The sequence below is a fragment of the Mirounga angustirostris genome, unplaced genomic scaffold (genome assembly GCF_029215605.1).
Source record: "Mirounga angustirostris isolate CCGP_5_RB_7025 unplaced genomic scaffold, mMirAng1.0.hap1 SCAF_8, whole genome shotgun sequence".
Lineage (NCBI taxonomy): Eukaryota > Metazoa > Chordata > Mammalia > Carnivora > Phocidae > Mirounga > Mirounga angustirostris.
In genome coordinates, this window is record NW_026991716.1 from 82,853,699 (window position 1) to 82,965,478 (window position 111,780).

General features: G+C 37.3%; 1 protein-coding gene, 1 long non-coding RNA gene and 1 other non-coding gene across 4 annotated transcripts; 2 read left to right on the forward strand and 1 right to left on the reverse strand.

The window, feature by feature from the left end:
- Positions 1 to 50,206: 50,206 nt before the first annotated feature.
- On the reverse strand, positions 50,207 to 74,991 carry LOC123837046 (uncharacterized). Its single transcript, XR_006789139.3, has 4 exons — positions 74,665 to 74,991; positions 74,422 to 74,545; positions 52,593 to 52,689; positions 50,207 to 52,119 (listed from the first exon to the last, which is right to left on the reverse strand). It is a non-coding gene; the product is annotated as an uncharacterized LOC123837046 (long non-coding RNA).
- Positions 74,992 to 75,116: 125 nt separating this feature from the next.
- On the forward strand, positions 75,117 to 108,691 carry UFL1 (UFM1 specific ligase 1). Of its 2 annotated transcripts, none has more exons than XM_045867242.2 (19): positions 75,117 to 75,288; positions 76,519 to 76,664; positions 78,363 to 78,391; positions 79,050 to 79,147; positions 79,667 to 79,781; positions 81,354 to 81,484; positions 87,652 to 87,710; positions 90,243 to 90,389; positions 91,765 to 91,940; positions 93,107 to 93,286; positions 95,038 to 95,158; positions 97,844 to 97,960; positions 101,318 to 101,435; positions 102,782 to 102,948; positions 103,029 to 103,159; positions 104,723 to 104,803; positions 105,079 to 105,164; positions 105,707 to 105,887; positions 106,486 to 108,691. In XM_045867242.2, the coding sequence occupies exons 1-19, from the start codon at positions 75,212 to 75,214 to the stop codon at positions 106,702 to 106,704; spliced, it is 2,379 nt and encodes a 792-aa protein (XP_045723198.1). In that variant the 5' UTR covers positions 75,117 to 75,211; the 3' UTR covers positions 106,705 to 108,691. The 2 variants fall into 2 exon arrangements, with proteins under 2 accessions (XP_045723198.1, XP_045723200.1); XM_045867244.3 differs by lacking the exon at positions 75,117 to 75,288 and adding an exon at positions 75,338 to 76,121.
- Positions 86,261 to 86,396, forward strand: LOC123837974 (U4 spliceosomal RNA). Its single transcript, XR_008505533.1, has one exon. It is a non-coding gene; the product is annotated as a U4 spliceosomal RNA (small nuclear RNA).
- Positions 108,692 to 111,780: the final 3,089 nt, after the last annotated feature.

Here is a 111,780-nt window from a genome sequence, read left to right on the forward strand (position 1 = left end):
GACTGAGTTTGTTGGGAGTGGGATCCCGGGACATTTGCACCCTTTTCCTCGCCAGAACATTTTTTCTATTCATTTGTATCTTGTCGTCCACAGTCTTTATGTCATAAGGTACAGCATAGTTTTTACTCACTAATGAGCCCTGATCAGAATTCAACCCTTGTAGGTGAGATTTACACTGGAAAGGATACGTATCCTTCAGATATGCCCTCAGTAAGTCTTTGAAAAAATCCACAGTAATAAATTATCCATTCTTTTCCAAATTTGAAATATTTATTGGAAGTTACATTTCCTGTCATTCAACTAGACATAAAATGCCTAATATATAAACTTATCATCAGAATACATACTAATAGTCTTGCCATTAGCTAAGGCTAGTACTTTGTGGGATGAAAGACACTCCACTCATATGTCTATTTTCTTATTGTTGCTTAAAAAATTTTAAAGTAAAGCAGCTAATTCTCATTGGAATAAAAATTTGTATTGGACATCTTATAATTATATTATTCTTTATTATCTCTCTGATCTTTGGTTTCCTCATTTTAAAATGGAAATTAGAAATATTAAATGAAATAACATATATAAAGTGCTTAGTACAATGACTGGCACATAATAAATGCTCAATAAATGGATCCATATATATATATATATAATTTTATATTCAAGTTAAGACTACTATATTGAACATGTGTTTATTAGCTCTGAGATCAAGAAACTAGAGATCTCAGAAAAATTTTAGCCAATACGCAGCAAAAACATATTGGGAGATAGAACCCCAGGCTAGTGGCATGCAGAGAGGTTGGTGAAAAACGGGCTAGTTTCCACCACCAGCCCCTTCAGAAACCCAGCAAAGCACAGGATTTGGAAGCATTTGATACAGAGGAAGGCAGAAAATTACAGAGAATAAAACAGTCGTGGGGAGGGGTGAAGGAGGGATACAGAAGATAGGTTGACAGTCTATGTTCAGCACCTTCAATTTCCCTTTTCCACTTCCACACACTGAATACAAGTGGTCAGGTACCTTATCCCCAGGGACAGAAAGGCTTAGGTATAAAGGTTTTGTCACTGATAATATTGAATAGTGGAGATAAAATCATTGGAATATGAGGCACATAGTAGAGTAAGGATGAGGTACATAATTGAAAATAAGAGTAATTACTAAACCATTCTAAACATGACAGACTGATCCCAAGACCTGCCCCACCTTATACAGATGATTAGAAACCAATGGGCAGGCCGCATGTAGAAGAGTGGAGAATTTTTTTCTGGAGAAATTAAAAGATTCCAGAGATTGACCTCCTTGCATGGATATTTGAGGCCTGAGTGACTCTGACCATCATTCAGACCAATTTCACAAGAGTGAGAATTACTCACTGAAAGCACCAGAGATCACAGAGCTTCCAATCAAAATTTAAGGGCCTTGCTGTTAAATAGGAATGGTCATCAGGGATCAGGAAACATGTGCGGAAAGTCTCCAGAATGTAAGAGAGAGGCCAAGTAAGCAAACCAAGAAAAGAGATCCAGAGAGAGAGAATGCATGAAATGCAAGAACATTTCAAAATTAAAACCAAGTTGCAAATTAATGTATCAGGGAGACAGTAGTTTTTGCATCAATAAAAATGGATGTCACTTAGAAGGAAGAACTAAAATAACATAGTTGAAACAAAAATCTCTACAGAAGCCTGGAAGTAAACAAAATGTCAAGAAGAAGGAAAATACGAGAGAAGAGCTAAGAATTAACAGCACCAAATCAAGAGCTCAAATGACTAATTACTATGAGTTTCATAAAGAGCATAGAAGGAAAGTCATGTGTATAAAAATATTTTTTAAAAGCAGACTTTTCCAAAACTAAAAGATGTGCATTTCCAGATTAAAAGAACCCCAAAATGTACCAGCACAATTATTTTTTTATATATCCAAAACAAGGCATATTATCATGACATTTCAGAATACCATGTTAAAAAGACAACCCTAAACAATTAATAATAATAATAATAATAATAATTTTAAAAAGAAGTCACATCCAAAGAGTAAGAATCAGAATTACATCAAGCTTTTCAACATCAGCACCTGATGATTCAGAAAGAAAGTAATTTTCAACCTAGAATTTTTTCATTCAAGGATATGAGTAGAATAAAGATATTTTTATATATGCAAAGATTCATAAAATTATCCTTTCTTTCTTAAGCATTGTTGGAAAGGAACGCAGAATGGAAAAAAATAATTCTACACAGGCATTCGTGCCAGAGTTTAACAAATAAACTGTTTCTTTATAACTTAAATATTAGCTTATCTGTGATAGTAAGGGAGAAAGAGGAACAATCTATAAATGATGAATCAAGACAAAATTTTAAGCATAGTATTTAAAATTACAAGGTAACCAATACAGAAAATAAAAAGTAACAAAATTATATTGAAAGGAAAAGGGGAGTAGTATAAGTGAGATAAATTATTTATCAGAGAAAGTTCATATAATGTTTGAAATCGATACTCAAAAGTTGTTTCATAAACATATCTTCATATGCCTATAGTTGGAGTTTGGATCTATAATGACATGCCTGAAGAAAATGCCCATTCCTATCTTCCCATGGAAGCCAAGTCCTAAGAGATGAGCAAATCAAGAGAGATTTTTAAAATTCCAGTGAGTTGTCAGAAAGTGTCCGTTAGGCACCATGACTTAAGTATTAGGAACACGTTGTGGTTCCATGGGCAGCAGAAACCTGCACTTGAAGTGGGTCACAAGGATCCCTGGCTGCCAAAGCTGGTGAATTCATCTCGAGCAGGGTATGAAGAGAATACAGTCTACCCATTGGCTGTACCGATTGGTAAGAAACTAGAATAAATATTGAGAAAATGCCAACACTTAGAGCCTATGACACTAAATATGGTTCAGCTCTAACCCATGGGTAGGCCCAGTGGAGCATCAGTAGGATTATCTCAGCTGTCTCTTTCAGGGGGCACAAATCAGTAGCTGGAGCAAAGGATAGCGGAGACTCTGATCTTGAATATACGGGTCATTTCCACCCACACTGGAGCCAAATCTCTTTTGGAAAATCTGAGAGACACAAGAAGCAGGGTGTGCTGAGAGCCTACCAGTCATTTTGATGAAGCTATTCATTCACTGGAAGTAGATACAAACTGCTAAAGCAAGTCTTCCTTCCAATTCGAAAGACCTAATGGGAATTTTTATATCTGAGATCTAAGATTATCACTCACCATATTCCTGAAAGCAGTTCTCTCAACAGTCCCTGATGGAATTGTGAGAATTCTCTGGACCCCAAGTTGGATGACAACTATAGAAAGCTCTTTGTGATTATCAGCTAAACCACAGATGTCTGCAGAAACATGGCTTTTTTCTGAGTGACATACCCTGCAAACACCAAGCTTTGTGAGTGAGAGGCGTCTCAGTGGGACAGCTGCAGTAAGGGGCTTCAGATAGCACATCACGGTGTACTTTCTTCAGATTATGTTATACACACACCCCACTCACATCAACCTGTAACATCTGCATGAGTCAGAGGAAAAAGACAACGCTACAATCTAATATAAAAGATAAAACATGATAAGGCATGAAATATGAGGTATATAATTTGTGATTCGAAAGTCTGAGTTCTGTTTGTCCTGCAAGGGTACAAATATTTGCAAGTTCTTAAACCAAGGCTCCTGTGGAGAGATCTATTGTGAATATAATGGATTATTCTTCTCTAATTATCATTCCTTGGGTCTGTAGTAACCTGTGAGGAGCAGGAGATCTTGTGACATGCTCCATTTTGAAAGCCAAGTTTGTCTCTGGTTGTACTGTGATACAACCAACTCTTCCGTCTTGTTTGTAGATGATGTTCATTTTGCCCTTGTCCTGTTCCCAGTTTAAACACTGACCTTTAAGGGAAAGTGTGCTTTATGCTTACTCTTTGTTTTTCTCCCTCACCCTCCTTCCCTTCTACTCTTCTTGACCTCTGAATGTTGATCTCTGATCCCTCTGCGGAAAGGACCCTTCCCTTCCAGTCTCCAACCCTTTCCCCCTCTATGTGGCCACATTGTATAACTGTTTCAGAATCTGGCTGCAGTATTTAACAAGGTGGTACAACCAAACTTAGTTGCTTAAAATAACAATAGCAATTATCTCACAGTTTCTGTGGGTCAGGAGTCTAGGCATGGCTTAACTCCCAGGGCTTACCTCAACTGGAAAGGATCTTTTTTAAAGATTCAATTCTTCATAGCTGCTGGACTGAGGCCTTGGTTCCTCGTGAGCTGTTGGCCAGAAGGCCTCCCTTGGTTCTTACTATGTGTACCTCTCCAGAGGGCATCTCACAAACTTGCAGCTTGCTTTGCGAAAGTGAAACAAGCTATAAAGCAAGAGAGAGAGTGCTAGTAAAATGGAATTCACTCTTTTGTAATCAGATCATAGAAGTAATAGCCAATTAATTTTGCTGTGTTCATCTCATCAGATGCAAGTCACTAGACCCATTCAAGGAGAAGGGATTATCCAAGGGTGTAAATACCCAGAGGTGAGGATCACTGGAAGCCATTTCAGAGATAACCAACCAAGCATGCTTGGACTAGGGGGGAGGGCAAGTATTTGCAAAGATTGGAGGAGAGAGAGAGGGTTGGGAGCTATGTCAGAGCTGCCTACCACCCTGGCTGTATGGCTTGCCCATTCCAGATCCACATCTATCCTTTCTGTTTCCTTTGATTCACCCTAGACTCTCACTGTGTCTTTACCATGAGGTTCTATATTCACTGAACCCTTGGTTTTAACCATTTTTGCCCTGATTGTCTAATTTTCTGTCCTGCCCAATAGCTAACACATATATATTGGTTTATGCATAGATTATAAAGCATTTACCTGTAAGGAACTGAGTTTCAGAAAGAGATATAACCAAAAGGCAGAAAAACAGTGGTCAGAGAAGTAGAAATGCCCAGATAGTGCAGGATCATAGCAATGAGTTGTTTTAAGCATTTGGTGGTCAGCCTTGTGTCTTCTACTCAAAACTGGACTCACCAAATCACCATGCTTGATCTAGGGTATTATTAGCAAACTGCAGTGCTTTATCATTGGGTTCTTTTGTAAGTTTAACAAACTTGATATAGTTGATGTTTGATTACTATAATAATCACAGAGAGTTGTAAATTTTAAATAGAAAAATATCACATTTACCTTGACTATAACCATAAAAACTGAATTAATATCAGTCCTCTTTGCTTGTTAAGTCAGGTTCTCACAGTGGTTGCTATGGTTGTGTTTGATGGCTTTCATTGACTGCATAACAATTAGAAACATTTTCCTGAGAACTAATTTTTCTGGTAACCAGGGACTGAAGCAAATTAAGGTCCAGCCACCTTTTGTACTTTGATCTGCCATTTCTTCCACAATCCCAGTCACAGCTACATACAAAATCAATCAGTAGAAAATGCTTATTTATGTCATCTATGGCTTTCCAACAAATAGCTTATGAAAACACCTTTCATATGAATAATGACTAGAAGTGAAAAGTGGACTGATTCCCAGTAATTACAGCCTGGTGTTGCTTTAATCGCCAGTAAGTAGTCTATTGTTAAGAAACCTTACCTGTCCAGAGCAGGTCAGGACACAAATTGTGACTAAAATGAGGAGACAAATGGGAAAAAGAAGAGATAGTTATTTTACTCCACCTTGTGTATTTCCCCCCGCACCACACCACACTGTATTGCATTTGTGTGTCTTTTCATTTAAATAAAGGTATTTAAGTGACGGCTGATAAACGGTGCGTTTGTATTCCAGGAACACTCTCTCATAGCTTTGGATTATATACAGATGAAAAATAGCCCATATGGCTTTTGAACAAAATGAATGGCTGCAAGCCCTGAAAAATGCTAGTGGAAAGGTTGGCATACTGAAAGGTTAATTAAAATTTGCCTCTGCAGGATGGATACTTTTATTTATAGAACCTTCAGCTGATTTTCAGCAGCCATGTTTTCTTCTAATTAAAATAATATGAACAGCTAATAGCAATCAGCTTAAAGAACTGAATATTTTAGAGAAGGGATGATTCATAGGCTTTTCAATAACCATTTTACAGTAGGTGTCTCCACTAAAGAGCACATAAAACATTTGTATTCAGCCATTGTCTGGTTCAAATGTCAGGAAATATTAAGTTGGAAAAAATGAGGGGTGAATTATTTAAAGTGGCCTAAAATAAGTCATTGATATTATCATGTAAATTTGATATTTCCCTAAAGGTTCGGGAATTATTCTCTTATAACTTATAAATTCTGAGAAAGTGGGCCATTAGAAGCATTATTTTAAAAAACAGGAATTTCCTTATACATTCACATAGATAACAAATTGGTAAATAAAATATTTAACAGAAGCAAAAGCTTGTCATGGGAACATTATGTACACATTCAAACAGATACAAAGATGATAGATGATAGATAGATGAGAGATAGATAAAGATATCTAAGATAGATACAATAAGAATCATTTCATCATAGTAACTTCTGTAGGATTCAGCATCCTTTTACCCAAGTCATTGAGAATGACTAAAGAAACAGATTAAAATCTGAAGTGAAAGATGGAAAACATGAATAAATAACTATATATAAGAGCAGTAAAGGCTTTAAAAAGAAGAAGAAGAAGAAGAAGAAGAAGAAGGAAGAAGAAGAAGAAGAAGAAGAAGAAGAAGAAGAAGAAGAAGAAGAAGAAGAAGAAGAAGAAGAAGAAGAAGAAGAAGAAGAAGAAGGAGGAGAAGAAGAAAAGGAACCTATTTGAAATGTACACATCCCGGGTAAGTATACACTCCCACGGTGACAGAAACAACCTGTCCATCCCACTACTCCTCACCCTATTTCTCTTTTACACATTGTCCTCAAAAACAAAACTCTTGAATTTCAGCTGGGCACATCACCTGTTAGAATCAAGACTCCACATTCCCACCTTCTGCAAAGCTAAAGAGGACCAATGGTTTGGCCCTGGCCAGTGGAATGTAAGGAGCAGTGGTATCTGAATGTCCTGTGAAGTTCCCTACCTCGCCTTTCCCCTTTCTGCTGACTGGGACGTAGATGTCTGTGCTCCGGACAGAGCAGTCTTCTAAGGTGATGGGTGGACTTGGGAATGCAATGCTTGCAAGGTTGAGGAATAAAATAAAAGGAGCCTGGGACTCTAATATTGTGGAGGGTCAAACCACTCCTGGATCACTCTTCTTAACTTGTACTTTAAGAGAGAAAGCAATTTCTACCTTTTAAACCCACTGTTGCTTGGTTTTGCTGTCCCTTTAGGGTGAACCTAAATCCTAATTAAATACACTCTAAGATGTGGATTTATTCTAGAGAAACAAGTCAAGGCAATATCTCCACAATATAAGACACACTACCTAACTTTAAAAACCCAAACACAGAGTCTCCATGGAGAAACAGGAGTGCACTAGACCAGTTATTCTCAATTCCGTTGTATATCAGAATCACCCGGAGAGCTTGTAAAAACACAGAAACCCCCAAGCCCCCAAAAATCTGATTCAGTAGGTTAGGGTGGGGCTGAGAATGTGCATTTCTAAGAGCCTCCGCCGGGTGATGCTAATGCTGTCTGCCTGCAAAACACACACCAGGTCTCACAGCTCCGGAGCTCACCTCCACCTCTAACATATGCACATTCTGTAAGTCCCACAGCAAGACACAACTGCTCCTTGCCCTATCATCGGGACATTCTAATTTCTAAATGTCATGCAAAGCCACTTTTAACATCCTGGAATACCTTACCATTCACCTAACCTCCATACCTTCATTATTTTAAATTGACTGGAGCTTACAAAATAGCGAAATGAACGTAATACAAAAATCATGTTTTTTATTCATTATTTGTTGTAATACATTTATTTCAAGTTCCACTTCAGAAATCAGGTAAAATATAAACAATCAAATTATCGAAAAGGGGTTTTCGGGGGGGGCAGTGGGTAATGTAATTATCTGACCATTTCTTTCAGAATCACCTAAGGGCACTTATTAAAAATGGAGATTCTGGGCCCCATCCCACACATACTGGAATTGGAGTACCTGAAGACAGGGCCCAGAAATCTTTTATTTAACAAGTTCCCCGGGGGATTCTGATGAACCCAAATGTTTGCTAATCACTGATCTTGTTGTTGAAGTGCCATCAAAGACACTAGCTAGACTCCTGGAGGATATTTTTTCAGCATGACTGAACTTGAAACAGACAACCAGAATGTCCTCCATAATGCTGCAGGCAAAAAGCCTGCAACCCACTTGTAGTAACCAGAGGGTGAGATAGCAAGTATTACCAAACAAAATTATCTTAATAATGGAATCCTTCCATTGAACACTGTATGTGAAAGATATTTTTGTCACCAAATTCAGGCAAGTATATGAAATCCCACCCACGTAGTCACAAAAGGCATTGTTTTATAGGAGGCCTTTGGCAGAAGACATGAGGAGAGATGTTCATATTGGGAAGAAAGCTGAGAAAGTCATATCCCTATTTTTTTCAGCATTGCACAGACCTAAGCAGTAGCAAACAGGTAACAAATAAGACATACAAATGGCCAACAGGTACATGAAAAGGTGCTTAGCATCAGTAATCAGAGAAATGCAAATCAAAACTAGAAGATAGCAGGAGGGGAAGAATGAAGGAGGGGAAATTGGAGGGGGAGACAAACCATGAGAGACGATGGACTCTGAAAAACAAACTGAGGGTTCTAGAGGGGAGGGGGGGTGGGGGGGTTGGTTAGCCTGGTGATGGGTATTAAAGAGGGCATGTTCTGCATGGAGCACTCACTGGGTGTTATATACAAACAATGAATCATGGAACACTACATCAAAAACTAATGATGTAATGTATGGTGATTAACATAACAATAAAAATTTTTTAAAAAAAACACAATGAGATATCACCTCACACCTGTGAGAATGGCTATTATCAAACAGAGAAGAGTTGACAAGCACTGGAAAGGTTGTGGAGAAAAGGGAACCTATGTGCACTGTTGATGAGAATGTAAATTGGTGTGGAAAACGGTATGGAAGTTCCTCAAAAAATTAAATATAGAACTACCATATGATCCAGCAATCCCACTTCTGGGTATATATCCAAAGGAAATGAAACCATTATCTTGAAGAGATACCAGTACTCTCCTGTTCATTGCAGCATTATTCAGAATAGCCAAGATATAGGAACGACCTAAGAGACCATCAACAGACGAATGGATAAGATAATGTGATATAAAGATAGCAGAATATTATTCAGCCTTAAAAAATAAGGAAATCCTGCCACTTGCAACAACATGGATGAATCTGGAGATCATTATGTTAAGTGAAATAAGCCAGACAGAGATAGGAAACACTACATGGTATCACTTATATGTGGAATCTTTTTAAAAAATAAATAAAAAGTCAAACTCATAGAAACAGAGAGGAGAAAAGTGTTTGCCAGGTGGTTGGGGGTGGTGGGGGAGAAATAGGGAGAGGTTGGTAAAAGGGTACAAATCTCAGTTATAAAATGAATAAGGTCTGAGGATCTAATGTACAACATGGTGATAACACTACACTATATAACTAAAATTTGCTGAGAGAGTAGGACTTAAATGTTTTCACCAAAAACAAAAGTAAATATGTACGGTGATGAATGTGTTAACTAATTCATTAACTCCATAGGGGGGGATCTTTTCACAATGTATATGTGTATCAAGTCATAAACTTGTACACTTTAAATAGCTTACAGTTTGGGGCGCCTGGGTGGCTCAGTCTGTTAAGCGTCCAACTCTTGGTTTTGGCTCAGGTCATGATCTCATGGGTCATAAGATCAAGCCCCATGTTGGGCTCCACACTCTATGGGACGTCTGCTTGAAGATTCTTCCTCTCCCTCTCCCTCTCCCCCTACTCATGCACTCTCTCTATATCAAATAAATAAAAAAATCCTAAAAATAAAATAATATAAATAGCTTACAATTTTGTCCATTACACCTCAATAAAGCTGAAAAAAATTTAAAAATTAAAACATTTTTTAGAAAGAAATAATAACCAGAGCAGTCAAAAGCTGATTCTACCTCCTTAATATCCCTCCAACCCACCCACTTATACTGAGTTCCACCCTCACACCACAGTCTTGGTCACCATTGTGTGCCCTTGACTCCTGCCATTGCCTTCTACCTGGCCTTCCTCTCTCAGCCTTACTCACCTCCAACCAACGCTTCACACTGCCATCAGAATGACTCTAGACACACATCAGATCATGACACTGTACCCCTTAGAATCTTTCTGGACTCCCCATGGTCATGAGGATCAAGTCCAAATCCCCTAGCATAGCGAAAGCCCCTCGTGCAGCTTCCCTTTCCTACGCCTCCAACATCATCCCTCACCAACTCCCTCCTCTCACTTGCAACACATCTAACTACTTGCAGTTCCTGACGTGTGCCCCACCCTCTCATCTCCAGGCTTTTCCCTCGGCTTGGAAAGCCCTCTCCACAAATCTCTACCCACCCACACCTTTCCTCCTTGGATAACTCCCACTTAGCTGTCAGGACTCTGTTCAGGTGTCATCCCATTCTGGAAGTCTCATCTGACACCCCACCCTGGCTGGGGTTTTCTGTCATTGTTATCTCTGAAGTCATCTTTCTTCCTTGCTTCCTTTCCTTCTTTCTCCTCTCTTTTCCTCCCTCTCTTCTTCCTTCTCTCTTTCCCTTGCTCTTAATATACACACTAAGTGAATAAAATTTCTATTTCTTAGCCCAAAATTATGAACTTGCAACTCCCAGTAATGGTAAACATTTCTGGATCACCATTCGTCTTTGATATACTTTTCACACTCTGTTATATGATTTGAAGGACTATTGAACAGTGGTGTCCTGAGGAAAACTAAGGAACAGAGAGTTTGCCTTGGTGTTCCTACCATGTAGCTTTCAGGGTCTCCCCATTTCTTTGTTTTTTAAAAGATTTATTTATTGAGAGAGAGGGAGAGACGTGCACACAAGTGGGGGGGAGGGGCAGAAGCAGAGGAAGAGAGAGAATCTCAAGTAGACTCCACACGCTGAGCATGGAGCGTGAAGTGGGGCTCAATCCCACAACCCTGAGATCATGACCTGAGCTGAAATCAAGAGTTGGACACTTAACTCACTGAGCCACCCAGGCACCCCAGGGTCTCCCTGTTTTTATGCCTTCACTGAACCAGAACTTTATTGTTCCCACAAGACACCTATTAACAGGACTACACACACACACACACACACACACGTATATATCAGTGTGCAAACATCAGGAAGCAACCAGATGAGCATGGCACATGGACCTTCGAAGAAGAGGCACTGGCAGAGAACAAGGTAAACCAGAAGATAAATGCAGAAAGAATTGCCTCGGAGGCACTACTGGACTCAATTCTATTTATGATCTCAGCAGTATTCTATTATTCAGGTACTAGTCAGCACTTCCCTGTGCCACACACCCAGCCAGCCTATTACAAACAGCCCCAGGCCAGGAAGAGATGCAGTTTACTTAATTAACTTAGATGACCCAGTGTCTCCACCTCCTGCCATCTCACCTGCTTCCACGTTTGTGTTTTGGCAAAAATCAAATCTTCAGCACCTCTCTGGCTCAGCTCTCTGATAAACATTCACTGCTGGCATCAAGTCCTCGCTCCTTTCCACACATGCATACCCTAGGTCTCAAATACTGTATCATTCGCTACCTGGCTTATCTATTTTCCCTACATTTCCATGATTTCAGATTTTTATGCCTCATACCACTATGGGTACATCAATAGGAGAAAAGTTTTCGAGCTAAGCCTTGGCAACACTGGTGTTTGAAATTTCATTTAACTTTTGGTGAAGTCGACATAATTCATGCCATATTGTGGACTCAGTGGCTCTCTAAAAGTTCCAAATTAAAAGGATGTCTTCAGATACTGACAAGTAGAAACACTGGGACTGACCAGATAAAGCCATCAGATTGAGGAACCCATAATACTTGGGAGTGGTTCCTATTGGTTTGTAATCTCTTTACAAATTCCTCATGGATTTCCTGATCCATCTGTCATCTGGTCCACCAGGCCTCGTATGATTCTGGCAATATCCATATGATGGTATTGATGTTACTATGGTTTTAAATTACCTTAAATGTTTGACCAATATTGATTTTGAGGGGCGCCTGGGTGGCTCAGTTGGTTAAGCGACTGCCTTCGGCTCAGGTCATGATCCTGGAGTCCCTGGATCGAGTCCCGCATCGGGCTCCCTGCTCGGCAGGGAGTCTGCTTCTCCCTCTCCCACTCCCCCTGCTTGTGTTCCCTCTCTCGCTGTGTCTTTCTCTGTCAAATAAATAAATAAAATCTTTAAAAAAAAAAAATATTGATTTTGAGCTACTCTTTTATTATCAATATTAATTTGGAATTAAAAAATTCAACTTTGCATTCGTTACTGAGATTTATTTCACTGATCCTTGCATAGGAAGAATAACTTTCTCTTTCCTAATCTTATAGGGTAAAATATAAACCTACATGATGAATGGAAATATTTTTCTCATCATACTGGTCACCCTCTTAGGAACTATCATCTCTTTATAGTCTATACTTTGAAAAATCTCTTTGTTTTATAGTTCAAAGCAAATTCATCATAGATGTCAGCTTAGAGCAGAGGGCAATAAATGCCTCTTTATCCAAAGACCAGGAAAAGCATTAATTATAACAGAATGCTGCAAACCTCCCTACTCTGCTTCAGAAACTCTCTTAGTTCTTTTCCGCTGGGATACAATCTAATGTTATGTATTCATATTTTGGCCCCTACTGTTAAAAAACTGATAATAGTGATGTTCCTCAGAATAAATCTATCAAAAGTTTATTCTAGCACAAGTGACAGATGATAGATTTAACCAGCAATACACCCACCTACACACACACACACACACAATCCAGAGCTCATGGGATATTAAAATATATATTTAAATGATCTATTCTCAAGTATAAAATCAGAGGACTGAATGTCAATGAAACTAAAGTTTCTTCTTTCCTTCCTAGAAACTAAAATTTCTAAACTTAGAAATTCAAGATTTCTAAAACAATCTAAGTTTCCTGGTGGTATTCTTCCCTTTTTATCTCATTTTTGACAGTCAAAATTCTGAGGTAAGAGAAATAAGGTAAAATTCCTCTTTGCTTCTTTGGTGGTATTTGAGGAAGTTGTTTTAAATGTCAGTTGTCATAGCACCAGGGCTGTGTTCCAAGGCTGCCTGTCTGTCACACAAGACTGACTGTTGCTAGTAAAAGTTCCTCTCGTTACCTTAGCCATTCTCACACTGATAATTATACTGAGAATCTTACTGCTGATCTATAAACTAAATTTTTCCGGCTATATTTTTTATTAGAGAAAATAAGGGCTTATGTTGAATTATTGAACCAAAACATGAAATGGCTTGGTAATTTTGCTTCATTCTCTTTTACCCTTGTGACTGGAACTACTACCTCTTAGTTTCCTTGATCCCATAAATACACGTTTGTTAATTTTTCTTTTTTGTTCTTTTTCTGCATTTTTGTTACATCTGTATAAGTTATTTTCATATTTCAAAACAAACATATGCCCATGAATTCTGTGAAAGTAAAAAATGTTTTCAGTAAGGCCCTCTGGAAACTAAATGCTAATTCCCACATTACAATAAGAAATCTCAAAAGATGTAGGATCTATGGAAAACAAATACAAGCACAGAAGATTTGTTTCTCTGAATATGCTAGTTTAGAAATGTGTAGTCACTTAACTCAAGTTTAAGGAGGACTTTTCTGTTCCCATTCCTAAATTCTATAGTGAATCCAATTCCATGTGAATTCATTTTCATGGGGAAAAACTCCACAGTCATTGGGGACCATTGAGTACCATAAAAAAAAAAAAATCAATTCAGAATAATAACTGAGTCAGTGGTAATAATCATAATAATAATAATGGCACTGATAATTTTCTAACCAAGGACTATAGGTTGTATTTCTGTTAAAGCTGTTAGGAAATCCTTATGTGGCTTTCAAGTACTGGGAAAAGATTGTGAACCCATCTTTTCCTCTCCTCCATACCTTCTCATTTCCAAGATTAGTAGGTAAACGAGCCTCCCACTCTTTGTGTCTGAGGCTACATCATTGAGTCCTGTGTGACTGAAGCTGAAAACTTCAGCAGAATAATTACACTCAAAGAGCACTGTCATGATAAATAAATAGACAAAGAAAATTTAATGTCAGTCTCCCCATGGCAGTAAACTCACCTGTTATTTGAGTAAATCAGGGCCATTTATTTAACAAATATTTATGGAAGGCCTATTTTGCATCAAGCTATTTTTTACTCCTGGGGCTACAAAATCTGATAGGTTAAGTTTTCTGCCCCCACTGAGTTTTCCATATATCAGGAAACACAAATCAATGAATTGTCTGACAATCAGGGTCACCCTGTAATCTTTATTGAGTTGTGAGAAAGTGACACCTGCGAAGACAGATTAAATTAAGTTCAAATTTTCCCTCTGCCATTCACTGGCTGTGTTAGTCTTAGAAAGTCATTTAACCACTTTGAGCCTTAACTTTTGCATCAGGAAGAGAAGGATAACAATACCCTGAAAGAGTATTATGGAAAACCTACTTAGTCGATAAACATTTCTTGATAGATACTATGTGTTAGGCACTTTTCTAGGCCTGGAATATATTATGAACATAGCAGAGATCCCTGCCCTTGTGATGCTTGTATAATTCAAGAATATTGCCTGCTGGGGCGCCTGGGTGCCTCAGTCGGTTAAGCGGCTGCCTTCGGCTCAGGTCATGATCCCGGGGTCCTGGGATCCAGCCCCACGTCGGGCTCCCTGCTCAGTGGAGAGTCTGCTTCTCCCTCTCCTTCTGCCTGCCTCTCTGCCTACTTGTGATTTCTCTCTATCTCTCTGTCAAATAAATAAATAAAATCTTTAAAAAAAAAAAAAAGGATATTGCCTGCCACTGTTCAATAATAACTATTGTCATTACTATAGTAATACAAAATATTCAGTAAGTTTAATTCAAAAAGAATAACTAAGAAAAATGTTTACACACTCAGATTTTACAATCAACAATAAGTAAGACAAATAACAGACTGAAAACAAGGCATCTAAAGATACAAAATTTAGAGTGAGCATTATATCCAAGGTTGAAATGTATCTGTTTCAAACAGATACCAGGAATATGAATTTGAGTAGAATGCTGGGATTTATACTCAGTTATGAGGGAACAGTCAGAAGAATTCAATGTGAGCTTGTTGGTGAGAAGGTTACTGTCTCACGTCTAATCAACCCAGGAAAGCCAACCAAACCATGTTACTCTCTGTTCCAGAGGCTGTGCACGGTCTACAGCATGGGCTCTCTCTCACCTCTACTGAGCTAGCCCCTGTTGCTGCTGCAAGTCTAGCTGACTGGCTCTGGAGACCGACACTATGTCTTCAATATGATACCACCCCTCTAGGAGACCAGCCAGCCACTTTGATGGCCAATTGATTATTTCAGATGTTGTCTACTTCAGGGGGGCAGCAATTCACCCTTTAACAAAATTAGCACATATTCTGGGCATAGTTTGCTCTCCTTGTGTGGAGTCCTTTACCAGATCACTCTGTAAGGGCTTATAGAGTGTTTATTATCATGGGATCCCTTGTAACATCACTACAGGCCAAGGGACCCACTTCACAGGAAAGACAGCATGATGATGAACATACACACAGACTTTCCTGGTCCTGCCACAAACTTCATCACTCAAAAGTTGCCCTCCTAATTTCACATTGTAATGGCCCCTTAATAGTTTAGCTGAGATTCCAGCTTGAATGTGCAGTGCTGTCCTTCAAAGTGCAGTATATACACTGAACCAATGTCTATTTTACAGTGTTATGTCCCTGGTCTGGGAACCAAGGTGTAGAAATAGGGTGGTTTTTCTAAATGTCACTCCCAGTAATCCACTTGGAGAATTCACACTTCCTGTTCCCACAACTTTTGCCTCTGCTGATTGGCTCTGGTTCCTGGAAATAGAGGAGGAGATACTTCTACCAGGGGCACGGCAAAGACTACAGTCAATCTAAATTTATGTCTTATATTTTTAAGCAATTTTAAGCTCCTCATGCCTGAAGACCCCAAGATAAAAACTAAGAGTTGCTATACTATATTAACAAGAGTAATTGAAATCAGCTACTCCCTGATTATTGTGAAGAGATAGAATTGCTGTTAGATCATGGACAGAAAGTCTGGGACTCGGCAAAGTGACTGATTTACCTTTGAGCACTTCCATATGAGTAACAACTCTTAATGGACAATTGTAGCCACAATTGCCTTACAGGGGGACAATAACCACAGTCTCAGATCCCTCAGGCATAAAGATCTGGGTTACTGCACTCACTAAGCATTCTAGATCAACAGAAATGCTGACTGAGGGTGAGGAATATATTGAATGGGTGGTAAATAAAGTAGGTGATGAATATGAATTGTGGCCTCAGCATCAGCCGCAGCATCAGAGAGTATAGCTTGTCCTACAAACCTTTCTATGTAAATCATTTTCTTATTCTTATGTTAATCCCCATACATTACATCATTAGTTTTAGATGAAGTGTTCCATGATTCATTGTTTGTGCATAACACCCAGTGCTCCATGCAGAATGTGCCCTCCTCAATACCCACCACCAGGCTAACCCATCCTCCCACCCCCTCCCCTCTAGAACCCTGTTTGTTTTTCAGAGTCCATCGTCTCTCATGGTTCGTCTACCCCTCCGTGTAAATCATTTTTTATAGAAATTTTGAGTGTTCGCCAGCGTGAAGAAGCTATTAGAGGACAGAGTGAAACTTAATAGGAGCAAGAGTGACTCTAAATGGTGAAGGGATGGAATGTAGCCAAAGCTGTCAATACCCTGGTGTTCCTGACTTCCAAACATCAGTATCTCCCTATGTCTGACGGCTTTCCCCAAAGCCTTGGGAGAAAGCATCAGGCTGGAAGCACCAGGAATCAACACCATCTGGGAACCATTGTCCAACCATTGACAGAAATAAGGTAGCCTCTTTCCCTGGTGTGGGATACTTTTGAGGTGCTTCTTCTACACCATATCCCAGAGTTTCCCTTTGAAAGTAAGCTCTGTTAGCTCATAGTAATAGCCGCTTGATAGCACACCTGTTATTGCTGTATTTCTTACTGTCCCATTTCTTCATTCTCTTACCAGTGTATCCTGCACCTTGCAAACAAACTGCTTGCACTCGAATCATTTTCAGGTCTGCTTCTGGGGAATCCAAATATTCCTTCCAGCCCCACAACACTCCCTAGTACCTAGGCTCTAAGATCCTTAAAGGCAAAGAATATGTTATTAAGTGTATCTCCTACCCCTAGCCCAGTGCCTCACATATAAATGCGGGTCAATTAATATTTATTCTACTTGTACTGCATTTTTGTCCTCTTTTGCATTAACGAAATATGTCTAATTCATTTTCCTCCATAACTGTGTGCTTTATGTATTCTTTTACTATTACTGTACTACTGAACTCTTTTTTTTATTTTATTATGTTATGTTAGTCACCATGACCATAGTCATCATTAGTTTTTGATGTAGTGTTCCATGATTCATTGTTTTCATATAACACCCAGTGCTCCACGCAGTACATACCCATCACTGGGCTAACCCATCCCCCCACCCCCCCTCTCCTGTAAAACCCTCAGTTTGTTTCTCAGAGTCTATAGTCTCTCATGATTCCCCTCCCACTCCGATTCCCACCCCCCACTCCATTTTTCCCTTCCTTCTCCTAATGTCCTCCAGGCTATTCCTTATGTTCCACAAATAAGTGAAACCATATGATAATTGACTTTCTCTGCTTGACTTATTTCACTTAGCATAATCTCGTCCAGTCCCATCCATGTTGATGTAAAAGTTGGGTATTCATCTTTTCTGATGGCTGAGTAATATTCCATTGTATATATGGACCACATCTTCTTTATCCATTCATCTGTTGAAGGGAATCTCGGTTCTTTCCACAGTTTGGCTATTGCGGACATTGCTGCTATGAACACTGGGGTGCATACAGACCTTCTTTTCACTACATCTGTGTCTTTGGGGTAAATACCCAGGAGTGCAATTCCTGGGTCATAGGGTAGCTCTATTTTTAGTTTTTTGAGGAACCTCCACATTGTTTTCCAAAGTGGCTGTACCAACTTTCATTCCCACCAACAGTGTAAGAGGCTTCCCCTTTCTCCACAACCCCTCCAACATTCGTTGTTTCTTGCCTTGTCAATTTTTGCCATCCTAACTGGTGTAAGGTGGTATCTCAATGTGTTTTTTTTTTTTATTTTATTATGTTAATCACCATACATTACATCATTAGTTTTTGATGTAGTGTTCCAAGATTCATTGTTTGCATATAACACCCAGTGCTCCATTCAACATGTGCCCTCTTTAATACCCATTACCAGGTTAACCCATTCCCCCACTCCCCTCCCCTCCAGAACCCAGTTTGTTTCTCAGAGTCCATAGTCTTGCATGGTTCGTCTCCCCCTCCAATTTCCCCCCATTCATTTTACACTTCCTACTATCTTCTTCTTTTTTTTTTTTTTAACATATAATGTATTATTTGTTTCAGAGGTACAGGTCTGTGATTCAACAGTCTTATGCAATTCACAGAGCTCACTATAGCACATACCCTCCCCAATGTCTTTTGATTTGAATTTCCCTGATGGCTAATGATGATGAACATTTTTTCATGTATCTGTTAGCCATTTGTATGTCTTCTTTTGAAAAGTGTCTGTTCATGTCTTCTGCCCATTTTTTGACTTGATTATTTGTTTTTTGGGTGTTGAGTTTGAGAAGTTCTTTATAGATCTTGGATATCAGTGCTTTGTCTGTAGTGTCATTTGCAAATATCTTCTCCCATTCTGTGGGTTGCCTCTTTGTTTTGTTGACTGGTTCCTTTGTTGTGCAGAAGCTTTTTATCTTGATTAAATCTCAAAAGTTCATTTTTGCTTTTGTTTCACTTGCCTTTGGAGATGTATCTTGAAAGAAGTTGCTGTGACTGATGTCAAAGAGGTTACTGCCTATGTTCTCCTCTAGGATTTTGATGGATTCCTGTCTCACACTGAAGTCTTTCATCCATTTTGAGTTTATCTTTGTGTATGGTGTTAGAGAATGGTAGAGTTTCATTCTTCTGTATATAGCTGTCCAATTTTCCCAGCATCATTTATTGAAGAGACTGTCTTTTTTCCATTTCATATTTTTTCCTGCTTTATTGAAGATTATTTGACCATAGAGCTGAGTGTCCATATCTGGGCTCTCTATTCTGTTCCATTGGCCTATATGTTTTTGTTCCAGTACATGCTGTCTTGGTGATCACTGCTTTGTAATATAGCTTGAAATCGGGCAACATGATGCCCCCAGCTTTGTTTTTCAACATTTCCTTGGTGATTGGGGTCTTTTCTGATTCCATACAAATTTTAGGATTGTTTGTTCCAGCACTTTGAAAAATGCCATTGGAATTTTGATCAGGATGGCATTGAAGATATAGATTGCTCTGGGCAGCATAGACATTTTAACAATGTTTATTCTTCTGATCCATGAGCACAGAATGTTTTTGTGTCTTCTTCAATTTCTTTCATGAGTGTTCTGTAGTTCCTAGAGTATAGATTCTTTACCTCTTTGGTTAGGTTAATTCCGAGGTATCATATGGTTTTTGGTGCTATGGTAAATTGAATTGATTCTCTAATTTCTCTTTCTACAGTTGCATTGTTAGTGTAGAAGAAAGCAACTGATTTCTGTGCATTGATTTTGTATCTTGCCACATTACTGAATTGCTATATGAGTTCTAGTAATTTGGGGTGGAGTCTGTTGGCTTTTCCACATAAAGTATCATGTCATCTGCGAAGAGAGTTGGACTTCTTCTTTGCCAATTTGAATACCTTTTATTTCTTTTTGTCTGATTGCTGTTACTAGGACTTCTAGTACTACATTGAAAAATAGTGGTGAGAGTGGGCATCTTTTTCGTGTTCCTGATCTTAAGGGAAAGGCTCTCAGCTTTTCCCCACTGAGCATAATATTTGCTGTCAGGTTTTCATAGATAGATTTTATGAACTTGAGGAATGTTCCTTCTATCCCTATACTCTGAAGAGTTTTAATCAGGAAAGGATCCTGTATTTTGTCAAATGCTTTTTCCTGCATCAATTGAGAGGGCCATATGGTTCTTCTCTCTCCTCTTATTAATGTGTCCTCTCACAATGATTGATTTGTGAATGTTGAACCACCCCTGCACCCCCGGGATAAATACCACTTGCTCATGGTGGATGAACCTTTTAATGTATTGTTGGATCCTCTTAGCTAGGATTTTGTTGAGAATTTTGGAATCCATATTCATCAGGGATATTGGTCTGAAATTCTCCTTTTTGATGGGGTCTTTTGCCTGGTTTAGGGATCAAGGTAATGCTGGCCTCACAGAATGAGTCTGGAAGTTTTCCTTCTGTTTCTATTTTTTTGAAACAGCTTCAGGAGAATAGGTATTATTTCTTCTTTGAATGTTTGGTAGAATTCTCCAGGGATCCATCAGGCCCTGGACTCTTGTCTTTTGAAAGGTTTTTGATCACTGCTTCAATCTCGTTACTGGTTATTGGCCTATTCAGGTTGTCAGTTTCTTCCTGTCTTAGTCTTGGTAGTTTATAGGTTTCAAGGAAGGCATCCATTTCTTCCAGGTTGCTTAATTTATTGGCATATAGTTGTTAATAATTTCTAATCATTGTTTCTATTTCTTTGGTGTTAGTCTTGATCTCTCCCCTTTCATTCATAATTTTATTAATTTGGGTCCTTTCTCTTTTCTTTTGGATAAGTCTGGCCAGTGGTTCATCAATCTTATTAATTCTTTCAAAGAACCAGCTTCTAGTTTCATTGATCTGATCTACTGTGTTTCTGGTTTCTAATTCATTGATCTCTGCTCTAATTTTAATTATTTCTCTTCTAATGCATGGCTTAGGCATTGTTTGTTGCTTTTTCTCTAGTTCTTTAAGGTGTAAAGTTAGTTGGTGAATGCAGGATTTTTCTATTTTTTTGAGTGAGGCTTGGATGGCTATGTATTTTCCCCTTAGGACCACCTTTGCAATATCCCATAGGTTTTCCACTGATGTGTTTTCATTCTCATTGATTTCCATGAATTGTTTAAGTTCTTCTTTGATTTCTTGGTTGACCCAAACATTCTTGAGCAGAGTGGTCTTTAGCTTCCAAGTGCTTGAATTTCTGCCAAATTTTTTCTTATGATTGAGTTCCAGTTTTAAAGCATTATGTTCTGAGAATATGCAGGGAATAATCTCAATCTTTTGGTATCGGTTGAGACCTGATTTGTGACCCAGTATGTGGTCTATTCTGGAGAAAGTTCCATGTGCGCTCGAGAAGAATGACTATTCTGTTGTTTTAGGGTGGAATGTTCTATATATATCTATGAGGTCCATCTGGTCCAGTGTGTCATTCAAAGCTTTTGTTTCTTCATTGATTTTCTGCTTAGATGATCTGTCTATTGCTGAGAATGGAGTACTGAGGACTCTTACAATTAACATGTTATTATCAATATGACTCTTTGTTTTGGTTAACAGCTGGCTTATGTAGTTGGCTGCTTCCATGTTGGGGGCATAGATATTTACAATTGTTAGATCTTCTTGTTGGATAAACCCTTTAAGAATGATGTAATGTCCTTCTGTGTCTCTAACTACAGTCTTTAGCTTAAAATCTAATTTGTCTGATATAAGCATTGCTACCCCAGCTTTCTTGTGAGGTCCGTTGGCATGGAAGATAGATCTCCATCCCTTCACTTTCTGTCTGGATGTATCTTTAGGTTCAAAATGAGTCTCTTGTAGACAGCATATGGATGGGTCCTGTCTTTTTAGCCAATCTGCAACCCTGTGCTGTTTTATGGGAGCATTTAGGCCGTTCACGTTGAGAGTGATTATTGAAAGATATGAATTAATTGTCATCATGTTGCCTGTGAAGTCCTTGTTTTTATAGATTGTCTCTGTAAATTTCTGTTCTGTATCACTCTTGGGGTCTTCTTCTTTTATAGAATCCCCCTTAAAATTTCTTGCAGGGCTGGCTTAGTGGTCACATATTTTTTCAGTTTCTGCTGGTCTTGGAAGCTCTGCATCTCTCCATCCTCCATCCTAAATGACAGCCTTGCCAGGTAAAGTATTCTTGGCTGCATGTTCTTCTCACTGAGTACCCTGAATATGTCTTGCCAGCCCTTTCTGGCTTGCCAGGTCTCTGTGGATAGGTCTGATGTTATTCTGATGTTCCTCCCTCTGTACATAAGGAATCTCTTCCCCCTAACTGCCCTTAAGATGGTTTCCTTGGTTCTAAGATTTTCAAGTTTTACTATTACATGCTAGAGCATTGGTCCATTTTCCTTGATCTTGGGAGGGGTCCTCTCTGCCTCTAGGACACGAATGTTTGTTTCATTCCCCAGATTAGGGAAGTTCTCAGCTAGGATTTGCTCAAATATATCTCCTAGTCCTCTTTCTCTCTCCACCCCCTCAGGGATCCCAATAATTCTGACATTGGAATGTTTCATGGCATCACTTATTTCTCTAATTCTGTTTTCATGGATTTTGGCTGTTTCTCTCAGGCCTCCTCTTTTTCCTTCTTTTCTATCAATTGGTCTTCTAGATCACTAATTCGTTCTTTTGCCTCATTTATCATAGCTGTTAGAGTATCTAGATTAGATTGGATCTCATTGATAGTATTTTTAAGTTCTGCCAGTTCAGCTTTCATTTCTGCCCTTAGAGACTCTATGTTGCCATTAATTGATTTCTCCACTGTAGCTATCGTCTTCATAACTGTTACCCTGAACTCCATTTCCGACATCTTGGTTATATCTGTATCCATTTGTAAATCTGTGGCCAAAGTCACAGTCTCTGAGTCTTTCCTATTTTGGGGGTTCCTCCTCCTAATCATTCGTTGAGGGGTGGTTGAGGGAGTGTACAGAGTCCAAATTATTGACTACAACCCAAGCAAGATGCACCTGTTTTATAGGGACCTTAGGGTTGTCAGCCTCTTGTTCTCCCAGCCTGTCTTCTGGGGGAGGGGCCTGCCGTGCTGTTACTCAGGCAACCTTGTTTGGGCAGAGTTGCCCTGCCCCCTGTGAGGGGGGATGGGCTCCGGGAAAACTCGGTTTTGGGGGCTTTTGTTCTCTGGCGGCTTTCCCTGGTGGTTTTCTGTGTCTCTTCCGAGAGTCAGAGCAAAAGAGACCGTTTCCAACCCTCTGCCTCAGAGCAGAGAGACCACAGTCTGTTCTTTAGTGAGCTCTCCAGGCCACACTGTCTCCGTTTCTGTCTGTGCTGCTAAAAACTGCAGCATCCTGGGTTGTGCGGCCCTCAGCAGCACTCCCAGTCCTCGCCTCCAGGTCAGGGCACATCTCTGCCCTTTGTGCTTCTAAAACCGCCAGCCGCCCCCAGTTCACAGGCGCAGCCCCGCTGCTCCAGGTTTCAGTCTTGGGGGCTGCCTTTCCACCACTACTGGTCTGCGAGTCTGTGCCCTGACCCCAGTGCGAGAGGCTTTCAAGCACCAGTGGTGCAGGATCCTGAAGGCTCCCTCCCCCTTCCATTTATCTTCCAATACCTGCCCACAGAATCACTACTCCTCTGCCACCTTTTCCCTGCCCAACTGTTGAACCCAAGGCTCTGTCACTGCCTCTCTAGGTGGTGAGTTCCTCTCAGGATCCTGGCTTCACAGTTTTTGCATTCACGAGCTTTCAGGCTTCACTTGAGCATTTCTCTCTCCAGACTGGGTCTGGAAACTGCTGGAATCAGACTGGGTCCAGTCTAATAAGGACTGCATCAGACTGGATCCCACAGCTGACTGGGTTGGTATCAGATGAGTCCCACCTCAAACCAGTTCCCACATCAGACTGGGTCTTACATCAGATTGGGTCCCATGTCAGACTGAGTCCTATGTCAAACAGGGTCCTACATCACACTGGTTCTCCCGTCAGACTGGTTCCCACATCAGACTGAGTCAACCTACTACTGAACTCTTATCTGTGATTACAGCCTGACTACTTGATTTAATAAAGACTTATTCATGTATATTACCTTTCTTAAACATTTTTGTTGTCGTGACTTTTGTGTATTTTAATTCTAAGTATATTTAAGACCTCATAAGACATTATTATTATTCCTTCAAAGACAATATTCATTTATATTTACCTAATATTTATTTCTTCTGATACATTTCATTTCTTCTTCACCTCCAATATTCCATCTATGGTCATTTACCTTTTGTCTTATAATCCGTCTTTGGAATTTCCTTCACTGTAGGTTTATTGCTGATGAATTTTCATTTTCTGTTTCTATGATAAAGACTTTTTTTGTCCTCCCTTCCAAAGAATATTTCCTTTGGGTATAGAATCTGTGTTGGTAGTTATTTTTTTGCAATACTGTGAAGATATTATTCCCTTGTCTTCTGAGAAGCCAACTGTCAGTTCGATATTGTTCCTTTGAAATATATCTTTTTTCTCTGGTTTCTCCTAAGATTTTACCTTTGTCTTCATTTGCAATAGTGTTACTGTGTGGGATTTTCCTCACACTTATCCTGTTTGAAGCCTTATACACTTTTGCATGTATGGTTTGATATATTTCATCAAATTTTCACTCATATGTCTTCCCAGATTGCTTCTGCCCCATTCTCTCAGTCCTCCCCACAAAAGACTCCAATTACAGACATTTTAACTGCATGTCACGTTCATAATATTTTCTTTTCCATTGTTGCATCTTTTCCATCTTATCTCTCTTTGTTTCACTTTGGATATTTCTTCTGACCTATTGTCCAGATCATTTTTTCTTTTTTTCAGAACTGCATCCAATCTGCTGTTAAAGCCAAAGATTGCATAATTAATTTTATTTATTTTGGGGTTTAGTTTTAAATTTCCATTCAGGTATTTCATCATTTCTAGTCCTCTAGTTAAATATGTCAACCTGTCATTGAATGTCTTAAAATATTAACACAGTAATTTTAAAAATTTGTGTCTGCCAACTTTAATATCTGCATTTTGTTTGGACATGTCTGTTTTTTGTTGGTTTTTATTCAATTACTTTTACTTTTGTGTTTTGTTACTTTTTTATTGAGTGTTGCAAATTATATGTAAAAATATCTAGAGATCACTTGAAGATATAATAATTTTTTTCCTCATCCAAAATTGATCTGCATTTTCTCTGCTGGGAATAAGTCTAAAAATATCCCCTCAATCCAATTATAGATGAAAATTATTTGAAGGTGAGGTCAGACCTTGCAAGAGCTAGTCTTTGTTATTTTTACCCTTCCTCTTAACATGTAGTTCTTCAGGGTTTCAACTGAAAGCCTGGTTTGTTTGTGCGTTCCCTTCCTTGTTGGCCAATTTCAGTATTTGTTCTGCTAATTCTATGAGGGTGATAGAAGTTCTGCAAAGCTTCCTAGGCTCTCAGTCATTGCTTTCAAATTTGCAAGTGCATTGAGGGAAAAGGCAGGACCAAATACCTGACACACACTTACCTGGCCTTCCCTTTTCTTCATGTCTTAATCTGGCCAGTCCTCTCTACCAAGGTAGCCCTGCAATGCCTTCAATCAGATTTTTGGTTCTTATCCTTCCAACTCTTGTCTTTGTTTTACAAATCTGTTTAGGTGTTTGTCATTTGTCCAAATTAGTTAGCTCACCATTTCTGGAGGCAGAAGTCTTTCAAATAGCCTATTATTAAAAGATAATAAAGAAAATATGTTCCAAAACCCAAAGAGTAGCAGAAAGTGTTGTCTAAGGAAAGTTAAATATGTTAAGTAGGAGACCAAAAGTTAGAGAAATCATCTATGAGAGGAAGAGAAGTTTAAGAGAAGCAAATGATGATCCCTAAAAGACAAATATGAAATATTCAATCTATAAAAGCAAGATTCCAAGATAAGATGAATGGAAGAGAGGGAACACTTAAAAAGCAAAAAGCTGATCAAAGAATGCTCTTCTTCACTAAAGAAATCCCAAAAGCTCAGAGTTCTAGGAATAATCAATGAGAAAAATGTTTATTTAGATGTATTCTGATAAAATGTCTGAACCCGGAGGTCACAAAAGAGGAAAAAGAAAAATTTTCCATGCACAAAGAGTAAATGAGGTCTTTGTTAATGGTAGGAGAAGAATGATTATTCCATGAAGTTATCACTCATTGTTTCCTTACATAAAAGATACTGAAATTTGTGTTCATTTGCACCTTTACAATAATAAAAGCCTATACTTTTAAATTGGCATCTAAGTACATCCAAAATTTCTTTTGATTGATTACTGCTTGCTATCAACTTAGTGGTTGTGTTTGGAAAATCTATCATCTTCTTTGTTGCCAAGTTCATTGCAGGAAGCTTAGGAATAAGGCCTTCATCTACCACAATATATGATGATTTCATATTGTCCTTAATTTCCTTATGATGCTTTGTAGTTACACTCCGTTCTTGATTGTGCTTTACACATCCAGGTTTCAAAGAGAAATATATTTTTAAAAATTTTAAAAGGTAAATGAGGACACTTAAGTAAGGTAGAGAAGAACAAGTAAAATAAAAGGTAACAACTAAGGACATTTTTTTGAAAAGGGAACTCATTTTGATTGGAAGTTAAAGAGAGCAAGGTCCTATGTTTATAAATTAACACGTATCAAAGCACAATTTCAGCACAAATTTTAATTGATCAATTGATGGAGCTGTGTTTGGTTGGTTGGTAATTAATTAAAATGGAGGAATGAAGCAATGTTCCATGAAGTGGTAAATTTTATTTAAAAAAAACAGCTATATGGACCCCAACAGACTTAATAAACTATCACAGAGCCCAGCTTCTCTGTCCGACAGACTTGCAAAAGCTATGAGAGTGGATGGCATGAGCATATGTTTTTAACACCATGGCATACTCCACTTTGTTTCAAGTTTTCCATATACTCTTTGCATATTTTCTTTTTTCTAGGTAACTTCCCTCTCTTTCTCTTCCTCTCTCTCTTCCTCCATCACATACAGACACACACACTATACAAAGATACATACAGAACTGGAATTCTGATTTCTTTGTAAATATATATGACAACAAAGATTTGACAATATTTCCCTAAGTCTTCAGAGAAACAGCATTCCAGTAAAATAAGTCATCATTTGCTGGGTAAGATAAACTTAGGTAAGGAATACCCCAGGAGTATGTAACCTCAGTTCAAGAAATCTCATTCTAAATAATTTGGGTTAAAAAGGCTAGGAAACAATGCTAAATGTAAAACCTAAATGAGAAGATGATTGATACAGCATTGTGCAGGTTTATGAGCATAATAATTAAGCACAACAATGCTGGAATGAAACTGCTTCAGTTTGAATTTCAGTTCTTCAGTAAACACTCTCTCATTTTTGAGAGAATTGTTCAATAGAGAGAAGAAGCTTCAAATATGGTATAAAAAGTCAAAAATAGCCATTAGTAGAATAAAAATAGAAAGTCGACTCTCCAACTCACCAGAGGAGAAAAACAAGCCAACACACTGAGTCCAAATTGGAGTACAGGAAAGAAAAAAGAGAAACTAGCAAGTCTGAAGAACATAAAAGCATATAATAAGTAAGTCAGAACAAGGTATTTTCCTCATCCACGTCCCACTCCCCCATGTTCCATTCTTGATTTCTAGAAAGTGCCATCTCTCTTCTGGATTCCTGTTACATATGTAAGCAAGGAGAAGAAAAGCAGACATTTGGTATTACAACTACAGGTAGAGAAAGAAACCAGGGTGCTCTTAGCATAACAGTGCATGGGACTATGTACTATAAGATGTCTGAGTAATATGTTAGATTGCTTTACAGCTGCCCCCACCCACACAATCCCAACCCTATCTAAAATAGAAACAGAGAACTGAATAATAATTCCCCTGAGACTAAGGAAAAAACAGGGTCAGTGGTAGCTGGGAGATGGGAAGAGAAAGCAGAGGACGTCAAAGAAGCAGAGGTTTTGAATTTTCCAAAAACTATGAGACTGGAAGCCTCATAATGCAGCTCCAGAGTTGAGCTTAAAAAGCTGGAGGCATGAGATGAATAGGGTAGGGGAGCCATTCCTATATTCCCTTGGACTCTGTAGGTTGGGGTGTCTGACTTGAGACTGAAGTGCTGCTTTATGCATCCCCCTGAATCCTATAAGCATTTGGTCAAATAAGAGTAAGAGCATTTAATAGTGAAAAGTTCCACCCCTTCTAGCTGCTAGGAAGGGCACTGGAGTCTCAAACGTACACAAAAGTAAAATTTTTCTGATAAATCAGCATGTATCTTTGTGGAGAATATCTTCTTTCATTTGCCTATAGACCTCTGAAAAGAGTTTGCCTTCTTAGTAACTATGTATCCCCAATATTAACACATAGTTCATTCCCTGACCCCTTTTTCGAATGTTCAACAATTGGTCATTCAACTCCACTGAGTAGAGAGTCTTCCAGTAGCCAGGGAAACCAGCTTAGAGATTCCAGCATTCTGGGATGTTAAATGGTCTGCCATCCTTCTTGAGACGCTCCTTTGGGTAGCTTGACCTGTCCTGAATTCCTGATACTTCCTTTCTGTATTAGCGACAAACCTCTATCCATAAGAAGGCACAACTAAACATGGTGCCAATGCCTTGATGTTTTAATTTTTCTTCACTTTCAATGCACTCCACAGTGTCAAGGCAATTGATTGAAAATGCCTCCTTGGGGTGTCTGGGTGGCACAGTTAGTTGAGAATCCAATTCTTCATTTCTGCTCAGGTGGTGATCTCAGGATCATGAGATCAAGCCCTGCATTGATTTCCATGCTCAGCAAGGAGTCTGCTTAAGACTCTCTCTCTCTCTCTCTCCCTCTCCCCTATCTCCTCCCCCTTGCTACACTCATGCTCTCTCTCTCTCAAATAAATAAATAAATATTTTTTTTAAAAGAAAAGAAAAGAAAATTCTTCCTTATGTATGATACTGTCTATGGCCCTAAGTAAGGCTCTCCACAGAAGGCAACATCAGTGGTCCCTATGAATCACAGTTTCAAATTCATATATCCTAGACACAGCTACAGTTTGCTCTAGAGTTGTCAAAAATCCAATGTTTTTGAATCTATGTTATTTAGTTTTTAAGATCTATTCATCATGACTAAATGCAATCTAGTTATTCTGGACTGGATCCTGAAACAGAAAAAGATTATTAGTGAAAAAGCTGGAGAAATCAGAATGAAGTCTAGAATTCAGCTAAAGTGAAGTACCATTAGTTTTTTAACAAATGTACCATGAATGATCAGTTGTTAACTTTAGGGGAAATTGGGCAAGAAGCATACAGGAGCTCTATGTATTACCTTTGTCTTTCATTTTTTAGTAAATCTAAAATTACTCCAAATTACAAAAATTTTTTTAAAGATTTTATGTATTTATTTGATAGAGAGAGACACAGCGAGAGAGGAACACAAGCAAGGGGAGTGGGAGAGGGAGAAGCAGACTTCCCATGGAGCAGGAAGCCTGATGTGGGGTTAAAATTTTATTTTTAAAAAAATTCTTTACTCACCAGGCCCAAGAAGTAGGGAGTTAGAGCCCTGGATAGTAATTGGACAAAATTGCTAAAATAAGCCACTGCCTTGTATACACTAAAAGTCTCTGAAGGAAAGATAGCAACCAGTAGCAGTGGCAGCTCGTCAGTCAAGATCTTCTGAGGAAGACCCAGATTTAGTCTGCTCTTAAATTTCATGTAAAAATTTTATGGTATTCTGTTTCATTAAATTAATCAGCTTTCTTCTAGTAATGAAGACAGTGACAACTTTTTTTTTATGTACATTTATGTATTGACCCCTTAAGGTGCAAAATCAACACAATAATCCAGAAGAATAGGACCTATTCACCAGGTTCTATTCATGAATGAGATCTCTTGCAATCATCTCATACTCACTAACGGGACTCTCAGGCACGGCCAATATAACGGAAAGATCAAATCTGTCTATAAAGCAATAAATGTACGCGGGTTAAATTCCCTCATTCAATCACAAAATGCTTAATTTGGGACCTGAAACAATAATAAACTAAATACATTTTATAAGGAAAATAATCATGCTGAGGGATTAAAAAAAAAGAAAATGGCAAAATAAGTTCATACTTTGAAAACTGTCTCTGTTTCAGAGATATACAAATGACAGAAAAGTAATATAAAAGAGAAAACCAAACAACTTAACAGTTAAACACTATGATGGACTAGAAATGGACAGAAAAGCAAAATACTGTGTGGGGACCGAATCCACAGAATGGCTGGCCTTTAGGCCAGAAGCTGATAGTGGGGACAAAGGAAGCCCAAAATTTCTACATAAAACTAATGCCAGGCTCACTCTGAAGCCAGGGTCTATGTTTTGGCTATACCAGGTCCTGAAAGAAAGCTGAAAAATAATAAATAATTAAAAATATATATATTCTTGAAGAATGCTGCCTAGGATTATAGTCCAAGTTAGGGAGGCAGAGGATTTAGAACAGACTCTAAACCAGGACCTAAAACCAGGAAACTTTCTCTCCCCCACCACCTTAACTCTGTATTCACCATCCCCAACATCATCATAGGAAACTAGCATTAAAAAAATTATATGACCTTGTTCTAGATTGGAACAAATGGACTAAGTGGAGGCAGCAGCAAAACTACTCCTCAGAGATGGGTAATAAAAACAAGTAAGAGGAGAAAAACTGCCACATACAAGGGAAAAGGATTATACATGGCACGTGCACCAAGGGACGAAAATCTTGAGGGTCATTCTGCCCATCGCATATGTATTATAGATTATTTTGGGAGGGAAGTGCATGTAAATTTTTAAATTTTTTTTAAAGATTGTATTTATTTATTTGAGAGAGAGAGAGAGCACAAGTGGTGGGGAGGAGCAGAGGGAGAGGCAGACTCCCTGCTGAACAAGGAGCCTGATATTGGGTTGGATCCCAGGACCCTGAGATCACGACCTGAGCTGAAAGCAGATGCTTAACCAACTGAACCACCCAGGTGCCCTGCATGTAAATTTTTTTAATTAAGATGTTGGAAATAGAAAATTTAGCAATTGGAATGAGAAATGAAATGGAGGGGATAAACTTTATAGTGTACACAAATTAACAAGTAGGAAGACAGTACTGAGAAACTCACTAGAATGCAGAGCATAATCATAGAGATTTATAAAAACACAAAAGACTAAGATTAAAACTTATTTGTGGGTAGATAATAGAGAGTTATACTCAAAAACTTTAAACAATCTTAATAATACGGTAAGGAATTTTTAACAGATAATTAAAGCATAACAAGGTTCCTGTAGTCAAGAGAAATATGAAATAATGAATAAATGTAGATGGCATTCTAACTAATATAAACACTAATCTTAGACCATAGAATAACACAATCTTGCAATCTGACAGACTGTTTAAGCAGAAAAAAACTTTCCAAATACAAAGCCCCTAGAAATGAGGGATAAAATTTAAAGTATGAGCTCATTAGTGGCCTACAGATAGTGAGGAGAGTGAGGATGCCAGACCCTGGCATAGAATAAAGAAGAGCATGAAGACTGAAGGAGATAATATTCAAATAAAACTACTATGTGCAATCTGTGTAGCCATCTCCAACTATTCCTCTTGCTGGGGCCCAGAGGTCATTGCCTTTACCAAAGTATTAACAAATGTATTGGTGTGGGGAAGACCAACATCCTCTAAAAGCTTTATGGTGGTTGTTCTCCATAGGATAGAGATGATGGTTGCAGATGCCATCATAAAATTGGGCTCCCTAGTTTCATTTCCAGATGGATAGAGACCAGGTGGCACTGTTTAATCACTAGAGACTTGCTGTGTGCAATTACTATAATAAGCCAATGGGGTGGAGCAGTAATCAAAGTCTTTTAACCTAAAATGATCTCTGGTGGTGGCTAATTGAGTATGAAAATTCTGAGGGATAAAAAAAAAATGGGCGGACATTAAAATACTGCTTGACACATAAAAGTGAAAAAATTCTAGGTCTAGCAGCAGAAACTTGATGTGAGTCACTATAGTAGGGATAAAAGACCACTAAGTGGCTCTTAAATTTAAGACAGTTCTCAGATCCAGAGTCCCTTGATGGGGGCTTGAAGAAGACCCTGTACATGGCCACACATGTTTATTAAACTCTTCCTCCAAGCCCTCCCCAGAGGGACATATGGCCATGCACTAGGGTGACCATGCACTGAAAAAGGGAAACATTCAGACATTCAGAGGTTAACAGATACTATTCTGAACTCACGTTCACCCCCAAAGCCTGGAATGCCACCATGGTCGGACAGTCAGAGGGGCTTCTGGAAGTAAGGTGATAGATGGAGGTTTGGCCCAAGTCCATCTCACAGTTGATCCACTGGGACTGCAGACCCACTTTGTGGTTATTTTCCTCCAAAATGGTGTGTCCACATATTGGTTCTATAACGCCGAGTGTAAGGGCCATTACAGTAAAATCCCCTTTACATCTCCCCCATTATTGAAAGCAATACTGTATCCCTGGATGAGGCAGAGATCTGGCAGTCAGGAAGTAGTAAAAGAAAATGCTTTTGAAATGCATATGCATGCCCAAGAGAGGTGAGCGAAACCCCCTGAAGTTTCCAGAGGAGCAGTGGTCTCCGGCAGGTCTGCACTTGACACTCCCGCCATCAGAGACATGAAAGGTGCAGAGGTGATGATTCCTATCATATCCCATTTTTACCCTCCCATTTAGCTAGTGCACAAGCCAGATGTATGTTCAGGGACACCTATGCATTATCATAAAATTAATCAGGTTGTGACACCAATCGCAGCTGGTGTTCCCAATGTGGTATCATCACTGGAGCAAATCATCACAGCCCTTGGCACCTTTCACGCAGTCACTGACCCAGCAAACATTTTCTTTTCTACACCAGGTAATAGAGAAAATTAGAAGTGATTCACCTTCACTCTTTTACCTCAAGGCTATGTGAGCCCTTGGCTCTCAGTCTGATGTCCTAGAGGAACCCTGATTGCCTTGATATTCCACAGAATATCATGCTGGTTCATTACACTGATGACGATATGCTAATTAGACCTGGCGATCAGGAAGTAGTAAAAGAAGGTGCTTTTGAAATCACATGCATGCCTAAGGGAGGTGAGCTAAACCCCCTGAAAGTTCAGAGACCTACCACACAGGTGAAGTTTCTGGAGGAGAAGTCAACTCTGGCAGGTCTGCCCTTGGCACTCCCACCATGAAGAAAGAGGCACAGTGCCTGGTGGATTTTTTCAGATTTTGGAGAGAATATATACCATATTTGAACATGCTGCCCCAACCCATTTGCAAGGTTATATATAAACTGCCAGGTTCTAGGCAGAGCAAGACAGGCCTCAACATTGGGCACAAGCTATGGTGTGAGTGGCACTGCCATTTAGGCTTTATAACCAAACAGATTCAGTGATATTTGAAGTGATGTGGGCAGACAGAAGGCCAAAGAGGAGAACCACAACACAGATTTTAGGATTTGGGAGTAAGGACATGCTATCTCCTTCCAACAGCAGTCCTCATCTGAAAAGCCGGTCTTGACTCGGAACTGAGTCTGGCAGAGACAACAAGATACCATGTGACTACGTGACCAGGACTGCTCATCATGAACTAGACCTTATTTGATGTGCCATGTGCATTCAAGACTTATAGAGATTTATAAAAACACAAAAGACTAAGATTAAACTTATTTGTAGGTTGATAATAGATTACCTCCAGAAGGTCTACACAGCATAAGTAAATTGTATGAGTCAGTGATTCGCTAATGGCTATGGGTTAATGGTTATGGTTTGCCTAGCTAGTCAGGGACCTTTAGAAAGGTGAAGATTGATGACAAGATCTGAGGGAAAGGTATATAGATGAATATAGTGGCCATGAAAATGCAAGCTCAGCTCCCCCGCTTTAGGGAGCATAACTGACTTATGGCTCAAGCTATTGCTTTTCTGGATCTACCACCACATTCTTGTCCAGGCCACAATTCCCATGGGCTGCCCTAAGCCAGGGACTTTGCTAATGGATACAAACCCCTTCCAGCAGACACAGGACCTTTTCAGTGTAATACTTAGACTCAGGGACTATTAGCCTGCACAAATTTTCTGGAATTACATTGCAGTCTGAAACACTTTATACACATTGCCCCTTCCTTCTCACTCTCTTTCAGAGACATCAGGCCTGCAGTGAAGCCTTTCTTCACTGTCTCTAGTTCCCTCCCCCTTTTTTCTTCACGGATATATTTACACAATAAATTTCCTACATTTTGTAGAAGCCTATATTTTAATATTTTGATATTCAAAGATATCAGTTCATAATCCCTGAAATCTGTAAATGTACCTTATTTGGAAAAAGGGTCTTTGCAACTGTGATTAATTAAGGATTTGGGGATGATGGATTGATTACCCTGGTGGGTCCAAATACTATTACAAATGCCCTCATAAGAGAGAGGATGAGCAAGATTTGACATAAACACAAGCAGAGGAGAAGGCAATGTGAAAATTAGCAGTGAGAGAGAGAGAGAGAGAGATCTGAAGATGCTGGTAATGCAAAGGTATGGTAGAAACCACCAGAAGCTAGAAGAGGCAAAGATCAGATTCTCCCCTAGAGCCTCCGGAGGGAGTGTGGTTCTGCTGACAGCTCGATTTCAGCCCAGTGAACCTGATCTCAGAACTTCCAACCTCCAGAACTCTGAAAGAATAAATGTGTGTTTTTTGAAACTACTAAATGTACGGTAATTTGTTAAAGCAGCCATAGAAGACCAATACACATGTCTAATTCTGTCCCGGCCCCTGCTTCCTGAGGATCTGAACAAACAAAAGAAGCAGTGGGGGATGAGGTCTCTCACTGCTCAGCAGGCAAAGATGATGCGGCCCTGAGTAATAAATGGGACATGGATAGTCCATGGCATAAGGCAGCCCCATTGCTAACAGTCATCAGTAGTGACCGGAAAGGCATTTGGAAGATAAAGAGGAACAATACTTACAAAGACAGCAGAGTTGGTTAATTACAGGTAAATTGTATTGCTAACTACAAAGGAATAACAAGAAAATAAGCGCTTTGAAAAAGCAATTAAAGGCTAAGTGTGAGAGCCTTTGGCCTGTTTAATAGCTTACAAAGGGGAAGAGAAGACACAATTGAACAGGAAATCGAAGCTTTGAAAGTTGAAGTGTCAGAGCTCCACAGATGATTAAATACTCAGTCAAGGAGTGTCTGCTGTCCTAGGTCGGGGCCCTGGGTGGAAAAGCATGGGACCCTGACCCCTAGGTCCCTGTGCTAGAAGATGCTGCAGAGGCCTCACACCTCTCAGAAACTGCCTGCCCTTCCTGTCCTGGTTGCCAACCTGTCAGCTAGGACTACAACCCAGCATCACCTGCGTGGGGCTGCACGGGGCCTGACCAAGGAAAGAGACTACTCACCCAAGGAGGGGCAAGAATTAGCTACCTTACACCAGCAGGAGCCAGGAGAGTGAATCAGGTATTGGATTTAGAGGGGCTGGAATGTAAGACTGGATAAAAAACATTTATTTACTTGGGGCACTTTTTCACACCACAAGAGCTAACAATCTGGCAGGAAGCTCAGGGAGCGGCTACACTTGTCAGAGCGGCTCCTGGAAGTCTAAGAAAGTGATGGCCCTTGCTGAACGAGGTGGGAATGTCTGACTTGCCTTAAAAATTAGATTGCATCCTGACCAAGGTAATTTGGTAATCTTTAAAAAAAAAAAAAGAATATGGAAGACGGAAGCTAGCCCAGGGACTTGACTTCCAATCCAGACTCTAGGGCATTCTACAAGACTACAGTGGTTTTACCTTCAGGGTCAGTCTTTTGTTTTGTTTTGTTTTGTTTTGTTTAAAGATTTTATTTATTTATTTGACAGAGAGAGAGATAGCGAGAGAGGGAACACAAGCAGGGGGAGTGGGAGAGGGAGAAGCAGGCTTCCCCGCAGAGCGGGGAGCCCGATGCGGGGCTCGATCCCAGGACCCTGGGATCATGACCTGAGCCGAAGGCAGACACTTAACAACTGAGCCACCCAGGCGGCCCACCTTTAGGGTCAGTCTTAAACCCAATTTAATTCAGGAATAAAGAGGCTACTTGCCAAAAAAATGTTTCTAACCATTCATGCTTAGAATTATTTTACATACACAAAGTAAGCCTTTATTACCCAATGAGAGAAACAATAAAATACTAATACCAGGAAGAGTTCATCCGAAAAACAAGTGGAAATTGTATATAGATTAATAGAATTCTAGGGCTGGACCTTCGAGATCAATTATAGCAACATCCTCATTTTATGATGAGCCCACTGCAACCCAGAGGAGCTATATTATGAAGAGTAGAAGTAGATTGTGCAATAGTTTATTAAATCCCAAAACACCAGAACCGAAGTAACCTTGAAATTTTAAAGATTGGTCTCTTTTTTTTTAAGATTTAATTTATTTATTTGAAAGAGAGCACACATGAGTGGGGGGAGGGGCAGAAGGAGAGGGAGAAGCAGACTCCCCGCTGAGCAAAGAGCCCAATGTGGGGCTCGATCCCAGGACCCTGGGACCATGACCTGAGCCGAAGGCAGACGCTTAACCGACTAAGCCACCCAGACATCCCAGGAGACAACATTCTTAACAAAAGAAGAACTTATTCTTGTGGAAATGGTAATACCACAATCTGAAAAAAAAACTTTAAATACACATATGTTTACAAATACTAGACTGTCTACACCTTTGGTCTTATCCACTAAGAACCTCTTCTGATTCTCATACAAACAAAAAAACTTAGATCATTCAATCAATATGTCAATATTATTATTTTTTTTATCAAAATTGCCTTAGAGTTCATAGAGTAGACCCTAAAATGATGCATAGTATAAATCTCTGTTACCAACTTAATAAATACTATAGAGTGATAACATTCTAATAAAAATGATGAAGTATGTCCCACAAGAAGGAGACAGCAACAAAAATACAATAACCACTTATCCCCATGAGTGATGAGCTCATAAATTACAGAACTGGCCTGGTAAAGCCTGTGAAAATTTTCATAACTAAAGATTAAAATCAAGATTTTTTTTAATTCCTTCTGTTATCATAACTGATATGAAAGTGTTCTAATCAACACTGACTTCAAGCAAAATTCTATGTACTGGCTCTTCAAATACCTCCTCAATTAAAGCATTATTTTTTTTTTTTCATAAATCACAGCTTCTGTTTAAATTACATAACCATATCTGGATGATTTTTAATCTTTAGAAGATGGTTTTTGATTATTCCCTGGAACCTCCATGACAAAATTATCCAAAAAGTAGGTTTTCAGAGGCTTGACATTGCCAAATGCTGCACCCTCCCTTCCTCACCCCCTTTCTAACAGTTAAAGAAACTCATAATAAAGTGGTTGGTGCAGAGCATATTAAGCTAGTAACTTCTACTCCAGAAACAAGAGTGCACAGAAGTTAACTTCTCTCCCACAGGTTAAATTTAGGAAGGAATTTTTTCTAAGATTATTGGAAAGAAAAAGGCTACTCATATCATTTCTACAAAGAGTGAATATTATTCATTAAAATTCTCAACCATCTGGAAAAAATAATTAATGAAGAAGTTCTGAGGGCTTTAAGAAAACATTTCAAGTTTAAGGAAAGACAGTGAATGGAATTTTCTTGTTAATTTATCCAGCAATATTAGAGTATCAAGCATGTTCATTTCTATCAAACACCTGGCCTCCCTGACATTTGGTGCTCTCCCAGACATCTATCAAGAAATAGATCAGATTTTTCAGCTTTCCTCATTTATGGTTTCAGGGAAAGATCCTGACATTGATTTTTGCATATGACTCTGATTGATTCCAGTGGGAGTCCTGCACACAATTTGGTAGTACAAAATGATCCCTAGCCTAGTGGTCTATGCTCCTTCCATAAAGATATTTTATAGTTTCCAATCCCAGCCTTTTATTTCTAAATCATTTGCTCAGATCTTTAGAATTTTCTCCTTGTCTCCTGTAATATTTTAAAGCATAAACTTCAAAACTTGGGTAAACTATTTTTAGTTTAATCTTAATTCAATATTTCTTTAACATAGTCATTATGGCCTCAGGTGTCTAGAAGACATGAACACTGTTACTGACACTGACTTTCCAAAAGAAAAATTATGAATTCTAATAATCTTAAGATTAATTCACAGTTTATAGCAATGCTGTTAATGAAAGCAAGCAGTCATATACTTTTGTTCTGTTCCCGATAAGCATGACTTGTTTTTTTCACAGGAGTTTGTCACTTAGGAGGAGTTCTGCTTCAAGTAATGAAATATGTGAATTAAAGCGGCTTGAACAGGAGCACCTGGGTGGTGCAGTCCTTTAAGTCCAACTCTTGGTTTTAGCTCAGGTCATGATCTCAGGATAATGGGATTGAGCCCCTCTGTGCTCAGAAGCAGAGTCTGCTTGGGTTTCTCTCTCCCTCTCTCTCTCAAATAAATACATCTTAAAAAAAAAAAAAAAGAATTATTCTAAAGTGGCTTGAACATCAAGGACATTTTAGTGTCTTACCAAGACTCTTTGAAGTAGAAGTTTCAGAGTTGGTTACTATAGCTGCTCAAAACTGTCAGGGGTCTGGGTTGTCTTCTCTGCTACTTTATTGGCTCTCCCCTTATGGTCACAAAATGGCTGTCACACCTCCAAGTGTCTTGCCCTCACACCACATCTCTCAAGGCATGAAAGAAGAATGTGAGCTCCACTTCACTGTTGATTCCCTGGAGCTAGAAGGCCTGAGTGGAATTTCCACCTTCCCTGCTCACATTTCAGTCATATATCTGAACAAAATCAGAAATTTGTTTACAATGAAGTGGGAGGAAAATTTATAGGACAGCCAGTTAGTAGAGTTGACAGCTGGAACTCCTTACTCTCCCACAATAAAAGTCACATTTACCAGCTATTTGGTGTGACTATTCTTGGGGTAGTCACATGTGTACCGAAAGTTCCTGACAAAGATAGAGTATGTATGTATAATGCCCAGGCACTCAGCATGCTTTTTCTCCAATCAAGGACTGTATTTTTAAATAAGGCAACTATAGTCTGAGATGCTGCGATGATTTATGGAATGCTTCAAGAACACCTAATTATCTTCTCTTTATCAATAACCCCAGCATTAGCATGTATTTTATTTAATTATGCATCCATTTATATAAATGCCAATGGTATAGACTTGGAAAGGTCTTCAATACACTTGCAATGGGTGAACTGTATAATATGTAAATTATATCTTAATAAAGTTGCATGCATGTACACACACACACACACACTCAAAAAAAAAAGGTAATTTGGCTTTTGCGTTGGTGCTCTGTCTTGAGACAATTTCTCTTGAAGTCAGCCATCATGTTGTGAGAAAGCCCAGGACTGATGGAGAGGCTATGTATAGATATTCCAACAAAAGCCTCAGCTAGGCCCTTGGCTGACAGCCAGCATCGACTGCCAGACACTAGAGTGAGCGAGCCTTTGGATGATTCCAGCCCCAGCTTAGGCTTCAGACATTATGGAGCATAAATAATTCATCCCTGTTGTACTCTATCTGAATTCCTGGCCCTCAGAAACCAGAAGATGTAATAAGTGATGATTGTTGCATTGAGCCACAGAGTTTTGGAGTGATTGGTTTCATCAAAAGATAACTAATACTGACACTAATGAAATCCACAACACAAATGAAGGTAAAATAACGACTATGACAAGTTGTAAAATGAAGGTATCTGGAGAAGTGATGGTCTATAATGAGGGGATGAATTTATATCTCACCATAAATCCACAAAAATTCAGGGATTCCGGAATGACTTATGGCTGTGATATACTGAGTGAATGGGCACTAACTAGAGTTCATAAATAAAATGACTTTGTTAGAGATTACGGAAAGGTAGCAATGAGTATGGACTTAGACAAATCTCCCATGTGGGTAGCCCCACTCTGCCACATTAGCTATGTGACCGGGAAAAGTAACCTTTCTGAGCCTGTACATTTCTTACATGAAAAATAGATGTTTGGGAGGATTAAGTGAGATGATACGTTGTTAAATACTTAGCATAGGGCCTGGCTCAATAACTATTAGTTATTGTTGTTACTATCATGAAATACATGGGGTGATACCAATAACGTGGCCCCAAATTACCTCTACCTCGAAATGTGCCACTTAACCCATAGACATTAGCGATGAAGATAACAAGTCTTTTGAAGTCTTTCTTGTGATTATATCTATGAGGTTCAAGCATCTTTTCACATTTTCTAATTCCTAACTAATTCTCAAAGTCACTTGTAGAAGGTAATCACAGAATCAAGAATTTCACTGGCTGCTAAACAGCTAACGGATGGGGTTTCCATTTATTTATTTCAAGTAATTCATGGGATTTGATGGTAGTAATTCAGAAGATGTCTTCATTGCTAGAGAGGCAGGATGGCCATGTCATTCTTTGCATGACTGTTTAACAGATGATAGATTTTTCTACATGCTGTTTGCTATTTTAAAAAACAAGTGAAGCAGGGTTCAAAGCAAAAATGATAAAAAAAAAAAAAAGCAAAAATGATCTAAAATACAGAGATGGGAAAAAAAAAAAGACTTGACTCTTTTTCTTCAACTAAAGTTATTGCATGTTCGTGGTCTGAGAAGCTCAACTGGAACCAGCAGGTTAATAAACAGCTTCAAGCTACCATGGCTTGCTACTGATAGCCAGAGAGGACACTGTGAATCAGACTCATCCGATATGTACATCTTCAGTTGTACTTCATTGAATGACTTGAGATGTGCACACAAAGAGAGGTTGACCTCTACTAAGAAACAAGCATGCATTTGGAGCTTTGCATTCTCACTTGTCATTCTGCTCCTTCAAGGACATTAGCAAAGAATTGTCATCAGAGGACACTTATAAAATAAAGAACACCTTACTGAGATTTAGTGTGTAGTTTTATCTGTATCTTATCTGCCTCTCTGTCCCTAGCGCCTTACAAGAGGCACTCGATAAATGCATGTTGAATTGAATTGAACTACCGGGTCAGAAAGTAGATGCCAAACCTTCAGAAGAATCCCCTGCAGAGCCCTGAGCATAAAGAAGTGATGTTTCTCCCTTAAGCCCGATAAAAGCTACGCCACACCGGTTGCTATACTTTTCTCACTCTCTCCAGGCCTTTTGCCTGCTAGTACTATCTATACGGTAGAACATGTGAGATCAGTGCAAAATCTCTGGAGCACGATGGCTGATTTCAGACCTCGGTTTTGCCACTTTTCTAGCAACATTACCTTGGACAAGATCACTTACCCTCTCTCTGCCTTAGCACTTCATTTGCAAAGTGAAGTATAGCAGTGCCTACCTGTCAGGGTTACTGTGAGGAATCAATCTACAAGCATATGTAAAGTAAATATAATGAAGTTAGCACACAATAAGCAGTTAATAAATGTTAATGGTAATGACAGACATCCAACCTGGTATTGTCCAGGGCATGCAACTAGGGCCAGGTCCTAATTCCTCCCCTTTGCTAAACTGGTGAGGGAGCCACACAGACGCCTTGGCACTCACATGCTCTGAGAAGGATGGCTGGAGAGCGTATTCTTTCCACCAAAGCTCTAAAGGGTGTGGTGGGTGGAGAATCACCTAGATGATCCTTAGAAAGCCCAGCTGTGAACAAAAACACAGTCTTAGTTTGTTTCTTTCTTTCTTTCTTTCTTTTTCTTTCTTTCGATTTTCTTTATTTGACAGAGAAGGAGAGCCAGATAGCACAAGTGGGGTGAGAGGCAGAGGGAGAAGCAGACTCCCCATGAGGCAGGGAGCAGATGCGGGGCTCAATCCCAGAACCCTGGGATCATGACCTGAGCCGAAAGCAGCGCTTAACCCCCTTAACCAACTGTGCCCCCCTAGGTGTCCCAGGTCTTATTTTATTTCATGGGCAGTTATTTTCCTGCCAGTTTGGCTTTAATTAATGTCAAACATGTTCCAAAATGTGAACAAGTCCTTGAGTTTTCTCAGCAAACTAGGCAGTTCCCCCAAATCATCACTAGCCACCTCATTTTGTACATTTTAAAATATGTGCTATAAAGGCTTGAAATGCTGCCACCTAGAGACAGTTACTTCCTAAAGCTAGCCAAGGCAGTGATCTTGAAAGGCCACTAAAATTGAACTTGGCCATGCATTCACAATGCCATTTTAAAATTCTATATTATATGTTGGCTAACTGAACATAATAAAAAAATTAAATTAAATTAAAAAATAAAATTCTATAATGTAAATTGGTTACTTACCTAATTTATATAAGATAAACAGGATCAAGAAAGAGAGGAAAGTAATTCAACTTAGAAATAAACAGCATCCTCTATAACTAATATTTTTAAACCAGTTGTCATTCACAGGCAATGTACTACTTTTGTTTTTATGACTGGAATAATCATTTAGAACAGAATGGGAATGTCTAGGAGTTCGAACTTCTTGCCTTCTGGCCTACCACCCATGCGTGGGGGTCGAAGTCCTACCTGCTGTGCCCTGATAAACCAAACACTTCAGGGGAACAGAGAGCAGATGGTGTATACCTCGGCCGTTTCCTAGAGCCTCATCTACAGGCTTTCTGTATCTCTCTGCAGGCGTCTCTGTGCACACACCTTTGGGTAAACCATTTTTAGTGTTCAAGGATTGAAATTACACAGTAGAGGACAGGATATAAGCAGCTAGTTAAGTTTTGTGGTTACAATTAGAAATTCTATGAGGATCAGAAGAAAATCAAAGAAAAGTATTTTCATCCCACAAGAAAGAATGTTTTGTTAATACTATCCATTATGCACAGGGGGAAAAAAAAATCCAACCATAAATATATTGAAGTTTTCCATGACCAATGACCAAGGCTTCCTTTTCAGCCTTCAAATCTCTTTTGCTGACATGACATTTTCATAATCTGTTGCTCTTTGATTCTTATTAGGCAAACTTTATTATTATTATTATTTTTTACTGTTTTCATCAATAACCCCTCCCTACACTCTGGTCTACTTTGCATTCATCTACAAACGTCAGGAGTAGAATCATTCCACAATCACCTGCAACTGTCCAGCCTACAATGAGAATGGAATGAAGCAAAGTCATAGTGATATCAGATACATATTTTAGTTCATTCGGTAGAAAGGTGTCACATTTAGGAAAAAATATAAAGAATTTTAACTCCCAAACAGTGTCCTAGCTACAATCCAACAGATACTTAGAAGTCTAAATTGAATAAAAGCTGGCATTCCTTTCCTTAGACATTGGGTCAAGTGGCAATCCAATTTCCCAATTATCCTCGAGAGAAGAGGCATGATCACTACAACCCCCTATTTATACATAACGCATTCAGAGATGAGACATAAACTCGAGTCTCCATGTTCACAACAGGATAGGATTTTTTAAAGCTTTTATTTTCATTCCAGTTAGCTAACATACAGTGTTATATTAGTTTCAGGCATACGATATAGTGATTCAATAATTCCATACATCACTTGGTGCTCATCACGACAAGGGCATTCCTTAACCCATCCCCCCACCCACCTTCCCTCTGATAACCTTATCAGTTACAGGATAGGATTTGATTGCATTTATCTAAATGCAACCACAATAAAATTATAGATTTCAATTAGGAACAGGCATGGTATTAATACTGTATCACATTTGTTCTGGAAGGCTAGACCAAGAACAAGAAAAAATGTAAGGAACAAGAAGTTCCTCTAATTTTTTTCTCCCTATCTTATCATGATTTTGCTCTGCTACAGTCAAACTCAGGACTATTCCACTCTTTTGAAGAGAATACAAAACAGCTTCTGATTCCTCTGCCAGCTCCTTACTAAATTGAGTATTTGAGGCTATTTTATAGTATCTGTTATAAGTAATGCTTTTGAATGCCTTTTGTTAATATGCTACTTCAAATAAATAGACAAAATATATGAGAAAAGGATTCATAAGTCACATGAAATTGCAAAAAGAGAAAAAATAAAGAAGCACAGCAAAGCATTCCTGAGATCAGAAACCCAGATACACACAAACACAAATGCAAGTGAAAATAGCCAGAAATAGAGCCATGCCAAACTAAGACATCTCTACAAACTAAGACATCTCATCAAACAAAGCCACTGTGAGATGCAGATAAAAGTCAACATGTGAATAATTGCATATCCATCTCTCGTATTTATATGTGGGGTTCTTCCATTTCATGCAAACTAAAAATTTATTCATGTGAAATCTTAGAACAGGAGGGTGGAGGACAAAATAACCCTTTTCCATCTCTGAATGGCTACCCTCTCCACACTCCTTAAAGGTTAGTGGAGAATAATTATCCTGGAATTTTCCCATGGTGGAAGTGGCCTGGCCAAGGTTTTGTCCAGATTCTAATGAGCAGATACTTTTTTGCAAGAAAATTTTCCCTGATTTCTTTTAATAGTTCGTCTAAAGTTAGGTTTTATGTGAGACCAGAAAAATAATTCAAAAGCTACATCTTAATAATTACTATACTTTGTTCTACATATAAAATTACTTTGAAACATACAATGATTCATTTAAAAAAGTCAGTAATTCTGACCATCTATAATGTACTCAAATTGCATCAGGCTTGTAGAATTCTGGATAACATTAAATGATCTCTGCATTCACCAAATCTTAATAACAGGTATGATTCAAACCTATGCCAAAATGAAATGAAATCAGAATTAAATGGTTTCCTAACATCTTCCATACATCATCCATAATAGTACTATATAAATCATATCCAGCCTAATTATTACCAAATTTTCCCTGAAATGATCTAACAGGTAGTGTCATTGCATCATCAAATTGCAGAGTCCTCTTACGTACTCTTGCCAGGGCCCCCTTTGACATAGACAGCTTTCTTGATATACCAGGGTGACATAAGCAAAGCAGAGAATAATTCATAGGGAATTTCATCGACTGACACCCAGTAGCATCACAGGTGCAGATGATACAAAACCACAAGGAAAGCTCAAAAGAATAAGTTTTTCTCTAAAGTTTTTTTTCACATTAAAATATCTTCTCCAATTCCTTCCCAATTCAGCCTATGACCCAATCTCCAGCATTTCATAATAAATAAAGCTGTTACCAAGAAAAGTAGAAGAAAAGAGCTTTTGATATTTCTTTTTAAGAGTTCCATCTGATGTACTTATCTGGTAATGTACCATATTGCCAATTAGCACTCTAAAGTCTCCATATTCTCAGGTGCTCTAGATATTTTGGTACTTGAGTTACAAAAATCTTCAACAGCAAATAAGTAAAGATAAAAATGTGCCTCCACTTTATCACAAAGAAGGTTGAAATAAGCCTGAAATCAAAATGAAATGCAAAATGAAAACCTCTATGGAGGCATTATTAATTCATTTTTATTAATAAAAAAATTGCATTTCTATAGAAAGCTTCTATGCCCCGTGAACAAAGAAGAGATAACAAAGTCACAGCAGTGACAGACTTAAATTCTGGGCCCTTCTCCTGGGGACCCAGGGCAGTTCATCTAAATTGAGTTCTAGGCTGTTAGAAAACATAACTGTATGATTACTAAAAGATCATAACTAAAGTCACATAAATTTCCTTGAGCTAAAATTCACAGATACTCAACAATGTGTAATGCTGTCATTGGAATGGTTCCACAATTAACAATATTAGCATTTTCTTATCTGCTTTATAAAGGTGGACTAGAGTAAATGTACTTATTCTTTTCTCACATGTAACTCTGCTTTACTCAAATCTTCCTCTGACTATATTCAAGTCAAAATAAGAGGAATCTTCTTGCCTCTAACCCTAGGTTAATTTTCATAGTCTCTCCATCATATTATATTTTTCCTCAACCACAGCCCATGGCTTCCTAGTGATAGTCAAAATAACCAGTATCTACTGCTTCACTGAGGAGTTCTGCCTAGCCTGCCTTTCCTGTCTTAGGCCCTGGTGCATGGCCACTCAAATCCTCTGCTGTAGTTGGGCCAGTTCAAGCACAACGACCCACTAGCACACAGCATTGTTCCTCAATTTTCTCCACCTGGAATGAGCTCTCATCTTTTTCTCCATCAGTCTGAACCCTACTCTTGACTTCAGGGTCAGGGACAGTCTCATGTTCTCTCTGAAGCTGTCCCTAACCAGCCCGTCTCACAGTCGTCTATAATTCTCAGGGAATTATATTGCATTTATTGTCTTTGCCAGTCAATTAATATTTGTCATATTTCTTGTATCTTTAATTAACTACTTGAATATTTATATAGCTCTCCCCACACATATATTTAAATTTAGTAAGAAATAGAGACACTTTTTTATTATTGTTTTTGCCTTTAATTGCCATCCCTCAGTGTACTGCACATAGCAGGTGTTCAACAAATTCTTAATTTACTCAAATAAACTCAAAGAGCAACATAAGGGATTCATGCTACACATAAAACATTCCTTTCCAGAGAAAACTGCTAAGCATTGCTCTAAGTTGCCAAGAGGAATCTTATCCCCTGGGTGTCATTAAAAATAGGTACACAGGGGCACCTGGGTAGTTCAGTTGGTTAAGCGACTGCCTTCGGCTCAGGTCATGATCCTGGAGTCCCGGGATCGAGTCCCGCATCGGGCTCCCTGCTCGGCAGGGAGTCTGCTTCTCCCTCTGACCCTCCTCCCTCTCATGCTCTCTGTCTCTCATTCTCTCTCTCTCAAATAAATAAATAAAATCTTTAAAAAAAAAAAATAGGTACACACTACATTGTGCTGGATGGTATAAAGGAAAGTCATAACTCTGGAAAGGAATGACCAAGGGTGTATTGGCCCCAGTTCTCCCGTTATATTATTCTTTCGGTATTTCAATGCCTTCCAGACTATAAACATCCAAAAGAAAGAGAAAATTTAGTACCTGGGTGGGTGCGTTAGTCTCCAGTGGATGCAGGGAAGGAAGTAAATCATTAGTGACAGTGAACCCTATTTGTGGCTCTAAAGTTAGGCCTGATAAATCTGTGAAAGTTCTAACATATAAAATACAGCAATATCACTTCATATCAGGTAGTTTTCACAATACATACTTTTTACATTAGCCAGAATCTACTACCAACCCATCTCTCCATTTCATCCTTCAATTTCATCTCTCCTGTCATCAACTCTGCCTTTGGATTGGTCTGCTAGACCATGTACATTTAATGCAATTATGGATATATTGCTACTTGGTTTCTATTTGTCCCGTTTTTTGATTCTTAGTTCCTCCTTTCCTGACTTTCTTGGGGGTAGGAGGAGTTACCGAATAGTTTTCAGTATTTCATTTTAAAGCATATATTGACTTTTTAGCTATATCTGTTTGTATCATTTTGGGTGGTTATCCTACAGATTAACACCACAGTCTATTTAGACTTAATGGTATATTAATTCATGTAAAATTAACAATCTTGTGAGAGTAAAATTCCACTTAACTACTTCCTATTATTTTGCTATTGTTTTTATATATTTTACTTGTGTTATAAATGTCATGAGTCTCAGTCATCTTATGCAGAGAATAGGAGTAGAAAAAAAGAGTAATATTTTATACTTACCTACATATTTGCCATTTCTTGCTCTTTTCTTCTTCCCAGTAGATCCAATTTTCATCAGGTGTTAATTCTCTCTGGCATGAAGACCAGCCTTGAATATTTCTTAAAAGTACAGGCCTAATGAGAACTAATTCTCTGAGCTTTCGTTTATCTGAAAATGTTTCTATTTTTGCCCTCATGTTTTAAGAGTATTTTCCTTGGATATAGAATCCTAGCTCGACAGTTTTTTTATTTTTCTTTCAGTATTTTGGAGATGCCATTCTACTGTCTTCAGTCTTCCCATGTTTCTAATGAGAAGGCAGCTAACATTCATATCACCGTTCCTGTGTACACAATGTGACGGAAATCCGTGTTTGCTTCCCAACACTTTGACTATGATGTGCCCGAAGTGCAGCTCCTCTTTTTATATTTACCCTTTTTGGAAAATGCTGAGCTTCCTGGATCTGACAGATGATGTTTTTCACTTAATTTGAGCCATTGTTTCTTCAAATATTTTTCTTCCCCATTCTGTTTCCTTTTTTTTCTGAAATTCAAACTAGTCATATGTTACATCACTCGATATCATCCCATAGGCCACTGGAGCTATGTTAATTCTTTCTCCAGTCTTGGTTTTCCTTCTCTTCTTCAGATGAGATCATCTTTATTGACCTATCTTTTAGTTACTGCCTCTCTTCTGCTTCCTCCAATCTGCTGTTAAGCCCATTCTGTGAATTTTTATCATTTCAGAAACTGTACTTTTCAATTCTAAAATTTCTAGTTTTTTATAGATTTTCATTCTTTAGTATTACAGGAGGTCCTCAAAAAAAAAAAAAAATAATAACCACTAATTGACTCATGAGTTGGACCCAAGCAGTCAGAGGCTCCTCACTCCCTTCCCTGTCCTTGAAAGGTACATTCCACCCACTGTTCCCACTCTAGGAGCCATTGCAAGGACACAGACTTGCAAGAGGAATGTGTTGTTGAAACTATCTGGACTGAATATGATACCCCACTGAGGCTTCTATATAAACTTTAGATTCTGGTGGGTGAGTATGGAGATCTACTCATCTTGCAGATGCCCAAGACAAGCCTCATATGTAAGTTCCTTTGCTTATTAAAACTACCATCTACCAACCTGGAGTGGTTTATTTGGTCTCTGCTTGCCTTATGTGTATGGGGGCCAGTTTTGAATTTCACTCTGGGAACTCCCTAGGTTGTGAACCAACATTTACTGAGATTTCTCATCTGTTCACTCTTTATATCTATTGTTCCCCTTAGGTCATTTAACATATTTACAAAATCAAGCTTAAAGTCTTTGTATGCTAATTTTTACATCTGATTCATTTGCTTTTTTGTCTTGATTATGGGCCACGTTCTTTTTTTTTCTTTTTTGCATGTCTAAAAATTTGGGTTGTATTTTAGATACTGTGTTTCATTGTAGAAATGCTGGGATCTATTATTTTCCCCAGAAAGTGTTGGGTTTTGTTCTGGAAGGAAGTTAAATCACTGGATGATTATTTAGAATCTGTGGAGGCTTACTGTTATGTTTTGCAGGGGTGGGTGGGTGGAAAATCCATGAGGTTTACCAAGTTCCCTAATTTGAAAGGACTCAAACTCTGAACTCTGTCTTCTCTGCTTTGAGAAGTATCTAAAATTTCTATCCATTTGCCATCCTTTCAGCTCTTACTTTCGGATGGACTTCTTGGCATCTCCCCCATGCATACATGGTTCAGAAGTCAGCCAAGGACTTGAAGAGAGTTCATCTTCATATTTTTAGTCTTCCTCACTATAAATTCCTCCTTTGCAGGAGGTTCTTCTAAATTTTCAGTCACTCTGGCATTCTCAAACTCCATCCTCTCATTTCTCAAACCAGTAGAATTCTGGCTTTCAGTTTAAGTGTAGATATTCTATATCATGCAGATGGCATGTGACTTGTGTTTAAAAAAATTATATAAATGTGAGTTTCTCCCAGTGTGTATGAGTGTTTTCTTTTAAGAGTTAAATTTTCTCTAAGTTCTGCCTGCTTGTGGCCATTTTTCAATGCCTTCAAGTTATATATACACAAACACATGTATGCATACACACACGTGTATGTATTATAATTGTTATCTGTGGAAGGGTCAGTCCAGTTCTCTACAGTTACTGGGATTAGAATTCCATCCTTGGTCTTGATTTTCAAGTCATCACTCTGAACTACAGAAACAGCCTGTAGTTCCCAAGGGCCTTTAACTCTTCTTTGACTCACAATTTTGCTCTGTTAAAATATATTCTCCCTGCAGCAGCCAGAGTTATTTTATTAGAAACCCAGTATTAACCATGCCACTCTCCTTAACATCTTTATATGGCTTCTCATTATACCTAGAATCAATCCAGAATTCTAAATATGGCCTCTAACAACTTACACAATCTGCCCCCTGTCAATCACTTCTGCTCCAACCTACCTCTATTTGCCCATTGGGTTTTGGTAACACCTCAAATCTTTAAAGTTATCAAACAATATACCTGTTCAAGGACCCGAATTAACCTTCGGGTTCTCATCTATATGTCACTTCCACAAAGATGGTGGGGCTGATTCCACAGATTGTGTTAGTCAGGTACAACATTTTTGTTTGTTTGTTTTTTTGGTTGGTTTTTTTTTTAACATATAATGTATTATTTATTTCAGGGGTACAGGCCTGTGATTCATCAGTCTTACACAATTCACAGTGCTCACCATAGTACATTCCCTCCCCAGTGTCCATCACCCAACCACCCTATCCCTCCCACCCTCCTCCCCTCCAGCAACCCTCAGTTTGTTTCCTGAGATTAAGAGTCTCTTATGGTTTGTCTCTCTCTCTGGTTTTGTCTTGTTTCATTTTTCCCTCCCTTCCCCTATGATCCTCTGCCTTGTTTCTCAAATTCCACATATGAGTGAGGTTATACGATAATTCTCTTTCTCTGGTGTTAGGAAAATTGGACAGCCACACGCAGAAGAATGAAACTGGACCATTTCCTTACACCACACACAAAGATAGACTCAAAATGGATGAAAGACCTAAATGTGAGACAGGAATCCAACAAAATCCTTGAGGAGAACACAGGCAGCAACCTCTTCAATCTCCCCTGCAGCAACTTCTAACTAGACGCATCACCAAAAGCAAGGGAAGCAAGGGCAAAAATGAACTATTGGGACATCATCAAGATAAAAAGCTTTTGCATATCAAGTACTACATTATAAATGATGAAACCCAAATACCCTTCTACTTCTGGGCTTGGAGAAAACTGGCAATCCAGTTTCAATAATCCATAACTCAAAAGCAGGAGATTGGGGGATTTCTTTCTTGGGGTGACATCCCTAGAGGAAAGCCCTAACAGATCCCTTATGACTACTGCTCTGCAGTGAAACTACCTGGCTGGATTAGGCTACAGAGAAGCCCACCAGGCCATAGTCCAGTCCACATACATGCAGAGAGGGCTTCCTGTCACCTACTTGGGTCTCACTCTGAAATGTGAGCAGACAGTCAGGGACCACCAGACTGTTGAGGGAAGGGCCCAGGATGAAGGACAGAGAACAGCAACACATCCTGCAAAAAGGAACTTTCAGGAAACAGAAATTTTAGATTAAAAAAACTTTAAAAAAAAAATCTATCATTAATGCCCTCACAGAACTAAGCTTTACTTCTATAAAAGGACAAAACAGGAAATTTTAACTGAGGCACCAGCTCCCTTACACTGAATTAAGGTAATAAGTTGCTTGTTCCTTTGATCAAAAATTTCTTAGTTGAGGCAATATTTAGGTTATATGCATCATAACTTAGAGTTAAGTTTGAGAAAGTATATGTTTTAGACATGCAAGGTACATTAAAAATAAGCCTGGCTTAAGAAGCTAATAAAAGTATATCAATTTTCTACCTGGAGGTCACTATTTTGAAGATAGCTTGTTTTCAATCTAAGTAGTTGCCAATATTCTCAGTTATAAATTTTACATTTTAGATCATTCAACACAAAACTAACAGGCCTCAGGAAAAAAGTGAAACATTTTCCATTCCAATTATTTCTAAAAGGCAAGACTGTTAGCATCACAACTGAGATTTTTCAGGTATCTCGGGATATAGCACACATCTGGGTAATGGGAAAGATCTAGATTTCCTGATCACCCTAACTAATTTTCATTTATTCATTTATTCAACAAATATTTATTGTGCTGCTACTGTATGGTAAGCATATGCACACACTAGAAATCCAAAATTGCGTAAGATAAATATGGTCTCTGTCCTCATGGAGTCTGCAGTGGAGTGGATTTCTCAGCAATATCTAGATCTACCTATCCCATGTGCCATTTGTAAATTTTAAAAAAGTAGATAATCAGGTGGCCTCTGGATGAAGACCTAAGAGGATTTCCTATAAAATAAAGCATTAGGGCTTTATGGTGTGAAGTTAAACACTGAGATTCTTATTTTATTTTCTCTTTGGACTGTTTTTATTTTATAGCACTATTTTTTTGTAAGAAGCTGTTACCTTTGTCACATTCATAAATAAAAAACTTACTTCCCTTAACCATATTTTCAATGAGCATGTTTCTGTTGATTTTCAGTTACTCCACATTGGGCGCGTCCTTTTCCCAAGGCAGAAACAGAAACAGGGCGTAGATGGGCTGAAGCAGCGTGCTGTCAGGACAGTAGCATGTAACAGCTAGGTGGTTTGGAAACAGCAGCTTCCTTGAGCTTCCTAGGCTAAGTCAAAATAATGAGTCAATGAGACATTTGGTGAGAAGTTTCTTGGCCCTGATCTTATTTTAGTCAGGCCTAAAATACACCTCATTCTAATTCTGTCTTCCCAAACAAACAGTACAATGTTAAAATAACAAAGAGAAAATACTGGCAACTTATGAAATCTTTAGTAGCAAAATGGAATGTAGCAACTAAGTTAAACAAGGCTCTATGTTACCTAATGCTCTTCATAAACTCCCCCTGAGGGGTACTCAGCCATTAGCAGCCTCCAGAGGATACTCACTTGCCAAAGAACTGTGTGAGAGGCCAAGAGCCCTGGAATCAGACCAACTCCTGACTTCCTCTGACGATGGGCACTTCCCAGGCCTCGCTCTCTCCCCAATCAAATACTGGGGATACCCTTTCTTCTCAGCCTCTGAATTTCACAATTCTTAAAAATTATGTCTTACCTTGTTCACTTTTTCACCTTATTTTACCTTTTATTGTTTCAGATCCCCTTCATTTCTCTTTATTTTTCTCTTGTTTCAGGATGTCCTGGACCAAAGTTTTGTGGTTTTTTTCACGTGGAACCTGCTGGGAGTAAAATCAACAAGGATCTCTCATCTATACTTAATTTTCCTCACAGCAGGTGCTGTGATACAGCAAAAATTCTAGACAGAAATGTGGTAAGGCTTTTGTTGCTGCTGCCATGCTAGTTACCCAAAAATCAATAAATGATTAGAGCACCTAACAGAGTGGATGATTCCAGTAGCATTAAAATGATGATGGAGGAAATCACTTAAAATGCATACATGTACTTGTTCTTTGGCTGTCAAGATTTCAAGCTTAACATGCATAGTAGCTAACCAGTTTCTGAATATTGTTTAAAAGAGTTTAAAGGTTGATTTGTTGTTGTTGTTGTTGTTCCATGTTTGCAAAGAGAAAAAACAATTTAGAATTTGTGGCAATCAATATAGTCAGGTAAAAATAAAGAAATTCAGCAAGAGTTCATTTGTCCAGTATCTGTTCATGTAAATAAATGTTCTGGAGAGCTAATGTTTACTCTTTCTAGCATCAAAACTTTAAAATTTATAATCACTTCAACTTCAACAAAAGCTTTCAAAATTCCTATACACAATTCCTTCCTTCTTGGAATTTGAATATTCAATAGAATTTCATATTTTTCTTGATGCAAGAATTGCAGTTACTCATTTGCTCTTGCTCTAAATATGCCTTTGGTTGTAACTGGTTTTTACAACTTCTCCATCTTTCCACACCTGGCAGAAAATGCCACAATCTCACAAAATGAATATGGCTCAAATTTTCATGTCCACATTCAGGCACTCAACACTGATCATCAGCTCTTCTCTTGTTCATCTTCCTGTCCTCCAGGCAAAATCTAAACTTTTACCCATGACCTCAAGCTTCCAATTCCACTACTCACTCTCACCTCCTTTAGTCTTCCTATTACATTGAGAAAATTGAACCACACATCAGTCAAGGTCTTGTCCCTGTTTAATTCATATTTCAACCTCAGCTTCCCTTCCTCAGGGCATGAATGGGCCCTCTTCCTTCAACCTCTGTTCTCTGTCCTGGTGTGCTCAGGATTTCTGTTAACTATTTCCCCTGACTCTTCCATTTAAATCTGTTTTTGATATTGACTTAGAAACATACTTAAGTTGGGGCGCCTGGGTGGCTCAGTTGGTTAAGCAACTGCCTTCGGCTCAGGTCATGATCCTGGAGTCCCAGGATCGAGTCCCGCATCGGGCTCCCTGCTCGGCAGGGAGTCTGCTTCTCCCTCTGACCCTCCTCCCTCTCATGCTCTCTGTATCTCATTCTCTCTGTCTCAAATAAATAAATAAAATCTTTAAAAAAAAAAGAAACATACTTAAGCCTATCCCATCTTAATGAAGAATGAAACAAAGCAAAACAAAAACTCCCATTGATGCTGTACCAAAGTTCAAATTCTATTGTTTTTCATACTGATTCTCACTCATGATGGCTTGTTGCTTAGGTGTTTTATAATTCTGAATTTTGAGCTTACGTAATCTAAATCTATGGAAATAATGATGGGATCGGAGTTAAATGTGGACTTTTCTGGAGAGAAATTTTATGTGCTTCTGCCAGATACCCATGGCCACATTATTCTAATTTCTAGGATTGGGATTATATACATCTGAATAACAATTCCACAGGAGGTCAGTGTTATATTTAGGAATCCTTAAGAAATTCTTTCTTTTTGCCCTACCCAGAACCAGAACCAAGGATGAACAAGTGACCTGGTCATGTATCTTTGTTGATAGGAAGATTTTCTTTTCTAACTTAACATTTTACTGAAAAAATATCCTTTTGAAGGAACTGACTATTGGAATCACTTTGCACAGGTACAAGGTATTATTGAGCCATGAAAACACAGGCCTGTTTGTATCAGAAAAGACCTTCATGCAGCCACAAACCCAGTGTTGGGTTACCACATCAGATTTCTGCTTTTTCTTTATTTTTGGACAATGAGGAATTCCCTTATAAATTTTAAAAAGTTTTGGCATTATGTCCAGCACATTTTGTAGTAGGAGATCTAGCCCTCCATAGTGCTAGAAGCAAAAATTCTCAGATTTCTCTAGCAGTAAGACTGAAGCCCTATCTGTCAAGGTAATGTCAGACTGAATCATTATGATTACAGGGAGCTCCAAAATACAAAGTCTTCTAGACCTACAAAACAAAACATTTATTACTTATTTTGTTAGAGAGAAAAAAATAGTCCAAATTTCCTCACCTTTATATTAACTAAACAGATAAAAACAAAAATAGACCTTGTACAACCAACTATGGGAATTATATTGAACACGATTTCCATTTCAAAGAGATGAAGGAAATTTAGCCTTAAAAATTTAGGCAAAATGCCTAAGGTCACACAACCATTAAGAAATAAATCTAGGGATGTCTGGGTGGCTCAGTCAGTTAGGCATCTGACTCTTGGTTTCAGCTCAGGTCATGATCTCATGGGTTGTGGGATGGAGCCCTGGGTCAGGCTCCACACTCAGCAGGGAGTCTGCTTGAAGATTCTCTCCCTCTGTTCCTCCCCCACTCATATGCGTGTTCTCTCTCCCTTCCTCTATAAAATAAATAAAGAAATCTTTTAAAAAAAAAAAAAAGAAATCTAGTATGCAAACACAGAGCTCTCTTTTTTAAAAACCCACAGTAAACAACAGATTATATCCTCCAAAACTTCTAACAATGTAGTTATTGAGTAGATACTATAAAATGACCATATTTAAAATAAAATAAAGATATATGAAAGGAATGTGAGACATACTAAGAGAAGACTATAGAAAGGGACAGGCAAATTTTAAAAGAATAAAATAGAACTTATATAAATGAAAAACCTAGTAATTGTGCCTGATTTTCATTTTCAGTAATTGTAGCAAAGTAAATCAGATCAACCCGAATGCTAAGAAAAACTATTAAAGCTGGCAAGATATTTTTTTAAATCTGCTTGAATCCATTTGAGGGTTAAAGAAGCAGGGATAAATAAAAAGACATAGATCTAGGGGAAGAAAGAAAGAAGACAGAAGAGGTCTGCATCTGGGGTCACTTTTTCTTAATGTACATGCTTATACCAGAAGCATCTGAAAGAATTACATGTACATGCTTATATCAGAGGCATCAGAGAATCAGGAACTTAGTAGGATTTTGAACAGATTCATGGTGCCAAGGGAACAAAAACTGGAGTCCACTGCCTGCCCAAGACAAGGGTTATGACAAACATCTTGGACTTGAGTTTGGGATCATTAATTAAGAAATACACCCTAGGAATGAGGGTTTATCATTACAAGACAGACTTTTTATAAGAACTGAAGCCCAGATAAGAATCATCTCAAATTGTGATTGAATTAAGATGATCTGAAATTTGTAGCCATTTACCAAAAGAAAATATGAATCCTCTCTGATGGGAAATAACATCATCATACCCCTAAATTAGTTATATTACTTTGCATTAAATATGCCATTCACATTTAAAAATAAACAAGATATAGGGAGACAAGACAACATGATCACAACCAAGGGAGAAACAGATAACAGAAACAGACAAACAGGAAATCCAAATAATAGAACTATTGGAAACAGATTTTAATATTTTTAAGGAATTAAAAGATAAAATTGTTAATATTGGCAGACAAGTATAAATTATAAAAAGGAATCAAATGAAAATTCTAAATATGAAGAAAATGTAATGACTGAATATTAATAACTCAATATATGGGCTTACAGTAAATTAGTCGCAGATGAAAAAAGAATAAGTCACCTGGAAAATAGGTTGGAAGAAAATGTACAGAATTAGGTAGAGAAATAAAAGGAAGGAAAAATAGACAAAATTACATAGAAGAGTCATAGGTGATACAGTGAAAGTTTGAACAGATGTGTAATTCAAGTCTCAGAAGAAGAGGAGAGAAAAATGGGGCAGAAAATAGTTGAAGAGAGTATGGCTGTGGATTTTTTAAAACTTGCAAAAGAGATCAAGCCATAGATTCAGGTAGCATTAGAAAATGCAAAAATGAGGAGTACTTACGTAGCTCAGTCTCTAAAGTGGCAGACTCTTGATTTCGGCTCAGATCATGATCTCAGGGTCCTGGGATTGAGCTCCACATCTGGCTCCGCACTCAATGCAGAATCTGCTTGAGATTCTCTCTTTCCCTCTCCCTCTGCCCCTCCCCCTGCTTGCTCATGTTCTCGCTCTCTAAAATAAATAAATAAAACCTTTTTCTTTTAAAGATTTTATTTATTTGTCAGAGAGAGAGAACAAGAGAGAGCACAAGCAGGGGGAGCGGCAGGCAGAGGGAGAAGCAGGCTCCCCACTGAGCAGGGAGTCCTATCTGGGACTTGATCCCAGAACCCTGGGATCATGACCTGAGCCAAAGGCAGACGCTTAACTGACTGAGCCACCCAGGCGCCCTATAAATAAAGTCTTTTTTTAAAAAATGAAAAAAATAAAGAAAACCCAAAAACGATAAATACAAAGAAAGCTACATGTAAGCACATCATAGTGAAATCAATGAAAAACGAAGAAAAATAACAAAATCATAAAATTGGTTATAAGAAAAGCAAAGAGACTAGCTTGATGGGATCCATAATATGACTCATTATTGACTTTTTGATAAAAATAATAGAAGACAGAAGACAATAAATTGTATTTTCAAAGTGCCAAAAGAAAATAACTGACAACTTAAAATTCTATAATCAATAAAAATGTCTTTGCGGAATTAGGATATTCGCAGACTAAAACAAGAGAATCAGTTGTCAGTAGACCCCCTGATGTTCTCAGTAAATTCCACTAACAGAAATATTAAAGGAATAACAGTTACCTCTAGGTAGGAAGAAGGTCATAGTGATTGGGATAGGGGGTTTCTGGGTGCTGACAAAATTCTACTTATTGACCTAGGTGGTGGTTACAGAGTATGTTTGGTATGTTTATTTTGTAATGATTCATTGAGATTTATCCTTACAAGGTGTGCACTTTACATAGATGAGTTAAACAGAAAGGATTAATCAACTTGATATAGATTTAAGCAAACTACCCGGAGAACAGCATAAGGAAATAAAGAGATGGATACAATGAAGAAGTTTAGAGATGGTTCTAAAGAAAAGATTCATGCAGCTGTACTCTCGGTTTCAAAGGAGAAAAATTCCTAACTGATATTATAAAAATCTAATGGAAACAGAAAGAAGAAAAGGGAAATCTGCACATAGATGAGGGCAATAGTAAGCAGTAAAGGAGAATAAGACAAAGTTACATAAAATTGGGTTACTTTCAACATCCAACCTCATCAACTGGGGAAGCCCCATGGAGACAGCCAGGCTGGGGTCCCAATTGAGAAGGCTGGGTGGAGCGTCCTCCCCTCTGGTGAGACTTTCAGCTGACCATTCCCACAAGGGCTGTATTTATAGGGCAAATGATGGGGTCTGAAGTTAAACATTTGTTTGCCTATGTGCAGTTTGGAGCGAGCTGCATTCCTATGTTATCGTGTCTACATATTCAAGGAGTCTGGGCTACTTCTGCTTGCCTCCTTTCCCAGATTCCCTTCCATGTGGCCAGCTCAGCCTGGAGCTGGAGGGGATGTAAGGCAAAATTTATAACTCTTGGATTCCAGACCAGAAGGGCCAATTCTAACCTGGAGGCCAGCTTATGTCAACTAATCAGGCTCCTGAGGTCACTTATGCAGCACAAGTCTCATAAACAACATTCCTTAGCCTGCCTGCGTATGTGCAGGTCTGAGTGGTTGGTTGTGCAGGACAAATCACAGAAACCTCCATCCATGTAATACAGAGACACAGAGGCTAGAACATCCAGTTGAAGTTGCAAAGGAAAGAATTGAAAGATAAGAGAGAAGTCAGAAAACTCTTTAACGTGCTGAAAGAAAGTAACTGTCAACCTAGAATTCTAAACCATGATAACTTACCCATCAAAGTAAGAGTGAAATAAAGACATTTGCATTCACACATTTTTTTCCCCCAAGGATTGTTATTGGGCACTTACATTATCTAGACATAGTATCATGGTATTAATGAAAATAAAGTTTCTGCTCTCACAGTTCTGAGTCCAGAAGTTTGAAATGAAGTGCATGGGATAAGAATAAGGATGTCAGCAGGTCTGCTTCCTTCTGGAGTCTCCAGGGGAATTCGATGCCTTGCCCCTTGGTCTTTCAGAGGCTGCTGGCATTCACTGGCTTATAACTGCATCACTCCACTCTTTGCCTTCTCTCTGACTCCTCTTGCAACCCTTTTATAAGGACCCCTGCAATTACATCAGGCCCACCCAGATAATCAAGGATAATCTCCCCATCTCAATAGCCTTAATTTAATCACAGCTGCCAAGTCTCTTTGTCATGTAAGGCAACACAGGTTCTGAGGATTAAGATGTGGACATTCTTAAGGGGGCATTACTCAGCCTACTACAATACATATGCATTTCTATTGAATTTTACCTTGGAGTAAAACTATTAGTGCATAAGATATTCATTATGTTCAGCATTAGTAGATAAGCCAATCAGTGTTTCTAAATTGTTGTATCTACTTATATTTCCACCAGCTGTGTTTCACATACACATCAACACTTGGTACCATCAGTCTTAGTTTTAGCTATTCTGGTGGATGTATATTGTTTTATCATTACTTTAGTTTACATTTCATGTCATTAGCAATCTCCTAATAATTAATGAGGTTGAGCACATTAGTACATTTCGTATGTTTATTTTTTTTTAATTTTATTGTGTTATGTTAGTCACCATACAATCCATCATTAGTTTTTGATGTAGTGATCCACGATCCATTGTTTTCGTATAACACCCAGTGCTCCATGCAGTACGTGCCCTCCTTAATACCCATCACCGGGCTAACCCATCCCCCCTCCCCCCTCCCCTCTAAAACCCTGTTTCTTTCTCAGGCCCATAGTCTCTCATGGTTCATCTCTCCCTCCAATTCCCCCCGCCCATTTTTCCCTTCTTTCTCCTAATGTCCTCCATGTTATTCCTTATGTTCCACAAATAAGTGAAACCATATGATAATTGACTTTCTCTGCTTGACTTATTTCACTTAGCATAATCTCCTCCAGTCCCATCCATGTTGATGTAAAAGTTGGATATTCATCTTTTCTGATGGCTGAGTAATATTCATTTCGTATGTTTAATTGTAATTTAGATACTCTCTTTTGTGAAGTACCTATTAAGTCTTTTGCTCATTTTCCTGTTGGGTTGTAGTATTTTTTCTTACTGATTTGTAGAAGTCCTTTATATTTCTTGCATATAAACTCTGTGTCAGATATATATGTTGAAACTATTTTCTACCACCCTGCGTCTTCTATTGTTATCCTTTGATGAAAGTTTTTAATTTTAATGTACTTAAATTTGTCATGTTTTTCCTTTTTGGTTAGTATTTTTGAGGATAATGTATAAAGAATTTTTATCTACTCCAAAGATAAAAAAAGGTTTCTTTATGTTTTCTCTTACAAACCAACATTTTCAAAATATTTCCCTGGCTGCGATGTGGGCAGTAGTCTTAAATTGTATCAATTAGGAGATTGCTAATATAGACTCTATTACTCAAAGATATCAGTACCAAAGTCTCAGTAATTCTCCTGGATTTACTTTTTAGACTTTGCTGTAATTCTTGCTACCACTTTCACATGATAGGCATTAAAATGTAGGAAGAAGCAATACAAAAAGAGTGTTCTTCCCAGATTTATCAGCTCCTTCAAAGGAGAGCTTTCCCCAAAGCTTCACCCAGAGACAACTCTAACACCTCCTCAACCACTTCATTTGCAAGAGAGGTAAGGAATTGTCATTTTTTTAGCTCACTACTACATCACTCCAATATAATAGGATACGATTTTTAACAAAAGAGGAGAGAATGGATCTTTGGGAGGTAATTAGCAATATTTACCGAGAGGACAAGAGTAGAAGCAGAATTATCAGGTAGCAAGATGTTCCCAACACCCATTTGAAGAGGACTAGGATGATGGTGGGAAACGTTGTAAAAGTGGTCAGATTCTGCAGCCACTTTGAAGATCAAATGGGATTTGCTGATGAACAAATAAAGACTATGATAGTTTTACTACTGATGGCTATTTGCCAGAGTATTATTAATGGATCTATCTCATAATGAAGGAATTTGAACCAAGAAAGAAGGAGTAGATGGAAGATGAAATTCAGAGGGAAAAAAAAAATGTTATGCCTTTGACTAATTTGGAGAATAAAATAATGGAATAAAGTTTTAAAATTATCTAAGTGGAAAAAATTAAAGTTTTCTAAGGTCCTTCTATTATTCAAGAGGAGAGCAGATAAAGGCTATTAGAGCACAGGAGGGAGAAAATTACATGGCCAGGGATAAAGAAGAGAGGAAAGGGCCTTTCAGAAATACCAACTATTAGGTGCAAATATTCAGAGCTCTGCAGGAATCCTGTGGATTTTGAGAAGGACAACAGCGTGGCATGTGGCTGGATACCAGCCTTCATTAAGGGTGCTGAGGAAGATTAGGATACAGCTGGGGCAGTAAATTAGGGACAGAGTGTATAGGGTTATTTCAGGAGGTTTTTAGGAGTCTGTACTTCCTTGCTTTGACCAATGCAGAGCCATTAAGTATTTTTAAAAGCATGTGTGGCATGAGCCATGCTTTTAAAATAATTATGTTTTTAATATAAATATGTTGTAGAAATGTAAACTGAAATTGGTAAAACAGGTAAGCGACTACTGTAATAATCAATGTATAATGTGACAATTTAATATTTCATTTTGAGGCACTGTGCTATATAAATATGTGAGTACAAAAATGAAAGACAATGTCCCTATACCAAGGTAACTTATAAGACAGGTTGCTGGTGTTTGAGAATTTCATATATGTTTAAGATAGCAACATATCAGATTTCTGAAACCAAGCTAAACAAATAATTAGTAATACTTTAAGGACTTCTAAGCATGTTTCTTTTTTTAAAAAGATTTTATTTATTTATTTGAGAGAGAGAGATTGAGTACGAGCAGGGGAGGAGCAGATGGAAAGGGAGAAGCAGGCATGATCCCAGGACCCCAGGATCATGACCTGAGCCGAAGGCAGACGCTTAATGACTGAGCCACCCAGGCGCCCCAACGTGTTTCTTTTTTCTCTACGAAATTACTCAAAAGAAAGCCATCATAGATAGAAGTGAAATGTGTGAAGCCTCCATATGGTTATGTGGCTTTTCATGGTGTAGCTATAGGGCTGAATCTCAATTCTGTCTCTAGTGTTGGAATCAAGGTCTCAAGTAGAACTATGTACTGAATCTTTTTTCTCTTATATCCCAATCGATTCTAGTGTGTATCATTTGCTCGAAAGATGAATGTCTCATATTGCAAGGAGCACAGATGTGCCTCTTTCTCAGCCATAATGATGAAAAACTCCAGTAAGCAACTATTTTGTGAATGGATTTTATGGGATGCCAACTCATACTGCAAAACTAATTCATCCTTCTGCTAACAACAAACATTCACCCAAATTTCCCCCACCCACCTGCCAGAATAAGCATGATAACACATACAAGATTTTAGATAAACAATGTATTTACCAGGTTCTGAAGCAGTGTTCAATCAAAGCAATTTTATAGATTTTCATGAGGAAAATCCATTAGATTTTGTTATGTTGCAGTATATCACAATCTAGAACATTGTACTGTTACAGAATTTTAAAGAAGCAAACTTGTTATGAATGTTGTTTTGACCTCAGGAAAAGCAATTGGAAATTTCTAACTTTACTTGTAAAACATGCCTATCTTGAGGAGTCGGGTTTTTCATTACTGACCCTTTGTTTCCTGTCTGATTTTTTTTAATTATAACGAAATACTTCATGAAGTAAAATAAGAAACTTTACTATTTTTTGATAAAAGGTTGTTGGCAAAAAATTTTTTTAAATCTCAATGCTTTCTATTATCTTTGGGGTTCAGACTAAACTCTGGGGTTTCTACCAAATAAAAAAATTAAATAAGTTTGTGAGGCATTAGTACTTGCAAAATGGACAGTCTTAATTACGTCAACTTCTTCACCACCTCCAAGATAAGTAGTGTATAAACAACTCTACTTTTGTATTTCATGTCTAAAAGGAAGAAATTTCCTTTGTGATATCCAAGCTTAGTCCATCTTTTATTAGTTTTCTGTGACTGCTGTAAGAAATTACCACAAATTTGGTGGCTTAAACACCAGAAATATATTCTCTCCTTTCCTCATCCCGCCTCCGGTGGCTACAGGCGTTCCTCAGCTTGAGGTTACATCACATTACCTTCTCCCTTTCTGTGTGCCTCTCTCTTATAAGGACACACATGTTTATGGTTAGGGCCCACTCAAGTAATCCAAGATAAACTTTTCCTCTAAAGAGACCTAACTTTATCACATCTTTTGTCATATAAAGTAATATTCATATGGGCGCCTGGGTGGCTCAATTGGTTGAGACTCTGACTCTTGGTTTTGGCTCAGGTCGTGATCTCAGGGTCATGGTCTGATCTCCGAGCTCAGTGGGGAGTCTGCTTGAGATTCTTTCCCTCTACCCCTCCCCACACAGGTGGGCTTTCTCTCTCTCTCTCTCTCAAAAAAATAAATAAACCTTTTTAAAAAATAAAGTAATATTCATCAATTCCAGGAAATTGACATGGATCTCTTTTGATGCTATTTTTCAAATGACCACACACAATCTATCTGTGATTTTATCTCATACTTTTCTGCCACACGGGATTTTCTCCCCCTGATTCCCACCCTTCTGCTGCCTCCTCCCTTTCTCTCATCTTTGATTACTTTCCCTTCAGTGGTTCCTTCCCCTCATCATACACTCACACCGTTAGTTTGCTAGGGCTGATAGAACAAAGTACCACAGATTGGGTAGTCTCAAAAACAGAAATTTATTTTCCCACAATTCCAGAAGCTAGACATCTGAGATCAAGGTGGGGGCAGGCTTGGTTTCCGAGGCCTCTCTCCTTGGCTTGTAGATGGCTGTCCTCTCTCTCCTCACATGATTTTCCCTCCATACATTTCTGTGTCCTAATTTTCTTCCTTATGAGGACTCCAGTCATATTGGATTAAGGCCTACCCTAATGACCTCACTGTACCTTAGTTACCTCTTTAAGGACCCTATCTCCAAAAACAGTCACATTCTGAGGTGCTGGGCTTAGGACTTCCACATATAAATTTGGGGGAAACACAATTCAACTCTGTAACACGACCGTTCTTTCCCATTCTGGAAAAAACAAAAACAAACAACCTTCCATCTAAAGAAATATTCTTTCAAAGTACCAGCTGTATCAAACATTTACTTCCCATCAAATAGCCTGTGTTTCTCGACATTTCTTGGCCCTCTTGCTGTAAGGTGGAACTTTGGGACTAATTTCTAGGAGGCAGTACCACAGCTCTAATGGACCAGTAGAGGCTTGTACTATGAAAACGCAGATATAAAAAAGAAAAGTAATTTCATTTTAGAGTCACCATCTTCTAAGATGGACAACAAATGGATGATAATGTTTGTTTCACAGAAAGAAGTTTCTGTGATACTCTCAGCTCCATTTTGTTCTCATGTCCTCAGCTTTCATCAATGGAGGTTATAATAAAGAGCTTCACAAAGTCCATTGTGACATTTACTGTAGGAAAACTATTTACTATAGTACATCTTCAAAAATCTTTGCTTCCCCTGAGGGTCCCTCTTCACTTTTTGGCCAATGTTAATCCTGTAATTGACATATGTGTTTATTTTGATTTTGGTTTTGGTTTGCTTAAAAGCCATATTTGGGGTGCAAGTCATACAACTAGAATGTAAGCTCAAATGAAGGTAACAACAAATGAAGGTCCTTCATGCATCCCCTATGCCCAGTATAGGTGTTCAATAAATATGTATTAAATAAATGAATGAGCCAACTTTATAGAGCTATATGGCCTAAATGCTTACATTGTTTTTCCCCAGATCTTGACTTTCTATGTTTACTTATATTGGGGGGTATACTTTCTCTAAATTATGAATGTAAATATTGTAAAAGTTATGAAAATCTCTTTAATAAACATTTAGTTGAATGGATTATCTCAGTTGATTATGTTGTTTCCACAGGTCTGCTACTTTTAAATGATGAAATGCCAAGGAACAGCCCTAGCAAGAGACTTTATACATTCATTCTACATCAGGTCAGCAGTCATCACAGAAAGGGTTGAATCATCAGTCCTGAAAGGATCAGTCAGGAATCTCTGATGTCCCTAAAATCTTTCAAGGGGTCTGTGAGGTCAAAACTATTTTCAAAATGGTATTAAGTCAAATATTATTTGTCTTTTTCACACATATTTTTTCATGAGTATGCAGTGAAGTTTTCCAGAGACTACATGATATGGGAAATCATAACAAATTGAATTAAGAAGCTTCTATTAAGCCTCAAAATGAAGGACATAGTCTGAACATACCCAAACACCAAACATTTATAGTCATGCAACCAAAGTTTAAAATTGTCCTGATTCCCAGAAATGCTGATTCTGACCTTAAATAAAACTATGCTTTCTTCCTATCAGCATGACTTTATAGCTTCCTAGCCAATCAAGTAAGCAGATAGGCAAACAAATCAGTATATAGAGTGCTACTACCCTAAAAAGAATGTGAATTTCTAGTAACAAATCACAACAGAAAACAATGCACTTCCTCATTCATGCTTTATAAACTGAGCTGTAACCACTGAAAGCCACCCTTCCACCACATTTAGTTTTGAAGTCTCCCTGCTTATGAATAGTTTGTTTCTTGCTCAATAAAATATTCATATCAAATAAAGTTCTCTGAATTTTCTTTTAACAAGCCAAATGTTAAAAAGATTTGGAAAAATGTAAAACAATGCCATCCCCTCACTAAATTTTTTGTTCTACAGATTAATTTTACAAAAAAAAGTATTATTTTTGTTAACAGTCATTTTACTGTAGTCATTTTCAACAACTATTTTAGTTTATTTCAGTTTTAATTTTAACACAGTAAATATTAATAGATAGAACCCATATACAAAAGCTGTTTGAGAGATCCTTGGAATGTTGAAGGCCACAAAAGTTTCCTAAGACCAAACAGTGAGAACCACTAGGAAAAGAATGAACTCCCTCTTTGTAGAAGCTCCTTCCTCTATGCTGTGGTAAAACAAAACCGAAAACAAATGTGTCCCCTTTCACTACTTTGGATCATTAGTCCCAGAAACATCTATGATATCACAATTAAGCACCACTGTGAAATACAAAAAAACTGCTCAAGAATCTGAGTGACGACCACACAGACTGTTTATAGATTTATAGATACAGCCCCAAAGTATGTTTTCTCTTTTTGTTTCCAGTCTACATTTACTTTAAGTCCAAACCAGAATTGGCTCCCAAGAAACTGGGATCTGTATCTGATTCTCCTGGTGCAATTCCCCATTCAGAGAGGTATTGACATACTCCCTGGGTGATCTTTATATTTCTGATACCACTGCCCAGAGGTCTTTTTACATTGGGATATTTCTCAGAGGCATGGCCTTGCTCTAGAATGGGGAATATATTTCATAGCACATGCCAACTCTGATATATTGTTAGCAGTTGGCTGGAACACTGTTTGAGAAGGATTCTCAGGCATTTCCAGGCTTTGCAAGACAAATGCCATAATTGATTAGTGGCCTACCATGAGTACTAAAAGGAAGATTGCGAGCTTCTGTGCCGTGTATTTGCTGACCAAATGAAATCAGTTGGAACTGCTATGGTCAAACAGATATAAGCAAGACATTAAGTGTTTCATCCATGTAAAAATTACATGGGAATGTAATTACTATGATGAATAACAGGTATCAGCAATAATATCTCTCTCATAAACAAACTCAATCTGCTTAAAATATGAACACAGATTTTAAGATTCAAAGAAATATATTAAGAGAACATAAGAATTGCCTTAAAGATTTGTCATAACATAGACCGTGCACATCTGTGTATCTGGAGACATTTTTACCTTGTACATGAACTAGGATAGATGCCAACTACCCTCGTTGATCTTGGCACTTTCCGGAGCTTGACCAGAACTTACTTTCAGAAACAATCTCCTCAGAATGGAATTTTAAAAGGTGGAGATGAGGGATGCCAGCTGTGTCCCTTAACAACTTCCAGATGTTACACATCTTTCAGGGGGTCTGTGCCACCCCTATAATGAGGCATCTGCTACAAGTCCTCAATTTCTTTACAGCATATCATCTTGTTGGTGCAATTAATGACTAACACATGGAGGAAGAAGAGGAAGAGGAGAAAATCAAGAGAGGAGAAGGAGCAAGAGACAAAGAAGAAAGACACCAGACAGAGAAAGACAAAACCTCTATGATTTCACTTAAATGTGGAATCTAAAATAAAACAAACTCAGATACAGAGAACAGATTAGTCGGTTGCCAGAGGTGAGGTGTTAGAGGTGGGCAAAGTGGGCGAAAGTGGTCAACGTACCAAGAAGAAGAAGAAGAAAGACACAAGTCATTCCTGAAGATTTGAGCTAGTGTGACTTTTTCCTTGTTTGGCAGGAAACATAGATACTATATATTTCTTTAGAAAGTGTCCCTGTGACTATTAACACTACGTTCCATTCGACACACCACTGCCTTAGCCGTGACACAAACTGCCAATACATTCCTTAACATCACATTTTGTTGATAAAATAGAATTTCAGCTCTTTTGAGAACAACGCCCGAGCACTGACAAGAACACTAACTTGTTTCTTTGCGAGTTTGCTTTTTTGTCATTTTGCCTGGCAGTTACACTCTGGAAAAGTGTACACAGGAAAGCAAGTGATGCCTGGAGCTAATAATTCTGGCTCTAAATACAGCACTGTGAAGAAACTGGTTGGGGAGGGGGTACAAAACTCATATGGAATTTGTTCCCTTGGAAACAAAAGAATACTTCGTGTTTGGGGAATAAATATATATATTTGCAGAACAATTTTCACAAAAAATATGCCTCTAAAATGAAATCCTGACAATATAGTCACAACAGTAGTGAGGAGTAATGGGGGGCATAAATATATAGATAATTTTATAGCTTATAAAGTATTTACATGCATTTGACTCCACAGATCAGGCTGCAAAAATTATGTGCCAATGATAAACTGATGTGAACCAGAAGGGATTCCTGTTATTGCTTTACTGATAAAGATGAAAAGTCACAATGAGCAGAAATTTGCTCTCTTATCCCCCAATGAAACCTACAAATATCAAAAAAGAATTTTAAACCTCATCTTGGAATGAGAAGAAAAAGAAAAATATAGGAAAGGAAAAATATTCTAAAATAAGTTTGCAAATAGATGGCTTTTTGTAGGATTTTGATAAAGAAAACAGTGATTATTATCAAACAGCATGAGTTCTTTAAGAGTAAGTCTTGAAAAATTTGCTCCCTCTAAGACTGATAAATCTGAATTCTGGAATTCCATAAAATTTTTATTTTTTATTCCATAAAAGCTGTCATTCCTTACTTTCCCCTTAAACAAAAGGAGAAATATGGTATTTAAGACAATCACACACAAAGGTACATGTTAACTCTACTTTATAAAATAAATGAATCAGACTTTTAGATGTCCCTAAAGTCCCCTCTAGCTCTAAGATTTTTTGAATCTAGGATCCTAACATACCAGTGTCATCAGCTTATCACAGCATATATCCTTGTTTCTCTCTTAATCAATTTCGTTATTAACTTAAATAAAAACTTAATTATATTTTAAAAATTTACAGATGACAAGTGATGGCAGAAAGAACAACGTTGAATGATACTTAATTTCTGAAATAATCTCGATTGGTTAGAACAGTTTATTCTTCTTGGCATCCTCAAGGCACCTCAAATACTATTTGTTGAAATAATGAATGAATCAATGAATCAATGAATCAATGCTAACAAGGTGAAATTAATTTTTTCAGGTACAGAGTTGACTAAACCTAGTTTGATAGCAATTTAGTCAGATACAGTGCCTTACCAGCTCTATTTAAGCCAAGAGTCCAATTAACAGAATTCTAACATCTAGGGAAATTAATCTCACTGTTATCTGCTCTAGTCAGACTATGTGCAAAATACTAAATTCCTCTGGGCATCACTTTCTAAAGTGGATATTGGCAAACTAGAGTTCAATAAGAGAGGGGGGCCAGGATATCTAGAGGTCTGGAAATTCTGTCAGGAGATATAATCGAAGGATCTGAGATGCTTAACTTGGAGAATGAAAACAGGAGGGACATGTTGAATATCTGGAGGGTTGTCATGGGAAAGATACATTAGAGTCATTCTGTGGACCCAAGGGAAGAATATGGAAGCTACAAAGAAACAGATCTTGCTTTAGCATAAGGAAGGAATTTCTAACTGTTAAATCTGTCCCAAAATGGATTAACGTACTTTGCAAAAAAGGGAATACTTCATCACTTTAAGTGGTCAAGCAAAAAGTACATAATCTGCCAGGGCCTTGCAGAAAAATTATTACTGTGGGTGGATATTAGCATGAATGATCTGAAGAGTCTTTCCTGCCCTAAAATGCTGTGATTCTGTGATTCTTGAGTGATTGCTGCCTACCTCTTCAACATCATCATAATCTCTCTTTTCACTGACTTATCTTCTATTCATTCAACATCTGATCAGCTCTCTCTTTGTTCTTGCTCCAATTATTCACATTTGCTCATGAGGTATCCTGCAATCTGACTTCCATTGCTATCATAGCAGAAAAAAAATTCTTCTCTTAAAAGTCATAACCTCTTTGCTCTACTAGCTAATGGGCTTGCATTTATTTTCACTATTTTTGACTCTGTAGAGTTATTAACTATTCTATCCCCTATACCTTCTTGCTTCCTTTATTCCTAGTTCTTCAGTTTCATCTTTTTTCCGACCATTTTGCTTTTCTTCCACCTAAGTGGTTTCCTAAGGCATTGATGCTTTTTATGTATAAGATTTTACTGCCATTTTTGGTGGTGGTATTAAGGTAATTGTTAAGTCCCTAACTACAATAAGATAATATCAGTGATGTAATTAACACAAGGTCTTTGTAATTTCTCTGCAATGACTTGTTTGACAATACACATTTTGCAGTTGTTTAGGTTTATTTTCCTAGGTGAGTTGGAGAAATTACTTCAAATTTTCTTATTTTCTAGTAAACAGGTGGAAATGCTTCAAATTTTATTAAAAGAAAAGCTTATCTTGGAAGGACTTTACAGTATCACATCTTATATCATCAAAGAAACTGTCAATCCACATTACAAATGTTAGAATATTTTTTTAGCCTTTGGATTTAAAATTAATCTGAGGATGGTGTCACAATCATGTACCTAGCATAGTTGAAAAGACCATGAGTCCTTCCCACATGTCAAAATTTGACTTACATTTGTAGACACAAGCTGTTAGAAAGTTTTTTTTTAGAGAACTGAAGCTCTGTTTTCCAAGTCTACATAAAGCTTGTTCTTAAAAGGAATCTCTCATCTCTTATTCAGTGGTCACTTGTACTGTTTACCATTATCCTATTCATACATTAGATTAATTAAAGCTCCCCTACTCTGTATCACAATGTTAGCCAACTTTGAAACGGTCCCCATTCAAATTCTTATTCCCCCTTCAAAATAACCGATACTGCAGTTAAGATATATGGTTGCTTGGTGTAGATAGTTGTGTTGAGTCTTAGGATCTCAGAATGAACAAACGTGTGCCTTTATCAAAGGTCTAAATCAAAGTTGTCCCATAGAACTTCTGGTGAAGGTGAGAATGGTTTTCTATACTTTCCCATAAGATAGCTATGAGCCACATATGGCTATTGCACCTTTGAAAGGTGGCTATTGTGACTGAATGACTAACTTTTAAATTTTATTTAATATTTTAAACACTATTTTTTAAGGCCAGTTTTAGGTTCATAGAAAAATTGAAAGGATGGTATAGAGATTTCCCATATAATCTTTGCACCCACACATAGCCTCTCTGTTATCAAAGTCCCGCACCAGAGAGGGACTGTACATTTCTTACAATTTATGAACTTATATTAACACATCACAATCACTCAAAATTCATTGTTTACATTGGCTCACTCTTGGTGTCCTACATCCTATTGGTGTGGACATGCGCATAGTAAGACAGGTCCATCATTATAATATCATACAGAGTATTTTCCCTGCCCTAAAAATCCTCAGTGCTCTGCCTGTTCATCCCTCCACCTTCCCTAACCCCTGGCAAACACTGGTCTTTTTACTGTCTCCAAAATTTTGCCTTTGCCATAATGTCATAGAGTTGGAATCATACAGTATGTAGCCTTTTCAGATTGGCTTCTTTCACTTAGTAGTGTGCATTTAAGGTTTCTCTATGTCTTTTCAGGACTTGATAGCTCATTTCATTTTAGTGCCAAATAATATTCCGTTGTCTGGCTGTATCACAGTTCATTTATCCATTCACCTACTGAAGGAAATCTTAGCTGCTTCCAAGTTTTGGCAATTAGGAATCAAAATGCCTTAAATATCTGTGTGTAGGTTTTGGTGTGGATATAAGTTTTCAACTCCTTTGGGTAAATAGTAAAGAGTACAATTGCTAGATTATAGAGTAAGAGTATTTTTAGTTTTGTAAGGAAGCACAAAACTGCCTTTCAAAGTGGCTATACCTTTTTGCATTCCCACCAGCAACAAATGAGAGTTCCTGTTGCTTCACGTCCTCATCAGCATTTGGCATTGCCAGTATTCTGGATTTTGGTCATTCTGGTAGTTGTGTAATGGTATCTCATTTCAGTTTGCATTTCTTTAATGACATGATGCAGAGCATCTTTTTATATGTTGTTTTGCTGCCTGTATACCTTTTTTGGTGAGGTGTCTGTTAAGGTCTTTGGGCCATTTTTTAATTGGTTCCTTGCTTGCTTACTGTTGAGTTTTAAGACTTCATATATTTCGATAACAGTCCTTTATCAGATATATCTTTTGCAAATATTTTCTCCCAGTTTGTGTCTTGTCTTCTGTTCTCTTGACTTTGACTTTTGAAGAGTTTTTAATTTTAATCAAGTCCAGCTTATCAATTCTTGCTTTCATGTGCTATATCTTTGGTATTGTATCTAAAAAGTCATTGATATACCCAAAGTCATCTAAATTTTCTCTAGTTACCTTCTAGGGGCTTTATAGTTGCATTTTACATTTAGATCTGTGATCCAAATGTAATTTTTTTTTAAAGATTTTATTTATTTATTTGAGAGAGAGAGAATGAGAGAGAGCACATGAGAGGGGTTACAGTCAGAGGGAGAAGCAGACTCCCTGCAGAGCAGGGAGCCCGATGCAGGACTCGATCCAGGGACTCCAGGGTCATGACCTGAGCCGAAAGCAGTCGCTTAACCAACTGAGCCACCCAGGCGCCCAATCCAAATGTAATTTTTATAAAAGCTGTAAGTTGTGCATCTAGATTCATCTGTGTGTGTGTGAATGTCCAATTATTCTAGCATTATTGGTTGAAAAATTATCTTTTCTCCATTGCATCGCCTTTGTTCCTTTGTCAAGTATTAGTCAACTATATTTATGTGGGTCTATTTCTGGTCCCTCTATTCTGTTCCATTGACATATTTGTCTATTCTCTCATCAATACCACATTGTCTTGATTAGGGTAGCTTCATAGTAAGTCTTAAAGTCAGGTTGTGTCAGTCCTCCAACTTTGCTCTCCTTCAATACTGTGTTGGCTATTCTGGATATTTTGCCTCTTTATATAAACTTTACAATAAGTCTGTTGATATCCACCAAATAATTTTTTGGGATTTTGATTGGGATTGCATTGAATCATAGATCAAGTTGAGCACTCACATCTTGACAATATGAGATTTTTTCCCCTTGGTTTTCCTATCCATGAACATGGAATACCTTCCCATTTATTTAGTTCTTCTTTGATTTCATTCATCTAAGTTTGTAGTTTTCCTCATATAGATCTTGTAGATATTTTGCTAAATTTATGCCTAAGTATTTCATTTTGGGGGGTGCTAATGTAAACTACATTGTGTTTTCAATTTCAAATTCCACTTGTTCACTGTTGGTATCATTTTATTTAATTTTAATTAAAATTTAAATAGCTTCATCTTGCTTGTGGCTACCACTTTAGTCTAGTCTCTAGAAAATACAGTCATGAATTATTCCTTTTTTAGGAATTATTGCCTTTTAAGAATAAATGTAAATGGGGACACCTAGGTGACTCAGTCAGTTAAGTGTCTGCTTTCAGCTTAGATCATGATCCTGGAGTCCTGGGATTGAGCCCCACATCAAGCTCCCTGCTCAGCAGAGAGTCTGCTTCTCCCTCTTCCTCTGCCCCTCCCCTTGCTCCTGCTCTCTCTTGCCCACTCTCTCTCTCAGATAAATAAAATCTTAAAAAAAAAAAAAGAATAAATGTAAATGTTATTATTATACCAAAGTAAAATGCTGCACCAAAACATTTACACTGACTTATTTATTTAATATATATGAAATATATCAGGCACTATGTACCAGTTGTCATACTCATGCTATGGAGCATTGAGGAGCTCAGACTATTTAGAGATGTAGTAAATAAAAAACTGCAATACAGTTTTGCTTGCTATTATAGACAACTGAATAAAGAATTGTGGGGACACTGCATACAGAATAATGGTAGGAATTTATTTTTTTTAAAGATTTTATTTATTTATTGACAGAGGGAGACATAGTGAGAGAGGGATCACAAGCAGGGGGAGGGGGAGAGGGAAAAGCAGGCTTCTCACTGAGCAGGGAGCCCGATGCGGGGCTTGATCCCAGGACCCTGGGATCATGACCTGAGCCGAAGGCAGCCGCTTAACGACTGATCCACCCAGGTGCCCCTAATCGTAGGAATTTAAAAAGGTTTCGTTGAAGAGTTTTATTTAATCTGGGACGTCACAGAAGAATAAGTTACAAAATAAATAAGAGCGTGGTGCTGTGAGGAATAAGACAGGCATTCCAGAAAGATATGGAGTCCTGAAAAGGCTTGGTGTATCTAGGCCACTACTTCACATGTGGTGTGCAGTAGTTGATGCTGCCAAAAAGTAGAATCCGGGCTCATGGAGGCTTATTTGTAAGGAAGAAGTTTGAATGCCAAGTGGTCACATGGTACACTATAGTTTTCCTACTGCATTTATACTTTATACTAAGTACTTTTTTTAAAAAATCTGCTTTATTGACTGCCTTCGGCTCAGGTCATGATCCTGGAGTCCCAGGATCAAGTCCCACATTGGGCTCCCTGCTCAGCAGGGAGTCTGCTTCTCCCTCTGACCCTCCCCCCCTCATGTGCTCTCTCTCTCTCTCTCTCATTCTCTCTCTCAAATAAATAAATAAAATCTTTAAAAAAAATCTGCTTTATTAGATTTATAAGTTGTTTATGGCAAGATCATGCCTGCCTTACCAACCAATGTACTCCATGGTATCGGATAGAGAATCAATAAGTCTTTGTTATATGAATGAATGTTTCTGGTTGTTCTGAAGCTTGATACCCTTTGCAACTACACCACCTACCCTCTTCCAAGCTACCTTCTTGACTTCTGCTCTTCTACCTCTTGGCTGGCAATCACTTTGCCAAACAGTGTGGCTGTTTGGTGGCAGTACTTAGTAACAGGTTTTGTGACTGTGTTCTCTGCATTTTAAATAAAGTTGGGAACTTTACTGGACAAGTACCTTTGTGGCATTGGATTTGAGTCACCCCGAATAAGAGGCTGAGATTGGAAAAGAACTGGAACAATTCCCCTTCACCAACTCTATAGCGCATGCAGTTAAAAGGAATGAAAATTTTTCTTTTAAAGTGAAAAGTTAGGTATAAAAATAAAAGAGGACAAGAAATTTACTCCAGAGTAAATACCTACCTTTTACTGATATCAATGCAGGGTAAAGCAAAATAAACGTGTCTTTTGCCTCCTCCATTTCATCCGTAGCCATATATACGCATTATCGTATGTTTCTATTTCTTCATTGCTTGATGGAGCCAATCTTCCCCAGAGGAGAAATAGGAAAGAATAACAGTCTAAATCTAGAACACCATGAAAGCAATGCCCAGCCTTTTTGGTACCCGAATTAGTCATCTTTGTGCAAAAAAATAGAGTACCTACCTTCAGTACTGTGTCCCACTTGTCTCCCAAAAGGTACTCTGTGCCCTGTGCCCACGTAAAAATTAGCATGATACCCAATGGACTGCTCCTTGTTAATAACTAGGGAAGAAGAGATATTACTAATTGCAGGCACAGACACATCTCCTCCCCGCTCTCTCCCCAAAAAACAAATAAAGGGCAGAAGAAAAAGAAAATTCGTTAATCTGATTATCAGTGCCCTGAAACATTAGTTACAATACAAACAAAGACCGAAAGTAGCACTTTTCTAACTTGACCCCTCCTGCATCCCACCCTTTTGCGAGAACCTCGCCACCTGGCTTCCAGCAAAACCCTGTGCCTTCATAACAGGGAGGACGCCCCGCCCACGCGAAGTGGGCGGGGCTACGGCTCTTCCGGCACGCCCCTGCCGGAGCGGGGCGCACGCGTTCGGTATCTGCATCGGGGAAGGAGTCTCTTGTCCCTCCGCGCGGCCCGTTCCGCCTCGGCTCCCGCTGCATTTAGGCTGACGTGTCTGCGGTTCTTCGGCGGCTCGGCGAGTAGGGCCGTGATGGCGGATGCCTGGGAGGAGATCAGGCGGTTGGCGGCTGACTTCCAGCGGGCGCAGTTCGCCGAGGCCACACAGAGGTGCCGACCCTCCCTCTCCGTTGCGGAGTCCAAAATAGCCCCAGGGCAGCCACGCCGTGATCTGAGGCCGGGGATTCCTGGCTCTGGACGCCGCACTTCCCCTTCTGTGTCACCGTTTCTGCCTTCTTCCTCCCATAACCTGGATTGCAGTTCCAAGTACAGTTCTCGGCGGTGAAGCCCGAAAGCTACTACGGCCCGGAACCCCCCGAGCCATGCCCCAGCCAAGAGCTGGCGCGCCCCGCCTTCTTGATGGCCGAGACTGGTGACTTCTAGCTGTCATGAGAGGGTCCCTCTGATCCTTATTTACCCGTCAAGTCCCTATGGCATCATTAACTATTATACATTTCCTGACCTAGAATAAGCTGGAAAGGAGAGGCTAACGCCAAAATACAGTACTGAGAAAATGCTATGTTGACTCTAAACATTTTGCCTTTGTGTGCGCCGGAAGAGTTGTGCTAGGCCAGACCCATGGTCCCATCTGTCATTTTTAAGGACTCCTGGACACTGGCATTTCTTGCAAACCCAGAAACCTTGGGGGGATGTGTCCTGGGCATCCTAGCTCTGCTTTTTAATGTTACAGAACGCATATACAATGTTAATAGAATCCTTTTCTATTCGTTGACTATCTATTACCTTTGATGTTTTTGTGCCTTCTGGGGCTTGAAGACCTTTATTCCTTAATACTGTATTTTGTAGCACTGAGAGCAAACTAGGGCAAATGCTTAAGTGCTTGGATAACAGTTGCAGTCATGGTTTTCCTAGGCCGTATCTCCTGCCTACCGACCAATAGTAGTGGTGAAGCAATCACACACTTAATTTAAAAGAAAATTCTGGTTTGTTTGGTTTTTTATTGAACTTAAACTAGAAATTGAAGTAAAAGGGCAGGGTTTTTTCCTACCTAAATTACATGTCCTCACTTTTCTATTCAGATTTGAAGAGTAGAAGCAGGCCCAGAGGAGAGAGCAGACTTGAAATTCTGTAATAGAATGATTTGTACCAATTAGGTACATGATTTAAGCTTACGTAAACCTGCTTGCTCCCAAGAGGGTTTTTTTTTTTTTTAACTTATTGAATCAGTATGGTTACACTAATAAGAGATACAGATTTTGTAATATAGAACCTAGGGACTCTTCACCCAAACTTTTTTAAAAAAGCCCATTTTCATACGTTGTTAATTTTGTTAAGCACAAATGTACCAAGTTCATTTTTAAAACTTCTTGTGTCTCTCAGGTTGTCAGAGCGGAACTGCATTGAGATTGTGAATAAGTTGATTGCTCAAAAACAGCTAGAAGTAGTTCACACACTTGATGGGAAGGAATATATTACACCAGCTCAAATTAGTAAAGAAATGAGAGATGAGCTACATGTCCGAGGTGGTAAGTATTCCTTATTTTTTTCCTCTGGTTATTTGGAAGGGGAAAAAAAACTTAAAACATAAATAGTAAATTATTTGGAGGGTATAGGACACCCTTCTCAACTGTTAATATAAAAATCAGCCTTAATATTTTTAATAGCTTCGGGTAAAGGTGGTCATATAATTTAAAAGAAGTCGAATATTGTCACCTTACAAAATAGCATCTTTTATTATTATGAGTTATGGGTTCTATATGTGAATTAATCAACTGTTTCTTTTTTTTAAATTCAAAAGATTTAATTCATAAGCAGAATTAAATGTACAGAACTCTCTTTATTTTTTATTTTATTATGTTATGTTAATCACCATACATTACATCGTTAGTTCTTGATATAGTGTTCCCTGAGTCATTGTTTGCGTATAACACCCAGTGCTCCATGCAGAACATGCCCTCTTTAATACCCATCACCAGGCTAACCCATTCCCCCACCCCCTCCCCTCTAGAACCCTCAGTTTGTTTCTCAGAGTTCATAGTCTCTCGTGGTTCGTCTTCCCCTCTGATTCCCCCCCCTTCATTTTTCCCTTCCTACTATCTTCTTTTTTTTAACATATAATGTATGATTTGTTTCAGAGGTACAGGTTTGTGATTCAACAGTCCTACACAATTCACAGCACTCACCATAACACATACCCTCCCCAATGTCTATCACCCGGCCACCCCATCCCTCCCATCCCCCCACCACTCCAACAACCCTCAGTTTGTTTCCTGAGATTAATAATTCCTCATATCAATGAGATCATATGATACATGTCTTTCTCTGATTGACTTATTTCGCTCAGCATAATACCCTCCAGTTCCATCCACGTTGTTGCAAATGGCAAGATTTCATTCCTTTTGATGGCTGCAATGTAATCAACTCTTTCTCTTCACAGGCCATGAATTTAGTGCATGACTCGGGAGGGTACTTAGCTATCTATCATCAGGGGGTAATTATGAAAGGAGAACAGAGATTTTAAAGGATTATATATTGTTGATAGGGCTATACTACCACACTCTTTAAAAACTTACCTTTAAGTATTTGCAAATTAGGAAACAGTATGGTGCTATACCTATTATAATGTAGGAAATGCTATTACAGGTACATGAAGTTTTTGTTTTTTTAAAATGTGAACAAACTACTGAGCAAATTTGAACACTATTTGATTAACATAGAAGCAACTATGAAAATACCTCTTCATTAGATGTTATCAGATACACCCTTGGTGTTGGTTCATCTTCCTGCATAATGCTAAGAAAATATTAGGTACAATTTGGAATACTTGACAGATTTTCTTTTGCCAATAGGTGGAAATCTTCTCATTTCAAAAATTTAAAAAGTTCATCTGAATTTAGTTGTATCTCTTTGGTCACAGCAGGTAAATTGTGAAGGGAGGTAAATCTTAAATCAATAGGTCTGGCCAACTTGTGAATCAGTTGATGTTCATTATTGGCCTGATGTGACCTAATGAAACTTCAAAAGTATATTATTGCCTGTGCCTTCAGTATAAAGAATTATTCTGCTAATGGTTTGTATTTGAAAACATTAATTATTGTGGCTTTATGTCCTTTGTAGAAGGAGGACTTCGATTGCCCAAAATGTAAATCTGTCGATATTTACAGTTTTTGGCTTGTGTGTACTTACATGTAAATATGAAATCAATAAATGTCTTTTCTTTAAAGGTCGAGTAAACATTGTTGATCTGCAACAGGTAAATTTTAAATTTATAAAATTTTTTCCTTTCTCAATTTTTTGGTACTATGACTTAAGTATTCACTAATAGTGGTATCTTATTTTGTATAATGTTTGTGAAGAAATAGTTTTATAGTCCTCACTAATACATTTAATCAATTTAATAAGTTCTGATATATTGACTTGATTTAATAAGTTCTTCTTTCTCAGTTATTTACTTATTCTTTACCAAATAAACTCATAGTTGTCATTTTATGTAATTACAGGGTTTATGTAATTTGGAGAGAAAAATAACTGTGTATGCTTTTAGTATATGGAAGGAATAGGGGAATTTTTTAAAGTAGAAGATATTTTTAGAACATATAAGTGTGCATGTCATTAGCAAGGTACACTATATTACAAGAAGTTGGAAAATCTTGTGTAAATTGTGCCTGTTGTATGAAAATGTAGCTTCTTAATGCAAACTTTCTTAGCAAGTGAAAATGTAGTTGTTCAGAAATGAAAGTTAATAAGCAATAAGCTTCTAATTTTTTATTTGAGACTTTTCACAATATTTCAAATTAATTTGAAATTCATCTAAGAGAAAGTAAGTTTTTAAAAAGGTAGTTCTAATCTGTAACTTCAAACTCAAGAAACAATATGAACTTATCACTAATAGAATTTTATTTATTTTCCAGGTAATTAATGTGGATCTGACTCATATTGAAAGTAGAATTGGTGACATTGTAAAATCAGAAAAACATGTGCAGCTAGTGTTGGGACAACTGATAGATGAGTAAGTACAGTATTTAAGAACACTTTTTTTTTTTTTAATGTTTAAATTTAGAACAATTGTGACCAGTTTGGCATTTTGTTTAGAACTCTCATATGCTGATTTTCATCGTTGAGATCATTGTACTTAAAAAGTAAGTGCTTAATTGGATGGAGTACTTGGAAATAATAAAAACTTTAAATTTTTTTGCCTATTATTTTAAAGCAGCACAAAACATAATTTTTACAGTCTTTCCTGTATGATCTTAACTCTGAAAGCAAATTGCTTCCAAAACTGTTAATGAAAAACGACTGCAGGAATTTACATTGTTAAAAAAAAATCTGAGCATTTATCATTTGGTTGACCTTATATTTAGTTGCATTGGTAAGAAAAAAAATACTTTTCAGAATATGAGTCATGAATCGTGTTTACCTAAACATACCCTATTCATTATTTTGTTGGCATATATTATTGCACAGAAATTAAACATAAAAGAGGAAAATCATTACTCCTAATTTTTTTTTTTTTTTTTTAAACTCTTAGGAACTATTTGGATCGGTTAGCAGAAGAGGTAAATGATAAATTGCAAGAAAGTGGTCAGGTCACCATATCAGAGCTGTGTAAAACCTATGATCTTCCTGGAAACTTTCTGACACAGGTATTTTCTCTTAATAGTATAACGTCTTTTCAGATGAATAATTTTAATTGGAAGAAAAAAACTAGATTTTCTTACCATTAATTTGTTTGCAAGTATTTGACTATTGATGTTGTAGCAGTATATTTTGGGGATACTTCCTGTACATTGATGTCTCTGATTAGATCATTTAGAAATGATTATTTCTTTTTTCTTAAAATAGTTTGACATTTTAGAATTATAGACATTTCTTTTGTGCAGTGGGAAATGCACAGGCTTTGGAGTTAAACAGACTTTGATTTGAATTCATTTATGCCACTGTTTAGTTATTCAGTGTTAGGAAAATTATTTCAACTCTTGTGCTTCAATTTACGTATCTTTGAAATGGGAATAATTATCTTTTTCATAGACTTTAATAAGGTTATATATATGGTGTAGCTAGTGAGATGTCTGGCACAACGGAGGTACTCAGTAAATGATGGTTTTGTTTTGTATTTATTGGAATAAATAAGAGAAAAGCCAAATCTCTTTTTAGATGTATATCATCTTAAGAAAATTCAGCTTACAAAAATTTACCGAACCATAATTGCATGAGATTAATTTATAATACAAACAGATTTGCTCACCCATTTTGAGAGTGATTTCCTATTATTACATCTAAAATACCATTTGAATATAGACCCATTTTATGTAGCATTTCAGGAGCCTTAGTTCTATTTTAAGTGAGCAAATGTATTTTAATCACAGAAGGTCAAAAAACGTACTTTTAAAACATTTTTTAAAAGTATCAAAACAGACCCAAATGATTTCTTATAAAACTGTGCCATTGATACATTTTGTAAATATGTATGTTTTCTTAACATTTTTCAGTTCTAGTTTTTCTGAATATCACAGGCAGTATTCTAAAAGCTCATTAAGAAGTTTTTTGAAATACGTTTTTCTATATCGGAAAAGTATCAGCCAGGCTGCCTTGAGTAGTTTTAACTCATCTTAGGATGTGAAATATGTCCAGACTCATTTCAGATGTACCTAACCCAGTCATAATATAGCTGTGGGGAAATACTCTCTTGGGATTTCCAGGAAATCATGCTGTCTGCCAGTAGAGATCTCTGGGCACCAATAAACTTGTTAATATTTGCATCAGAGAAGAGAACTTTTTAGGTCTTATGTTTCCCTAGGTTTCAGAATCTTGGAATAACATTTATTTTACTCAGTGCTCGAAGCTCCAGATAGGGTCTTCTTCAAGACATGTATATGTCTTGGCTGCCTGTATGTTTCAGGCTGCCTCTATCTAGAAAATTGGTTAATCAGTCACTTTTATTTTACATTAGAAGTAGCCCTTCTTAGCAAGTAGCAAAGCCTTTTAGCATATCAGCTATATACTCACTCAATTCTTGATTCTGCTCTGAGATTATGAAGTTTCCTAGACCCTAAATCTTCATTTTAGCTTATATATCCTATGAATTTGTGCTTGTTGAAATTTCTCAATCATATGGATAATACATCAGCGAGCAGCATGACTTTATTAAGACTATACAATTATATACATATAATTTTATTCTTTCAAATTAATAAAAGTTTGCATCTTTACCCCAGGCACTAACTCAGCGACTAGGTAGAATTATTAATGGACAGATTGATCTTGATAACAGAGGAGTCATATTTACTAAAGCTTTTGTAGCTCGACATAAAGCACGCATCCGTGGACTGTTCAGTGCTATTACCCGGTAAGCCTGTTTCATTTTTTTTAAAGCCTGTTTTAAAATATGTATATTTTTACATATCTTTGATCATGGTTTGCTTTTTATTTTTCTATCAGCTTTTTTTCTTTTCTTTCTTTCTTTTTTTTTTAATTAAAATCTCATGCAGGACCCTAATTTTTTAGACATATAGAAGGGTTGGTAGCTTCTGTGAAACGGGAATGGGGATTCCAGAGCCCTAGAATGTAGCCAGACTCTCTCCAACCCACATCTCCTTCCACTCCCCGTGTTAATCACCCTCATGACTCCAGATGCGGGTCTACAGAACACTCAAATCAGTTTAGAAAGTCATTCTGGGATCATGGAAGGAGCATGCAATTTAAAGTCAGAAGTCCTCAGGCCCTAGCTCTATCACACAATAACCATGTGAGCTGCAGCAAATAAGCCAGTCACCTAACTCCTTTGAGCCTCAGATGGGACTAGATGATTTTAGAACCCTTTTTACCAAATGACATTCTACAATTCTAATGAATAACAATATTCATTTCAAAATCACTTGAACTGTTTCTAAAGTAAGAATTTCTGAAGTGTTTGGAGCCTGAGTGACACTCCAATATGGAATTAAGAAAACCTGCATTCTTAATTATCTCCTCTCTCCTGTGTCATTAACTTTATCTCAGTGGTTTTTGGGTCCAGATTTCTCCCATTTTAAAACAATCAAACCTCTCTCAACCCCATATTCCACTCTATCTGCCACCTTGTTCGTCCCTTTCCTTAAAGTAAACCATCTCAAGAGTTGATGTCTGCATTTACTGTCTTAGTTTTCCTACCTTCTGTCACTTCTCAACTCACCCATCTGGCTTCTACCAGCTTACAAGGTAATGATGTCAGTATCATGAACTCTAATGGATACTTTCTGACTTTGTTTTACTTAACTTGGCAGCAGCAGCATTTAACTCCAGTTACATCTTCCTTCTTGAAATGTTCTCGTTCCTTTTTTTAAACATCACATTTTACTGCTTTCTTTTTACCTCCTTTGGCTGTACCTTATAAGTCACCTTTTCCGGCTTTTCCCCCTTTCCCTAGCCTTTACAGTTTTCTTTCAGGCCATCTTTTCTTCTTAGTCTGGCACTGTCTTCCTAGGTGACTTTACCTTTCTTTTAAATTTCAGAATCCTATTGCCCACACAGCATCCCTACTGAAATGTTTTACAAGTCCCTCTAATTCAACATATTTAAAATAACTCACTGTCCCTGAGCTACCCCACCCTACCCCACCTGAATTTATTCTTCCACTTGTGTTTCCATTTTACTAGTAAATGTTATTAATCCAGTTGGTTTTGCCAGAGTCCTGGGAGTCATCCTTTACACCATCCTTTCTTTCACTACCCCCTTTTTCAGAACACAAAGGCTTTTGAATTCTGTATTCTAAATATTTATGTAATCTTTGTGTGACATGACCATTCACCCCACTTCAGTCCATTTTTTAACTAGACTATTTCAGTAGCTTTCTAACCAGTCTCCCTTCTTTTACTCTTACTACCTTCTGGAACATTGTTTTACATGGTAGCCACAGCAGTTTCTTTTTGTCATTCAGCAAATCAGAAGCATTTATTGAGCACCTAATACATGCAAGGCACTGGTACAAAAGACTAGGTTAGAGGAGAAAGCTTGCTAGTTAGTGCAACCATTTTTTTTCTTTTTTTTTTTTTTTAAGTGATCTCACAATTACAGAAAAATTGCAAGAGAACCTTTTTTTTTCTGTCCATTTGAGAGAAAGTTCCTAACATAGTATCCCATCACCACAGATACATTAGTCTGTGTCCTACAAACAAGGGCATTGTCCTATATAATCACATAACTATAATACAAACGTCAAAATATTGACATTGATGTATTCCTGCCATCTAGTCCTCAGATCTCATTCATGTTTTACCAGTTTTCCAGTAATGTCCTTTACTGTAAAAGGGCCCAGTTCAGAATCACATATTGCATTTAATTGTCATGTCTCCTCAGTCACCTTCAATCTGGAACACTTACTTGGTCTTTTTTTACTTTCATGACCTTGACACTTTTGAATACCACAGGCCAGTTATTTTGTAAAATGTTCAATTTTGCTTGTCTGCTATTTTTTCATGCTGATGTTCAGGTTATGCACCTTTGACAGGAATGTAACCAAAGTGATTCTGTGTTCTTGTCATTGAATCCTAGCAGGGGTATACAGTTTAGATTTTCTAGTTACTGATGGTGTGCATTATAACTTCTTAATAAGGAGGTATCTGTTAGGCTTGTCATAAAGCTACTTGTTTTTCCTTTATAATTAAGTATTTGTGGGGAGGGCAATTTGAGATCTTATAAGTTACCCTGTTTTTTATCAAACTTTCAGTTTATTCATTTATTTAAATCAGTATGGACTCATGGCTCTCTATTTTATCCATTGGATTAAAATCTATTATTATCATTGTTTAGATATTTTTAAATTGGCTCTGATTTAGCTATTGGCCCACCCTTCAGGCTGGTTTCTGTGTCCTTTCAATATGACCCCATCGTTCTTGGAGCACTTCTCTTCTTTCTGGTACAAGAAGTTGTAAGCTCAGTTCATACTTTTCTTCTCCCAAACCTGGAATCAGCCATTTCCCCAAGGAACCCTGCCTGGTTCTTTTTAGTCGAGTATACTATTTAGAAACCAAGATCTGGACACTAAATTGCTTATGGCTGTTTGGTCATCACTGCTCCCAAGCCTCTCAGCAGACAAGTTAGGGGATACACAGACACATGTGTACCCACCCCTCTTTTTATCTATATTTTTGTATTTTTATGTTTATCAAAAACCATGAGTTCACACTTGATACTTCCAGTTCCCATCCAAGCGCCCAGTTAGTTTTGTCCTAGTTTTCTCCTTTTCCATATTTGCAGCTCCCTTCTCTGACCCCGAGAAACCTAGTTCCCATTACCCTTAATATACTGTTGACCCTTGAACAACACAGAGGTTGGGGCACCAACCCCCACACCGCAGTTGAAAATCTGAAAATAACTTTTGACTCCCGCAAAACTTAACTACTAACAGCCTACTGTTTACCAGAAGCCTTACCAGTGACAAATAATCGAGTAACATGCATCTTTTGCATGTTATATGAATTCTATACCATTTCCTTAAAATGAAGTAAGCTAGAGAAAAGAAAATATTAAGAATATCATAAGAAAGATGGGGTGCCTGGGTGGCTCAGTCAGTTAAGCGTCTGTTCAGGTCATGATCCTGGGGTCCTGGGATCCAGCCCCGTGCTGGGCTCCCTCTCAGCAGGGAGTCTGCTTCTCCCTCTCCCTCTGCTCATCCTCCCCACTTGTGCTCTCTCTCTGTCTCTCAAATAAATAAATCTTTAAAAAAAAACCCAAGATTATCATAAGAAAGAGAAAATACATTTACAGTGCTGTACTATATATATTTTTTAAATATCTACGTATGGGGGGCCTAAGTGGCACAGTTGGTTAAGCATCCTACTCTTGGTTTCAGCTCAGGTCGTGATCTCAGGGTCCTGAGACTGAGCCCCGTGTCAGGCTCCACGTTTGGCACGAGTCAGCTTGGACTTTCTCTCCCTCTCCCTCTGCCCCTCTAGCCTGTGCTCATGTGCTCTCTCACTCTTTCTCTCAAACGAATAAATAAATCATTAAAAAAAACTCATGTAAAGTGGACCCGTGCAATTCAAATCCACGTTGTTCAAGGGTCAGTTAAATTTACTTATTTGAATGATTCCCCTTTATGTAACTGGTTTCCCGTTGCTGCTGCAGCTCTCTTTCCCATGTGGATGTCCTCCTTTCTCCACATCGGCTCTGACAGCCTGCGCCCTCCTAACACAAGAAACTGGTTAGCAGTTGTTGTTTCTGGGAGAACTGGGTAACTGAGAGATAAGAATGAAGGGGGATTCAGTTTTGTACCTTTTTTGTATTTTTATTTGTATTTTTTTTGTACTTTTTGTACTATATTTTGTATTTTTATTGGTCAAAAAATAAAAACAAAATATGTTTTTCTATTGACAGTTTTTTTTCTTTGACTATTGCGGTGAGTGTAGTTATCATCAGGTTCGGCAAATATTTTTTCTGACTCACAGTAGCCCTCAGTTTCTCTGTGTAGAGGTATTATGCATATGCTCAGAACCTAATTTAGCATAAAATAGCAATACTGTAAAAAAAAAAAAAAAAAAAAAAGCATGAGGGCAAAACAAATTCTGAGCCTCAAAAGATGTTGCTAGGCTGTGTGACTCCCAGATAGTTTCATTTAATGTACCATATCATCATATTTGTCTCTTAAATATAAGGAACCCCCCGGCCCCCACTTTTCTGGTCTAACTTCAGAGAAAACACCTGCATCTCTGATTTTAAAAGGGTTTATATTGCTGTTATAGGTAGCCAAAAAGAAGATCAGGAAATAGAACAGTGAGATGTATAGGTATACTAAACTACATTGTATTCCAAATTGAAATAAAAATTCAACAGCTAAGTTTTATTACACAAAAAAAAGCTAGAAATTTTGTGCAGTTCAATTAAATATTTACTGAAAACCCAAATTAAGTTATGCACGCAGAAATTTTAAGATAAAGTCCTTCAAAAATGTGTTCAGGTAGAAGGGAACAGAAAACAAAAAATAGAACTTGAGAAGATTGTAATAATTATAAGATAAACAGAGAGCAAACTTCACCAAGCACTTAAATGGACCTTATTGGTTTGGGGGCTCTAGATAATTTAGCTGAAACACTAGGATAAATTAATTTAATAAAAAAAAATCTACATTAGAGTTTGATAAAAATAATAATTTGCACAATGGCAGTATCGTAGCCAATGAGGTTTGTCCGAGGCGCGATTATTGCTAATTGAAAATAATAATTTAGCCAAAATTCCCAAACACAGGTGTTTTAAATATCAATTCATATTCAGACAAATGTTTCTGCTCTCCCAAGTTTGTCATAGAGAAAATTCATAACATCTTAAATAATCAACAGAGAATTGAGTACTTGGAATAACTTAAAAGTCTCTTAGGTATATGCATAAAAATAGAAACATAGACTAAACCCAAACGAGAAAACAGGCATAATTGGCTTAAAATGAATAGGGAAAAAATATATAGTCATAAAAAGAAAGTCTGTGTTTTCTTTATAATTTCCCTTAAAAAAAAAAAAAAGATAATTAGAAAAGCATTCACAGGGATCTACCCAAAAGAGATAAAGAGTTATGTCCACACAAAGACATGTACACAAATGTTCATGCAGCATTATTTATAATAGCCCCAAACTGGAAACAGTCCAAATGTTCATCAAGTGATGAATGAATAAAAAATGTGGTATCTCCATACAGTGAAATGCTATTCAGCAATAGAAAGGAGTAAATACCGATTCATGCTTCATCATGCATGAACCTCAAAATGATGCTAAGTGAAAAAAGCCAGACATAAGAGACATATATTGATTCTATTTATATGAAATTTCTAGAAAGGCAAATTTATAGAGGCAGAAAGCAGATCAGTGGTTCTCTAGGACAAGGGATGGAAGCAGGAATTAACTACAAACATCTGTGAAGGAATTTTTTAGGTGATGGAAACATTCTAGACTTGAGAGCTATAGTGATGGTTCCTCAACTTTATAAATTTATTAAGATGCTTGAATTGTATGTAAATTATACCTCATTAGAGCTTTTTTTTTTTTTTTTTTTAAGAAACACAGTCATTACAGAAAATAGTGCTAAACAAAAAGGAGCATTTTAAGTGGATCCCTCCCAGTCATCTACCTAATCTGGGAGTATATCATTCCAGATTCCTTTCACTACATGTGTGATTTCACTTTTCTTCAAAAACAGAATCAGATACCATTCACTTGACTCTTGTTAGGTGGAGAAAGAGCCTCCCAGAGAGAAAGAATAGAATGAAGAAAAACGAACATAAAATAAAAGCAGATCAGGTATCATTAAATCTGAGGTGGAAATTGGTGAGAAAGTGAATTGTTCCTGGATTGTGGATACAAATCAATTCCCCTGGAATTTCAGTAGTGTAATTCTGATTAAGGATGTAAAATCTGGTATTATTTTTGCCTTCATTTTTTTTTCTTTTAAATGGTGTTTTTCATAAACTAGTTATCCTAGTTATTTTTATAATTCATAAATATGTGTAATTCTAGAATGAGTAAGATCTTTTTATTTCTTTCCATAAAGGCCTACAGCAGTAAATTCTCTCATTTCAAAATATGGATTTCAAGAGCAGCTGCTTTACTGTGAGTTTGCTTTAAATTATATGTCACTTAATTAGCTGCTGAATAGACTATTAATGTGAAACTTACTAATTTTTCATGTTTTGACTTCTTTTAACCTTAAAACTTACATAACTAAAATATTTCTAGTTGAAAGGTTTCCCTATACCAGTTTTCATGTATATATCTATCTGTTATATCCACCAAACATTTAGTGTTGGCTACCCCGAAAGGAGTAGAATGAAAAACTGTGTGTGTGTGTAAAATACCACTACGCATATATATTTATAGAGAGAGATTTAAAATTGTAGGATTAAAGAATAATTTTCACTTTGTTTCTTACAGATTCTTGCTACATTTTCTAACATGAAAGTAAACAGTGTTTGTCTAAAAAATTTTTAGAGGTGCCAGCCTGGCTCAGTCAGTGGAGCATGCGACTCTTGATTTCAGGGTCATGAGTTCAAGCCCCACATTGAGCATAGAGCTTACTTACTTAATAAATAAATAAATAAAATATTTTAAGAAATAAAATTTTACGAAGAGGATAATACTAGTAAAAATATGTTTTTAGCATTCAAACAGCATTGTAATATCTCCAAAATAATCTTGGTTCATAACCTATGTTATGTGTGTGTTTGTGAAGCTCTTACCACGTTTTGAGGGGTTTTTTAAAGTCTTTTTTTTTTTTTTTAAGATTTTATTTATTTATTTGACAGAGAGAGACACAGTGAGAGAGGAAACACAAGCAGGGGGAGTGGGAGAGGGAGAAGCAGGCCTCCCGCCGAGCAGGGAGCCCGATGCGGGGCTCGATCCCAGGACCCTGGGATCATGACCTGAGCCGAAGGCAGACGCTTAACGACTGAGCCACCCAGGCGCCCCGGGGTTTTTTAAAGTCTTGCTGGAATAATTTTTAAAAACAATGACTTAGGGTGCCTGGGTGGCTCAGTTGGTTAAGCGACTGCCTTCGGCTCAGGTCATGATCCCCGAGTCCTGGGATTGAGTCGCACATCGGGCTCCCTGCTCGGCAGGTTATCTGCTTCTCCCTCTGACCCTTCCCCCTCTTGTGCTCTCTCTCTCTCTCTCTCAAATAAATAAATAAAATCTTTTAAAAATAAATAAATAAAAACAATGACTTAATCTTTTGGCTCAGATATCTGTGCAAATAGAATTAAAATGAAGGCTGGAAAAGAAATTCATGTATAAAACCAAAAGTTCGTTTTAATTCACTGTATTTTTCAAAATATGCAGTTAAATTTGGATTTTTTGTTTAATAAATTTAAAATTAAAAATGTAACATATATTGGAATCTACTAATTGGAGATTGGTGGGATTTCATGTAAAGTTCTTCAAGTAATTGATAACTTGATAACTTTTATCTTAATTTAGCATGGATTTATGTTGTACAGCCACAAAATTTAAAATTATGTGTTGCAGTCTGTTGAAAAATCTAGACTTTTCTAACGTATCCTCATTTACTCAGGAGCAAAATCTTGCAAGCTAATTTTTATTTCTGATAAAGACTAATTTTCATAAATGTTTCTTTGCCAGTCATCTTTTGACTGTGCTTTCTGATTTGCTTAGAAGTAACTCCTTCCTATCTGCTTTGTCTTTTTCAGGGGATTTTGATATTTAAACAATAAAATGTTTAGTTAAATGTTATGGTTTAAATAAAAAGCATATATTTTATGTTAACGGCAGTACTATCCAGTTCTCAGACTGGCATCAGTCTTTTGATGATGATGATAGTGATTAATGATGATGCTGGTGGTGGTGGTGGTGGTGGTGGTGATATTTAGTTAACATTCGCTGAGTGCTTATTATATGCCAGCTACTGTTCTGAGCAATTTACTTGAATACCACAATTCTTGGAGACACTTACTGTTATCCCTATTTCATGGCTGAGAAAGTGGAAGCATAAGTAAAATGACTTGCCCAGTTTTTGTCAGCAAGTAGGTGACAGAGTTGAGATTTGGACATAAAGGGTGTCTAGATCCAGATCCATCCTCTTAACCACAGCATTATACTTCTCTTTCATGTGCTGCAATTTAAACAGTAGAAATGTAATAACATAAAAAAACAGTAGAAATATAATAACTTTTAAAAATTTTCATGGCTTTATTTCACACAATTGACTCTAATGTGATCCAGGTGTCTTAAGTTTTCTAAATATGAGAAACTTGAACTTGGAAACACTTACTGATTGCGTATTATCTATTCTCCAAGTGTTTAGTCATCCACTTTCAAACATATCATAAAATAAATAATGGCAAGGGTTTTTTTCCCCAAATTACTCTAACTAAACTATTAAATGTTAATGTTAACCAGTTACAGGTTCAGCACTTTTAGCTAGTTGCCAGAATTTCCTAAATTTGTGACCTGAATATTCTCATAAATGGCAGGAAAGTTTTGCCTAAAATATAACGTCTTCATTTATGCAATTTAAACTTTAAATTGCTTTTTTAAAGGGTAAGAATAACTAAATTGTGAAATAGTATTTTACTTTTTGACGTTTATACCTGCTCTAATTTATTTGTATTTGTTTGGTTTTGTTTTAAGCTGTGCTTGAGGAACTCGTTAATAGTGGACGTTTACGAGGCACTGTGGTTGGTGGGAGACAGGATAAGGCAGTGTTTGTCCCTGACATTTACTCCAGAACACAGAGTACTTGGGTGGATTCCTTTTTCAGGCAGAATGGCTATCTAGGTAACTATTTCTTTTTGTCTTTGAAACTAAAACTTCTTTCTAATACTGCACACATTCTTAGAAAGTATTGTATTAGTGCTGGGAGTACACACATGCTCTGCTATTGACAGCAGCTTTTAATGGTTCTCTTTGAGTGTAAAAGTAGCCAAATTACACATTTTTGTTGGTTTTGCAACTGAGTTTAATTTCATAGTTATTGAACAGTTGTAATGTAGAAAGGCCAAAATCTGGTATTGATTGTTACCAGTCTTCCAGTGATATGATACTATTACAACTTCAGGTATATTTTAAGTCATGAAAAGTAATTTTATTTATTATATCTTATATTTTATGAAGTTGCCCAGTTATTCAGATACATTTTCTTCAAATACTTTATTTTGGCTATCAGCTTTACAATGTGCATTTTTATTAGTCATCCACTTCTTCAGAAAACCTGAAGCTATTCTAGCTTCTGTTTCTGAGGTTCTGTCGTTTGGATAAAGTAGATTGACTGAATTTAATCATTAAAACAATTAGCAAATATATATGCATATGTGTAACGTATATATTATGTATGTACATGAGCTCACTTAATTTGATCAGTTTCATAACCCAGGTCAAATCATGTAAGAGATCAGTTGCTTTCTCAGTAATAAACCCATAAGATATTAATGTTCAAACAGTTTAAATCTATGCTAGAATACTGGGTTTCGCTTATGTTTTCTTGGCTTTCTGTAATGTACTTTTCAGTTTCTTCAGCCATGGACTTGGATTAGAACTTCCTTATAATTAATTTTCTTAAATATGATTATTTGGGGGCATAGCATACAATAGTTCTCTCCAATAACTTTAATGGCTGTAAATTTAAGTCTTTTTTTTTTTTTTCACTTTTGTTTATATGCTAAGTCTAGTTTATATGCTAAGTCTAGTTTAAATTAGACTAGGGAATTACTTTGTCTTGAGTTGTCTGATACCTTTAGTTAACTGTAATAAGCAAAATAAATTCCAGATTTTGTTTCTTTACTTATAAATTATTATATTCTCCTTAACTCCTGTTTCTCCTTTTTTGATCTATAGTTCTCATGTTTCCCTTTGACCCCTCAATTAAGGAGGGTGTGACATAGCTGGGATTGAGGAAGCATTTGAACTAATTTTTCTACAGCTATGTTTAGTAATAAAAATTTGGGAAGGTAGCCAGCCGAGCCGCCTAACAGGAAATAGGCTGTGGTACATTTCTCTGCTTTATTCTTTAAAACAAAACAAAACAAAAAAAGTGCATTCACAAAGAATAGGTGTTGGTAGAACTTAATTTTTCTAAGACTTCTAAAAGATATGAATGATTGACAATTCTGTTCCAATGTATTCTATTCCATTTCTATTTGTGATATATTTCTAGAATTTGATGCTTTATCCAGACTTGGAATCCCAGATGCTGTGAGCTACATAAAGAAAAGATATAAGACTACACAGCTCTTGTTTTTGAAAGCAGCTTGTGTTGGTCAAGGACTTGTGGATCAGGTGGAAGCATCAGTAGAGGAAGCCATCAGCTCCGGAACATGGGTTGATATTGCAGTATGTTTTATCTTCTTCTTGTCAATTTTTCTTTAAACCAGTGACCACTGATATTCACTAGTATGTGGTCATTTTAAGTATTAGGATACATAAAGGTAGTCTTGGCTTTGTAGCCAAATTCTAGTGGTCAGTGTTATAGCAAAAACAATCTTAATTATGCTTAGAGACTTTATAGCTTTTGAGGTAGAATGGATAGTCAACATCCAGAATTCCATAAATCTCCAAACAAATAAGCAAACAATGTAACATTCTTTTCAGGCCTGCCATTGAAATTGATGAGATTTCTCACAATCTTATCCAAGAATTTACAACTTTACTGGCATCAGGCATTATATAGTATTTGTGTATTCCTTATCCATTCATTAACCTCTGCTCATGTATTAACATGAGCTGCTTTAGCCCTGGTAGTGTTTTACTTCAGTGTTCAGTATTGACCTGCCTTTATTATGCCAAAGAGATAAGTGTAGGTGAAGAGAAAGAAACAAGAGGCCATTCCATTATTTACTAGTCAGGGCAAAGTAGAAAATTACTTGTTTTGGATACACAAGTTTCCAGAGGTTCCAGATTTTGGTGTTCATTTATTCATTCAACAAATTTTAAGTACCATCTGTGTGCCAGGAACCATTTTACTTGCTGGGAATGTGGTGCCCACACAAGTTTCCTAAGTGGAGATAGTTAATGAAAATGGTAATTTCAGATAGTCCAAAGAGCTAAGAAATCTATTTTGGAGGTAAAGTTGTCAGGACTTGATGGTGGTTTGTTTGTGGGTTTATGAGAGGAATTGAGTGTGACATGTAGGTTTGGGTCCTGATCAACTGCATGGAGAACAGTACCATTAATTGAGATGGGGGAACAATGGAGAAGGGTGGGTGGGACCTAGGTGTTGGGGGATAGGCGGCTGCAATCAGTGTTGTTCTGGACATGTGGAATTTGAGATGCCTATTAGGCATAAGAGCAGAAATGTTAGGGAGGCAGTGGGCATATGACTCCAGAGCTCAGAGTGATGATGAAAGCAGAAATATAATTTGGGAGGTTATCAGCATAGAGATGTTTCTGAAGGCCACTGGACTTAATGAGATCACCTAGGGAGGGCATATATGTGTAAAAAATGGTTTGTCTCTGTGATACTGTATTTATACTTGTTTTCATTTTGTTTCTGATTCTAGCCTCTGTTACCCAGTTCTTTATCAGTTGAAGATGCTGCCATGTTGCTTCAACAGGTGATGAGAGCATTCAGCAAGCAAGCTTCAGCTGTAGTCTTTAGCGACACTGTTGTAGTCAGCGAAAAATTCATAAATAACTGCACAGAACACTTCAGTGGACTGATGCACCAGAAAGCTGAAAAGGTATGCCAGATTTCCTTTCCCTTACTAATCTTAACAGGATTTTCACATTAGAATCATCTGACATCTTTTGAAAAATGGAGTATGCAGCATATCCCCAAAAGTGAACACTGTGTTTCATGCATCATTTTCCTTTAATGCATCATTCCTGTCTTTTTCTTCTTGATTTGTTTTTCCCCTTCTTCACTCCCATCAGCACATATAAGTTAGAACTTAGGGAGCTGATTTTATAAATTGAAATCATATAAATGAAATTATACACTTCACAGTTAAGTCACCTAAAGGTATTAGTCCAACATTAAAATCCACAAAAATGGTGTCTGTGGATTATAGGCATAAATATACAGTATATCAATCAATCACTACACTATATATTTACTAAATCAGGTAGAGCCTTATTAATTTTACCTATTTGGGATGCAGAAATGGGATAACTTAGGAAAGAAATTGTTACTATCAGAAATTGATTAGCTCCTCAGAACAAGTGCTGTCAAAGTGTCTAGAAGCAGCGGTCCTGCCAGGCCTGCTTTAATGACCTAAATTTAATTCATATTTCTAGTTAGCAGCCCCATCTACTTATAAAGCCTGCTCACGGATAGGTGGAACAAGCACATTTATCTTAGACTGTTAATAAATCCGTGAGAGCTTATTAAGTATGTAAGTAATTTGTATTCCTCTCTATTCCTTTTAAGCTCTTTAATAGTTTAAAAAAAGAGAGATAATTTTCTGTGTCTTGCCTGCCAGGCAGCAGAGAAGAGTAAAAATACATAGGATTGATACCAGTACACCTGAGTTCCAGTCTCAACTTTTTTACTCTTTTTGACTTTGGACAAATAGATCTCCAGTTTCCACATCTTCAAAGAAAGGGTGATGATGCCTCCTTTCTAAAGATAAATTTAAATAAAGGATGGATGTATACAAAATGTCTAGCACATTTAGCTCCAAGTCACTAAATGGCTACATTATTTATTTACACTAAAATAAAAACATGGTCATCAATTTTTATTTCTTTGTGCTCCTCCCTGCAACTACAAAAATAATTTGAGGGAAAAAAATTGATTCTGTTGTTTGAACTGTCAACATTCTAAACATTTTCCTTCAGGAAACCAAAAAGGAAATGCCATTTTTAACATGAAAATGTGCTTTTGTCAGTACAGATTTAGAACCCTGTCCCATGTTGAAAAAACAGTTTCTGAACATGGAAATAGTTCAGAAAACATAATTTTTTATGTTTTTTTTTAAAACATAAATTTTTAAAAAGCAGAGATCAGGAATGAGTCCAGAGGAAAAACAGTTTATATGATTTAAGTGTGCCAACTCATCCTACATGGTCGTTCTGTTAGGGTGAGGGATGGAGATTTTGTTATTCTCAGTTAGCCAAGTGGCACTGGACTTGGAAGCCTCAAAAAGAAGAACAGCAAGGTCACCTAGTAAGCAGTGGTTAAAAGAAGCCAAATCAGCTGAAGAGGTTGCATCTGATGTGTGATCAGTTTTTCAGGGACCGGATAGGATTTTTCATTATTTGATCACAGAATCAAAAAGTTAAGAACAGCAAGGGAAGAGACTGATCTTTGGCAAGGAGAAATAGTTTCAGAGGGGCAACTGTTGGACCTGGCTCTATAGTCCTTCTTAGCAAAAAGAGCGAACAAGAATAATTAGGATGAGTAATAATAATTGAGTATGTAAATAACTTTTATTTTATGTTTTCTGTAATGCCATATATTTTTGCTTACCAAAAACATGTTTTATTTCAGGAAATGAAAAATAATCCTGTTCATTTAATCACTGAAGATGATCTGAAACAGGTCTCCATTTTAGAAAGCATTAATACAAGTAAAAAGGATAAAAAAGATGAACGAAGGAGAAAAGCAACAGGTAATAAATTATTATTAACCAAGAAGATTCAAAGATGAGTTTTATTTGTTGCAGTGAACTCTACATTTATTAGGCCCTTTGAAGGGGATTTATCTTCAACTGTTAATATTAGTCAAATCTTTTCTTAATGAATTAAATTTATTATGAAAATGGAAATATTAGTGGTTACTTATTCTTTTTTTATTTTGTGAGAACTAAGTTAATTTCATGACCTGGCCCATGTCCCATTGTTTGCCCCCTCACCGTCTATATTCCAGCCCAGTAGCCTTTTTTTTTTGGATTCTCAGATTTGGCAAGTTTGTGTTTACCTGAGAGCCTTTGCATTAGCTATTCCCTCTCCCTGAATGTTCTCTCTCGAACTTCAGGTAACAGATTTCTTCTTCTAATTCAGAGCTCAAGTTTAAATGTCAGTTCCTCAGAGAGGCCTCCCTCACCACCTGGAATGGTAGACATGGTCACTCTCCATCATATTATCTTCCAGTCTTTTTTGTATCGCTTTTATCACTGTCTTGTGTTTTGTTTGGAAACCTTGTCCATCTCGTTTATTGCTTCCCTAGTCCTTAGAGCACTTGTTGATGTATTTTAGATGTTCTATAAATTATTTATTGAATGAATGAATTTCCCAAGGAGATCTCATTTCTGTTTTTTTGTTTTGTTTTGTTTTTTTTAATTAAGAATCACTGGAAATTATTCTAGGTAGCACTGGTATACTAGTAACTTGCATTTGGAAATTAACATGTGTTTTCCATACTTTTTATAGTAGGAACGATTTTATTAGTCCTGCATCAGAGTTAAAGAAACTAGATATTCAACATGTTTCATTAATATACCTATATTGAAGATGTGTTATAAAAACTTCATTTTTGTTGTGGGAATTCACTCTGTTTTCTTTGAGATTGTTTCTTTCCTCTTCAAAAACCTTTTTCTAAAATATCTTTCAATTTTGATACTTTGAAATTTCTCTGTATTTTTCTGGGAAAACCATACTCTAATAAATCATGGTAGTATTCACAGCCATGCATATTTTATCATATTATTTGAAGATATGCTTATAAATTCACCTTAAGCCATTGGTTGCACTTATGTCAGAATAGCTAGTCTGTTTTATTTCCTTCTAAAAATTCAGAGTCATCTGGTCATCATCTCAAGGATAGTACTGTCATATCATAATAGTTTAGATATAGTGCATGGAATAATGTCAGATTTAAATGTCTTCCCTCTGAGAAATTTATTGCCAAATGTATGATTTTGAGAGAATTGTATTTTTCTTTTTTTTTTATTTCCAAGGTTATCTTTTTTTATCATGTTATGTTAATCACCATACATTACATCATTAGTTTTTGAGGTAGTGTTCCACGATTCATTGTTTGCATATAACACCCAGTGCTCCATTCAATACATGCCCTCTTTAATACCCATCACCAGGCTGACCCATCCCCCCACCCCCCTCCCCTCTAGAACCCTCAGTTTGTTTCTCAGAGTCCATAGTCTCTCATGGTTCGTCTCCCCCTCCAATTTCTCCCTCTTCGTTTCTCCCTTCCTGCTATCTTCTTCTTTTTTTTTTTTTTTAACATATAATGTATTATTTGTTTCAGAGGTACAGGTCTGTGATTCAACAGTCTTACACAATTCACAGCGCTCACCATAACACATACCCTCCCCAATGTCTATCACCCAGAGAATTGTTTTTTCTATCATAAAAGCAAGGGAAAATAAATTATTAGAACTTACAATTATAGGACATGATGAAATTTAAAGGAATTGTACTTAGAACTTAAAAAAATCTGTAGTTTGTATGTCATTTTACTTTATGGAAAATTAATCTTTTATGAAGAAATATATTTTCAATATTTTTCGGTGTTTCAATCCTATTATTAGATAAGTATTCTATTTTGTTGAATTGATACTTTAAATGTAAATATGTAAAGCAGAGAAATATCTCAACAACATTACTTTTATTTACAGTGTTTTAGTTTGTCTCATAATTTGTATTTTTTTCGTCTTTCTTTAGCCAATAGGTGATTGATAACTATATTTTTCTACTCATCCAACTTAATATTCATGGTCAGCATTTATCGAGCTCCTTTTAATATGTCAAGCATTGCTTAAACCCCAAGGATACAAACATTAGTGAGACATGCTCCCTGTTTTCAAGAAGTTCATTGTCTCATTGGGTGGTGGGAGACTCAGGATGTCTCCTATAAACATAATCTTTCAACCAAAAGGACAAAACCAAGGGTAATTAAACTTGTGAAGTACTGTAATAGGGGATATTAATGAGGCTGTAGTAACAGAGATGAGCAAGTGAGGGCACATTTCTTCTGGGGAAGGTAGAAGAAGCGGTAAAGGAATGGGTTTGGCCAAGACAAAGTCAGACAAAGCTATAGAAAAGAGGTATCCTTAGTGAAGGAAGAAGAGACTGTGGAAGAGCCTGCCTTTAGAGCAGGTAAGCTATCTACGTGAGTTGCTCAAATTCAAGAGGTTTCACATTTTACTAAGTTTTTATTGACTGAATTACAAAACTTCTGTTGTAATAAAAAAAGCTCCCACCTTAAATAGCAGCTTTTAAAAGTTTAATTATTTGGCTTTTATTGTTCTGCTGTACAGTTAAATATGACAATATAGTGTCATCATTTTCTAAAAATCTCCAGTTAGCTAATACTAACTAATGTCATTTCCCACCAGAGGGCAGTGGAAGTGTGAGAGGAGGTGGTGGTGGTAATGCCAGGGAGTACAAAATTAAAAAAATCAAGAAGAAAGGAAGAAAAGAAGAGGATAGTGATGATGAGTCATCTCACACTGGTGTGTAGCTTTAATTTACTTTTCCTTTGAGAGTGTGTCATTTTGCAAACATTTTCTTAAGATGTAGACCATTAGATGTATATGCTTCTGCAAGAAGTTCTTGCTGTGCACAGTTTTGCACACGAATTTCAGTTACCACGGCTTAGTTGATAACACCAGGCCCCCATCAACATGGTTCATATTCTAGTTACCAGGGTGTATTAACAATGAGTACTTGTATAAAGTACAGGCAATGCTGCTGGCTCCTCAGGCCATTGATCAGCACATAAATAATATATGTGCATCATGAGCTATGACAATCACATCACTTGTTTCAAAGTCTGTCAGTGATTGATCCCTGTGCGTCTCTTCTTCACTTTATGCGCAGACAACAAACCATGTAGTTATGTTGCCTCCTTGTCTCCCAGTGATGAATCCCTATGACATTTTGCCAAATGGATAATCAAAAGGGAACTGGCCAGCAAAGATGAAAATGCAGCCAAGAAATGAAAAGTGATAACACTGGAAGTAAAATATGAATCAAGAATAAATGGTGTTCGGGAAGAACTAGCTGACTGTGGGAATGTTGGCATTGCCACTGTTCAGGAGACTAGGTATGCAGCCACAGGAGCTTGGCAGAGGCACTTACTGACCAAATGGGGAAAGTGGTTGTGACGGAGAGGATGAAAATGTCCTAGAGGATGTGTAGTTGGCAGAAAACTTCATATTAAAGGAATTCCCAGAGATGTTTCACAACATTGAAAGGGCAAAGGATAAAATGTTGTGAGCTGATCCAGAGTTAAAAAAGGAGAATGACAACTTGCCAAGGCATAGAAAAGATGCTTGCTCTGTAAGTTACAGCCTGAGAAGAAGGCAAGCGCTGTTCAGACTATTTTTGATAAATTTTTTACAAAGAAATAAAATACTTTGTTGCCCAGTGTTTCTGATAAGCTAAATTACAGTATACTAAATTTTAAGTATTAGTTTTCTTTTTCATTTCCCTTTACATTTATAACCAACAGTAAGAGCTCTTAATGTTTTCACAGACATTTTTTTAAAAAATCACAGAATAGTCATAAGTTTTCCCATTGTTTGTTAAGAACACCTTGCACAGTTTCTTTTCTTTTTTTTTTTTTTATTTAAAGATTTTTATTTATTTATTCATGAGAGACAGAGAGAGAGGCAGAGGGAGAAGCAGGCTCCCAAGGAGCAGAGAGCCCGATGCGGGACTCGATCCCAGGACCCTGGGATCATGACCTGAGCCGAAGGCAGACGCTTAACCATCTGAGCCACCCAGGCGCCCTTTTTTTTTTTTTTTTAAAGATTTTTATTTATTTATTCATGAGAGACAGAGAGAGAGGCAGAGGGAGAAGCAGGCTCCCAAGGAGCAGAGAGCCCACCTTGCACAGTTTCAACTTGCATAGTCATTTTTATGGTTTCCCACTGCCCTACAAAACAAATTACAATATTTTATTACAAGTGGGTTTCTGCATATTCAAGTAGGAAACATTGAGCTTATGCATATTTAAGTGTTATGGTAACATCTAATTGGTTGGTTGCTTCTATCTAAGGGGGAGAATTAAGCATATGCATCTTCTTTTTTGGACACTTGTTCGCATTTGGTACTGTTAAGTCAGCAAGAGCTGTTAGTTTTTCTAAATAAAATTATGATTCTTTTATAAATTGTGTTTTAAATAAATTTACTAAATGAATCTATGATACCTCCGTTTTCTTTTTCCCCAGTAAAAAGAGAAGAAAACTTGAAATGATGATCATTTGAAATTTTTATTTTACCTCTTCCACAGAGCTCGTTGTGTGTGGGCTCGAGCTGGGAGGTATAGGTATCAAGTGACACGGCTTTGGCCATTAATGGGCTAGGACTAGTGATAGCATCATCGCTTCAGATCTATCTTTAACGTATTCTTTGCTTTAGGTAAAGAAGAATAATAAAGACAGGTCAAAAGAGCTACTGTTCTCAACATGCATAAAACAATATTAATTAAAATGATCTTCATAGAAACTACTAGCCCTGTTCTTATTTTAAATAGTATTAAGACTGTCCTCTGTGGGTTTTAAGTTTTCATTGATAAATGAATTTCTCTATTCCCCAGATGTACTAGGGGTGGGAGAGAAGGGGCATTTCATAAAATACTTCTCTAATATCTGTAGCTTTAAGTAATTGTTAAATGAGGCATGTGATACTCCTTTTGTGCACAGATTATGGAGAAGGGCTATAAAGGTAGTAAAACCATTCTACCTAAAAAGATATAATTTCAGTGCCTTTGAAAGGGGGTTGTGTTATAATCTCTGAAATGGGGGATGTAATTAGGTTCCCAGCTAAATCACAGCATCAACTCAGTGTGAAAGATTACTAGATGGAAATATAATTTAATAACTTATAAAATGCATGCAGGAAGCAAACAGAGAAAGCAGAAACTATGTGATGTGAAAGTCCAGGAATGGATAGCAGATCTCAAAAAGAAAGGATATTGGATCTGTTCTAACGTGTCCATCGGTTCTAAAGCCGTGATGTCAACTTACTTACCGATTTTTGAGCTATTTTTTAATTTATTTATTTTACTGTTTTTTTATTTTTATGTCTAAGGTTTTACAATAATCAAATCTAGCTGGAAATAATCACTTTTATATTTTTACAATATTAATAATGGAAATACTGTTAGCTTTCTTTGCAACCCGTGCTTATCCAAGTCGGTGAGGAGGCATGACATTTCCACACTTAACGATTATTTCCATTACAGTAGCTGCGTACAAATTTTTCCTGGCATAGAATTATTTTTGTAAGAAGAAAAATAAATGATGAGTGTAAAATTATGAGGTTTTTTTTTCATCTTTGCCTTTCCCAAAAGATAATTTTTAGCTTAATTCTACTGGAGTTGTCATTCACATGATTATAGAGGCTTTTCCTGAAGATCTTCTGTAAATTATAAGGATGATTTGATTTTTAGTAACTGTTCATTTTTATAAAGAAGGAAATTCTGCTCAGTATACATTGTTCAACAAAGAGAAGTTACCTTTTTCTTAAAAGATTTTTTTTCCATCCAGTTGATTATTTTGATTTTCCACTATTTGCATCATCCAAGTTAGATCAGGGGGAAAATCATCTTTATTATTTTCTGATTGACATTAGAACAGTCATTAAATAAAGTTAGAAAATTATTACTCAAAAGAAATGCCACTATGTGTCCTATTTTTAAAATTGTTTTCATTGGTTATTGCTATCTGACACTGGCAATGTCTATGAATGAATTACCATCTTAATGGTAAGTTAATTACCATTAAATATGTTAATGAACCTTGTTTGCTTTTAGGTTGCTTTATGTTTTTGTTGTTTTTTCCTATTGTGCATTTCTGCTATAGGAAAGAAGAAGCCAGAGATCACTTTTATGTTCCAGGATGAGATTGAAGATGTTTTAAGAAAACACGTACAAGATGCCCCTGAGGAATTTATTTCTGAACTCGCTGAGCACTTAATAAAGTAAGTATAAAAACATATTTTTTCTGTTTTATGATAGAAATTCAATGAGTTATTAAATAAAATTTTCACCAACATCATGGAAAGCATAGCTTTTAAGTCTTTTCTTTTCAAAGCTTAGAATTTAATCTAGCCACCAAATTCCAGATTTTGTTTGCTGTTTGCTGTTCTGTTCAACAGACGTGTAAGTGCTTTGGGCGAGGCAGTGTGGGAAATAAAAGGCGAGAGTGCGGAGGCATCCTCGGTCACTGATGTTTCAGTCCTAGGTGGGAGAAAAACACCAACGCCAGTCACTGGCTGCTCTCTGACATAGCATAAAAAAGTAATATCTAAAAGAAAGAAAAGACCATTTTCTATCTAGATTTGACAGAGGATAAACAGTGCACTTTTAGGGAGAAAGAAAGTAACAAACTGTGTTCAGAGAACAAATTTAGACAGCACTAGCTTGTAATTGAGCCAAGCTAAATTTATTTTTATACAGAAGTAAAAGAAATTGTGTATAACTTTACCGTTACTAACATGATTTTCCCTCAAGTTAGTTCCATTGTGTAAGCGTCTATAAATGCAATCCAGGAGCCCAGTGCATCTAGCTTTGAATTTAGAAATATAGCTTTTGTAGTGAGATTTTTTTTCATTTCACTGAATATTTTTTGTGCATGAATACAGTACATAATCATATTTTTCATATGTAAGAAGATAGTTACTACTAACCATTTGCCATTACTTAAAATAATCTCTTCTGAAGTTGTTGAGCATAAAAAGTTTTAATATCTTTTATAGAACTTTAGAAATTGAGAATTTATTATTCCTGTGAATAGGGAACAGATTTATGTCCTATTCTCCAAATGAACTTTTAAAAATTACTTCGGACTGAATTTGAATTGAAGCTTTTGTTACTGCTATCCTTACTGTCTTTTCTTTTCTTTTCTTTTCTTTTTTTTTTAAGATTTTATTTATTTGCGAGAGAGAGAATGAGAGACAGAGAGCATGAGAGGGAGGAGGGTCAGAGGGAGAAGCAGAGCAGGGAGCCCGATGTGGGACTCGATCCCGGGACTCCAGGATCATGACCATGAGCCGAAGGCAGTCGCTTAACCAACTGAGCCACCCAGGCGCCCTCCTTACTGTCATTAGTGCAATAATTTTGAGTACTTTAAAACTGAGAAAAATAATGCATTTAAGTTATAAGTCCTAGGATTAGAGGACAAATGCTTGTGAACTATTCCCCAAATTAATCTTGTTTAAAAAATATAGAGGTATTTTCTTAAGGCTTACTTCCATAGAAGCAAAATTTCTTATATGCATAAATCCAGTGTGTTTTAATAAACTAAATATATTTATCTTGTGCACAGACCTCTTAATAAAACTTATCTCGAGGTGGTACGTTCAGTGTTCATGTCTTCAACTTCTTCTGCCTCTGGAACTGGTAGAAAGCGCACAATCAAGGACTTGCAAGAAGAGGTTTCAAACCTATACAATAATATTCGGCTGTTTGAAAAGGGGCTGAAGTTCTTTACAGGTATACTTAAGACTATTTTTTCATTGATTTTCATCATTGTTCCTGGACATTCATTTTAATAAAGCACCTTTATTTTCCAGATGATACACAGGCTGCTCTTACAAAGCACTTGCTGAAGACAATATGTACTGACATCACTAACCTCATTTTCAACTTCTTAGCTTCGGATTTAATGATGGCAGTAGATGATCCTGCAGCCATTACAAGTGAAGTATGATAGTGATTGTCTTGCCTTCTTGATGTATTATGTTTTGAAATAAAAGCATATTTTATTTTCTCACATCAAAAGTAGTCTGAAGGAAAGTAAAATATAGGAAAGGGTTTTTAGGGGAAAAAAATCTATCAGATTTTTAGTTTAAATTGGTGATATAATCAGTCTGTTGAAAGTAATAATGCTTAATTACTTTGGAATCAACACTTTTATTTTTTCCTAATTATTGTTATGTCACATCTCCTTTTCCTGCTGAGTTGCCGATCCCTTGACTGTTTTGTGGCCAGATTCCATAACTTTGTAGTCATTTTCATGTAGTGACGCCATCTCATTTCAATGTTTAGATGAATTGCAGTTTATTTGTTAAAATGCTAATCTCAAACTAAAGTCAAAGTTCATTTCTTCCTGTCTCAAAATGTAAGGTAGAGCGATGGCTCCCAGTTGCTTCAAGAAGGAAAGGTGTGATCTGTCCCTAACACTCCTCCTCCTCCTCTTCTTCTCTATCCCTGTAGATCCACTTAACGTTGGAGATTTAGGAAAAATGAAGGAGGCAAGAGTGTTTCATAGGAGTGACTGCATATCACTGGTTATGATCTAGATCCAATGCTGTGGCCTCATGATGTGTCTCTTGCCCCATCGGTGGTGTAGATTGTTTTGGGGCCTGTTTTTTTAGCATGTGACAACCCCTGTAGCAGGGACCTCCCCTAAACCTCCAAACAGAGATACATTTATTTCTCCCTCCTACCCCAGCAAAGTACTGTCCCCCTTCCCGTCTTCAGCTCAAGCAGTGAATCTCCAACTGCCTGGACAGTTCCATATATCCTGCCTCTGTGCTAACCTCTGCTGTGGGAAACACATGGGGTCCCATCCCGTGCCCTTCAGGGCACAGAAGAACTGGTGTGGCATGTGACAGGGAGTCAGGTTTCCCTGGTCTTCCAAGACTCACTGTAACTTGCAGGACCTGCCAGCCAAACTATTCCACTAGGCATCCACCAGAAATTTCACACTTGGTAAGGCCATCAGACTCTGGTCAAGAATGCCATCATATTTCACGAGACACATCTATGTGGAGAGGGGTGCCGAAAAGATTCCACCCACCATATAGTATAACAAGCAGCCATCCGTGGAGCAAGTTCTCTAGTTTATAGGCATTCTGGAACTTATGAGTGGGAACCCCCTCATCTGGCATTAGGGAAGAACACTCTTCCTACCCCGATGGAAGAGAGCGGGAGTAGCCTCTTACCCCAAATTCTCTTTTCCCCACAAGATGAATGGTTTTCTCTCCACCCCCTCGCCCCCCATCTTCCTCTTTGCTGCTGGGCCAGAAGGGAGGGGTAGGGCTATATCTAGCCTGATTGGCTGACTGGCTATTGGCTAGCTCTCCGATTTTAGAATGTTTTTAGCGTATTTTTGTCCCTAGTTTGAAAGCTAAAATTCAAAAACAAAGATCAATTCCATTCAGTACTCTATTATAGTAGTAAATATACTTTGTTTTCTTTTGTTTGATCTTATATCTACCACATGTCAAAGTCACAATCCCAAAAGAGTTTTTTCCCCTTACAGGTAAGAAAAAAAATTTTAAGTAAATTATCAGAAGAAACCAAAGTAGCTCTCACAAAACTCCATAGCTCTCTGAATGAAAAGGTAAGTAAAGTTTGATTCTGTTTAGATAATGGGGCTAGAATTTGTGATCTTTGAGTAGATTTTTATCAGAATAAGTGTAAACTAAATCTCTTTGGGAGGTGAAGGGGGAGAACAGACCAGGAACATTTTCTCCTAAATCACAATTTCAAGTTTAATAACAAAATGACCTTTTTAAAAATTATGTTTCGGGTGTAAAATTATAAAACTACTGAGTGGCTATATTTTTTAGGCAACCTGTTAATAAAAGTAAATGGTGGCATTAAATACCATTTCAGAGCATAGAAGACTTCCTTTCTTGTCTGGATTCTGCAGCAGAAGCTTGCGATATTATGGTGAAAAGGGGAGACAAAAAAAGGGAAAGGTAACATTGAATTAATCTATATTATTAATAAATTCTTAGATGTGTGATATTTCATATCCGAAGTTGGAATTTGACTACCTGAATCTTGCACAGAGAACACTTGTATCCAAATGGCTGCATACCTTTGAGCATATTCAGTATATACGTGGTCCTCTCTGACTGGTATCGATAAGGTAGCAAGGTTCCCTAATCCCATAGTTGATCAAGCCTGGGAACTTCATACTAGCTTTGAGACCTTCTTTACAGGAAATCTTACCTATATCAGTACACTTCTGTTTGATTCCCAACAACTCAAAATAAAAAGTACACCTTGAGGATCCCTGCTACGTAGTTTTCTCTATCATTTTCTAGCATATTAGTTTATCCACAGCATTTAGGGTTAAGTGTGTCTATATTTCATATTTCAAATGTCCCTTAAGATGTTTATGGAGCTAGATAATTAAACTAGAGAAGCTAAAAATGATTACCGAAGGGAAGAACTAAAATTGGTGAGAGCTTGTTAAAATATGAGAATGTGTTTTTGTGATTTTATTTTTGTTTAGGCAGATACTGTTCCAGCATCGACAAGCACTGGCTGAACAGCTAAAAGTCACAGAAGACCCTGCTCTTATTCTGCACCTCACAGCAGTCCTTCTGTTTCAGTTCTCAACCCACAGCATGCTCCATGCACCTGGAAGATGTGTCCCACAGATCATTGCTTTTCTTAATAGTAAAATTCCAGAGGTATTACATTTTCCATGCATTTGAAACTTTTCAAGCTTTTAGATTCTGCATATTTTGAATGGATAGATGTGAATCATCATGAACAATAAGACACAAAACGTATTAATATGACTTCCTGTTCTGAGAATGTGAACAGTGAATCTGAAGATTGATTTTTAAAAACTCAGCATAGATCAAGAATCTTTTGGGATTCTAGAAGATCTATTGGTAAAAAGAAGTCTTCCGTTTCAGTTTATGCAAATTTAACCTGTCCTTCAAGGACTAGTTCCAAAAGTCTTACCCTGCACAAATTCTTCCTAGAAATTTCTCAGCTAAAAGGAATCTGGCTTCTTTGAACTTCCATATCACTTTGATTTAATCTCTGGTGATAGAACTTAGCTAAGTCAGTTTACATTAAAATGATCTGTATTCGTGTTTTATCACCCCTCACCTGTAAACTCCTTGCCAGCAAGGACCTTGCTGGATTCAGCTTTCTACTTACATGGCCAGTGATTTGTAAAGATGAAGACCTTCACTGTGTATTGGTTGAACAAATCCAGCTTGTTCTACAGAAAATTAAATCCTGTTTGTTAACTTTTCTTCTGTTCTCTTTTCACAGGATCAGCATACTCTTTTGGTAAAGTATCAAGGTTTAGTTGTAAAGCATTTAGTTAGTCAAAATAAGAAGACTGGACAGGGAGATGATCCCTCGAGTGATGAATTGGACAAAGAACAAGAAGATATCACCAATACTACTCGTAAAGAGCTTCAAGAACTTTCTTCATCCATTAAAGACCTTGTTCTCATGTCCAGGAAATCATCTGTGACAGAAGAGTAATGATCTTAATTTACTTTTGTCATATAGTAAACATTTTTCCCAAAGTTTAAAGTGAGTGGTTACCAAAAAATATTCACTTCACAATCCTCGGTTTCCCCCAATAACACACACATACACACACCCACACAATTCAGTTTAAACAGTAGTGTTGTATTCAGTGTAAATCTTAGAAAAATGTGAAATTTTTGTAAATTGGGTTCAACCATGGAAGACTTCTTTTTCACATTATAATTCTAAAAATTACTATTTCAGGTTTATTTTCAGATGCTGAATGAAGAATAAATTTTATGAAATCTTTCATCTCTAGAAAAGGACTCATTTGTTGTGTTGTTAGATTTCAAGTGACATCCTTACAGTTATATACATATTAGGCAGAACCTTAAAATGTGGTCATGTGTTTTTTGGGGTTTTTTTAAGATTTTATTTATTTATTTGAGAGAGAGAATGAGATAGAGCATGAGAGGGGGGAGGGTCAGAGGGAGAAGCAGACTCCCCGTTGAGCAGGGAGCCTGATGCGGGACTCGGTCCCAGGACTCCAGGATCAAGACCTGAGCCGAAGGCAGTTGCTTAACCAACTGAGCCACCCAGGTGCCCTGGTCGTGTGTTTTTAAAAAGGGAAAGAAAACCCTTTGGTGTCACAAATAAAAATCGTGGATTTTAAAATTAATAGAGAATGCTTCAAACCTAAAATACAGAAATTTGCAATTTTTGTTTTTTTCTAAGCCCTTGCTCTTATTTCTGGCAGATAGAGGGCCTCCCATATCCCCCACAAGAGTGAACTTTTATGTGGTTGGGTCTTTCAGGGGATGCCTTTACAGGTACAGAAGAATACCGGAGGGGCCCATACACTGCTGGAGTCTATTCTAACACAAGATGCTAACAAGTAAGAGAAAAAATAAAAGTTACTTCTTAAGAGGTATAAGTCACATTTTAACATTAGAATAACTAAAAATGTAATACAAGTATTTTTCTTTAACCAGTTTGCATTTCTAAATGTTATATTTTTTGTATCAGTAGTCACTCTGGCACCTAATTCTTTGTTATGGGAGGATCCGTAAGTGCATTGAAGTCATTGGAACTTTATTTTTTTCCAAAAATGAAAATCCTTATAAGAAAATAGGTATTCTTGTTTTCTAAAGACTATTGGTAGTTAAAAGTAACAAATAGTTCCTTAGAGTAATAATTTCAAGCACATGAGTTTTAAGCAACAATTTATTATATATCAAAAAGAAATTTATTTTGAATATAATAGTTAAATCTCAAGTATCAAAAAAGTACTATTTTATATAATTCCTTATATGGCACTTAAAACTCTGTGGTTCAAAATGTTTGAATACAAATATCAGTCTACCTCTAATTCCAGACAAAGTATTAATACTGACTGAAAGAAATTGATATAATTGCTAACTGAGCATTATTATTAAAGTTGATAGGAATGTAACATAAATTTAAAAGTGTTTTTCCATTGGTAATTTTCTATTAATGTATTTTCATATGGGCAAAGGAAGAAAAATGAAAAATCGTCTGTGACCACAAGCTCCACTTAGTTTTGTTTATTCAGTTTCCAAAATATAGAACACCCAGCCTAATGTTTTATTCAGTCTTTAAGAACCTTCTCATTTATGTTTCAGCAGATACCAAAGTAATCCACATTTGTTTCAAACTAGACCATAGACACGGAAACAAATAAAATCATTCTGACTTTCTTAATTTGTAGGAATAAAAATAGGAGAGACAACCAAGCAAATAAGAAGAAAACCATTCTATCTTGTTCACATTAATTTTTTTCATTTATCAGAATGGTTCATATTTTTCCATAGTAAATAAGAACAGTTTTTATTGTTTTTGAAAATAAAGTTATGTAGCTGATTTTGTATGTAAAATTCTAATTTCAATAAAATAAAAATTCTTAAATGGCTATCTACTATGATCTCGATGGGCAGATTTAAGAATGTTATTAAAAATAAATTTGCTTGTTTCTATTAAATTTTGTGGTACTTTGAAGCTTTCATTATTTCAATTACTAGAATGCATCGTGCAGGTGTTATATGTAACGTGTTTACATTTTAAAATTCTTCTTCTATACATTTTTCAAAGATTTTCTTGTATTTTTCTTACACAAAAACAGTTCCGTAGTCCTCAGTATCTCATTCCTTGAATGTTTGCCATTCGTGAACCATTTCACTTTAGTAAATCATTTTCAGTTAGCTGGATTTCAGCAAATGTGCAGCTGCACCGTTGTATCTGCTACTTCCTACTGTTGCAGATATAATGGAAATATTTGAATAATGTGTTCGTGTGTTCTGCCTTCAGACCATGTGTTTCTGAAGAGTCAAGGGAAACCCACTTCTGGCCATCAGAAGGATTCAGTGAACCGTGGCATATCTTACCAAAATCACAGTGAATTTTCAGAGAAGACATTAATACTGAATCAGAATAATAAGTGTAGAAGTTGCTTAACCTGAATATAGAACCATCTTCAACATTTTAGGAACTATATTTTAGTCAGACCATAAAGCACCAAGGATGAGATCAAAGTGCAACAGTGATAGTGCAGCCTATAGATTGAGAAGGAACAGTTCATTCTTTCCCAGAAATGCTACTCAACCCAGGGCCAAATGAGACTTTTTTTCTATCAAGGACTAACATGTGAGATGGGTAGAGGGGTGGGGTCAGTGGAAGGTTTGCTTTCTTTGATTAGTACCTTTCCCCCAGTGTATATGGGAGATGAAAGAAACACACATAGATAAACTCCTCTGGGATGTACATTTTCCACAGAAATCTGGGACCACTATTGAAGTGGCCATTAAAATGGCCTAAGGATTCACACAAGTCATTCTACCTTGAAGACTACTAAACAAAAAAATAAATAGAACCCAAGAGAGACTTACTCCAAACCATCAAAAAAAGAAACCTTGACTTTCAGGCTTTCAGAAACACAGTGTTTATTCCATTTACATGACCAAACAAGAAGGAATAATTACTTTGAACATGTATTAAATTTTTATAAGTTCCCAGTGTTGTGTTTTATTGTTTTACCAGCCTTGGCTCTATTTCCCTTCAGTGATTAGTAGTAAGACTTAGCCTTGATGTGTGTTTAAAAAGCAGGAAGGAAGGGATTATGTCGTGTGATGAAGAAAAGGGGAGACATGGTGAATTTAAATCCTTGGCTCAACAATCCGGATCCTGTATGACTGCTATGCACTAGAAGTACAAATGTAAATCTTAAAAATACCCCTTGTTTTCAAGGAGATGGCAAGAATCAACAACTATAGTTCAATATAGCATTTTGAGAGAAGTTAGCAGAGGATGCTGTGGGGAAAGAAATGAAAGTCAGCTGTCTTGCACAGCGGGAGGGAACTAAACAGGCTAGAGATGACCACCTGAACTGAATCCTGAAAGAAAAGTAGGACTAGCCTCAGGGAAATAGGGGAAGGGAGAGCAGGCAGGCGTTTCTGGGAGAGAAGAGGAGATCTGGAAGTACTAAAACATGAACTAATACAAAATAATGAGGCATTTGGGAAACCCTAAGTATGAGAAATATGAAAAATGGTCTGGGAAGTAGGGTAAGATGAAGCTGGAGAGACCAGAGGGAGATCCTGAAATTCCTTATATGTACACTAAGCGAAAAAGTTTAGCCATTTTCCTGAAAACAAGGGAAGCCTTTTCAAGATTAACCAGGAAAATAAGGTAATTAGATTTGTCTTTTAGAAAGACTACCCATTCTGAAAGACAGTTTGACAACTTACCAAAATCCTTTAAAATGAATTATTTGTGAAATCAATGTCTCTCCTATCTGAAAAGTAAAATGTGGACTTAATATGTAGAAGTCTTTTTCCCAGCCCATAGGCAAAGAGGAGCATGGACAACCTGTCTTACACAGAAAGGAGACGGTCTTCTTGGCTCTGAAATACTCTTGCTTATTCAGATGATAGTCCAACAAACAAACAAGCAAACAAGAACCCAACTTACTCTGACTAGTCAAGCTAAGACAAAGGTCCCAAGGGTTTTCTCTTATGTTTCTTGTCATCCAATGTGAAGAAGAAAAAGCACTCGATTAAATTGCTTTCCTACTGAGCTTGTCTAGTCACCTAAAATGTACCTTTAACTTAACTCTATTACGTAGACTTTTTCTCCTTCCTGCTCTCTTACTGAAATCTAAGTCCTTGTGATTCATACAATATAAACATTCAGGGTTTCTAAGTTCTGATGTTGAAGAAAAATCAGAGAGAGAGAAGAGCACTATTCCATAATATATTTCATGTGTTTCATTATATTGCAGCCTTTATTCACAACCACTTTAAAAATGTTTGATTTAGGGCGCCTGGGTGGCTCAGTTGGTTAAGCGACTGTCTTCGGCTCAGGTCATGATCCTGGAGTCCCGGGATCGAGTCCCACATCGGGCTCCCTGCTCGGCAGGGAGTCTGCTTCTCCCTCTAACCCTACCCCCTCTTGCGCTCTCTCTCTCACTCTCTCTCTCTCAAATAAATAAATAAAATCTTTAAAAAAAAAATGTTTGATTTGGAAAATCATTCACAGTGTATATTAAGTAGAAAAGGATACAGAACTATATATAATGTGGTCTTGGTTTTCTAATTAAATATACTGTGTAAACATTTGCATAAGTACATTTACATAAATATTTCCTTGTATAGTTCTATGCATGCATACAAAATATTCTGAAGCGATTTGGGTTAAGATTTGGGTTGTGACTGCCTCTTAGACTGCAAATCATTTTAAATTTTATTTTTTCAATTTTTATTCCAGGTTTTCTGCAAGAAGCATGTATTTTATGATTTGATAAACTGATATTTTAAAATACTGTTTTACAGTAATGTAAAGAAATGAGAGGAGGGGACCAGACTGAGGCCAAGATACCAATCGTTTTAAGACTGATACAGTAATCCAAGTGAGAAATGTGAGGATGCACAGGGACGATGCAGGGATGATGACATATTTGAGAGAGATTTAACAAAGTAGAACCAGGAGAAGTTGGGGAAGGGGATGAATGATTGGGGCTGGTGGAGAATAAGGGAGGACGGTCTAAGATGATGGCTTGGATGATTGTGTCATCCC

What these genes read in the sequence shown, in the direction of transcription:
- UFL1 (XM_045867242.2), top strand. Translation starts at nt 75,212, where the DNA reads ATGGCGGATGCCTGGGAGGAGATCAGGCGGTTGGCGGCTGACTTCCAG. An exon ending in CTGGAAACTTTCTGACACAG is followed by an intron (nt 79,782 to 81,353) that starts GTATTTTCTCTT and finishes TCTTTACCCCAG; the next exon opens with GCACTAACTCAGCGACTAGG. An exon ending in CTCGCTGAGCACTTAATAAA is followed by an intron (nt 101,436 to 102,781) that starts GTAAGTATAAAA and finishes TCTTGTGCACAG; the next exon opens with ACCTCTTAATAAAACTTATC.